Source organism: Pelobates fuscus, chromosome 5 (genome assembly GCF_036172605.1).
Source record: "Pelobates fuscus isolate aPelFus1 chromosome 5, aPelFus1.pri, whole genome shotgun sequence".
Lineage (NCBI taxonomy): Eukaryota > Metazoa > Chordata > Amphibia > Anura > Pelobatidae > Pelobates > Pelobates fuscus.
The window spans coordinates 128837722-128981900 of record NC_086321.1 but is presented as its reverse complement, the minus strand read 5'-3'; the positions used below and the strand labels follow the sequence as shown (position 1 = coordinate 128981900).

The 144179-nt window shown below is 41.7% G+C and overlaps 1 protein-coding gene across 1 annotated transcript; it reads right to left on the bottom strand.

Moving 5' to 3' along the window:
• Positions 1-47664: 47664 nt before the first annotated feature.
• Positions 47665-131121, bottom strand: MLXIP (MLX interacting protein). Its single transcript, XM_063454272.1, has 17 exons — positions 130736-131121; positions 96175-96281; positions 95070-95155; positions 93219-93308; positions 87907-87948; positions 82689-82848; positions 78099-78188; positions 74512-74624; positions 73131-73731; positions 64762-64883; positions 61738-61909; positions 60561-60673; positions 56975-57076; positions 55849-55976; positions 51690-51813; positions 51243-51372; positions 47665-50859 (listed from the first exon to the last, which is right to left on the bottom strand). Exons 1-17 carry the CDS (start codon positions 131059-131061, stop codon positions 50738-50740), a joined length of 2628 nt encoding a protein of 875 aa, XP_063310342.1. The 5' UTR covers positions 131062-131121; the 3' UTR covers positions 47665-50737.
• Between the last annotated feature and the right edge of the window lie 13058 nt (positions 131122-144179).

The window sequence follows — 144179 nt, the reverse complement described above, 5'->3', positions numbered from 1 at the left end:
ACACAGTTACAGACAGACAGTCACACACACATACAGTTACAGACAGTCACCCACAGTTACAGACAACAGTTACACACACACACACAGTTACAGGCAGACAGTTACACACACATACACTGACTTTGTTTCCCGATTACTCACCAAAGGACTTATGTATATTATTTAGTGTGTTCATAGATGATGTAACGGAATGCAGTATATTAGTCCACGATATCTGTTGGTATCCTCAGGAAATCCACAGTCAGAATAGAAAGCACGGCAATATTCTCCATCCTCCCAATAACCGGACGAAACACAGTTTGGGAGTCAACTAACTCAGTTTATTCGCAAGCTGGCATATTTAAGCAGTTCCCCATGCAAGGGGTTTCCTTACAGATAATCCAGGGGATTTCTCCCAACATGCATTGTTACTTTCCCAACAGGCATTGCTGCACGAGAAGGATACTCCCACTAAAATGGACGATTAAGTGGATTATCCCCTCGTGCAGCAAAACTGACAATTCACTTTAAAATACATATTTTACACAATATTCGGTACTTTGAGATGACTGAACGTTCGGTAGATAGCTGGGGTCGAAGCGCACACTTCGTGGGAATACCGCTCTGATCCCAGCTGAATTGACCGAACGCCGCACAGAATACATTCAAACATTGAGGTCGGTTTAAAAGTACCGAACAAGTATGGGGAACATAATGTACCGAACGCGGAACTCCCGAACGCTCTGGAAGTCCAGCGGTGTTCGGATCATTGAGTAGCCGTTTTCAGTTCCAGGCTCTCGACGACCGAACACCGCTGCAGAGACAAAGGATCCAAGATGGCCGACCGCCGCATGGTCGGTAGCCGAACGGCGGCCACCTAGGAGAGCCCTTAATTACCGATTGCAACATTGTTGCAATCGGTTAATTGGTGCCACACGACTTGTGAATGTGTGGTCTACCTGGGGAGCCCGCATTCGTATGGCGAACGGCCGGAATAGCCGTGTTTCGTCAAACGAATGCTTGGTATGCTGGCAGTGTACGGCTGCCAGCATGCGAACGGCCATAATACAGCACATATACAGTAAAAGACACACATTATGCGTTCAGCCTATGGACAACCTAAAATAACTATAGTCCAGAAGTGGCTAGGTTTGCCACAATGCTCCCCCAGAACCAAGCCGGCATACACAGTCTGATCCCAACGGATCGGCTTGGGGATGTCCGGGAGAGTACTCACAGATCACTTCTCGAGTTCAGTCTGTCTGGATAACCCGTCAGCGTTACCGTTTTGTTTTCCTGGCCGGTAATGGATGGTAAAATCAAAGGGCTGCAGCGCCAAACTCCAGCGCAGCAGCCTGGCATTGTCTCCAGACACACGGTTTAGCCACACCAACGGGTTGTGATCTGTGAGTAGTGAAAAAGGTTGTCCATACAAATACGGCTGTAACTTTTTAAGGGCCCACACCACGGCCAGGCATTCTTTCTCAATGGCGGCGTAGCTCACTTCACGGGGCAACAACTTGCGGCTTAAGTAGGCTACGGGATGTTCTCCGCCATCGGCTCCCACTTGACTCAGCACTGCCCCCAATCCAAACATTGAAGCGTCTGTGTGGACAAGAAATCTTTTAGTTGGATCAGGAGCAGTTAACACAGGAGCATTAGTTAGGGCTGTCTTGAGTTGTTGGAATGCCTGCTCACACTCTGGGGCCCAGACAACCAGTCGGGGAAGGTTCTTTTTGGTCAGGTCCGTCAGGGGTTTGGCCAGGGTACTGTAGTCGGGTACAAATTTCCTATAATACCCTGCAGTCCCTAGAAAAGCTAGCACCTGGGTTTTGGTCCTTGGGGTAGGCCACTTAGCTACGGCCTCAATCTTGGCTGGCTCGGGTCTCTGCTGCCCACACCCTACTCGGTGTCCCAGATACTGCACCTCGGCCATACCTACGTGGCACTTACTAGGTTTTAAAGTTAACCCGGCTTCCCCAATACGGTCTAAGATCGCTCCTATATGGTGTAGGTGATCTTCCCAGGTCTGGCTGAAGATGGCTATATCATCCAAATAGGCACAGGCATACTCCTGGAAGCCGTCCAGTAGCCGATCTACCATCCGCTGAAAAGTAGCCGGAGCGTTTTTCATTCCGAAGGGCATGACCTTAACCCCTTAAGGACCAAACTTCTGGAATAAAAGGGATTCATGACATGTCACACATGTCATGTGTCCTTAAGGGGTTAAACTGGTACAGGCCAAACGGAGTGACAAACGCCGACTTGGGGATGGCATCATCGGCTAGAGGAATTTGCCAGTATCCCTTACACAAGTCAATGGTAGTGAGATACTGACCCCGTGCCATCTTATCTAGCAGCTCGTCTATCCGAGGCATCGGGTAGGCATCAGACACTGTCTTGTCATTCAGCCTCCGGTAGTCAACGCAGAATCGGGTAGTGCCGTCCTTTTTAGGCACCAGGACTACCGGCGATGCCCAGGGGCTATCTGAGGGTTCGATAACCCCTAGCTGCAACATTTCATCCAACTCGGCCTTCATATGGGTCCGGACTGATTCCGGAACCCTATATGGAGCCTGTCGCATAGGTAGCTGTCCCGGGGTTTCGACTCGGTGGGTGGCTAGCGGAGTGTACCCAGGTAAATTGGAGAAGGTAGCCCCTTTAGCTACGATCAGCGCCTGTACCTGGGCACGCTCGAGAGGGCTTAGCTGCTCCCCCAGCTGAACTCCCCGGGAGGGCTCTATCGGTTCTTCCGGTTCTAGTAGATCAGGTAGGGGCAAGTTCTCCTGATCTTCTAAGGCAGAGGCACAGATTGCCGTCACATCCTCTATCCTCTCATGGTAGGGTTTGAGCATGTTTACATGGAGCATGCGTCTCTTCCCTACCCCTGAGCAGGGGCCGATCACATAGGTAGTGTCGCATCGCTGCTCTACTACCTGGTATGGGCCTTGCCAGATGGCCTGCAGCTTGTCCGTGCGGACAGGTTTTAAAATCAAAACCTTCTGTCCCACTTGAAAGCTGCGGTCCCTGGCTCCTCTATCGTACCAGCGTCGCTGACGTTGCTGCGCCGCCTGGTGGTTGGTGTGCACAGCCTGAGTTAGCGCCTCCAGACGGTCTCTGAACTCCAGTACATATGATACGATAGGGGTTTCGCTAGCCGTACTTTCCCCCTCCCAGTGTTCCCTAATCAAGTTTAAGGGTCCCCGTACCCTTCTCCCGAACAATAGTTCGAATGGGGAGAATCCGGTCGATTCTTGGGGAACCTCTCTATACGCAAAGAGCAGGTGAGGCAGGAACCTCTCCCAGTCTTTGTGGGTTTCCCCGAACGTCCGAAGCATCTGCTTCAGCGTCCCATTGAATCTCTCACATAGTCCATTGGACTGGGGGTGGTAGGCGGAATTGACTATTGGCTTAATGCCACATACCTTCCACATATGCTGGGTGACCTCGGCAGTAAATTGGGTGCCCCGGTCGGATATGATTTCTTGGGGGAACCCTACCCTGGAAAACACTTTCATTAATGCTTCAGCTACGGTTTCAGCATGAATGTTAGTGAGGGCCACGGCTTCGGGGTACCTGGTGGCGTAGTCCACCACAGTTAAAATATACTTTTTGCCAGAGGGACTGGGTTTTGGCAGGGGCCCTACTATGTCTACCGCTACCCTGCTGAAGGGTTCGGCAATAATGGGTAGGGGGCATAACTTGGCCTTGTGGCGATCCCCTCGTTTACCTACTCGCTGGCAAACGTCGCAGGAGGTGCAATACTGTCGCACATCCTGAGAGATTCCGGGCCAGAAAAACGCATGCGTCAGGCGGTATCGGGTGCGGGTCATCCCTAGGTGTCCTGACAAGGGGATATCATGAGCAATTCTAAGCAGCTCCTGCCTATACTTCTGCGGTACCACTAACTGTTTGTTAGTCAAGGTGACAGACCCCCCCACGTCCTTGGCCGTGACACGGTACAATAACCCTTTCTCCCACGTGTAATGCTCCCCCTCTAGCCCTGTCTGGTCAGCTTGTGCCCGGTCCCTATAGACTTGTAAAGTGGGATCGGTCTGCACTTCAGTGACAAAGGTAGTCGGGGTATCCCAGGACATGGGAGTCGGGTGGGGGTCATGGTCTCTTACCTGAGCCTCAGAGTGTATCGGTGTAGCCGTGGTGCGAGCCTGCTGCCGTGTGGTTACTGGATGGGCTTCCTGGTAGGGAGCCTGTGGAACAAAGGCAGAGGTCATCTGGCCCAAATCATTCCCTAGCACAACATCTGCGGGTAAGTTCTGCATTAGTCCCACTTCTACTGTCCCCTCTCCTGCACCCCAGTTCAAATGTACTTTCGCCGTGGGTAGTCGGTATACAGCTCCCCCGGCTACCCGGATGGCCACAGATCCGCCAGTATGCGTGCCCTCCGATACCAAATGGGGTGCTATCAGGGTTAAGGTAGCTCCCAAATCCCGCAGTCCCTGAACCTCGTTCCCCTCAAGCGTTACCAGCTGCCGGTGATGCTGCTGGTTATCGGTGGCTCGGACCGACATTACCTCGTGTAAGATACCCAGGGGTTCCTCTGCATGAACACTCCACAACTCCTGAGTGGCTGGTTCCCTCTGGTAATGGTGAGCAGCCGCCCTGGGTACGGGGCTTGGACGCCCCTGATTCCAGGTGGGCCTGCCACGATTCTGGGTGCATTCTCGGGCCATATGCCCCCATTGTTCACAGGAATGGCACTGGATGTTGGCCCGCCCGTTGTACCTGGAAGGTGGCAGCACATGTCCTTGCGAGGGACGGAACGGGGCGGCTGTGGGTGCTAGAGGTGGTGTAGCGCTAGGTAGTCCTGTGGGTCGGGAGTAGCTTTTGGCTACAGGTCCCTGGTGCCTCCGTGCATCAAAGTGTTGATCGGCCAATCTAGCTGCTTCAGTTAGGGTGAGGGGTTTCCTGTCCCGCACCCATTCTTGAGTCTCCGGGGATAATCCATTAAAAAATTGCTCCAGCAACATCATCTGACGCAATTCCTCCATGGTGTTGGCGTTGCTGGCCTGTATCCACCCTTGGGAGGCTTGATCCAGTTTATGTGCCCACTCTGCGTGCGAATCCCGCTCTGGTTTGCGTAAGTGTCTGAACTTGCGCTGGTATGCCTCTGGGGTAATGGCATACCTCTCCAAGATTGCGCGCTTTACTTTTTCGTAATCTTTGCTGTCCTCACTGGGCACAGCACGGTAAGCTTCGGCTGCCCGACCTGCTAGTTTGCTTGCTAGCAGTTGCACCCATACTGACCGTTCTAACTCATGTAGGTCACACAGTCTTTCAAAGTCCTGCAAGTACCCATCGATCTCGTCCTTTTCCTCGCAAAAGGCTCTGAAGGCCTGATACGGGATCTTGGGCTTTACCGGGTTGTAAAGAGACCCTGGGTTGGACTCGGTTCGAGTCAAGGTGTGCTGCGGGCTGTGTGCCATAACATATTCCTGCACATTTGCCATTACCATATTCAACATGGCCTCCGATATAGGCTGCGGCAAAAATGCTAGCCTGGTCCTCATCTCTCTTTCATAGAGCGTTTCTTCCATAACTACTGGGGGTGTAGCGCTGCGGGCTTGGTCTCCCTCCATCAGCTCGGCAATTAGTACCGCTTTGGTTTTGCTGCTGGCTACTTTCCCTCTGGCTTCCAGTAGTTCTTTTAAAGTCTGTCGTTTCAGTATGGTATAATCAATCTCCATACGAATTGCCCTTGCTTTCCTTGTTCGGTAGTTCCAGTTACACGAATTCTGCTTTCGGCTGTAAGGTTCGGATCCCGTCGCTTGCCACCAATTGTAACGGAATGCAGTATATTAGTCCACGATATCCGTTGGTATCCTCAGGAAATCCACAGTCAGAATAGAAAGCACGGCAATATTCTCCATCCTCCCAATAACCGGACGAAACACAGTTTGGGAGTCAACTAACTCAGTTTATTCGCAAGCTGGCATATTTAAGCAGTTCCCCATGCAAGGGGTTTCCTTACAGATAATCTAGGGGATTTCTCCCAACATGCATTGTTACTTTCCCAACAGGCATTGCTGCACGAGAAGGATACTCCCACTAAAATGGACGATTAAGTGGATTATCCCCTCGTGCAGCAAAACTGACAATTCACTTTAAAATACATATTTTACACAATATTCGGTACTTTGAGATGACTGAACGTTCGGTAGATAGCTGGGGTCGAAGCGCACACTTCGTGGGAATACCGCTCTGATCCCAGCTGAATTGACCGAACGCCACACAGAATACATTCAAACATTGAGGTCGGTTTAAAAGTACCGAACAAGTATGGGGAACATAATGTACCGAACGCGGAACTCCCGAACGCTCTGGAAGTCCAGCGGTGTTCGGATCATTGAGTAGCCGTTTTCAGTTCCAGGCTCTCGACGACCGAACACCGCTGCAGAGACAAAGGATCCAAGATGGCCGACCGCCGCATGGTCGGTAGCCGAACGGCGGCCACCTAGGAGAGCCCTTAATTACCGATTGCAACATTGTTGCAATCGGTTAATTGGTGCCACACGACTTGTGAATGTGTGGTCTACCTGGGGAGCCCGCATTCGTATGGCGAACGGCCGGAATAGCCGTGTTTCGTCAAACGAATGCTTGGTATGCTGGCAGCGTACGGCTGCCAGCATGCGAACGGCCATAATACAGCACATATACAGTAAAAGACACACATTATGCGTTCAGCCTATGGACAACCTAAAATAACTATAGTCCAGAAGTGGCTAGGTTTGCCACAGATGAGACTGTGTAAGTTAGTGTTAGCAGCACTTCATCAGTGTATGCTAAGACCTTAAATGTGTTTTCTGCTACTGTTACCCCTTGTATATAGAATGTAGGAAGTGTTCCAATCTAATCGCGAATAGAAATGGGGATAGTGGAAAGCCCAGTCTTGTCCCATTGTTCCGCTCAATTGGTGTTGCATGTGTTATAGGCATCTGCAATATTATATTCTAGAAAACTCTGGTGGCACAGCAGTTTGAATAAATAATACATTTGTGTCCTCCTGTCTTCAATACTATATTTGCAAGGGCTGGCTCCGTGCATGTATTCATTAAAAGTGTCTCCTCTGGGGGGGCGTGGCCTACGACGAACCTGAGCGGACGTCTTCTCACGGAGCTCCGTTCTGACCCAGAGAAAAACAACCGAAAATACCGCAAAATCGCAGAACTCCAACCCGAGAGGAAGACACCCCCCAAACAGAGAGAATGGGGAAGAAAAATAAGAGACACCAAGGTCCGACCAAGCCCCAGCAGCCAGACATCAGACTGGCCTTTGAGAGGCCCGCGACCTCACAGAGACCCAAAATGGCGCCGGAGGCCCGCGGCACACCCGAGGCATCTGAAACCTCTCAGGAGGAGGAAGACTCAATGCCCTCTCCTCGATCCTACACCACAGAGTCCGAGGAAGACGAAGCACCTGCCACAAAAGGAGACATTAAAAGGCTCCTGACAGAGATGAGACAGATCTGGAAGAGTGACCTGCAGACAGTGCAGACAGAGGTGGAGGAGGTACGACATAAAATCATTAATCTGGAAACAAGGGAAGCCTCCAGAGAGGAAACACTCCAGACCTACGGTTGAGACATTCAAGACCTTACCTTACAGGTAAAACAAATTAAATGCACAATTACCACGATGGAGGTCAGACACAGGTGACATAACTTACTCCTCAGAGGCATCCCAGAAGAGGTCGGTGACATACAGCTCCTACCCTATACTCACTCCCTCCTGACAGCCATGGGAATAACAGACGCACATAACCTACCTCTGATCACCTCGGCGTTTATGGTAAGGAGGTCTGCTACAGCGCCCACCGCAGCACCCAGAGATGTTATTGTGCTGGCCCGGGATATCTCCGTGAGATCCGCCGTAATGTCCAAGTCCAGAGAAATGGGAACAATATTACTCGAGGGCCACAGGGTAGCCATATACCCAGACACACCATTCTCCGTACTTGTGGTGAAAAGACAACTAGCACCTATAGCCAGGTCACTAAGAGACGCCAATATCAAGTATCGCTGGGGCATAGAGGGATCCCTCCTCACTGAAGTGGGGGGAGAGAGATCCGAGCTCACCTCAGAGGATGACCTGGAGACCTTCCTACAAAAGGCCGGCCTGAAGCGCATGCCGCAGCAAACGACACCACCTCCTACCAAGATTCAAAGACAACGGGAGAGGACCGTCGAAATCCACCGTAAAGAGGCTGACTCCACTTTCCAAGGTTGCTCACTCTAAACCCAACAAGTAGCGGAGACCACACAGAGTCTGAAGGAGCACGAAGAATCTCTTAAAGACGCAAAGACACAATGGTCCACGGGACTTAGCCACCTAGATTCACCATAAAGACAACTAAGAAAGACCAATACAAGGCCATAGATCCATATGGTTCTACCCGTTGCCAATACTATACCCATTATGACATCATTATGTACACAATGTATACTCAAACGAATATAATGGAACAGATGTATATGTTATTCTAAACCGAATAAAAAATACAAATTGAAAAAATTGTAATCAGTAAAAAATGTCTTACGGTGCAGGATGTAGGCATTAAAACGGGTCTCCGTGCATGTAATCATGAAAAAGGGTCTCTTGGTGCAGGATCAAATCCTCCTTAAAGGTCTTACTAACCGCCGTCAATTCAATCTGGTCCCGGTTCTGTGTTACTTTTGAGCTCTGAAATAGCGAGCTGTATCTCGTCATGGTTGTTTGGAGATAAAAGGCTATCTACTGCCTCTACTGGGAGCATGGGAAGACTCAGTCTGTCAAAGTAAGTATGTAGTGTAGTAGTGTATTATAGTTTGTTAAAATTGCATAGAGGTGTGCAATTATAAAGGGCAGAATAACATTTTGTAAAGTTCTTGTTATAATCTCGGGAGATGTAACCTTCTTTTCTGCAGGTACTTTGAGTGCTGTAATCAGTTTGGTTTCCCCCGTGAACATAAGGTTCTGGCTAACATGGTGTCCATTTTATTAGACTTTTCATAAAAATGCCGTCGTGCCCAAACCTCAATTTAGTCTCTGTTCCGTTCTTTTTACGTTTGTTGGTTTGTTTGTTTGTTTGTTTTTAAACTTTTTTCTGCGCTACAAACATTGTTGCTTATCACTATGTCACAGTAGCCCAATATGATGGTTCCTACTGTCACAGTAGCCCAATACGATGGGTCCTTCACTAATTTTAACATGGGAGATTAACGTGCTAAATAAAATACTTACTACAAACAGCTTCTAGAGACTTACCTCAAATTTATGCTTTCCTGTGGTCACCTCCAGATTTCAATCAATTTCAAGCATGTCCTTGGTGCACAAACATTGCATTGTTGCAATAGGGTACAATAACAATATCATAAAAAATAAAAAAATAAAACATGGTTTCGTATCGAGACATCTTCCTGAATACCACACACTACGCATACTTCAAGCCACATCGACTGCATCTCATGGCAAGGAAGGACTCCTCTACCTGCTTTAAATGCACCCACAACAAAGCAGATATGTATCACTGTTTGTGGGAGTGTCCCATGATCCAGACTTTCTGGAGAGAGGTTACACAATACTTAACGAACAACAACATGACGCCCATACTATTGAATCCCAGTTTCCTACTGTTGGGACCCGTACGCGATGACCCCGTAGAAACATAGAAACATAGAATGTGACGGCAGGTAAGAACCATTCGGCCCATCTAGTCTGCCCAGTTTTCTAAATACTTTCATTAGTCCCTGGCCTTATCTTATAGTTAGGATAGCCATATGCCTATCCCACGCATGCTTAAACTCCTTTACTGTGTTAACCTCTACCACTTCAGCTGGAAGGCTATTCCATGCATCCACTACCCTCTCAGTAAAGTAATACTTCCTGATATTATTTTTAAACCTTCTAATTTAAGACTATGTCCTCTTGTTGTGGTAGTTTTTCTTCTTTTAAATATAGTCTCCTCCTTTACTGTGTTGATTCCCTTTATGTATTTAAATGTTTCTATCATATCCCCCCTGTCTCGTCTTTCCTCCAAACTATACATGTTAAGATCCTTTAACCTTTCCTGGTAAGTTTTATCCTGCAATCCATGAACCAGTTTAGTAGCCCTTCTTTGAACTCTCTCTAAGGTATCAATATCCTTTTGAAGATAGGGTCTCCAAGTGAGGTCTCACCAGTGTTCTGTACAATGGCATGAGCACTTCCCTCTTTCTACTGCTAATACCTCTCCCTATACAACCAAGCATTCTGCTAGCATTTCCTGCTGCTCTATTACATTGTCTGCCTACCTTTAAGTTATCAGAAATAATCACCCCTAAATCCCTTTCCTCAGATGTTGAGGTTAGGACTCTATCAAATATTCTGTACTCTGCCCTTGGGTTTTTACGTCCAAGATGCATTATCTTGCACTTATCCACATTAAATGTCAGTTGCCACAACTCTGACCATTTTTCTAGTTTACCTAAATCATTTTCCATTTGGCTTATCCCTCCTGGAACATCAACCCTGTTACATATCTTAGTATCATCTGCAAAAAGACACACCTTACCATCAAGCCCCATACCTAATAGACGCTTCTCTATGATCATAGCAGCGGTGGACCGCAAAACCATTCTTCTGGTTTGGAACCAGCCGGGCAGTCCAACACTCACTTTATTCTTAACCCAACTTTAGTTCCTTTTTAAAATGGAATGGCTTCATACCCTAACCAACAAGGAACTTCTGGTGAAAAAACATTTTCTCACGTGGAAATGGTAAATTTCTACGCTTGACACCTCCTTCCAATCTAGAGTTAGAGCAACTTTGGAGTACACGGCATGGTTCTCGACCGAGGTGGTGGCGGGAAGGGATCCATTGGGCGTGCTGCCCAGTGCCACTTATCCATAAACATACACACGGCTCCTGTGGGGCGGGGATGTCCAATGAACCGGTAATTGTAAATAGTTTTTGACGTTGGAAAAATCTGAGGGGAGGGAGGGGTGAAAGGCAAACCTATATAGATTCAGGGGATGCAGAACAATCAAAGCAAGGTAGACATAAAGAGCACACGACGACTAGATAAACATACCTAAAGCAAATCTGTTAAATGTAGTAAAGCAGCTAAATTTGTATGACTTCCAATACAAAATGTCATTCTGACATGTGCCGCCGACTACATAACCACTCTCTCATCGTTCTACCAACTCAACACACTCAGATACTGATCACACCCCACGATAAAAACAGCTAACAAAGCCCTTGAATAACACTGCAACAAACACAACCCCACTCCAACACAACATGTTGAAAGCAACACTCCCCAAGGTTATTTGTTTGTTTGTTTTCTGTTATTGTCCTCCTTTGACTACAAAAAACTAAACTGGCAGAGAGCGACCATGTCAACCACAACAACAGGAAGAAAAACCTCAACAAAATAACTCTCTACTGTCTTTTCCTTTCTGTAATATATAATTGACATATTTAATATCATATGGCTTTTGCATAAGCCTAAAAATGTTACTTTACCATACGATCTGCCATTGCAAAAATAAAGATTTAAAAAAACAATAAAAAATAAAAAAACAATATTAATACACAACACATATAAAAATCTAACATACAACAGGTCAGAAATGTATAATCAACAGGGCAGACTCTACGAATAATATATAGGGGGGGGGGCCCATAAGATACAATACTACAGTCAAAACTGGGAGGGGGGGGGCACTAATTAGTTCCACCACTACATTATACAACTAAAAAAATTAAATGTGTGTGTAAACGGTAGCAATGTGTGTGTGTAGTGCGTGTGTGTGTGTGGAGGGGTGACATTGTATGTGGGGAGTGTAACAGTGTATTAATTACACTGTTATTAATTAAGAATGATTGATTGATCACTATTGAGCAAATTAAACTATTATAGACAGTTAATATGGCGCCACTACACAGTACTGAAAATGTTAATAACCACAAAACACAGCACCAGAATGACTCATGCATAGCTTCACAAGATAGTTATGAGAACGTAGCTAGCTTTTAGATAAGAGATATTAACCACACAGATCTGGCATGGCATTGTTGGTGGGACTGGAAAGCCTGGCCAGCTGCATCCAACGCTTTTGCAAGGTCTTTGCTGGGCTGCACTGATAAGAAGATTTGGTGGAAAAGTACAGACTATTCATCCCATTGATTATTACGTTTCTTATAAAAGACGAGACAACTTGGCACTCGTTTGGAGTACTACCCACCTGTAATACGGACGCGTATTGCTGGTTCTGCTGATTTCCCAGTAAGAGAGGGTCCCCTTCAAGCCTGACTGCCAGAAGTTCTCTCAGTCGAGTGCAGCAAGCTTCTCTTATGGTGATGTATACGTAAGCTGTTTTTTTTTTTATAACCTGAATATTAAACTGTTTATTTAAGCTGAATATTAAACTGTTTCTTTAAGCTGAATGATTACTTATTAATTAAGCCTTTGTTAGTCAATAAAGTTTGTATTATTATTTACAAGTACTTGATGTCAATGTCTTTCCCTCTCTCAAATACTCAATTCACTCATCCCGAATAGGGTTTTTGTGTCCACCAATATCTTTAAAAACCTTAGGGTAATTGATTATTGCTTTTTGATATTGGCGTGTGTGTGTAGGGGGTGATTCAGTCTCTCTCACACTGTGGCATGTTCCCTTTCTTCTACACTAGCTACATTTACTTTGTCTTGGTCCCAGACTGTAGAACAGGAGCTTCTGCCTGCTAGTAAAAGATTAGGAGAGGAGTTGACCAGAAAGTGCTAGGGGACAGTCCTTAGAAAGAGTAAAGCTAGCGCATCATTAGATGCATTTATGCCAAGCTCAAGGTGCTGTCTGCATGGTATGCTCTTTGTTGGCCAGCATGAATGATTGGCAAACAGCCTGTCATGCATTTACACCAAGCTGACCTAATTCTTCGGGCAGGCATGTTTACCTCTTTTGGCAGTTCTGGTTACGTAACTCACGTCAGTGGCCCACCCTTTTACTCTGCCCACCAACATTCTGCTTCACCGAACCTGCTATTAGGGGTTATGGATTTACTTGAAAGATGAAAGCGAGAGAATAGCATAGGGTATGGGTTTTGTTATACAGTTGTGCTCAAAAGTTTACATGGAGAATTAGTGATATATGTACCATTTTTCAAGAAAACACGAGTGAGCAGGCAAAACACATTTCTTTTATTTCTTACGGGATTCATATTCAACTGTAGGTTATAAGAGAATGGCACAATCATAATACAAAAATACAAAGAAAAAAATGAAATGATCCCTGTTCAAAAGTCTGCATACCCTTAGTTCTTAATACTGTGTATTGTGTATTGTCTCCTTTAGCATCAATGACAGCGTGCAGTCTTTTCTAATAGTTCTCTATGAGGCCCCTAATTCTTGCAGGTGGTATAGCTGCCAATTCTTCTTGGTAAAATGCCTCCAGGTCATGCAAAGTCTTCGGTCGTCTTGCATGAACTGCAAGTTTGAGATCTCACCAGAGTAGCTTGATGATATTAAGGTCAGGAGACTGTGATGGCCACTCCAGAACCTGCACATTTTATTGCTGTAACCACTGGATGGTCAACTTGGCCTTGTGCTTAGGGTCATTGTCATTCTGGAAAGTCCAAATTTAGTTGTGACCATAAATTTCTATTTTGGTCCTGTCACTCCAAATTACAGTGTGCCAGAAGCTGTGAGGAGTGTCAAGGTGTGGGGCATATTGTAACTGGGCTTTTAGTTGCATTGGTGCAGTAAAATCGTCTGTCTGCAACTAGACCATGCAGCTCATTTTTGTTCAAGTCCTGAGCAGCCTGTATTTCTCCTGAGGTTACCTGTGGGTTTTTCTTTTTATCCCGGACAATTCTTCTGGCAGTTGTGGCTGAAATCTTTCTTGGTCTACCTGACATTGGCTTGGTATCAAGGGATCCCCGAATTTCCCACTTATTGATAAGTGATTGAACAGTACTGACTGGCATTTTCTTTTCCTTCTTTTAAACTTTAGGTTCTAAATAAGTGACATACATGAAGGTTCGAAAAAGTTACATACATGCATTGTTTGAAGAAGTTACAGACATGCATTGTGCCCCCGATGAGCTTGTCATTATATTAGTAATGTCGTTTAACATTATAGACATCGGGGCTGCAAGGGTTTCACAGTGAGAAATTGCAGAATATGTTATATAGGCGACTGCCTGCCTAGGTCTTGATTCTTTGGGTTTGTTTGGGTAACCATGTCAGAGTAAGAGCTATCTCCTCGCATTGTCGACCCTTTGTCTGATATGACTAGCCCTTTTATCAGGTGGCGTCGGTGGATGTATATCAGGGTCTGACCTGGAACCATCAAAGTAGGGAGATGTCTCACCTGTTCATCCCCCGTAGGTGTGGGGCCCATCTGCAAGAGAAGGTGGAGGGGAAAACACCAGGGCAGTCTTGTGCATTGGGTCGCTGTGGTAGTGTCTAGCATTCAGAGCCCCACAGAACACCCTGAAGGGAGGCTACCAGTTACCCGGTGGAAGTTTTGGCCCTTGGAACCTGACCATTACAAAGGCTGTCCTAACACTGGTTATTGTTCTCATAGTAACGGGTCTATCTGTCTTTGGGCCCACTTCCGGTCGTATCCTGGCCTGTGTGTCATGGGTCGGTCCAAGCAACTATCAGGGCCTTGTGACCTTGTAGCATTCGAGCAGCCTCAACTCATAAGTCTTGGAGGTAGTGTTGTGTAACCAGTAACAAAACCATGAACACATAGGTATGCGTAAACAAAAACATTTATACAACTAAGTAGTGGAGATCATTCTCCTGTTGCCCAGAAGGTTTGAACTCGGAAGTAAGCCACACACTGGGAATTGTTTTTTTTATGATTGATGACTACAGATTGCCTTGTAATAAGAGGAAAAAGAGGGTTGCACTCAATCACAGATTGCCTTGTGTGTCTTTTATTTTTTAGATGGTGGTGTATTGGTCGTATTTATATGATAAGGAGTAGGTGAGTTCATCCATAATCCTGCCCGATTCCACCCTTTGGATCCATTCCCTGATGGTGAGGAATGTAGTGTGTTTCCAGTTAGTGGGTATCAGTAAGTTGGCAGCAGTTAGGACATTATTTTTTTAAGAGGCCTTTATGTTTGACAATTGGGGATAGGTATAGCAAGAATAGCGTACCTTCTGGCGTCTTAGGTATGTGGATTTCTGTAATCAGGTGTATCAAGGATTTTATATTTCCCCAGTAAGTTTGTATGGTGGGGCACAACCACCAGATGTGCCCCGGGGTGCCTTCAGTCTGTCTGCATCTCCAGCACATGTCTGGTGAGTTGGGGAAGAAACGGTTGATCCGTGTTGGTGTATAATGCCAGCGTGCAATACGTTTGTAATTACCCTCATGGGTGTTGTTGCTTATTGATGTTTTGAATATGTTAACAAAAATACGTATCTAGTCTTGTCGTGGTAGGGAAATGCGGGGTTCCTCATCCCAGTGCTTGACAAAGTCTGGCAGGGGGAAGGTTGGTTTTGTAAGAATTTATATAGATAGGATAGGTGTTTGGTCTTGATAGTGTGGTGTGAGCATGTTGATTCAAACCGAGTGAGTGTTCTGTTGCCCTGCATTAGATCAGGGGTGGAGGAGATGAAATTAGTTGGTTGAGTGTATTGAAACTGGTGCATAGTAGTTTGGTGGACTACTGGTGTGAGGTCCTGTAAGGGTTTTATGTTGTTTTCATTCAGTACAGCTTCCAACTGGAGTTGTTGGGCTGAGGCTGCAAATTTTTGAAAGGCTGTATAAGTGGGGCTCCTTGTGGGAAGGAAAAGGGGGCAGGTTAGGAGTTTGTCTGAGCTTGGTCCACTGTCGTAAAGTGGGAGTTATGGTCGGGTGAGGATTGTGGGTTGGTACTATGAATTTGTTATCCGATTCATGCCACGGTACCGTGTGAAGGGGAATCGTAAATGAGAGGGATTCTAGCTGCACCCATTGTTTGTGGTTTTGAAGTTTTGACCATTCATAAATTCTGGTAAATCTGGCTTAGGCCGCCTTGTGTCTTGTGGCGTGTTAGAGTCTTGTACTGGAGTCTGGAGTGTTTGTTCGCCAAGAGGAAGATAGTAAAGAAGCGTTTCACCGGCGTGAAGAAGGGGGTTGGAATGTTGATGGGGAGGGTTTGTAACAGATAGAGCAGTTTGGGGAGGACATTCATTTTCAGAATGTGTATTCTGCACAGCCAACCAAAGTGTGGTTTGGACACAAGGTCGTTAGATATGGCTGTTAATAGAGGGAGGAAGTTAATTCATAGATATTGGTGAGAGTTTTGGACAGGTGTAAATATAAATATATTCAATGTGGAGTTCCATTGGAAGGGGTAAGATTTTTGCAAGGTAGCCTGTGTGTTTTGATCCAAAGGTAAGGGGAGAATTTCACTTTAAGTGAAGTTCATTTGGAAGTTTGATATCCGGTTATAGGAGGAAAGGTTCCATAGTGAGGATGAAGAGGAGGAGGGACAGGGGGCACCCCTGTCTTGTGCCGTTTGTTATTTTGACTGTGTCGCAAAGGTGGCCATTGACCCTGATTTTAGCACTTGGTCTGGAATTTATGGTGGATATCTACTTTATCCAGTTCCGGCCAAGGCCTATTGCCTGTAGTGTCGCCATCAGCAGGAACCAGTCCACCCTGTCAAACGCCTTTTCAGCATCGATGGTGAGGATGAGGCTCTGCGAGGCCTCCAGTCCTGAAAGGTGGACTAGTCAGGGTGGACTAGCCCCTGCAGGAACGGCCTCAGGCGGTTTGCCAGAATTTTGGTAAATATCTTGAGATCGATATTAATTTGGGAGATTGGCCTGTAACTCCCTCATTTAGTGGTGTCTTTCCCGGGTTTGGGTATCAATGTGATGTGGGCTTCAAGAGCTGCGTATGGGAGGGTGGCGGAGTTTGTGATAGAGTTGAAAGCGATCGTGAACAGGCCTTTGAGAATATGTGAGAAAATTTTATAGTACTTACCCAAGAAGCCATCTGGTCCTGGGCTCTTTCCCACAGGTAGATCTTTGACTGCTGTGAGGAATTCCTCTGGTGAATAGAGGAATCAAGGATATGTCTGGCGTTTGGTTGGATCGTCTCAGTGAATCGTGTAGATAAGAATTGGTAAATTTCAGTTGTAGCGGGGGTGGGTTTCTCTAAGATTATAGAGGCCTAAGTAGTAGGAATGGAATGCCTGTAGTATGTCTGGAAGAAGGTGGGATTCCTCCCCAGAGGGTTTTTTAATCTTTGCAATGAATGTGTTTTGTCTGCTGTGTTGTAGAGCTTTACCACATTTCCCACCTTGTGTGAAGTAGGAGTGTTTGGATAGTAAAAGTTTGCGTTTAATGTGGGAATTAAGTAATTGTTGCAGTGTGGACCGTTTGTCCGTGAATAGTTTATATACGTCGAGAGAGCTGTGTTGTTTGTGCATCTGTTCTAGTTGTCTAATTTCTTGAGTAAAAGGGGTTATTTGAGCCTCCTTAAGTTTTTAAATTTTCAACGCAAAAGCTATGAGATGGCCACAGAGCACTGACTTGTGTGTCTCCCACATGGTCGTGGGGGAAACGGATGGGATTGAGTTTTCGTTAAAATAGTGGGTGAGGGGGGCGGGGCCGGACCGCCATGCTGACCGGTCGCATGGCGGGAGGGCTCCTGAGAAATCCGACCTCTAAGCCATAATAAGCAGCCATCCAAACTCGCAAACAGCAAGAAACTACTCACACAGCAGTGGGAAGGGTAGCGGACCCCGAGATCGGGAGTTTCGGATCCCCCCACGGGAAGCACGGGACTTCGGAGGCCGCGGCCTACTCTAGGGGGAGCGGGGTGGACGGCCGCTGCCCTGTCTCCCTACTATACTGCCCCACGCTGGAATGTTGAATGCCTGCCGGCTCCTGTCCCCCCCCCTCTGGGCCGGGGGGGTCATCCCGGTCCACACTGGGGCACACTCAAGCAGACCTACAAGCTGACTAAAGGGCGCTGCCAGCTGGACACGCAAGGCCCACAGCCCAAGATGGCGGCGGCTCAGAGCACCTACCTAACCGCTCCTGCGATATGGAGCCACAACAGCTGTCTGAACAAAGGTACAGCGACCGAAACGGACCCAGGACAAAGGGAAAGCTGCAGCCTCTCAGCATGGCACTTGGGTGGGAGCAACACACCTACCTGCAAACCACTCCGGTGGAGATCACACACATGGCAACGCAGACCCAGAGCACAGCGGAGGCCCAAGGGACAGTACCCGACAGACCCCTGATCTCAGGAGGTGACAGTCAGCCAACTATAGGCATTGGTTAAACTACCCCTCCTAAGTATGCTCCCTGACAGAAATGTCACCCCAGGGTAATGTTACTGGACTTGTTGGTCTCTTCCTTTAACCCTCAGCCCTTAGCAGCCACACAATTGATACAACCAGTCCGGGACTGCAACAACTCTCAATGGACATTGTGCTCCTAATTTTCATTCTGACTGCACTCTCATATTCACTACAATAGATGAATAAACCAGTCGCACTAATTTAGCATAAAACCCACTGCACACAACCGACTAAAACCATGCCTAGCAATTATTCCTGTATGAAAACAAACTGTATACACATAATCTGCAAACAAGTACCCAGTGGCTCCCACACTTAAGAGTTAATCGTTGTACAAACACACACACTAATCCTCTGCTAACACACATATATCTTATAAGCTAACTAAAAGCTGAAACACGTTGTTACTAGTTTTTGACTACCATAAATTAGCATGACCTTTCTTACTAAACACACTTGCTTATCACCTGGCATTAGTAGCACCAGCTGGTTAACGCATAGAACAGAGCAGCTCATGTAACAGTTTACGCAAAGCTTTAACTTGTATCTTGCATACTCCTGCTAAAAAGTCGCTGTAATGCCTATAAGCACACTAAATATACAAGCATGTTGTTACACCTACTTAAAAATTGTGCATGTCTTTCTCACTGCCCTATTACATGTAAACTATGTATTGCAAATCTACTGTCATTGGCTGTTGGGGCATGACAAAAATGTGTATATTTCTCTGCACTACAAAATAAAGAATTAAAAATAAAAAAAATAGTGGGTGAGGGTGTCACTTATTTGTTGGGTTACAGCAGGGTCATTAAGAAGTAGGTCATTCAATTTTCATAGAGAGCCTTTGCTTGGGAGGGTGGGTATTTGAATGGCAAGAGACAGGGGTGCATGATCTGACCAAGTTATGGGTCCATATTCACCAGATTGGATAAGGTGCAGGAATCTATGAGGGAGAAACTACAAGTCTAGTCGGGAATATGTATGCTTGACGGCAGAGTAGTAGGAGTAGTCTCGAGTGTGTGGGTGTGTAATCCGCCATCCGTCAGAGAGTTAAGATTTTTCCAGTAGCTGCGTCATTCTATATCTGGTTGATGATTGGTATGTGGTGGAGCAAAATGTTACTGACTGGCATTTTGAAGACTTTGGATATATTTTTATATTCTTTTCCATCTTTATAAAGTTCCATTACCTTGTTACGCAGGTCTTTTGAGAATTCTTTTTTTTTTTTGTAAATCTTTCTTTTATTATGGCATATGCGTTATTGGGTACAAAAGAGAAAGAGGAGGCATTGAGGGGTCACATGAGGTAATAACATCAAGATGGTGTGCAATGCACCTCAAAGAAAGATTGCCATGTTTTTTTTTTTTTTTTGTGAAACCGTCATGTAAACATAATGATACAAGCTTGGTTAATGAAATAACAGAATATGTAGCAGGTTATACGCAGAACAGGTACATGGTTGAGAAATACAAGTTATAATCAGCAGTGAAAAATTTGCTAGACCTTGGGTATATCATAGGTGCGGGCTATATTAGGTAAAACACTTAAACTGCCATTATATGAGAAGTGTCGACGTATAGCTTGGGCTGGCGATGGCATACCGGATACCTACTCTAAGCTACTTCCAATCCCATGTTTAAACGTGATTGTGTAGGCTTAATGAAAAGTAAACGTAGTAATGTTAGGACCGAGTATATCGGGACAGTACCAAGGCATGTGTCACGTTTAAAGGAAATCATATGAGTATGCCAAAGAACACAGTAAGGCATTGATAACAGCAACTGAGCTGGACTAAGTATAGATATGCTAGAGGACACAATATGCAGAACTAAAAGCGATAAGGCACCGATAAGATCGTTTATGTTAGGCTAGGCTGTCCACTTGAGAGTGTATCTGCTAGAGCGAGGGGGTACACTGGCCGAAAGATGACGGGCGTTAACCCAATGCCTTAAGGCAAGGGTGAGACAAGTTATATGCGCAGTCATAGTAAAATAATGCTACTTAACATACTTGTCACTGGTTGCTAGTAGAGGACATTTATAAGATATCTCTAGTTGACAGTATAATACATAAAAATGCCACTGGGTGCCATTGTATAACATATAAAGGAAATCATTATTTGCCGGTATTAGAAGTAAAAATAATGCAACATAACATGACTTATCACTGATTGCCAGTAGAAGACACATGTAAGATATCACTAGTTGTCAAAATAATACTTAAAAATGTTGCTGGTTGCCATTGTAAAACATATAAAGGAAAACATTGTTTGCCAGTATTAGACACATCAGAGATATCTCCTTGCCAGCATAGAGTATGGGAAAAGGTACCCCTATTTAATATGACCCTAGTCCCTGATGCCTGACAGAACTTCAGCTATAATTTGACAGTGTTGTCTGCTTGGGTTTCAATGGCTAGTAGATAGCGTTAAGTCCTGAGGGGGGGGCACGGGTACCTCGCTCGGGAGCATGTGGCACTGTCAACCGATGCCCCGGCTTGGTAGGTCCGTATCTTCCCTGGGGGTCATCTGTCGCTGTCCTCGCTGCCTCGCTGTGTTGAGTCCCGCATGTCTGCTGTGGAGGAGGACATCCAGGCCGTCACTGAAGACCGCAGTGGTAAGGAGGGGGATCTTCCCTTGAGCTTGTACCAGGATGAGAGTCTTGTCGCTGTAGGCCCGGCGGCCCCCTGTGATCGGCTGTTTTCCAGACTTGGGCCTCATGCCTGAGATCCATCCCAGCAGTGCTGCGCCGCGGTGTCTTGGCTGCGGGATTCCTCTCTTGCCCCGGAGCTGCGGGAGAGCTGGCGCTCGTATGCCACGAGCCTGGGAACCGTCTTGGTCCAGGGTCGGCCCTTTTGGGGTGGTGCGGGGAGTGAGATCGAGTCTTTTGGGTATTTGCCTTGCCTCTCTCCGCATGTGCGGCCCGCGCCTCTGGGGTATACCCCTTCTTGCTCTCAGCTCGGGAGGGCCTACGGTGTGGGGATTTAATGTAAGGGTCTTGATGTTGCCCTGAGGAGGACTCCCATGCTTCCGTCCGCCATTTGCTCTTACCCGCGTGGGTGGTGATTGGCAGGGTACTACAGGCTGTAAGCGTGCCTGTAATGTAGCCCAGAAGCGGTCAAAGATTATTGTGATGGGATCTCCTGCACGGTCCCCGGTGTCCTTTGCGCCTGGAGGTCGCTGTCGCTTGTCGGATACTGTCGCTTCTAAGTGATCCGCCATCTTGGGCCCTCCCGTCCCCTCGATCTTTATGGAGGTCTTAAGGTTTGTCTGTCGGCGCGGGGTTCGGGGCAGCCCGTCAGGCGGGGACCGGGATATCCCCCACCGGTCCATAGGGGGGGGTGCATGTTTTGGTCTTGTGCGCCGCAGTTGGAATCCGGCGGGAAGGCGGCCGTTCTTCCCCCCTACTTCCAGTAGGCCTCATTGTACCGCCGCAGTTCCTGGTCGAGTCAGGCTTCAAGTTAGGTACCGGCATGTTCATGGTTGCTTCCCCCAGCTCACAGGCAGGTTTGTGGGAAAATTGCGGCAGTTAAACTCTAGATTTCTGCAGAATTTGGGCCTACACTGCAGGAGCTCAAGCAATGTGCGTCTAGTTAGCTTGCCTGTTCGGCTCCGCCCCCCTTTGAGAATTCTTTTCTGCTCTCCATGGCTCAGTATCTAGACTGCGCAGTGCATCCATGTGAGAGCTAACAAACTCATTGACTATTTATTCACATACACTAATTGCAATTTAAAAAGCCACAGGCATGGAAAATGTACCCTTTGTTTTGCATGATCAAAATCTATGCCAAAATGTCACTATTTCTGCCAGGGTATGCAAACTTTTAAGTACAACTGTAGCTATATCCTATGAGTTTCTCTCCAGCACCATCTCCGCCAGATACATGACGCTACGAGGTATGAATTGTAGTGTTTTCCGTTGATAAGATTTTGTAATTAGGCCCATCATAATTGTCAGCACCAGGCCCAATGGGCTTTTAATCTGGTCCTGGGTAGACTAAATAAAGTGCTGGGATTGGATAGGAAGTATTTGAAAGAACGGACTGCGTTCAATTTAATTTTGTTCTGATGCATAGATGGGTATTTTGTAATTTGTGTGATTTTGCACTGGTACAAAGATCATTGTGACAGTTTTGTCCGTGTTTAGGAAGAGTTAGATTTTTCTGGTCTTGCAGCACAGCCTCAAAAAGCGGTAGATTTGGTTTGCTTGTGTAGATTACTGTGCCATCAGCGTACATTTGAGGCTTTGCATACGTTAGGCAGATCATTTATGAATAATGGGAATAGTATGGGGCATAGTATGGAGCCTTGGTGAACACCACACATGACTGGGAGAGGGAGTTGCTGTCAAAACCAGGTTAGCCGATGGTCACCAATACCAATAATTACCTCCAGAAGGGTGTCTATAGTGAAGGGATGGACCCAAAAGGAATGTGGTCTGGATTCCAAATATACAGAAAAGAGGTAGCTACAGTGCACAAAGAGGAGAGTCATTTGTCAGCACTGGTGCTGCTGTAAATACTAAAATATATCAAGAAAACAGTTGGTAAATGCATGTTCTGAATGTGCTTTACCACCCTTGTTCCTCTTTTTTGTGTATATATTATATATCATAATTATATATTCTTTTCTACAGCTGCTATTTAATATAGTGCTAACTCAATGTGCTAAAAATAAATAAAATGAGTCATGCAACTTTCTGCACCCTTAATCTTCCCCTTTAGCAACATAAAGTCTGCAACTCAGCCAAGAAGTGAGCTTAGGAGCTGACAAAACTCTTCTTGGCCAGTCACTGTCCTCTTATTATCTGCACCCTTTACCCTTAGCGCTGTAAAGTACTATACAAAAATGCTATACAGAGTGACCGGGTCCCCGGTTTTCTGTGGTTCTAGTCTACAGGCTGGTGTGAGCCCAAGGGATGTTTCCCCCAAGAGGTCCGACGTAAACTCCTCCGAGGAGTATGAGGAGAGGTCGTCGGCCAGCGCCATTTTGGATCACGCGGCCTGCTGTGAGTTCCTCAGCATGTATCCTATGTCTCTGCCATCTGAGCTTTTGTCCACCCGTGCTTTTTTCGTTTTGCGGCCCATAGTTCATGTGCCGGCCGTGGTGAGGTTTGTGGGGTCTTTAACCCCTTAAAGACCAGACTTCTGGAATAAAAGGGAATCATGACATGGCACACATGTCATGTGTCCTTAAGGGGTTAAGCCTCAGTTTCCACCATAAAGAGTCTCGTTAAAGCGAGTTAGTGTCGGGGAGAGAGAGAGAGAGAGAGAGAGAGAGAGAGACGTGTGTATTTGTGCTTTAGGGTGCACACCCTTATGCAATAGGCTGCGTACGTCTATGAGAATAGACTAGTGAAAATGTAACACTGGCAAGTAGAAATTCACCCCTGGTGAGTGCTCCATTTGTCCTCCATGCTTGCAGTGGCAAGTTCATTTTAAGGCATAGCTAGTTACATAGGACTTGATTATTTAAATCTATTATAGTACTAATATTATTAAATTCATAATATTTGAAGATTAATTTATTTGGCAAATTTGCCATCTGCTACTGTAACCAAATTTTGCTATTCAGAAAAGCATTTGTACTTTAGTGAATAACCCTGTTGGAAAAAATGTAGTCCCACAATCAGGACAAATACCCAAATCCATTTTAAAGTATTTTTATTTGCACTAACTGTGCATACGTTATTGTAAAGAAAATTGTGATTCCCCCCCAGTATTTTACATTGTATGAACGATAAAAATAATTTAATAAAATTGGATTCAACCTTATCCACATCTCTTACCTTGTTTGGTTCTAAACTCCAATACAATTTTAAGATGAATTGGCAGGAAACACACAACCATAAAGGCTGATTAAAAAAATATTTCATATGTGGCAACCATTTATTAATTCTTTAGACCACTCCATGAAACAGAAAATCTTAAAATACTTTTAAAAACACAAATTGGTACTTACATTAAACATGATTAATAAAACACCTATTGATTTATAATTGCTCCAAGACCAGGGTCCACCATCCAAATTCTCCTGTCTTCTCCTTAGGAGACCAACACTCTATTCTCTTGTATAACTCCTTATCCAGATATCATTGCATATGGCTACTACTAATAATGTGTCCCCTAGTGTTAGTGTTAGGGTCAGGTCTGGAAACCCTTACTCTGCCATGGACTTATGCACTAACACATTTCTGCTTCCCTTTGTCTCTGTAATCAGCTGCTGGGAATACTCAAGGAAGTCACACAATTTCAGATGCATTATCAATCAGCATTCAAAGGTTTAATGAGTAGTACATCGTATATATAAAACACAGTTTGTCTAGGGGTGTATACATCAACAGAAACATTAGCCAATCATGGAAGTCTCAGAAACGAAAGTATAATTTTTATATAACATTATGTTATGCTGTAAGTTAGTCTCCTGTTAACTGATGCATGTGACAGTCTTCGATGTAGGAACCCAATTAAGAATTGCAGGTGCTAGAAAGAATGCTATTTTTTCCCAAGTGCAGGATGTTTATAAAAGATAGTGAAAGCTGGTGTCAGGCGCAAGAACATAAGAACAGAAAAATAGTGTATGTTTAAAAAAAAAAAATGCCAGTTTAACCCTTTCAAAGCATGAGTATCTTGTATTATAATCAGGCATATTGTTCATTCGGTCTTTCAAGCTATGTATACAGTAATACTTTAACTACGTTATAAGAAATACAGATGTAGAAAGCAGGACATGAGACAGACACCCTGTAACATAAAATATATAGCTCTGTATGTCTAGGGGAATATTCTCTAAGCATTGCGTAGGTAAAACAATTTGTTTTCCAACTCCCAGGCTTAAGGCAAAGGCATTTAGGCAACTTAATGTTCTTTGTAGTTTTGTACAGGTTCTTTGATTGGATTCATGCATGTTCTTCTTCTCTACATGTATGGACTGATGCTCCGTTTGCTTTATTCATTTTGAATGTTGATACTTGCTATATTTTTTTTTTTTTTTATTGCCACATCCTTTATTGTCAAACATTTGGTCAATCCTGAAAACACAATAACATTGCTCGTTTGAAAAAAAAATAAAATATGTAAGCAAAGGTGGCGGCCTGTAGTTGTGGGAGGAGTTTATGTAGCTATTTAACAGACCCTCTCCTTTTTCCATCGCCCGTTTGGTGTGGACAAACATTGGCCCCACCCTCCTCTACCTTCTGTTCAATCACATCTTATAATTGTAATACTAGGTAAGCATTATTTTTGTTCATGCTTACTGGACTGTCACAACCAACTTTCACCACCTCCTGTGCATATAGTTCCATTGAATGCAGCAATAATCTCTTTTCATCTCTGTTAGAATGTAGACTGTCCTTGAGGAATACCATCAGTAAATATTTATTTGACTTTTTTTTTTTTTTGCATATGTGGAACCAAAAGTTTTGAAGTGAGCTTCTGTGCTTTGAAACGCTTGACCAATTTCTTTTTTTTTTTTTAATTCCACCCAGGTTCTCTCTTATAACTTGCTGTTGTCATTGAATTTTTTTCAATTAATTAATTGTTTTCAATTTTTCAATGAAGATTCTTTTATGTAAGGACTCCTTCACTGTATGAAGCTGTCCATGTTTAGCTAAGATGCATATTTGTTATCAATTCCTTGTAACTTAGCTATGTGGGGGTTAAGCATATTCATAGAATTGTTTTAACAAACATATCAGCACTGCCAAATTTGTTGGTGCTTCATAAATAATAATATGTTTTTATTATTATTATTATTATTTATAAAGCGCCAACAAATTCCGTAGCGTTGTATAACGGGTGGACTTACAGACACGTATTTGTAACCAGACAAGTTGGACGCACAGGAACAGAGCGGTTGAGGGCACTGCTCAATGAGCTTTCATGCTAGAGGGAGTGAGGTATAGTGATACAAAAGGTAAGGTTAGAAAAGTAGGTTGCTAGGATAGTATTCATTAAGAGCTTAGTGTTTTGTTTTGATGACAGTTGCAGGAGAAGAATCAGAGTGCGGGGAGAGAAAGCTGTTCACAGTTTAATTGATATGCTTTAATTGATATGTTCGGCCTCAGACAAATAGTACAGTGGTGACATCCACAGCTGAAAACTGGAACTGCATTCAGCCATGTACGATAGTAAAGTAATTTGTCATTTCATTTGACATGGATTGCAAAACACATGACAAAGCAAACATGGTACTAGGAATTCAGCATTCAGGGAATGGTAACTACTCTTTATCTTCAAGAGTTCCTGCCATGTACACCGACTTAAGCTGTATTGAAAGAGTATGAAAATAATGTATTATCTATAAATTTTGCCTGCAAAAATACAAGTAAGTAAGATTTTGAGAAACTTTCATTTAAAAATATGGTCTCTCGCACCTGTAATGCCAAGGACTGAAAAACAGAGGTGAGCAGGAGAATCATCCCACTGGTGGTTATCATGCTCTCCGTCACAAATATTTTTTTGTTGGGGTAATATTTACAGTGATTAGTGTCACTTTTTTCACATTGCATTGGGTTAGTTAGAAAGGTTTGCCCTGCTTAGGAAAGTTTCACCAAGCATGGTCAATAACTTTACACAGGTTTGAGAGTCAGGTGGGCCTGGAGGGCAGATGTTTAGTGAAACACCCACATACCTCTGATTATCTTTTTGATAAACATGTATTCCTTTAGGAGGAGTTATACTATAAAAGAAAACTCAAAGCACCTTAATTACAGCAAACTGTTCTGGTTATGGTGCCAGGAGTGCCCTAGCTCTCCTCCAGTGTACGTATTCAAGTAATTTAATTTTAGAACGGTAATGGTGGTTGGAGTAACCCATTGAGGCAGTTGGCACACACTTGGAGACCAGCTAGACAGTCATTTCCCCTGAATTGTTAGTATGGAGTTTAAACGACAGTTTGTCTTCACAGTAGTATTCATCTCCTCTATAACATATTTGCTTAGACCACTGGTCTTCTAACCAACTGGAAGCATGCATATTTCATATCATAGGAGACAGTTATAGACAGACATAGAGAAGCCAACTGAAACCAATAAGTGTGAAAAGGAGCTCCATTTTATTAAGAAAGCTACACCAACCCTAAATTTGTGTTCTTCAAAAACAACCACAAAAAAAACAAAACAAAAAAAATAATATAGATATTGAAATACCCATGTGTAAAAAGTCATATGCTTATCTAAACAATGTTATGAATTATAATAAAGTTAAAAAGAAAGAAACTCCCCCCCCCAAAAAAAACAACAAAAAATAGTAGGTATTGTATATGATAATTAAATTATGTAAGTGTAACAACATACAAAAAAAGGTCAGTGTTTTAAAACTAATGTTAATTACTTTAAAGCACCTATTTTTTTTCACTAGGTATAGAGGAGTAATTGCTGAGAAAACGCTTGCTTTATGCCATATAAGGAATGTGCTGTCCAATCCAGAGAATTATTTTTGCGAGACAATACAAGAACCATGGTCCACATTGTTTTAAGATTGTTTGGTGAAGGAGGATTAGGATTGAACATGACTGCTGACCCCGGACCAAAACCCACACCTTTTGTATGGGTAAGGGCAACGGCCACAGCTTTATTAATAGATTATCGCCAGCGTCCACAACCTGTCAGCTGTTGGGGGATTACCAACAGACAGCTCTATCAAATGACCCACGAGTCCGGAGCAGCCTGCCCCCGCCATCAGCTCTCAGCAGGCTGCGACTCCCCAAGCCGCTTGGGCACTTTCTTCCAAACCTCTTCGCTGGTTAGGACTACCACGAGCTGTGACAAAACGAAGAAAACAACAGCACACAACCAACAGCAACACCATCATAAACATGTTTTTGGGTGGGTGGGCGGGCAGGAAACTAGCAACACTACACCTCTGCCCGGGAACTGGTGAGTACCCTCCCCTTTCTCCCAATCTTAATGTCCCCCATGTGCCACAATGTATCCCCTTATGACCCAACCCCTTATCCCTGCCAGCAGTCATGTCCTCCCTTCCTTAAGATTTCCAGGGAGGTACTTGACTGCTGACCCCGGACCAAAACCCCCCACCACCCGTTGCCCAATAAATACACAACACCTTTTGTATGGGTAAGGGCAACGGCCACAGCTTTATTAATAGATTATCATAGATTATCGCCAGCGTCCACAACCTGTCAGCTGTTGGGGGATTACCAACAGACAGCTCTATCAAATGACCCACAAGTCCGGAGCAGCCTGCCCCCGCCATCAGCTCTCAGCAGGCTGCGACTCCCCAAGCCGCTTGGGCACTTTCTTCCAAACCTCTTCGCTGGCCAGGACTACCGCCACCGCGGTTCCTCCCTACCTACTCCCCTGGGAGGGACCGCGCCCCCCCCCCCGCAGCCAGCGCCTCCTCAATACCAGACTGTAGTCCCGCATTTAGGATATCCAACCCTATGAGGGAGAGGTGTACCCCATCCTTACGCATCAAGTTGGAATTGTCCCCTTCCAGTTCTTTGTGCCTAATGACAAAACCACCGATCCGGTGGACACATTTTCCAATGGCCACATTTAGCTTGCGCCTACTACGCTCCACGCCCTTTGCGTGAGGCAGCGAATGCCAACACGGCCTGGACACTATGTCCGACCAAATAAGGGTCAACTCGGGGAAAAGGGCCATACACCGAGCCAGATCATGCCTAATTGCATGCAGGAGGTCCACTGACCTGCTCTCGCCCTAGGTCATTTCCCCCTGCATGAATAACTAGATTAATTGGCCCCGACACGTACCTACGAAGGGATACGCACTCGGAATACAACTGCTGCCATAACATACCCCTAATACCCCTCCACCTTACCCTGGCTATCTCGTAAGGAAAACCCAAATTTCTCCCATAGGGACGCTCCTCCGCTCGCCGCGCTGCCCAATACATGTATGAATATCCCAGTATCCAAATGCAGCGGGGCCGAGGACCGACGGAGAAAATGCGTTATATTAAATGAGGTCTGACATAGGACCTGTAGCGGTGTGAACCCCATCTACCCAAGCGCTGAATCGCTGCGTCCGAGAAACCCCCCCAAACTAGCCTGGGTGGCTGCCCCTATCCGAAAAGAATGAGCCGAGTACTGGCGAGGATTTACCCCGCATTCAGCCAGAGCAGCACGGAACCTGGCTGAGAACTGGTAGCGTGTGTGTGGGGACCCATCCCTATGAACCAGAAAGGAGAGACACCACACTGGCCTAATCTGCCAAGAAAAGACGGACTGGACAAAACATGCCACCCGTGGCGCCGATACGTACCCATGAACCCCTACCTACCTGGTCCGTCTTGGAACGTCTGATGAAAACATCTACATAGTCCTCGGACCACCCGACCGCCCTACGGTTGCATGCAACCAATTCGCCCACCCTAAAAGCTCCGAAAAAACAGAATGCAAATGAAACCCGAAATAATGAGGCTTCGTAGTCTGAGAAACAAACCGCCCCCAGGGCCGACTGGATCCGTCCCAGCAAGTCGGCTGACACCGGGCGGCGGCGGTCTGGGGCCCTCATAAGTCTCCAACCCTGGATAACTCGCTGGATACCAAACCACCGCGAAACGTCTTGCCAACCCATAAACCGACACAGAAAAGATAGAGCGGTCAATGACTTTTCGGCCGCAGAACAGGACTTACCCTGCGCAAACATCGTCTCCAGCATTGTCAGTCACCTCCAATTGCCCGGACTCCGACCCCATCACCAGGCCCTGCGAGAACGAGGACAGCCATGTCCGCCAGATGGCTTGATATGCCTTCCACGAAGAGTCAGCTAAGGAGTCCGACACCAAGCTTCTCAATCCTCCAAATCGATCTCCCATAAGGAAACCGGAAATCTGATACCCACTGCCTCCGCAGCTGGCGCCGACTCCCGAAAACGGTCCCACTGAAACCGAGAAAGAGAGTCAGCTACCACGTTATGAACACCTGGGACATGACATGCTTTAATCCAAATATAAAATTTTAAGGAAAGAAGGACCAACTGGCGCAGCAGCGCAAGAACCGGAGGGGAACTGGAGGAGGAACGGTTTATCACATGGACGACACTCATGTTGTCCGTGTGAAAAACCACTGTCCTGTTGCCAAGAGCCTCCCCCCAGAGCTCCAAGGAGACCACGATGGGAAACAGCTCTAAAAACATCAGATTGCGCATAACATCCAAGCCCAGCCATTGTGCTGGCCATGCCTCCGCGCACCATTTGCCCTGAAAGTATGCCCCAAACCCCATGGAGCTGGATGCGTCTGTAAAGAGGCTCAACTCTGAGTTAGACGCAGCCTCCAGCAACCAGCAGGAGCGACCATTGTAGCGCTCCAAAAAGGAGCTCCACACCTGAAGGTCCGCGTGCATACGCCGTGTGACCCGGATAAAATGAAAGGGCTCCCGAACACCCACCGTGGACAGAGAAAGGCGCCTGCAGAACACCCGCCCCATGGGAAGAACTCAGCATGCGAAGGCCAAGTGCCCCAGAAGCACCTGCATTTGTCGCAGCTGTACCTTCCTCGCCCCACGAACCAGGTCAATCAGTCGCAAGAGGACCGACAATTTTTCTTCTGGCAGACGGAAAACCATACCGACAGAGTCGATCTCTATCCCTAAAAACGACAGAACCTGAACCGGGCCCACCGTCTTAGCCTCCGCGACGGGGACCCCGAAATATCCCATGACTGCCCTAAATGCTTGTAACAGACGTTCACACTCACCCGAACCCGGTGGGCCAACGAATAGAAAGTCGTCCAAGTAATGAGTAGCCGATGCCAAACCCGCCTCCTGTCTCGTAAACCCATTCCAGAAAACACGAAAACATTTCAAAATAAAACAAGAAATTGAACAGCCCATGGGTAAACACGTCGTAGTAAAAAAGCCCCCGGAAAGAACAGCCTAATAGGTGAAAACAGGAGGGGTGAACAGGCAAAAGACGGAAAGCTGATGCTATGTCGGATTTCGCCAACAAAGCACCTTGACCGGCCTGATGAACCAACTCCAAAGCCCTATCAAATGATGCATATCGCACGCGACAAATGTCCTTACCAATGGCATCATTTACCGACTCACCCGACGGATAGGACAGGTGCTGGATCAACCGAAAGGAACCTGGTTCCTTTTTGGGAACCAGGCCCAGAGGGGAGAAGCGTAAGTTAGAAAAAGGTGGCGCAGAAAATGGGCCAGCCATGCGTCCCGCCTTCACCTCAACATGCAACTTTTCTTGCAAAATCCCTTCCTTGCCCTTAACCGAACGGAGATTGTCCGCAAACTGCGGCAAGGAAGAAGGAACAAAGGGGATCCAAAAACCTACCTGAAAACCGTCGAACAATGTATGCGCATTGCGACCCATATGGTACCGGGCGAGCCAAGGGCGCATCCTTAGGGCGTCCACCGGCGTCCTCTCCCCTAGGTATGTCGTCTCGAGAGGGACCCTTCCCGGACACTGGCTTCCCCTTTCTGAAGCAGCACATAGCTGGGTGCGCTCCCCCGCAGTGTGCACATTCATGGCGAAACTTAAAGGAGCTGTACCAGCGACAGTGGCTCTCGTTAAAGAGCCAACACACACACCTTTCTTTTGCCCTGCCGAGGAGCCGGAGTTCCCTCCGGCAGGCCCGGGAAAGGGGGATGGTCTACTGGGAGTCATAATTAACAGCCAGAGACTGCCATCCTGAACGCCGAAATCCATACCTGGGCACACCGCCATTTTTTTGCCGACATTGCTGGTCATACCTATACCAGCATTGTCCCCCGTAGATTTTATATGCCCCCCATATCAGGTCGAGGTAGCCAAATAGTGAAGGGGCCTTGTCAGGAAAACGACGCACCAGAATGCTTGAAAAAACATTAATAAACCCTGCAACCAGTTGCCAAAGGTCCTGGGGATATGCTTACCCTTATCCGCCTCTGGGACTTCACCCCGGCGCGGTCTGTCCACGGAATCCTTGTCGGGAGAGACCAAGGACAGCAGATCCACATACTCACCTCTCCAAATTTTTTCTTGAATATCCTGTGGAACATGCAACCCTAAAGGAGCTAGGTCACATCCCACAGTACCCGCGCGAAATGCCCTTGCGGCCGGCTGACCCCTGGAAACCTGGACCCCTGGAACCTGAACCCCAGAATGTAAGGACCCTCTATGTAGCCCTGCGCTGTGAGCCTGCAATCTTGCCCTATGGAGTCCCTACTCCCAGTAATCTCCTGTGGAAACCTATCCACTAGGGCCCTAAGTAGGCGCAACCACTCCCCTGGGTGCTCTAGGGCACCAGCGCCGGTGCTACTAAACTCACCGAACCGCTAGGAAAACCACTGGAAGCTCCTCTTCCTCCGACACAGACTCTGACCTGGATCTTCTCTGCTCATCAATTGCAGGACCTGAGTTGCTCTCCAGGTGAATGCTTCCGAATCCGGCTGCCTGGGGGTGATGGGAGTGTCCTCTCCTTCCTGCCGACCGTCCTCCGCATCCGGCGCCCTGGGCGCCGATGTTGCACCTCACTTCCGGGTTCGACGACTGATGACGTCCGGCGCTCACTTCCGGGTTCGCCGACTGATGACATCCGGAGCCCTGACGTCCGCCATGTTCACGGGCGCCGACGCTTACCGTCACTTCTGGCGTCCTCTGTCTTCCCGCCATTTGGACCGGAAGAGACGGCGGGCTCCTGGATCTCACCGCCACGCCGCCATCTTGTCCTTCAACGATGGTGCCAGGATCCGACCTCCGGCTCACACGTCCATGAACTGGTGAAGTCCTGGCAGGGACGATCCGCTCCCCTCGCTGCCGACCACGCCGTCTGGACACTGTTCTCGGTGACAAGCGCGTAGGAGGCCTGGATCGCCGGCCCTCCTACCGCCCTCTGGCACATCCTCTACCGTCTCCGACCTTACAGCTGGCGCCAGTCGGGCCTCAAGACCGGCAATCACCTCCTCGAAAGAGCCGGCTCCATGGGACTCCAGGTACGCCTGTAACAAGGCTTCCACCGCATCTCTGGACACCGCTGCCATTCTCCCGATACCAGCTAAGTACTCAATGAAAATTTTAAAAGGAGTGAAATAGCTAATTAAACTATTTAATTACTATATGCTGAATATAATATTCTGTATTAATTTTATTACAGTCCCAGGGGAAGCTAGCAACACTACACCTCTGCCTGGGAACTGGTGAGTACCCTCCCCTTTCTCCCCATGCACTGTCTCTTGTCTTCAGCAGGCCGTTTAATATTTGTATAAATGCAGACTATATGCAGTCTCCTAAATCTTAATCTGAAAGTGTTACATATAAAAATTGCATATTCAGAAGAATTTTAATAATCCTCTCCCAAGGAAACATAACACAAAACAGGGAGTACTGGTTCATTTAGAGTTAGTAAAATTATTCTGTCTCTTAAATACATTGTATAAAAGCTGTGCCAGTTAAATAATTTCAGTCTAAAACAATGTGGGATGGATAACCATGGATGCCCAAATGAATTCAAAGTATTCGTCCACAAAGCTTAGTTATAGGGGCCCACTAGTGCAACCCAAATTTATTGAAAGTGTAGACGCTTCGGGACACCCGGCCCTCAATCAATGATAGGTGCCCTAATTGAGGGTATTTTTCATTGATAAAGGGACAGGGGTCCTGAAATTTCTGTACTTTAAATGCACTTTGAATAAATTTGGGCTTCACTTGAGGGCCCCTATAATTAAGCTTTGTGGATGAATACTTTGGATTGCTATAATTTGCTTGCTGTTGGGGCTACCGCAGCTTATACACATTAGCTGCTCTAGGTTAAACTATTTTGCCTTTTGGTATTGTGCTATACCACACTCCTAGATCATATGAATGCCTAAATCAGTTGTGAAGTACCAGTTTTTTTTTTTTTTTGAGCATCCTTTTCACTTTCTGTCATGCAGAGTATATAAAATGTGTAGTTTATCCCCCAGCTTGGTACATGCATTCGTTATGATCAGCCACATATAACGTTCAGAAAGGGACAGGGGGCCCAGAACAGACATGAAACTGTAGTAAATCAATATGAAAATATCTCAGTAAAAGTGCAAAGAAACCCCCCCCCCCCCCCAAAAAAAAAAAGTGCTCTCTGCGCACATTTGTCAGAGAAACATTGGGGAATGTGTGGCAATCACTGGACTAATACCATGCTTCTTTATGAGAATTCAGCATAATCATGTTGGACATGAGGACGCCAAATATGATTAGGTTTAGTTATTGAATGTCTAATGAGAAAGTGACTCTGTATTAGGACCTTGCTCCCACACTCACATACCACGAACTCCCACGCCACGTCTCCCTCTTATTCCACGAGGATGCCACGGAGCGCCATTCTCTATACAGCGCAGTCAGCTCAACCACTCACGCCGACCGCTCACATTCATATAAACGCCACCACTGGTCATGTGAATACCACTTACCGAACACAGCAAGAACTCCGTTCGTACGGACGTCAGTTACCAAAGACGGCAAGACCGACCTCTGTTCGTGAGAACGCCGCCGCTTCCACATGCAACAACACAGGAGGTAGAGCTTTGGGAGAATCAAAGGGCATGCACGCGCCGAAACAGAGCCTTTTAAAGGTACAGAAGGTGGAGACCAGGGAGGAACTACAATAGAGAAGACCACCCACTTTCCTTATTTAAACCTCACACACCATTGATTCCTTGCTCAATTGTACTGTGCTCCTGATCGTGTAAAGACCTTCAATGACAGTCCTGTTGTATCCTGATTTTGACCCTTGCCTGTACCATCACTTCTGAACCTGTGCCGCCTGTCCTGACCTTCGGCTTCCCCATCTACTCTCTTCGTCTGATCCCTTTGAACTACTTACTTGGTTCATTGCTTTCAGTGCTCCTCTGCATTTTGGGCTCCATCTACTAAACACAGAATTCGACACTCTGGTGTCTGGTCTACAATTGTAAATATTGCTGTTACTCAGAAATGACAGTGGTTACATTTGGGATACCACAGGGACTATGCATTAAACCCACTATTAATATATAGTGGGTTTTGTGTTTAAACTGTTCCTTTAATTTCTAAAGCTCTACAGAATATGGCTGAAATCCCTGTGGTATGTACTTCTTCTATCCAAAGGGAAAAAACAAATGCATTTTCAAATAATTTTATATTGTTTATTTAATCTACATAATAACAAATCTAGACTAGGATGTATACAACAAAAGAAAAAAACCAAAATACACCTTACCTTCAGTGGAACATGCACATAGAATTAAACATATTATTCAACCAGATTGTCTTGTAATGTTGCTACATCTGTGAATTTGTGAAACAGAGTTACATCACAAGGGAAGAGAGAATTTCTATGAAATGTTCATTTCCATTAGTGTCATCCACTTAAAAAGGAATTGTAACTTCCTAAATTGTAGCACAAAAATAGTTAAAGGAACACTATAGGGTCAGGAACACAAACATGTATTCCTGACTCTGTAGAGTTAAAACCACCATCTAGCCCTGGGCTAAATCTTACTTTTATTTAAGCCTGAAGCTCTAGCTCTGCATGCGGTTTGCCTCAGAAAAACAAGCTGTATGCTGACATCATCAGAAGTGGTAGCCTGATCCAATCACAATGCTTCCCCATAGGATTGGCTGAGACTGAAGAGGAGGCAGATCAGGGGCAGAGCCAGCACAATTCAAACACATCCCTGGCCAATCAGCATCTCCTCATAGAGATGAATTGAATCAATGAATCTCTATGAGGAAAGTTCAGTGTCTGCATGCAGAGGGAGGAGATACTGAATGTTTGGATGCATTTTAGGCAGCCATGACCCAGGAAGGATCTCTAACAGCTATCTGAGGAATGGCCAGTGAGGTTATCACTAGGCTGTAATGTAAACACTGCATTTTCTCTGAAAAGACCGTGTTTACAGCAAAAAGCCTGAAGGTAATGATTCTACTCACCAGAACAATTTCAATAAGCTGTAGTTGTACTGGTGACTATAGTGTCCCTTTATTGGTTGTGCTATTTTCTTAGTAATGTTTTTTTCTTTTCTTGTAACATACGTGCATTGCTTGGGAAAACCTGGCAAAGTCCGTTAATTAAAGAAACACTATAGGGCATTAAAATTATGTCATCTCAAGTAATTGGTTAGAATGCATTGAGTTCCCTGTCCCTCTATTAATTGTTAAACCATTTTCAAGGAATTTAACACTGAATGAGGGATTGTGCCTCACCTACCCCTACATTTTGTATCTATTTTTTTTTATAAAGGAGTGCTCATCAAATTGTCATTTGTGGGTGTATTATTACCTGGGCTAGTATTCCCTTATTTATATTGATAGATGTGTAGAAAGTATATATTGCCAATGGGTGCCTGTTGAATGCAAGATCAGTGATATAGAGTCTACTTTTTGTACTAAGATTGTGAAGCTGATAGATCAGGATCAATCTGCCGTTTGGACATTTTTGCAGTAGGTTACATTGGAGACTTCTTCCAGTTTTTACATTTCTAACAGGTGTATCACATATAGGACAGCAGTAGTATTGGAAGATTGTAATTAAATGACATTTCCCCTCGATATCCACCATTTTGAATACAAATGTACTGTATTCCTTCGCTCACATTGCCCTTTGACACCTTTAAAATGAACCAAATATACTTAAACTATTGTTTATACGTGTGTGTGTGTGTATTATATATATAGTCATGGGCATCCGTAGGAATTTTTCCAGGGTGGGGCATAATTGTAATGACATCTATGCTTGGCCTCTTTTTGACAGTGTCATGAAGGGGAGGAGCATAGTGATTATCACATAAAGCCAGTGTGAATAGCGTTTTCACAACTATGGTGTCAGGAATACATGTTTGTATTCCTGACACTATAGTGTTCCTTTAAGCAAACATTCTGGTCACCATAACAACTCCATCTAAATGAAAATGCTATGATGCCAGGAAGCCCCTGGGTGCTCTCTTTCCTTTAAGGGGTTAAACCGCTCTCAAATGGTTTAACCCCAAAGGCTTCCTCCAGCTCCAGGTCGCTCAGTGGTATTCGGCATCTGAAACGGAGTGTCAGGAAGTGCAGATTGACGTCAGGCATGGGTGCCGCTGATTGGCTAGAGTTGACAGTTGACGCTCTAAGCCAATCGCTAGTTCCCGGTTCAGAAAAGTTTTTTACTTCTTTATGAATGGGGAGCTACTGATTGGCTTAGAGTGCCAGCTGACCGCTCTAGCCAATCAGCAACACCCCGATCCAGCGTCACTCTGTGCTTCCTGACACTCAGGAAATAAAAGTGAACACATTAACACTTGAGATGAGAAGGTCCAGATACCAAAGCCTTATGATGTGGTGTCCAGAATAAAGTGGAGGGTTCACTTAATTTGTCCTTCCTGCTCCAATCTCCTTTTCTTCTCCTTCATTTGACAGTCTTCTTTTTCTTCTGACACTGTCTTCTATATTTGGCTCCTTCACCTTTCTGCTTATTTTGCGCCCTTCTGCTCCTTTCTCATTCTGATTCCTTTCTGCTCCTTGCTGTCCTTTTCTGCTCCTTCTACTTTACCTTTGTGCTCCTTCTGATTCTTTCTGTTCCTTTACCTTTGTGCTCCTTCTGTCCCTTTCTGCTCCTTGCAGACCCTTCCTGCCCCTTGCTGACTCTTCATTTAGGCTGCCCTCCCCCACCCCCCATGCCTCACTTGCCTAATCTAGAGATGTCCCGAATAGTTCGCTGGCGAATAGTTCCCGGCGAACATAGCTTGTTCGCGTTCGCTGCGGACGGCGAACATATGCGATGTTCGGTCCGCCCCCTATTCGTCATCATTGAGTAAACTTTGACCCTGTACCTCACAGTCAGCAGACACATTCCAGCCAATCAGCAGCAGACCCTCCCTCCCAGACCCTCCCACCTCCTGGACAGCATCCATTTTAGATTCATTCAGAAGCTGCATTCTTTTTTTTTTTGACAGAAGTGTGTTATATTATAATAGGCTGAAAGTGCGTATATCATGGCTAGTTGCACTGAGGGTATGAGTATATAGCAGTACATTGTTGTGAAAGATGGCTGTCATGTTTAGGGTGTAGCTTGCACGTTATCAACTGTGTATTTATATCAGCAGCTCCACCACTAGTTATAAATCAAGTGTAAGTCGCCCCAGAGACTAGTGAATAACATAATACATGAACGGTTAAGGTAAAGGCATGTAAGGAACTACGACAATAAACTCTTTAGGAGGAGAAATAATTACATGTTTAAACGCTTGCTACTTTACTATTAGTTAATGTGCAGAGAGCAGTTCATGTGATCAAATGCATGGTGTGGAGGATCGGCTATAGTGGGACATGCTTGGCAGGCTGCTGTTTACTGCTTGTGCTCATCCGATCCCTTCTGGGCGCCAGGTGCAGACCCTGGGAGTCCCTGATACCTGGAACAACAAAGGCAAGTCTCTGGCTGAGTGCTGGGTTCGCAGCTTGAGGTGGTGGAAGCTTGTTTTGTCGGTTGGTCGGATCTGTTCCGGTGGTGCTTCACGTCCGGTGCGGGATTGTGGTGGCTTAAGTTGGAGGCGTGCAGAAAAAAAGTGCGCTGTGCCTTTAAGTGCTAATTTAACAATTTTAAATCAGTCTGTACATAAATTTAATAAAAGGATAATGAATAAAGTGCAAATACAATAGGTTATATACTTAAAGTGCAAATATATTAATTCCAACGTTATATATTGAGTGAATTTGTGCTTTAGTGAAATATGACCAAAGGAACAACTTACTCCTCACAATATTGAAACAGCTGCAGATGAAGGAGTAATTTTTAAAACGCTCCACATATAAATAAAGGGAATAAAAAGACAATATAGTGTAAATCCATATGATGAATATAAATCAAAATAACAAATAGATTGGCTACTCACAATGGTAGAGCAGAAGAAAGTCTGCTCTAGCTTATGATGCTTTGAAATCCTTTCTGTAGGATTCTGTAGAAGTCGGATGGTGTGCTTTAAAACAAGCAGGACGGCACCAAATTCAAAAAAAGACCTTTATTGGTTCAAAACAATATAAAATTAATCACCCCTCTCCCTGGAAAGCTTCGATAGATCTCCACACACTTTCCTTTTTTTGAATTTGGTGCCGTCCTGCTTGTTTTAAAGCACACCATCCGACTTCTACAGAATCCTACAGAAAGGATTTCAAAGCATCATAAGCTAGAGCAGACTTTCTTCTGCTCTACCATTGTGAGTAGCCAATCTATTTGTTATTTTGATTTATATTCATCATATGGATTTACACTATATTGTCTTTTTATTCCCTTTATTTATATGTGGAGCGTTTTAAAAATTACTCCTTCATCTGCAGCTGTTTCAATATTGTGAGGAGTAAGTTGTTCCTTTGGTCATAGTTCACTAAAGCACAAATTCACTCAATATATAACGTTGGAATTAATATATTTGCACTTTAAGTATATAACCTATTGTATTTGCACTTTATTCATTATCCTTTTATTAAATTTATGTACAGACTGATTTAAAATTGTTAAATTAGCACTTAAAGGCACAGCGCACTTTTTTCTGCACATACTATTTGAGTGGTTTTAGAGTTATTTTCACTTCTATTAGTGCTTGCTAGCCTTTGTTGTGATATTTTAATTATTTTCATTAATTGTATAGCGCCATTTTTTTACTTGATTTTTTTGTTAAGTTGGAGGCGAGTGCTTGATGTGGGGCAGGCTCTGCATTTCTGTTTGTGCCTCCGGTCCCGTCTTCGACGCCTTTTGCGTTGGTGGATTTTAATGGGGACTGCTTCGCTTAGCTGTGGTGGAGCTTGTTGGGGTTGTGGTGGAGCTTGTTGGGGCTTCCTGCTTGTTATTTGCTTCCAAAATTGATTAAAGAGTCTGTCCAGCTTAGACTCAATATCCTGCCATGCTTTGCTGGTACCAGGAGGACACGCGGCTGCCGCCATATTGGGAGAGTCGCAGATGAGTATGTCAGCGTGGGCGGCAGTGTCCATTAGCTCCAGACAGCCTCTCAGGGGTGGACCGGGATAACCCCCACCGGTCCGAGGGGGGGGGGGGGGTAACGGAGCTCCTGCCGGGACGTAGCTGCTCCTGGGCATCCCAGGATCGGGAGATCTGCCGCCTCTCCCACCTGGTGAGCACCAGGCCACACTTGCCACGCGGAGGTAAGACTCTGTCGAGTTGCTGACCGCTATTAAGCATGTCGGGTCAGTCAGGTAGGAGCAACATTGCTGGGTCATACCCTTCTGGGGTGAAATTCGCTTGTTGATAGCTGCTTAAAGTGAGATATTGAGGGAGCTCACACGTGCGTCTTTCCTCCATGACAGCTAGGCCCCGCCCCCGGAAGCTGCATTCTTAGTGAGAGGAGGGACAGTGTAGCTGCTGCTGATTTAATAGGGAAATCGATAGCTAGGCTAGTGTATTCAGTGTCCACTACCGTCCTGAAGGACTCATCTGATCTCTGCTGTAAGGACAGCACCCCAAAAAGCCCTTTTTAGGGCTAGAATATCAGTCTGCTTTTTTTTTTTTCTGTGTAATCTAATTGCAGTTGCCTGCATGCCAGCGTGTGTGTCAGGCTCACAGCGTATACTGTGCCCACTTGCCCAGTGCCACCACTCATATCTGGTGTCACAATAGCTTGCATTTAAAAAAACAAAAACTTTTTTGACTGTAATATAATAGCAGTCAGTTTCCTTCACACGTGTGCGTTTCAGGGCCTGCCAGGGCACAGTGTCACACCAGTGCAACTCATATCTGGTGTAACAGTAGTGTACATTTAAAAAAAACTAGAAATTTGACTGTGAAATAATAGCAGTCAGTTTCCTACACATGTGTGCGTTTCAGGGCCTGCCAGGGCACAGTATCACACCAGTGCAACTCATATCTGGTGTAGCAGTAGTGTACATTTAAAAAAAAAAAAAAAAAAAAATACTATTTTGACTGTAATAGATTGAATAGCATCTAGTTGTCTGCAAGCGTGTGTGTCAGGCCTACAGCGTCTACTCTGCCAACTTCTACCAGTGCACAGTGCCACTCATATCTGTTGTCACAGTAGCTTGCACGCATAGTACCACTAATCAAAAAAAAAAAATGACAGGCAGAGGCAGGCCACCCCGCAGGGGCCGTCGTGGTCGTGGTGCTGTGATTCCCTTTGGCCCTAGAATAATGCCCAGTGTTCAGAGGCCACGTACCCTGAACTCGAAAAGTTCTGAGGACATAGATGACTGGCTAACACAGGACACCCAATCTTCTACAGCTTCTGCTCGGAACCTTGATGCACCATCCTCCTCCAGCTTAGCTTCGGGCACCTCTCAAGTTACCACTTGCCCGCCTGCCGCCACCACCAACACTAGCACCACAGCCGCTTCACTTGATCTGTCAGGAGTTATTTACACATCAGTTGGAAGAAATGAGTGATGCGCAACCATTATTGCCAGAGGATGTAGATAACAGGGATATGTCTCAGTCAACAGAAAAAAAGGAGGAAACCGCGCCCTAAATATGAAGAGCTATACAAATATACAAATAGTATACACACTGGTAGTAGTAGTGGTCTCTATACAATTTGACCTCAAAAGATAAAACATACAGAATAATAGTGCAGTAAATCAAATACAGTAGGTATGTGAATGAATACTTGAAATAATTTTCACTCACATTTCCCAGAGCTAACTAAGAGCTCAGCCGTTAGTACGCGTGGACGGAACAATCCCTGTCTAAGGATATATGTGAAGCAGTAGATATCTTGGCCGTCTCAGATGAATAATATGTAAAGAGACAGAGAAATCCAGATAGTGCAGTAAATACTGATAAAATGAGTAAATAAAATAATAAAATTCCGTACTCACATTTACTAGAGCAGAACTTGCTCTAGTTTCTATAGCATAGGTGGTATAGTCCCCACCAAGGAGCAAGATGGTAACCAGGAAGTAAAAAGTAAAATTCAAATATATATAAACAAGGATAATTTATTTAACAAAAATAAATAAAAAAAAGTTAAAAGTACTGTGTATAAAGTCTTTTAAAAATCCACTTAGCGCGTTTCACCTGTCAAAAGGCTTCTGCAGAAGTGTGGAAATAAAAAGATAAATGTACGGGGGGGGCAGGGCCTGACCGCCGCGCTGGATGGACGTGGGGCACCTCGGCTCCACTATGAAACTCTCATAATCAGCCCAAAATTTAATTTTCTCCCCCCAAAAAGAACAGGCAGCAGCCCAAGAAGGCAAAGGGGACTCGAGCAACCCCTCCAGAAGTCAATATCGGTCCCTGTCCTACTGGCAATGCTGACTGATGGGCAGCTGGGTTTGCGGCCTGTCGTGAGGCTCTGGCGGGAGAAACGTCCTATCTCCCGTGCTTAGTCCGGCGGGACTTCCCACACGCCTACTGAAGGCCCCGTTCACCCCCCCGTGGGCCGGGGGGGGGGGTTATCCCGGATCCCACTGGGGAAGCAGCGACCACTTACACCATCCGAGCGGCGAAATGATTAAACTGGGACCGCTTGGCAAAATCCAAGATGGTCGCCGCGCCCATTACAAGCCGGAGAACAAGCTCCCATCTGCATTATCAGAGGCAGCGACTCCAACTGTTACTGGCGGACCTAGGGGGACTTTATTTGGACTCTCACTCTGCCTACTCAAAGAGGAGCAACAGACACAACACGCAGGCTTCATTTTGTACCTAAGGCTGAGGCAGAACAAGCATAAGACCGAACACACTCCTGGCCAACAAGTTCCTAAGCAGTCAAGTAACCAGCAGGAAACACAAGGGACTTGATTACAACCTGGAAGCCAGCCGATCCAGCACAGCTGCAGGAGTAACCAAGCGGCTGCTAACCATTAAGAATTAAAGTTTTAGCAGCGCACTGTATATTGTTTAGTTAGCATCTCCCTTTTAATATTATTTTAGTTTTTAACACAGTGGTTTTATAACTGCAGATCTGCATAGAAACCATTTTAAAATGTCTAAGCCAACATATATGCTCTATCCGGCAAGCTCGTTGACTCGCTGCCCCCTGGTGGTAAATTTTAAGCAGTGTAGAGAAATCTATACGACGTTATTCTACATAGCCTGTAATTTAATAATCGCGTAATAACTACTCAACTAAGCATGAATAGCTCAGCTATCACAGTTTTATTCACTTTACCAAGCCTGTTATATCTTAAAAAACTTAAATGTGCTGTTTAAACTGCCAGAAACTCTATGTTTCTATGATTGTATGACACTAAAAAGCTTGTACATGCTGTTGTGGCGCTGCAAGCATGTTGTAATTACACGCACAAGAAAAATAAAGAATTAAAAAAAAAATACATACATTTTTTTTTTTTTATAACACCCTCCTTTCCAAAAATATTCTGCACTTGCACGAAAACTGGTGGGCGGTAAGGACATTTTTCCATCAAGAAAGATGCATTAGTGGGCGGTAGGTAGAAAAAGGTTGACTACCACTGATCTAGACCAATTTCTTTGAGTTTGAACACTAACCTATAGTGTGGGACCGTATAAAACACGTTGGCAAAATCCAAGTAGTTCACATCAACTGCAACGCCCTGATCTATACTTCTACTAACTTCGCAGAATGCAATTAAGTTAGTTTGACATGACCTAAGTTTCATAAAACCATGCAGATTTTTGCTGAAAGCCATGTTCTTCTCAATGAATTCCTGAATATTATTACTTTCCCAATAACCTTGCAAATACTTTCCCAGCTACAGAAGTTAAACTCACAGGTCTATAATTTTCAGGTAAGGATTTTGAACAATTCTTGAATATTGGATCCACATCTGCCTCCCTCCACTCCTACAGTACAATTCCTGAGAGAAAAGAATCTTGAAATATTAAAAACAGAGGTTCACTTATTTCCATGCTTAGTTCCTTAAGTACTCATAGGTGAATACTGTCAGGCCCTGGAGCTGTGTTTAAAATAACTTTCTTTAGTTGCTGTAGCACCTTACTTACTAGTCTTATTACACACATTTTCCTTTGATGAAAGGTGAAAGTTAATTTATTTCCACAATGTTTTATCCTATTATTTCAAAAGCCTATCTTCCTCTAGGCAGAAACAAATACTAAAAGTTATGATTGGATATTACAAAGAAGATCCCCCCCAAAAAACACAGCAAAGACATTTATTTCCAAATCACTCACCTAAGCAAATCAAAAAGTATAGCTGCACTCACGGTCTTGTCGTAATAGGTATTCCTTTATTCCAAGTACATAAGCTCGAGATAGATTGACATTTCAGTCCACACACACACGTGATACTCTATAATTTGAATATCGCGCAAAAGTTCATTTATTTCAGTAATGCAATGTAAAAGGGGAAAGTAATATATGAGATAGACGCATTACATGCAAAGCAAGATAGTTCAAGCCGTGATTTGTCATAAGTGCGATGATTATGGCTTACAGCTCATGAAAACCCCAAATCCACAATCTCAGTAAATTAGAATACTACATGCAATCGATAAAACAAGGAGTGTAAATAGAACAATATCGGACCTCTGAAAAGTATAAGCATGCATATGGACTAATTACTTGGTTTGGGCCCCTTTTGCAGCAATTACTGCCTCAATGCGGCGTGGCATGGAAGCTATCAGCCTGTGGCACTGCTGAAGTGTTATGGAAGTCCAGGATGCTTCAATAGCGGCCTTCAGCTCTTCTGCATTGTTTGGTCTCATGTCTCTCATCTTTCTCTTGGCAATGTCCCATAGATTCTCTATGGGGTTCAGGTCAGGCGAGTTTGCTGGCCAATCAAGCACAGTAATCCCATGGTCATTGAACCAGGCGTTGGTGCTTTTATCAGTACGGGCAGGTGCCAAGCCCTGCTGGAAAATGAAGTCCGCATCCCCATAAAGCTTGTCTGCAGAAGGAAGCATGAAGTAGACAGCTGCATTGACCCTGGACTTAATGAAGCACAGTGGACCAACACCAGCAGATGACATGGCTCCCCAAATCAACAGACTGTGGAAACTTCACACTGGACTTCAAGCATCTTGCAGTGTGTGCCTCTCCATTCTTTCTCCAGACTCTGGGTCCTTGGTTTCCAAATGAGATGCAAAAGTTGCTCTAATCAGAAAAGAGGACTTTGGACCACTGAGCAACAGACCAGGTCTGTTTTTCGTTAGCCCAGGTAAGACACTTCTGACGTTGTTTGTTGTTCAGGAGCGGCTTGACAATACGACATCTGAAGCCCATGTCCAGGATCCGTCTGTGTGTGGTGGCTCTTGATGCACTGACTCCAGCCTCAGTCCACTCCTTGTGAAAGTCCCCAACACTTTTGAATGGCCTTTTCCTGACAATCCTCTCCAGGCTGCGGTCATCCCTGCTTTTTCTTCCACACTCTTCCCTTCCACATAACTTTCTATTAATGTGCTTTGATACAGCACTTTGGGAACATCCAACTTGCTTCGCAATTACGTTTTGAGGCTTTTCCTCCTTATGAAGGGTGTCACTGATGGTTTTCTGCACAACTGTCAGGTCAGCAGTCTTCCCCATGATTGGGATTCCTACTGAACCAGACTGAGAAACCATTTAAAGGCTCAGAAACCCTTTGCAGGTGGTATGGCTTACTTAGCTGATTAGTGTGGGACACTGTGATCCTAGAATATTGCACCTTTTCACAATATTCTAATTTACGGAGATTGTGGATTTGGGGTTTTCATGAGCTGTAAGCCATAATCATCACACTTATGACAAATCACGGTTTGAATTATCTTGCTTTGCATGTAATGCGTCTATCTCATATATTAGTTTCCCCTTTTACGTTGCATTACTGAAATAAATGAACTTTTGCTCAATATTCAAATTTTTCAAGTAGCGCGCACGCGTGCGTGCATTTATATATATATTATATAAATTCTAATTAAATATTTATTTCTGAGGTGCAAAAATTATTAATACAATTATTAGTGCTGGGCAGTGGGCACCTTTATCTGAGCTCCTGGTCAATCATTTTTATAAGCACTCTTCTTTTCACCTGTGAGTCAATATATAGAAGGGCAATAGTCAAGAGAGATTAAACAATGTTTCTGTTTCTCATTTTCAATGTGTGCCCTGGCTGTGCCTGGACTAAACTGGATTAAATATAACTTGCCAAGTCTTTAAAGGAACACTATGTGGTCATGTGCACCTAATTTTAACCCAGCAGTTAAAAACATTAACGTGTATACAGAAAGCTACTAAAGGCGCATCCGTGAAATAAAGTAAAACTATTTCAAGCAGATGTTGTCAGTGAGAATTGTCCTTAACTGGTTTAGCAGATAAAAGATTACAGTGCTCCATGTAAAGTGTGCTATCTGGTGTGTTATTAGCCTTCTGACCACTTACCAGTTTTCCATACAAATTATAAAAACTTGCCACAGAGTGATCACACAACGCATTCTTTCAACAGTCTCATTCTTCTTCTTCTGATTGAACTTCAGTTCTTCAACCGCCTTCTCCTCTTTACAATCTTATAGGTTGTATCAGGTATTTTACATTTTATATATATATATGCTGTTCTTTAAAGGGATGCTGTCAGAACCAAAAATCACTATGTCTTACATGTAATGGTTTTGGTCCAAAAAAGCGGTCTCTTTTCTGAGTTATTGTAAAACACTGCATTGTGGTTTTAAAACTGCAACTGAATTAGCAGAAATTGGCAGTATGCCATGTGATTAGGCATATGTCTAGAATTGTGTAGAAAAGGGGTCTGGGTCTGTCCAGGTGCTAGAATAAAATACGTTTTATGGTGATTTTTTTATTTATTTATTTTTACCTAGTTAGAACAAATTGATAGAGCATTTACAGTATTGCTTTAGATTTTGTTCAAATACTTTTCATTTTAATATTTTATTTTCTCGGATTTTGATTTATCTTAAATATATGGAAAATGTCATACAATATGCCAACTAATAAGCATTTCGGAATCGCTTTCACAACTGTTGAATATGACAATCCGCTTATTACTCTTCATTGCATCAAGTTAAAAAAAAAAAAAAGGTTTAAGCCTAAAAAAATAAACTGAAAAACTGGCCAGCAAGATGTGGCCATAAGCATGGTGTTTACAATTTTGGACAAAATATATTCAAGTAATATTCATAAATAAATATCTATTTATCAGTATTTGTTTTAGCAATATACTTAAAAAGAAGCACGAATGTTATGTATGTGGATACAGTTCGTTAAGTTTAAAACCACATAGTATGCAAATTATCACTTTGGAGCTCTCTGTATGCTTCACTAACTGTTACAAAATAGTCTGAGTTCAGATAAGTCATATGGTAGGAGAGGCACAGGAATAAAACAGGGTAATTAATGAATCCCCTGTCAATGTAGCAATTTTATTGGGGGGGGGGGGGGGAACACACACATACTATTGTGGCATCGGAGGCTACTACCCAAAAACATTTTTATATATGTATACAGACAGATAGATGTATATACACAAAATACAGAAGTAAAATGAAATCCCATATGGTGAGATGAACGACATGCAGAACACAAGCTGATGTCAAATGCTTATTGCTTTATTTTTGTTGCTGGTAAACATTGAACCCATGCAATGAACAATAAAATGTTAACAGCAAATAGATTATTTATACATTTATATTTATGGATATATTTTGTATGTGGAAATGCATGTAGATAAAGAGGAGGTAACAGGTCATATGGAAATCCCATTTAAGCACAGCTTATTACATAGAAGGGAGCTCACTCTTTGAGTACCAAAGGAGAGAATAAAAATAAAATAAAAAAACAAACAAACAGAACCTATTTATAGTACCCCATCAACTTAATCGGAGATATTTCCACTATCATGGTTATTAACTAAAGTGAGAATTTAAAATGAGCTTCAAATGTAAGACCTAAACGGAACACAAAATAGACATGGAGATGTTTTCTAAATATGCTATTTTGGTCTAAATTGTGAAATTCACTTTGATTGAAGGAAATTCTCACTTCAGTGTGTGTCTGTGTGTAGAGTACTGACCAGTCAGTGATTAATAAACCTCAGTGCCTCAGATAGATCACTTTGCATTCTTGGTAGGAACATCTAATGCTTCAATCAAATGAAGATGTTCACAGAGCAGAAATACTGGCTTCCCCGGCCAAGCAGATAAATGAATGACTAATCTAATGAAAAACCAGACAGGCTGTGCTTAACCAAAGACCAGCTATACTTCAGAAGAACATTTCTGCCCTTAAAATGATGGTTTATAATTACAGGCAGACCATATCACAACTGTTCACTCATCACACACACACACACGGCAGACTTGCTCACACAAACACCACACATTATTTTCCACATCATACCCTCTTCTCCTTATATATTTACTTCCAGCTCTGCCAAGATGCAAAACCATGCGCACCACCAGCAGCTGCTGACCTCCTGTGAGTAGACTGTGACGCCAGCAAGGGATGTCTGTATTTGAGTATTTCTTTCTCCCAGGAATCAACTTTTTACATTTTTTTTAATTTATTAATCAATAGATTAGTATTTTGGATATTACAGCTGCGGAAAAAAAAATAGTTACTATAGTTACTAAACATTAAATTAGGTGTTGATAGGAGTTTTGTTAAAAAGAAAAATATATATCAAAGAAATATATTATGTGACAGGATTTCTTTATGCTGTTGAAAATACTGCATGTAACAAAAAAAATAAAAGCTTATCACCACTTCCAACATCTGTTCACATTTTAAGGACAGTCTCCTAACCTTGCCAAGATTAATTTCTGCCTCCCAAGATAAATCTTCTCCAACACAGATCATAATGTGATATTCTGAACCTTATTTCAGGGCTTTATCCAAAATATTCCCTCAAGCTAATTCAAATTCAAATAAATATTCTAGTGGAACATGGTGATTGAAAGGAAAAAAAAAATGGTGCAAATTCTCTAGGACAGGGAGATGCAACCGTTTGCATCCCAGATATTTTGGACTACATCACCCTTTATATTATGGTAGCATTAGGACTGTAAGAGCATTATGGGAGGTGTAGTCAACAACATGTAGAGTGACGGAGGTGGTCTACCCCTCCTCTAGGACAAAAGCATCCCTTAAAGCGGCACTGTCACCTCAAACTTCCCTTTCTCCTATTGTTTGCCCTTCTCTCCCTTTTCAGAATCTGTTCATTTTTCTAATCTAGATTTCTTTAAAACATAAAACAAAGTAGAGACTACTTTGTCTCATGTATTTTTCCTACACCTGACTTTCTTTGACCAAATAAGTAGCTTAAGTCTGCTTCATTTCCTGTGCCAAAGAGAAGGGTGAGTATTGTGGGAAAACCTTCTCTGGCACAGGAAATAGAGTAATTGCAAGCATTATGAAATACTATTTCATAAGACAAAGTAGTCCTTACTTTGACAGGGACAGCCCCGCTTTTATTTACACTTGTGAGATAAAAGACCAGCAACATCACTTCTGAACATATTTATATAACATTCTAGCTGAACCTTCTGCTTGGAGCAAGTTAGGCAACACATTCTTTATGTATGCCAAACACTATCTGAACAATCAGAGTAGTAAGTGTTTCATTAATCTCAGGGTTTGTAATTACATCCCAAAAATGGCACCAAACAGTTCACATTTTGATTAGCTTTACTTTTTAACAAGTAACACAATTATGAGCTTGTGAAAGTGGCACCTGAGAGAAAACCAGAAATAAAGGTCTAAAACCTGCTCGGATTCTGCCCTTTGGGACACCAGTCTGAGATCTATATTGTAACAAGTCCCATTGTATTTGTATACACTTCCATCAGACAATTGCTTGTTGGTTTAGTTAGTTATCTTATACAAATATGGTAATGCTTGAAATTTCTCACTGGGATTCTATAGCTTAAATAAACAAATATAAGAAAATTGACACTTAATTCCAGCTCCTCGATGCCACAAGATGTATTACTGCATCAGTGTCATCCCTGGCACCAAAATATAAAACCATAGTATTCGACCTAAAATGTTTCCTAAAATAAAACTGCATAGACCTGAGTCAAACAATATACTGGTATATGATTGATTGTTCAATGTATAAACCAAGAATGGATATTGGAAGGAGCAGTCTGTTTAAAAATGTAAAGAGCGCATTCTTATACTCTTGTTATTTAACTTTTCCAACTCCAGATGAGTCAACCACACAAGCAAATACAAATAGCCTATAAAAACCATCCGTTCAGTAACCAATTTGTAAAAGGTTCATTACGTGCAACAAAAAGGGGGGGGGGGGGGGGGGGGACCAAAAAACAAAACAATTTTTTTGTTTGTTTTAAGAAGTCGCAGAAATGCATTTCCCTTTAATGTCTTGTTTCTGTGATCTTGAAGTCAAATCTAGTTTTTTTTATTTGAGGTCATTAATGCAGAGGTCACTGGTCATGTCTGGGTTTCACAGAAGAAATCAACACGGTGCATAAACACAGAGTAGGAAATTCCCTGATGGCCATGAACAAATTTGAAGGTTGACCCCATTCCAATGATGCTCTGTGTGGAGTGTTATAGGTGGTTTGCAGAAACTCACGCAATGTAAGACTGTAAGATTGCCTTTTACCTCTGGGTATCCCAGAGGCACAGGTCCATCATTTAAGTCTCTCCTCCTCGTTTACTGTTTCTACTGACAGCTTGCTTGGCTTGCTCTGGTAGACTATGTGGGTCACAGAGGATGGACGTTGTTGTGCTCAGCTGTGTAAGTGTACTTAGCACCACTAGGAGAGAAAAAAAAATCAAAATACAGCATTACATATCTGCATGGTGAATAGAAAATAACTAGTTCTTGTTTTAAGGGAACTTTTTAAAAATAGACAAAAGTAGCCTAACTATTAAACTGCATGGTATAGCACATCCATATTGGTTTAATATTCATGAGTGCTGTACTTGAGTGAATAAACAGAGATGATATGGCCAGGCAATAAATAGATGTGTTGGTCCATATGATTGTGTAGGGCTTTAACCTTACCAAGATGCTTTTAACATTCTGTAACAGCCATTACAATATAACAATGCCAAAAAGGTTTCTGGGTAGGACTAACTGGAAAGAATGTATTTCCTATTGTTGATCTGCATTCTTATGCATTCTTAAGATACTTACTTGGCCTCAATGATGGAAGTGAACAGTGCAGATCAAGCCACTCTCGAGTGGTATTGTACATCTCCTCGATGCTGGCTGTAGACACCATGTCATTGAAAGACTCAAACAGCGGTTTTATGATGATACTAAACTGTTTTTACAAAATTATGTTAAGGAAAGGATTGCAGTTAATATGCATAATAAAAATTAATAAGCAATCAACATGATTTTAACATTCTAAAAGAGGTTTACCCAAAATATATAGCATATATAAAAGCATAACATTGAGGAACTGGCACTATGGAAGTAATGACACATTTGAAGTTAGCAATTTGTTGTGTCTATTAAAAAACCTCCCTTTTAAAGTTTTTTTTCAAATTTGAATCAAATACAAAGTGTTTGGCACATTACTAGCGTGCCACTACTGTCAACAGACGTGGCTTTAGACATTCAGATTAAAAAGGATACAATCCAGAACTTCCAATTCTGAAGAGTTCGTCTTTTCACATACTTCTCAAATAGATCCCTCATGTGGTCAAATCGTTGACGAGCTATAGGAACCCCAGTGGCTGGAAGCTGCTGCTGACAAGAACTGATGATAGTGGAAGACAAATTATGTTTATTTCACGTATTTGTCAATCCACTGCTAGAGGGAGGTAAGAAATTAATCTGCCATATTTTGTAGTTCAAACATGTTCTAACAGAGCAAGTTAACTATGGTCCTCTGACTATTTTACAACACCCATCATAATCAGACAGCTGCAGGTAGCAAAACATCTCAGTGGCTGCTAATGTTTAAAGGAGATCTAAATGAAACTTTAAAATTACATTTGTGTTTACTGATGAATTTATTTTTATCTGTGTTGTTGCAGTCCACAAGAATACATTCTAGTGGAATATTCTTTCCATAGGGATGCGGCAATAAATAAAGTTTAGATCCCCAGTGGTCCGAAACAAACCTTCGTGCAGAGAGAGAAGGCCAACCTCAGGAGTACTTGTCTTTCTTTGGGAGCACAAAAAGGTTTGAGGAGAAGACTTGGTTTCTGAATGAGAACTGGGGCAACTATTGCACTGTGTTTTCTCTGTCACCACTTAAAACAGAATGGCCTGATTTAAACCAGAGTCTCTGGAACTTCAGACACTTGAAAACAATGCCGAGGAGGATGGTATTAAAACTTATGCTGGTAGTTAAAGGTTACCATATTCAAGTCCAGAGGGTCTATTGTTGATCCAGCCTTTGAATAGACCCTTTCAATAGACTCCATAGACCCTCATGTACTTGAAAGAGGTAGCAGGTCCTTCATACTAAGAATTTGGACAAGGAAGCAGAGCTAGACTTACATCTTTAAGATGGCTGGGTGGCCAACACAATGAAGGTCATAACGCAATGAATGTCATACACACCACTGTGTGTAACTTGCAGTAGAGATGAAGACATTAAACTGAAGTCCATGAGTAGACAGGTTTAAACCTGAGGCATTCTTGCTACCAGACACTTTAAAGATAAACATAGCGGTACAGGGATCATTAAAAGTCTGGTCTTGGAACCTTGGTTAGCTGACCTGTTCTTAAATTGAACCAGTAATTCCAGGTTAAACTCTACTGCTATTAGGAGCTGTTCTAGTTAAATACACAATTATAAAGACAAATAATATACTTATTTATGATTATAGTTGCACTTGCATTATATACCTTGATTCAGTGCTGCCCTTTTTAGAGTTCAGTGATTATTACACTACTGTAACAGCCACCCTCTGGTCATGCATTGCTTCAAACAGTTCTCTGATTATTTCTCGGAGACATTACCCCAAGCACAGCAATCTTCCCTAATGATTCCTTTTGCTTTCTTCACAGCCAGCATATTGAGGACATATCCTATACTTATCCAGTTGTGCCCTTCTGAACACTTATCTAGAGGATCCCTTCATGCAGATATTTCAAATTAGGGGGTCTTTGTATATTTCGCAAAGATCCCAAAAAAGAACAGCTTTGGTGGGGGTCTGGTGACCGTGGGGTGCTGTGCAGGAGAGATATCTTACCCTTGCGGTCACAACTATTTTCTTGATACAGGTCCTCTTAGGCTCCTGGCGCTTCCGTTGTCTATGAAGGATACCTCAAGACAATCCTTAGACAAAGCCTGAATTCCACTGCCGTCATTTGTGACGGCTGCTAGGATTGATCAAAGGTTGACAGAGGAGTTGCTCCATTTGTAAACATCAGGGTTTACCATAAGATAAAGTAGCTTCCAACGCAGTCTTAATCAGTATTCCATAAAGATTATATCTTTATGAAATACTGAAAGTGACAGATCAGCTTTAAAGGGAAAACAAAGAAAGGTAGTCTCCATGTAAGAGGTGTCTAGGTGCACGTGTTCAAACAACAAGGAAAAGGAGGTGAATGCCTCTTCAGAAAAAAGGCAGTGTTTGCATTACGGCTTAGGGACACTGAAACAGCCACTAGAGGGGATTCCTGGGTCAGTGCTACAAAACGTTCTCATGAGGAGGGTAATTGTAATGAGAGAAGAGTCAGCCAGGAAGATAAGCTTTCTTAAAAAAAAAAAAAAAAAGTTTTCAGTGACTTCTTAAAGGACTGGAGACTAGGAGACTGTTTAATGGCATGGGATAGGGAATTCCAAACTAACGGGGTAGCCCTTGAACAATTCTGCAGATGAGAGTTGGCAGTGTGGGAACTTGAAGATATCAGGAGAAGGTATTTATTAAGTAAAGAGGAAATGTAATGAGGAGTGGAGTGTAGAGATTTGTAGCTTAGTGTTAGCAGTATGAATTGGATATTGGATCCTGGAAGCCAATGTAATGATTGGCAAAGGGGTGAGGCAGCCAGTCAGGAATATGTGCCTGGTGACAGCATTAATTGTAAACTGAAGAGGGGCAAATGCGAGTATTTGGAAGGTTGATGAGTAATGAGTGGCAATAATCAAGTAGGGAAATGTTGAGTATATAATCAAGTGCCTTAGTTGTACCTTGAGTTAGAAAAGGGCAAAAAGAGAAAGTATTTTTTTAGGGGGAAGTTACAGGATTTGGAGACATACTGGATGTAAAGAGAAAGAGTAAAACCTCAGTCGAAAGTGACTCCAAAGCAGTTAACTTGTGGAGCTGGGGTAATCTGTGTTTCAGTGATGTGCAGGGAGATAGATGGAAGAGGACTATTGGAGTGGGGGGAAAGATGAGGAGTTCAGCTTTATATTGTGTTTTATAATCTGTGAAGAGATCCAATTAGAGATGGGAGAGGCAGCGTGTCATGTTCTAGGAGGGCAGGTGGGAGTTCAGGGAAGGAGAGGTAAATCAGAGTATCGGCAGCACTATGATAGTAACTCATTTTGATTTCAATACTAAGTTAATAAGGTTACCAGGAGAGGCATTGTAAATGGAGAATAAAAGAGAACCAAGAATTGGGGAACACCAACAGAAACAGGCAGTGCAGCAGAGAAGGAAACACTAAATGAGTGTTTAGAAGTATAGGATGGAAAAACAATTAAGTACTGTGTCATGGAGTCCAAGGTTGTGGAGGATTTGAAGAACAAGAGTGGTCAACGGTATCAACATATATTTGATAGAGTCCTAACTTCAACATCTGAGGAAAGAGATTTAGGGGTGATTATTTCTGATGACTTAAAGGTAGGCAGACAATGTAACAGAGCAGCAGGAAATGCTAGCAGAATGCTTGGTTGTATAGGGAGAGGCATTAGAAGTAGAAAGAGGGAAGTGCTCATGCCATTGTACAGAACACGGGTGATACATCACTTGGAGTATTGTACACAGTACTGGAGACCATATCTTCAGAAGGATATTGATACCTTAGAGAGAGTTCAGAGAAAGGCTACTAAACTGGTTCATGGATTGCAGGATAAAAAAAAAAACTTACCAGGAAAGGTTAAAGGATCTTAACATGTATAACTTGGAGGAAAGACGAGTAAAGGAGGAGACTATATTTAAAAGAAGAAAAACTACCACAACAAGAGGACATAGTCTTAAATTAGAGGGACAAAGGTTTAAAAATAATACCAGGAAGTATTACTTTACTGAGAGGGTAGTGGATGGATGGAATAGCCTTCTAGCTGAAGTGGTAGAGGTTAACACAGTAAAGGAGTTTAAGCATGCATGGGATAGGCATAAGGCTATCCTAACTATAAAATAATGCCAGGGACTAATGAAAGTATTTAGAAAACTGGGCAGACTAGATGGGCCGAATGGTTCTTATCTGACGTCACATTCTATGTTTCTATGTAACATGAGAGAAGAGTCAAAATGTAGGCAAAAATAGTTTATATGAAAAATGTATTTCAACTGGACAGAGAAAATCACTTTTTGCTTACATTTTGTAGATTTTAAATTGCTGCATTTTGTAGTTTAAAAATTCCAAACTCAGTGTTAAATAACCCATAACTCTGCAATCAACGGATATTATAATGGATTGATATTAACAAAACACTGTGCATAATATTATATATTATATATATATACACACACACACTAAAGCTCAAACCTTTGAGAAGGCAAATCATCGGACTAGGAGAACCAACAACACTAGATTTCAAGGGGCCACCTAGCTAAATCGGCAAATGCAGGCATCGATCAAAGTAGATTTATAATGACATGCAAAAACCCACCTTATGGCAACATTTAGCTCTTCCACTTCTTCCCTGAGTCGTCTGGTCTCCTCCAGCACATGGGTCCTTTCCTGCTGCAATTTGGCAATATGCTCCACTGTCTTTTGTAGTGTGATTGCATGACTTATCTAAGAACGACACACGAATACCAGTGGGGTTCAAATATTTGAAATAAACTCGTTCTGTCAAACAACATGCTAGACTAGGTCGGACCACAAACTGCTTTGGAGTCACTTTCGACAAGGTAGATTGGCGCTGCTTTAGAACTACAACACCCATGATGCTTTTTCAGTTTTATTAGTAGTCATGAGTTGTAGATCTTATGGGAGTTCTAGCTCTACAAAAACAGAGGATGAACATTTTGGCCATTCCTGGTATAGACTAAATAGCACAAACTTACATTTTTTTTTATTATTTTTGTATGTGCTGGTACATTCTCCTTGAAGACCCTACTATATGAATTCAACATGGAATTTGCTTTTAAGTTCACACTAGGAGTCCACAAACTAAAAACAGGTCAGATGCTGAGGAGAAAATATTTGTTTATAAGGCTGTTTGGAACTATAATACAAGTATGCAGATCACATTTTGTTTGGATTGAGGTGTAAAAAAAAAAAAGTTGTTATTCATAGTGGCTTATTACTGAACAGAGAGGCAGAGGGTGTTGTATATTATTCTATAATTCAGAGCTGAAGGTTACAAATCATGTGACAGAAGCTACTGTCCACGTACAGTTGTTAAACCTCTTGCGATGGAGGCTGCTGTATTCAACTGCTGTTTGCAGGCCCAGGACTCTTAACCTGATGTGGTTGAGGCCAATTAGCAATATCTACCTGCTTTTCAATGTGTATGCTCACTAAACATGCAAATCTAATACTGTATGAAAAATTTCATTTTGAAAGTAATTAATTATAAATATGAATTCTTCTAGAAAAAAAAGAAAAGAAAAAAAAAAAAACACACCACACACACTACAATGAAATATTAAAGGTCTTTCCACCTCTCCCTACTCACATCTCTGGACAATCATAAAAATAAATGGATTACGGTTGCTGTATTTTTTTTACTGGAACCACTAAAGAAATTTGATATTGAGTTTATATATTGAATCACAGAAATTAATTACCGGTTTTGTGCTGGGCGATACATAGCTATTTAGTGTGCTGAAAGCTATTTTTATATTGAACCTTCTTTTCTGTTCAGCAGAAATATGCTTCAATCTTTGAGTCTGTAAGAAAAACGGAAATGGACAAATGGTTACTGAAAGAATATACACAAAAATGATACACACAGATACAAAGATTTACTGCACGCAGATAGCCACTGCTTACATATTCCGCGCATTCCTTTAGTAGCATATATGAAATAAAGCCAGGTGTTTATCAGTTCTGTGGTTTTATTCCATAGAAATCATACAGAGACCAATGTGTCATCCCCCATGCAGTAATTTTGTCAAGAAGATCGTAAAGTGGCACTGTCATGGCTGCAGTCTTTTTTTTTTTTTTTTAAAACCCCCCTCCCGACTCGAATACATCTGATTTCCTCCCTAGTCAACCCCATATGTCCCTTTATTTTGTGCCTGGACCTAGGTTCTGGGTGCCGCCATCTTTGTGTGGGTAGATGAAGGCCCTGTGGGACACATTATTTGCCCACACTAGATAGCTCTGTAAAATGCCCATGCATGCCCAGTTAAACTGGGGCTATTGTCCGAAATTCAGACGGGAATTTCATCTATTTATTCATTCATCATAAAGACGATGAATGAATGGAAATGTCAGACGAACAAACACACACCGAATATTCGTTTAGTTTATTACAAGGAGGGAGCTACCGGCGCGCAGCTCCCTCCTCGTAATTTGTAAAAATAGAAGCAGCAGGCTCCGCGCCACTTACTAAGCCCCCGATGCCCTCCCTTATTCAATGGGGGTCAATATAACCCACATATTAGCATAAGGGAGATTGAAATCTCCCAAATGCCCCTACTCGCTATGCCGTGAGTAGGGGTATGTCTACTAACAGTGCCCCCCCTGGGCCCCACCCATGAGCGGAAGGCGGGGGCCCTAAATTACAATAAAGGAGGGAGGGTGGGGGGGGGGAGATCTATTGTTCTCCCTCCTGGCCCCCCATCCATGAGCGGCAGGTGGAGGCCCTAAAAGAAAATGGGGAGGGAACCTATTTTCCTCCAACCCATGAGCGGCGGGTGGGGGCCCCTCAATAAAAATGGGGGGAGGAGGGGTAGGTAGGGCTTTATTTAATTTTATTTTGGTGCTGCTCATGGGTGGGGGCCGGGAGAATAAGGGCAATAGGTCCCCTCGCCCCTCATTTTCATTTAGGGCCCCCACCCGCTGCTCATGGGTGGGGGCAGTGGATAGGAAAATAGGCACCCCCCATTGTCCTTTAGAGCCCCCACCTGCCGCTCGTGGGGGCCAAGGGGACCCTATGTCCCCAGTTTAGTTGAATAGCCCTCATGGGGCATGGGTGGAGGGGGGGGAACACATAGTGCATAGGACATGGAGGCGGGGTGATTTAAAAAAAAAAAAAAAAAAGCCTGAAGCTGCTCACTGTTTATTAGATATGCCCATACTTGGGATATAGCGAGTAAGGGCAGATTAATTACGAATACTAAGTAATCTTTACTTAGTATTAGTAAAGGTGGCTAAAAGACCAATCTAGGTCTTTTAGCCTTTTGGTAGATAGCTCCCTAATACCATGGGAATTAGGGAGCTATCTACTTAGCGCAGCACGGATCGGATCGGAATTTCATTCATGTGAATGAAATTTCGAACCGACCTAAAAGTAACAATTATAGTCTCATTCTGTTAGAGCAAAATTCGATAGTTTCGCCAGCGTTTTGTCTAAATTACAGGACTTTCGGGAATAGTGAAAGGAGGCATCGCAAGATCATGGAGGAAAGGTGAGAATTGTAGGAAATTGCTCTGACCACAGTATATGGAACACACTTTGCTCCTCTGCTGGTCAGGCATTGGAAATATACATAAGACAAAGTAGTCCCTACTTTTAAAGAAAACTAGAGCAGACAGGAAGAAATGAAGAACAGACCCTGAGAGAGAAAGCGAAGAGGAAGCGAATAGGGAGAGGTAAGTACGGCATGAAAGTGACGCTTTAATCCTATTCTTGTTGGAGGGACAATGTAATCAAGTCCAGTCACATCCCCTCAAGTATTTGTTATTTGTCTTACAATTAGAGAAATACACTATATGGGCATGCGTGAGATTGTGGCAGAATAAAATATTAATGCAAAAACAATAATAGGAACTCAAAAGCAGATACTTGATTGCTCTGATTTGTTTTGTGTACTTTCTGTTGTTATCAGGTAATAACCATTGTACAGTGCTACGGAATCTGGTGGCGCTATATAAATAATAAAATAATAACCTATATGTTTTATGTGTAAGTAGAGCCTGTCTTACTTAGCAGAGATCGAAAAGATGACAAAATAGCACTGTACAGAGAGAACACATTTTGAAAGCATGTTTAAAAAAAACGAAATAGTTTTCGTGTTCTCTGTCATCATAAGAAATTATAAAGAATTACTGTAAATTGGAAAAAACATTTGACAGAAAAGAAGGAAAATTATGTACCATTTACAGTTGTAATCAAGACTATTCAACCCCCATTAACATCAGGTTTATTGTAAACATTTACACACTTCCAGCTGTTTGCAATGAACAAATCAAACAAAAGCAATTGAAATAGCTCAACACATGGAATGTTTCAGGTGGTTTCCCCAAATCCAACTGAAAATGCAACTTATAATGAGTTCTCCAGTTTTAAAATTGTTAAACCTCCTGAATAGAATCCCTCACAACAGCACAAAACAGATGTTTCCTCAAGCAAACCTGATGCAACTAATCAAGGGCTTCATTACTTGCACCCAGAGTGTTTGAGCTGGAACACTTGAAATACCTGGCTATGGGTTTGTTGTGTCACGTTTGACTGCATGTTAGAAATATGGCTAAGACAAAAGAAAGATCCACAAAGTGTGGTATTGAGCTAGTTCAGTAGCATTTGTTTGATTTATTCATTGCAAACACCAGGAAGCCTGTACATTTTGACAATAAACATGATTTTCAATGGAGGTTGAATAATTTTGATTACAACTGTATTTACAAGACACCAAATTTTGTGATCATATTATAAATAAAAAATACTTCTGTTCATTTAATTTTCAGTCAAGGTGTACAAGTCTAAGGACTTTGTCACTGATAGTGATTCAGTCTTCATTCACACATTCATTAAGGCCCAATCAGCCTACTCAGTGAGGTTTAATGTATAATGGCTGGTATTTGGGACTTCTTAGAGGCTGAAGCACTACATAATACAGAGGAAAATGAAAATGCGTTTCTGAACTCTGTTACTTTACAATACTTTCCACTAGGAAATTATGTATTGAGAAATTGTAATATTCTAAGCAAGTGCAGAAGCCAGCAAGCTTTTTGTTTCACTAATCCTCATGACTTATGCTAAATCCCTGTGCGTTGTTAGATAGGTTTAATTGCACAGATAGAACATTTATATACACAGCCAAAATGATGTTTCAAGCAATAATGAGCCATCTCATTGATCAGTATGTTTATATGAAAATGTATTACTTATTTATTTATTTTTTTAAAACACAAAATGCCAAATAACCAGAATAAAGCGAGTGCCAAAGGCTGCCAATAAGCAACATTTGGAGGCTGATATTGTACCTTGAATGGGAAGTTGTGGGAGTCGGCTGTGGATTTTCCTGAGCTGTGTGGGGGGCTGAGGCTGTGTTCAGAAGCACACGGGGACCCCTGCCTCGAACTCTGACAATCTCGGCCTTAAACAAACAATGCAATGGTAAACCAAGCTGGAAAGAATAATGGAAAGCTACAGAAAGTGACTGGGATTGAAGACCACTCACATTCAATTCAATGCAATTTTAGTACTACAGTCTGTGGAATAATACAGAGGGTCTGCTGAATAAGCCTACATAACTTTATATAGCATACAAATTAGAATGTGGGAATTGTGGAATTAAGAACACAAACTTTAGTTAAGATCATGAACCCCTTGAACACAGATGTTGACTATAGTTTGGGGTAGCTGAACTAGTTCAGTGGCAGATGCAAGATTATGAATTATTGCATTATTTAAAAAGGAGGAATTCCTGAAAGCCCTTTCTTCAAAAATAAACTATAATTATATAAATATCAATCAAAGTTTGTCCAAATTGGTTCCATGCACTTGTATAGAAATTCTACTCAAGAGTTCGATGAGGAAAATGAACAGAGCCCAACCCCAAGAAAGTAAAAAATAAATAAAAATCTAACAAGTTTTAAATCCTTAGTCCTAACCTGCAATGGACCCAGAAAGCTTTAGTCCAAAGACTAGATGAACAGGCTCTGTTCTCATTTTAGAAAATAATTAAACATGGAAAGTATACCCTTTAATTTCTGTTTGCGTTTGTTTAGGCTTGTTCCTTTTTACAGGTAATGTACTTTTATTTGCAAACAAAACCTCAGCAATAATTAAATATAACTATTCATTGACAGTCCACAACTTGGAAACAGAACATTACGTTGCAGCTATTAGGATAAAGCTATGTTTTTTCTTGGTTTTTTTTTGGGTGGATGATTACTGAATCATATTTTATAGGTGGCCCAATGCTATGTTATAGTATTCAAAAAAGTTTATTGGCAAGATTTCAAATAATTGCTGGACACTCTTTGACAACTTATGTTTTTGAGGTTGAACAGTTTTTCAGATTGCACAAAGAATCGGTTATGACAAGTGTATATATGTAAGACTAAAAAGATAATTAAATCTGTAAAAAAAAAAATTGTAATATAAATACAACACAATCGTGTAACACATTGCAAGATCTTTGCAGCATAAGCTCACAGGATGAAGGAGAAGGTCCACTACTGGATGTCTTTTTGGGGGTTTTCTCTCTTTTTACAAAAGGCTCTGGAGAAAGGCTTGGGAAGATCCTGGGTTGGGACTTTTGACTGCCCTGAGATTGCTGAGCTGGCCCAAGAAGAATACCGCTACGGAACTCTGCTACTGCAGATGTCTGTAGAGAGAAGAGAATGTAACACAATCATCCCTAAAACTGGAAGGGTTAAAACAACACTATTAGCAATAGATGCTTGTACAACATGATCATGTATCCTTCCAGTTGCATTAGACCAATCTAGCTCAATTAATTTGTACATGCATTATCTTTAAACAGTTTGCAAGCGGAATGTTTAATATTTGAGGCAATGGAAGAGTCTTTGGCCTTGGATGCTGGATTGCTTAACCAATAGAAGTTGGATCCAAAGATTAATTTTCCCAATTGGCAAACCGCAGTAGGCACCGAACGCTGCAAATAAATTTTGGTTAAAGATCAAACCAAAATTGGTTAACCGGACGCTCGATGAACCAGGCGCTCTGGCTAAGGGATTCCTTCTTAGGTGTTCCTTGGTTAAAGACCTAGGGTCTTACATACATACCTTCACGGCTTTGGACAACGCACAGGCCTATACCATAAGGGTGTTCCACCCTAAGATTCTTGCTGGGCCTGTAGAGTCAGGAGCTGCCTGTCCAGCCGATGTAATAGAGGTTCTCAATGATAGAACAGAGGTTCCCATTCTTGAAGACCCTCCTTCACTGAGAGCAGAGTTTCTCACCGACCTTCCACAGCGTGGCAGACCTTGGGTGTCAAGAAGTACACGAGACACTCCTTCACGACAAAGTCAATATGGTAAATCACTGCCATCACATTAATTCCCTACTAACAGTGGGGGGCAGACTCCTTTTTCCCCCATGTTTGGTCCATTATTACCTCAGATGTTCGGGTACTTCATGCTGTCAACAGTTATCTGACATATGACCCAATATTGTCCCACCAGGGAGATTGTCCAGAATCTAAGGAGGTACCAGAGTTGGCACACAAAGGAGCCATCATCGAAATTCCAATGCAGACGCCGGGTTTCGTGAGCACAGTTTTTAGTCTTCAAGAAAGGGGAGTCAGTCTTGTGAACAATTTAAAGCAGCTCAACACTTATGTGATCTACCATAACTTCAAGATGGAAGGCTTTCACTGCCTGAGAGATTTGCTCCAGTCGTCAGATTGGATTGCCAAGGTAAACCTGTGAGACACCTATTTCACGTTGCCTAACGCAGACGTTCTTCAGAATTTCCTGCAGTTTACGTGGCAAGGCCAGAAATGGTAGTTCGGGTGCCTCCTGTTCGGCTGTTTGGTGCTTCACCATGCTCATAAAACCAGTAGTCACCCTCCTGCGAAGTTGGGGTTATATCTCATCATTTATCTAGATGGTAACCTGATTCTCTCTCAAGCTGGATCCTTTGCAATCCGAAGCTCGTCTTCTACACATACCCAGTGCAATACTCTACTGAAAACTGACAATATATAGTCTGTCCGTTATATGAATCAACTGAGTGGCATGAAGTTGAAGGTTCTAGCAAATATGGCCAGAGTATTGACAGCATTTCAGTCAGATGTCACCCAATCATGTGTCGACTTTTTTGTGGCATTTGTCTTGTATGACTGCCACTTCCATGGTACTCCACCATGTGGGAGGTCTCTCTCGTTCTGAGATTTCTCAATGATTGGCTGCATAAGGCTTCTTTATCCCTAAAACAACTTTCTGCCAAACTTGTTATGCTGTTTTGCTTTATTTCTTACAAGAGAGTTTCCAATGTTCGAGCTGATGCTCGTTCTTTTTCCCCAGATGGGTTTATCTTTGATATTTCTTGTAGAACTAAGACTTCTTCCCGGTCGGTCTTGTACCTGGCTTTCCCTGCGAGACCAATATTTTGGTCTAGCAAAGTCATATCATCTCAACTGGCATGGTCTGTCTTTATATTGATTGTGGATTCATAGAGAGGTTCAGGGAGGCAATGGCATTTTATAATATCTAGAACCTCTTTCATTACCATAATGGCAATGCAAGGGTTGTGAGGGTTTCATATGCCACCTGTGTTGAGTACTGCCAGCCAGTGCCACCTGGTTGATTTGTCTAAAATCTGTCTGGAGCACATGAGTTTCTTAATGTGAAACTTGAGAGGAATTAATGACAATCTTGATGGGGATAAGGTGAGGGAGATAGTGATTCCAAAAAAAAAATCATTTAGAATTATGCCAACTTGCTACACAGACTCCTGTGCAGTTACATACAGGTGCAACACAAAAATACACATGTCAATCCATATTTTAGACAAACCACAATCACAAACATTGTTTCTTTACACAAATACCCACATAGTGAGAAAACACAAAGATGCACAGTTGTATTCCACAGGAAAGCATAACTGCATTCACAAAATTGTGTGCATAATCTCATTGAACCAAGGGCAAATTATGAAATGTGTTGACGTATTTGTGCGTGGAGTTACTCCTTGTGTGACAATGCACAAATGTTTCAGCACATAAATATATACCTCAATTAACACAGTAACACCACTCACACTTACACCCATGTATTCACACACAGTCACTAAGTACATACATATATATACGGTTTCATCCACAGAAACATATGCTAAACACAAATATACTCTTGCAATTATTCACATACCGTCACTGCACTATTACACCCCTATTAGACATACGGGAACTACACACAAATGTGCACATGCCTTTACCTTATATACAAAATATTTAAATCTAGGAACATACATTTCTAAATCTAGCAACTGGAATACTGGAGTTTCTGTACCTCCTTAAACTTATCCCAGTAATCCTAATAAATAAGAAGTAAGTTGAGAGAATGGAATGGTGCAGTTAGTGTGGTCTACCATGACTTGCTAATGGGAATTTGGAAAAGTATATTACTCTAATTAGTGCCAAAACAAGTATTTTAGTGACAGTATCACTTTACGTTTATTTAGAAAATTACAGTGACATAATGAGTCTCTTACTCCTGCAATTCCAGCTGGTGCAATAACAACATTGGGTTGCGTAATTCTTGGAGCCAGTAGGCTGTCTGTCTTAAGAGATGCAGGAGACACAATCACAGCTTGAGTTTGACCTGGAAAAGAAGCTGGAAAAGATATTCATGTACACTGGATGCAGAGAAAGTTCAAATAAAATGCTGTAACCTACCAATTAATTCTTAGTGATTTCAAGGGGTCCATGATTTTTTCCCTAACTACCCAAGTGTATACATTAAGTAATCATTTTAATAACTGCTTATATGAAGAACTAGAAGATACAATCACCCTTACATAATATCAAAAACCATAAGATTACACAATGTGAAAAGATTTTTTTATTTATTTTATTTTTAACACTGCATTCTCTGGAAAATGGATATAGATTTAAGGATTGTCATGCACATATTATTATTATAATAAAAATACAAATCTGTGATGATTTTATTCCAAGTTTGGAACTTGAGAAATCACCTTTGCCTTTGATGGAGACCCACATCCAAATACACTGTAAATTACATTAAATAAAAAAACAAAAACACATAAATGAAGGCGTTGTCAATATCTACACATACAAATCTATATCTGCACATACACAGTTATATTAAGATTTGAAGAGATTATACAGCATAACATTTCTTCTCTTCTTCATTAGATGTGCTTGAAAAAAAACAAAACAATATAATGTTGTCTGCTTGCCATAGGGACCAGTAAATAAGGTGGAGAGTTAAAATATTACTGTACCTCATGCTAGAAACCATTTTGATATATTTAATATCAGACTGTAAAAATACAACAACCAGACACATTCCAAGGCGGAACATTTCCTCTGTTTTGCGTATCCAGGCCTCTGTTACTGCTCACAGATGCTTCACACAGGGTTTAAAATTTCAAGTCTTCAAGTCCTATACTACTAGCCATGACCTTAAAACATACTCGTCACTGCAAGACAGAAGAGTCCATGGCACATTCACCAGGGGTAAATGTCTACTCTCCAAGGCAGAGTTTTCTCTCGCCAATCACTAGCGTTAAGTGGAAACATTGAGCTCTGCTCTACATAATAAATGCAAACACTGCTTCCTGTAATGTTAGGAACTATTTTTGCAGTGCTAAATAGGTTAGCTGCTGCCATGACGTCACGACTGAAAACCAGACTGTTGGTAATACAAAACAGTCTCCCACCCTAGATATATAGTTTATACCTCCTTTTTAATTACATAGTTAAGAGAATAAACACAGGCAGTACATTTGCAGTAACATGCATTTAAGGCAGTAAATCATGTCGAAGATTATGGCTTGATGAAAGGGCACAATAAAATTGCCATTTGATTAACTTTTTTGGTCACATTATCAGCACTCTCATATATCAAAACAACATTCTTTTGGGATTGTTGTGAAATATAAGTCAAGAGAAACTATATTCCTCAGGAGAATGATTTCTCACAGCTTGTTTAGTGGGGGCTTTCATATGAAGACACATCAAATGGTGTTTTCAAGGTCACAGTGAGGCTTAAGATTTGCAGTTCTTTACCGGGGAAACAAGTGTTTGTGAGATGCAGAAATCTCAAATCTATATCCATAGCAATATTCCAAATTTAGCAGTGTAAACTCTTAATGACTGACTCCTGAAATTCAATGTCTGTGACACAGGTATTTTTTGCAGTTTTGCTGTGAGTTTGTCCCAGTTTAACTTAATAATTATATGTATATATATGAGGAAGAGAGGAAAACTCTTGAAATGCTGCATGCTGCAATGGTATGTTGGCAATATATATTAATAGATTAAAGGACATATAGAGTTTCCCTCTGATACCCTATATGTATGCAAAATAAAAAAACATTACACACAAATATTAAACCAAAACAAAAAACATTTTTTTTTTTATGAGGGGGATGGAGTTTTCTGTAGGTATGTAAAAATGATATCAAACACTCAAATTGAAAATAGACTCACTTTAAAAAAAAAAATTAAAAAATTAAAATACAGAGTGAAATATTGCAAGTAGCGAAATATGGATTTTATAAACATATTAATCTGCTAAATTTGGAGTGCTGAAACTATAACCTGAATAGAAGTTGCAATATTCAAAATTGTCACACAAAAGCATATATTTGTAAGTAAATCCTCTATGTTTTTTAAAGGAACATTGCACGCATCATAACCACTACAGCAGGGCTCGACAAATCCCAGATGCCAAGTTGCCATGGCAACTAGGGATTTTGTCCTGGCACCTAGGTGTTTGTCAGCCTTTATGCTGAGGCGACTGCTTGAGGGAGCAAGGAGGCAGCTGACTGAGGAAGCAGTATCTTTCTGTAGTTCTTGCTTTGCTTCCTCACGAGCTGTTTAGTGATGCTGGGAGTTGGAATATGACGTCACTCTGGCCCTGGCATTACTAAACAACGCAAGAGGAAGTAGAGCAAAAGCTGCAGGAGAATTAGAGAGCAACCACACTGGACCACAGATTAAAGATCCACGTCAGCTCTACCAAAGGTAAAAATTTGTGAGTGTATGAAAAAGTGTGTGTTTAAGTAATCGGCCCCCCTCTGATTGTACGGAAAGGTGTTTTTACTAACCTTTTTTCCCCAAGCTTTACTGATGTCGCCGAGGCTGGTCCCACCTCCATGGCTGAGATAATCAATCTTGATGATCTCAGCCAACCCAATGCTTTTCAATTGAAAAGCATTAGAAAGCTATTGTGCATGCACGACTAAACGTGCAGAGCCAATCAGCATCTTCTCATAGAGATACATTGAGTCAATGCATCTCTATATGAAATATTTAGTGTCTCCATGCAGAGCTTGGCGATGCTGAACGTAGGTGCTGCATACTGTGCAGAACTGGAATAGGAATCACCTGTAGTGGTGGTCCGAGTAACGGTCACTAGAGGTGTTACTAGGCAGTAATGTAAATCGTGCCTTTTTTCTGAAAAGGCAATGTTTACTTTGAAAAGTCTACAGGGACAGGATATAGACACCAGAGCCACTACATTAACCCCTTAAGGACCAAACTTCTGGAATAAAAGGGAGTCGTGACATGTCACACACGTCATGTGTCCTTAAGGGGTTAAGCTGATCTTCATGGAGCTCCTGCAGTAAACCTCATTAGCGGTATAAAAAAGGGGTCTCCCTCTAGCTTATCCAAGTTAATAGATGGCTTGGGTACTTGCTTTTTTTGGGCATTCTTTCACCTCAGAACTATGTAAGGATACACTTTTCTCAGTTTTTTGGTCCTGGTGTCATTCTGTAATATTTTTTTTTTTTTGTTTGTTTCAGCATATTGGCAACACTGTTGGCAAACACAATAAATGTAGATTGTGGGAGTTACATGGAGTTAACTCCATCAGGTAAACCTCCAGGCTCAGATGGCTTTACTATGACTTATTACAAAACCCTTTCCAACATTTTAATACCACAGATGATCAAACTGTTCAATTAATATTTTGGAATACTGGGAAGATGCCAGAGGAGGTCTTGTATGGTCAAATACTTGCTCTTCCTAAACCAGGTAAAGATCTCAAGTAGTGCCCAAAATTCCACCCCATTTCACTTCCTCAGATCCTGTACTTTGCAAGAGCGATTCCTTTGGCTATACCCTTTTCCTTTTTTTTTTTTTTTTTTTAAAGAAGATGCATTCTGCAATGACCAGTTTTAATTGGGAGGAAAAAGTCTAGTAGGTTTAAACTATTGTTACAACAACATAGGACTAGTGGATGATTGGATATCCCGTGCTTTAAAAACAATACTATTTTGCCACAAATGCAACAGAAGCTTTAAAATTTAATTTGGATGTAAATCAGCCTAAATAGCTACAAATGGAAATTGATCAAATTGCCCCACGTTCAAGTAAAAAATTCTGTGGTTACCCGACTGTAAATGCCCAAGAATCAGAAACATGTTCCAATCCTATGAAAATCACAAAAAAGGCTAGGGACATTGTGTTTGGAAAAATAAGAGAATTTCACGACTGCTCTCATGCCATGCCACTGTCTGTTTTGAAAGAAGATATTCCACAAATTGATTTAACATTATGGAAATCCCATTCCTTATATAACTTAGACAAAGTTTTGGAATGAAATAGTTTACTTTCTATTGATAAATTAAAAGATAAATATAATTTAGAAGGGGGCAGAGCCGGACATCCAAGCAGACTAGACGTGCATGTCAAAAGCTCCTGAGTCTGGAGCCAAGATTCTGGGTTTATTGCCCGACTACCCGATCGTACAGACTGCTAAAAGCAATTTTCGTGACTAGGAGACTGCACTGCACCCTGGGATACCCAATTTACGGTTCGAAACTGCTGCAGCCTGACTCAGCAGGCCCTAGTAACAAAGTGACGGATACTCTGGAAGCCATATTTGACAGATTCTGGGCCATGCTGGGCAACCGTGCAAGGCAAGCAAAGGCAACACGGGAGAAGGGAAAGCAACAAGAAGTGACCTGGGAAGCACCTAAGGGACGAAAGTTACCCCACACTCACTCGACTAGATTAAAGCGACGAAAGCTGCAGTAACAACACTACCAGCTGAGGAAGCGAGTTAAGGACCAATGTCCTGCACACTGCTGCTGTGGAGTGCCGTGTCCCAACATACAAGCACCTGTCCTAAGTTACACAAAGACACCACCGCAGTCACCTCTGAGGCTGCCCCCCCATACCGTCTGAGGCTGGACATCTCCTCACTAAGCGAGAGTGTCGCTTCCTGGCAAATCACCCCCATGCTGGACAGTTCTGTATACCCTGTGGGTATAGGCTAAAAGGGGTTAACTCGAGTGGCATGTGGAGCTGGGGTCCTGCCTCTACAATCTACACCCTACGGGTCATTGTAATCTTTGGCAGACACCTATGGCTCTGATACCCACATTCAGCATGTGTCCAGTTATATTTTGGTTTTATTTTACATGTATAAGCTTATCCATGCTATATGATTTCTTCTGAACCGATTTCTAAGTAACTCACCTCTACTTGCATCACTTAAACCTGCTTAAGTTTTCTCCAAGTGGTGGACTCCTGTATGTAATATAACTTTGTTTACAAGTACTCAAGCCAGTTCCTCTTATTTATTTATTTTTCTTTCACCTAGTGTAGCTCGTTTAAAGCCAACAGCTTGAACTAGACCTACTATATTATATGCATAACCATGTGTAGTCAGATACTAGGATAGGAGTGTATAGCTCATTTCCATAATGCAATGTCCTAGCCTGACGATACTCTCGCTGTGACTACTGGGTGAAATGTATATGTGAGCCGAGCTACTGTTTGCCTTTGGTTTTATGAAGCTACAGACATAAGCCTGTTTACTTATCTACTTTAAAAAAAAAAAAAAAAGTGCAATGTTTCTCTTTAAGGCCATATGTTTAAATGTGAATACAAACCTGGTTGCGCCAGTTGTTGTGGCAGTGCAGCTCCACATGTTCAACCTCTGCACGAACAAAATAAAGAATTAAAAAATATATATAATTTTTAAAATTCTTCTGTTGAGGAATATGACATTATCTCTCTTACACTTCAGGAGTGCTTTAGGGGTTCCGAACTGGATCACAATTATAACAAATTGGAGATAACAAATTTAGTAAAGAATCATTTCTATTTGTTACCTATTTGTGTCACCAAGGTCTACAACTAAAATGGACTTTATGATGGCTCATTGTCTCATTAACTGTGGCCATGCCCTAAAATACAGGCCTTTTGGAAAGACATACACAATATTATAAAGAAAACAGATCAAACTATAGTAGAGTAAAAAATTGTCAAGATTATGGTAGGCCATATACTCATTGCTGCGGCCTCTTTTATTCCTAGATATTTGAGATCTGAAACCGTTCCATCAAAGAGGTGTTATAGTTATTATTCGAAAATAAACACTTTCAATTAACACTCAGATGTGACTAACCATAAACGAAAAGCTCTAAATCTTTTGGAACACCTGGGATGATAAATTATGTAAGACATGTCCACTTTAGTTTAGGTTATTCTCTCATCTGTGGATTATTACATTTTTCTTTTTTTATCTGTTTTAAATTGTAGACCTGTATAGCGGTTTAATAACTGCTTGATATACTCATATGATATTACTTGACGATTGGATGTATTACCCCCTTTTTATTTTTATAAATATATTTTTATGTTGTACTTTATATATATTTTTTTGGGGGGGGGATACCAACATTTTATTAATCCAGCACTGCCTAGTCCTTACGTATATACCGGTATTTCTTTTTATATTATAAATTCTAATAAAAACCATTTGACCAAAATGAAACTTTAAAAAAAAACAACTAAAAAAACCACAAACAACCAACTGGTTCTAATTTTTTTTTAGCTGGCTCCTAGATTCCAAGCATTTGTCCAGCCCTGCACTACAGCATGCTGCAGTGATCATGGTGTCCACAAAAGATTAATCACCCCAAGCCCCCATACATACGCCTTTTTTGTTTCTCTTGCCTATTACAAATCCTGTTGTGTTTCTGTTCAAACGCTCTGAGCTCCAGTGACAGATTAGGAAGAGGAACATACAATGGATGCATGGAATAGCCCTCCAGGTGAATTGGTAGAGGTTAACACAGTAAAGGAGCTTAAGCATGCGTGGGTTAGGCATAAGGCTATCCTAGCTATAAGATAAGTCCAGGGACTAATGAAAGTATTTAGAAAATTGGGCAGACTAGATGCACCGAATGGTTCTTATCTGCCGTCCCATTCTATGTTTGTATACAGAGGTTCAGCTATGGTCCTGATTGGCTAGAATAAGTGACATTGCAGAGAGGCAAGTTCTTGACACTGTCTTCCTGCCTGTCAGCCGGGCTGCACAACTATGTCTAAAAGTTGTTGCCAAAAATAAAATATATCCAATTGTAGGGCATTCTGTGGGTAAAAATGCCTTGCTATAGAGAGAGTATTGGCAGACTGGTTCAAGCTGAAAGTAAGGTTAACTGTAATTAAAATAATTACAACAGTACTATCCAGAAAAACACCCCTCTGAGCACACATCATGACAAACCTTGAAGTGTATTGGCACAGGAGCAGTCACATTAAACTTTTGTGAGCTGAGAACAGGATATTGATTTTTAAGGTGACATAGGAACACTGGACAGGGACAGACACTTTTGTCAAAATTTGCAGTAAAATCAGCAAACCCATCCTGCCTTTGCCAACAGTTCATGGTTATGGTGGTATAATTGTGTGGGGGAATATTTTCTTGAAACATATTGGGCCCCTTTAATAACAGTTAGCATTGTTTAACCCCTTAAGGACACATGACGTGTGTGACACGTCATGATTCCATTTTATTCCAGAAGTTTGGTCCTTAAGGGGTTAAAGGAACACTCCAGGCCCCATAACAATGTCATTGAAATGAAGAGTTTTTGGTTTGAGGAGGCCCTGGATACAAAACTTCATTAACAGTTTAACTCCTTGAAGTAAGCAGGCGCCTGGGGACCTCCATTAAGTGATTGTGTTGCCTGGAGTTAAATGTCACAACTTACCAGATTATTGTTGCTGATCATGTGCATCCCTTCATGGCCACAGTCAACCTATCTTCCAGTGGCCATTTCTACCAGGGATTATGAACCATGTAACAAAGTTTATGTCATCTCAACCTAGTTCCATAAATATTATAAATCCAGTGAATGTCATTGAGGTTTACAGTTACCCGATATCACTTCAATAAACCACCAATGGGATGTCATGGAGAGGGATATTTAAAGCATAAACACGCAGCTGCATGATGCGAACAAATCAAGAGTCTCTAAGGAATACTTCCAGAATCTTGTTAAATACAAGCTATGTTAAACAAACAAACAAACCAAAAAAAATACAAGTGTTATGTATGCCTAGGAGGTGCCGATTTCAATTAAAGTCAATATACAGTTATATAGCTATGGTAGTGTGCATGTCAAGCATCTCCCATTTCATTCCCGACTAAAATATTGTAAATTATTGTATAGATTGGATAGGATGGATATCTTCCTAGCCAAATTTCCTGGTGGAAGAGAAGATCACTGGAAGAGGATCAAAGCCCAGTGTCACACATCAGGTAATATACCAACAAGCCATTGTGCTTTTTTGTAACAACATTTCTAATGAATTATGACAAATCCACTCTCAAGCACCCTTTGTTTAGGCAAACTACCATAAACCAGGTCAGTGGTGAGTAGGGATAACAAACTTACATGAACAAACTAATAAATTGCTTTGGTAAAAAAGTAAATATGTTGCGCAATAGTAATAAAATACATTTTAAAAATAAAGATCAGAGAGTAAATGATGAGAAACCTTACCTTAATTGTTGTTGCAAGAGACATTTGCATTTAGAGAGATATATATAAAAATAAAATAAAAAAACTACATAAAATATCACACTTACCAGGTGCAAAAAGTAAAGATACAGTTTCTGGATGAGGGGGAGCAGGAACAATTTTTTGGGGCTGCTTTTTCTGCTTCACTCCAGAATTGGAGAGGGCAAAGTATGTATGAGTCTGATGTGCATTTTGTTGAGTTAATCCTGCAGGCTGCAGTGAAATGTTACAAGGCACTTGTTGTTGAGTTGTAAGAATTAGGTTCTGGTTCTGACTAAACGTCGTTGAAGCAGGATTATGGGTCTGTGTTGCCGAGGCAGTGTGCGTGATAACAGAGTTGCCGCAGAGTTTGAATTTATCAGTGTCCTGGTGAACAATAGATGCCTGAGGTGCTAGGCATGTATTCGGAGGCACGGTTGGTGAAGCAGATTGGTTTTGGAAGAGCGTCACAGAAGGAGGGAAAACTGGAACTAAACCGTGCTGGCTGCTTACAGATGTTTCTGAATTAAACTTAACTGGTCTATGAGTTCTAGGGATGCTGCCCAAACTAGCTGCTCGTTCCCGCTTCACTTCTGGGACGTGTGATGCAATGGAGGGAGCGCCTGGGGACGGTATTAGCTCCTCATCAAGGTTCACGGGAGTGAGGGTATTACTCGATACGACAGAAGGCTGGAAATACAGTTTAGAAAAACATGGTAGCTGTAGGAAAATGATCTATAGTGTTTGGTACAAACATGCAATAGTAAATGGTTTATTTACCGAGTAAGGGTTTTAAATTTATGGTGGAAATTCACAGTTTTAACAAGCAGCTTTGTTGCAGAGTGAGATGAAGAGACCAATAAGACTGCCAGACACGATAGCACCCTTAATATCAAGCCAATATTCTATGCATTGAATTTAAACAAACTACTGTAAAATGGGTAGATTTTAAGCACATTTATGACATACATGGAACAGCAATTACCACTGTTAGACATGCACAATAGTAGTTGCGGCCAAATATAACCCCCCCACTAATTAATGAGTCAAACAGTAAAAAAACAAAAAGAAAAAAAAAAAAAAAAGTTTCATTAAGAACAATGGAAGGGGGCTAAAGGCGCCATAACCACTAAAGGGAGGCTATACTGTTCCTGCACCACAACCACTACAGGGAGGCTATCATTTTCCTGGAACCATAACCACTACAGTGAGGTTATAGCATTCCTTTAAGATGGATAAAAGACACAGAATGTAAATGTCGTTAGGCCATACATGGTCTGTCGGCATTTGCGGAAAGCAAAAGGGACATGCTCAAAATGTAAGACTTTATCTTTGGAAATTATAGATTCTCAAACACCAGTTCAAATTATCCTTTACATAAACATTTCAAAAACTTGTATTGCAATTTTTTCCTCCACTTTAACTTTGGTAAATGTCCAAATGATTGCTTTGAAAAAAAATCCATCTTACCTGCAATGCCTGACTACAAGAACGCAAACCAGTGTCAGACATGGGGACGGTAGGCGCAGCAGAAGCAGAAGGATAAAAGGTTGATGATGATAGACGATTGGAAGAAAAAATATCTGGAACACAAATTTCCAAGATCTTAGAAAGCAGAATACAACAGGATTGGGCATGAGCTAACCACATTTACTAAAGTAACAGTTCTGGAGAAGGCAAACTATGGCATTAAACTGAACCTCTGCACTGCAGAGATATGTGTAGGAAGGATCGTTCGTGTTCCTGTGAACTTAAAGCGGCTCAGTCACTTTACAGATCTGGCTTTTAAAGGAAAACTAAAGTGTGTAGAATACAAACCTGTGTCCCCGTCCTTATAGTGGTCCTCCCCACCCCCCAACCCCTCCCCCACCCCCCCATGTGTGTCACAAAAATAATAAAATAAAGAGGATTTTACTCAACTTACTCCAGCAGAAAGGCTTCCTGGGCGCTGCTTATCTCTCTCCTCCAACAATGGGCAGCTGCGCATGCCCAGCGAGTGCCACCCACACATCCAAGCTTCCCCATAAAAAAAGCATTGGGTCACGTGACATCATGTGACATTTTAATTGATCGTGCAGTGGAAGCTCCTCCAGTGGCCATCAGTACGACAGCCACTGGAGGTGTGCTTAACTCCTCAAGATAGACATTAACGTTTCTGCAAAATGGCAATATTTTATCTTGAATTTTTAAATGACAACACCACTGCACCCAGGCCATTTCATAGGTCCTTTAAATGACTCTATTTTTTTAAATTTACCAGAATGTTTAGTTATACATAAGAAGTATGTTTATTCTTCTGTTCAAAGTTTCATTTCAGTAGCCAAGCTAGTTTACCCATAATCCATCAGTCAAAAGAATCTCACACAAGGCAAAACCGCACTCATCATGGACAGAGGGGAACAAAATGGAGGCACCCAGGTACACAGATCCAGCGCAAAAAATGTAATAAAAAAAAAAAAAAAAATATATATATATATATATATATATAAATAAAGGTAAGTGGTAAAGGAGCAGAGTATAACCACTAAGGTCCCAATCTACATGTGTTTTACACAAGGTATAATAAAAATGAAAATCCAGCGCACTCCCATATCCACTAAACAGCAACTTTGGTGCTGACAGATTTTATTTATTTATTTATTTTTTTAAACACCTCATCGAGGCAAAAAATGCCTTTGCCTGTTAGAGTAGGACCTGCCAAAGATGGGGTACATTGACGTTGTGGCAGGCTTATGCAATGTATGATCATATAATGTAACTAAACCCCCATTATTTTTTTTCCTAGATTAGGTGTATTTAAAAAATGAATAAACTCTGTCAGCACCAAAGTAGCTGTTTAGTGGATAAGGGAGTGCGTTGGAGTTTCATTTTTATTGTACTTATAGGCTCCCAGCAGCACCCTTTTTATGCATGTTTAGGTGAGTGCAGCCAGCCCCTTGTTTACTCAAGGTATAATGAAACGAGAGAACTAAATTGAACTGCATTGAAAGACGACACTGCATTAAGCAAGTTTAATTTTAACTAAAGTGCTGATTTGGGACAAATAGAATATATGTTTTTATTACATTTTACATGTTGTACTAAGCAAAAGCCAACATTTCTCGCACAGAAAGATGCAGACTGCTAAGGTCAACAGACATTATCTGCTTACAGCAGTGAAAAAATGAAGCCAACTACTACTGTCTGAGAGCCCCTAGCTGACTGCATCTGCTGATTGCATGCCAATACTGTTATTAGCCCCCAGCCCTATAAGTCTCGTTTTACACAACAGCAGTCTTAAAACGTGCTGCATACATTTTTTTAGCATTGTGCAGTTTGTGATCAAGAAAGTTCATACTAAAGAACATTCCAAGCACCATAACCACAACAGCCAACAGGTAAGTTGTGAAACCTTTGTTAAACAGCTGAGGAATAGGGGAACTGTCACTTCTCAACTTTTCTAATACAAAGCTTACCTGTGCCCTATATATATATAGCAAATAGGTTTTTGAGAGGTCTAAAAAAAAAAAAAAAAAAAGGTAGGACTTCACACATATCTATCCATGAATTTGGCATCTTAATTATGGCTCCCTGTCAATCATCATTCTAAATGTTGCCCTCATGTGCCAACAAACACAGTTAAACAGGAGAACACTACGTTTCTCTTCTTCTCATTTGCATTGTGTGCCTTGGCTACGTTTATACTATATTGGTTTATGATGTCATTTGTCATAATTTTTTAAAAGAAAATGGAGAATCACAAAAAACATTATATGTGATTTACAAAGTTTTATTCAATGGTGTAATTTCTAGAGAAGTAACATTTCAACTTTAAAGGGGCACTATAGTCACCCAGACCACTTCATCTCGAAGAAGCGGTCTGGGTGGAGTGTCCCTGTCCTTTTAACCCTACAATATAAAACATTTAACATTTTTTTCACTACTTTTTTTGTTTGGGAATTAAAGGGACACTGTAGGCACCCAGACCACTTCAGCTCATTGAAATGGTCTGGGTGCTGTGACCCTTTTGCACTTAGTGCTGCAAGGTAAAACATTACAATTCCAGAGGACTGCAGTGTTGACATTGCAGCTCTAAGTCTGCCCTCAGTGGCTGTCTACCAGACAGCCACTAGAGGGTTCCGGAATCCAAATGGACTTTTTGTGTGTAAGCTGACGCTGGACGTCCTCAGGCTCTGCATGAGGACCTCCAGCGTCAGATTTTCTCCATAGGAAAGTATCGAATAATGCTTTTCTATGGGGAAGTCTAATGCACATGTGGTCATTGCCGCGCATGCGCTTTAGATCTCCCCTGACGGCTGATGTCGGCAGGGGAGGAGCGTGGGTGGAGCCTGACCCAGCGCCGAGGGACATCGGCGCTGGATTCAGGTAAGTGGCTGAAGGGGTTTTAACCCCATCAGCACCACAGGAGGGGGGGAGTGGGGTGATCTATTAACACCATAGTGCCAGGAAAACCGCTTTGTTTTCCTAGCACTATAGGATCCCTTTAAGGAAGAGAAAAACCTAAAGGGTCACTATAGTCACCAGAACAAGGTTCAACCTACGTTCAACATCTCCACTCCATGCATGGAGGTGCTGAACATTCCTCATATAGATGCATTGAGTCAATGCATCTCATGAGAAGAAGCAGATTGTTGCAGTGCTTTGCCGCGCATGTGAATTAGCCTCCCCCCTTTTCCTATGGAAAAGCATTGTATTGGCTGAGATAGTATTAGGTCTGTAATGTCATTATGAGATATGGTCCACAACATCTGGATGTCAAATGCTGCTGACGTAGATACTACCTATACAGAATTTTAGGATGGTCTTTGAGATGGTTAGTAAAAGCAGTTTAGCCTCCTTTATTCTACTGCTTTATATCGGCCTTCTACCAAAATAAAGATTTCCCAAGCATTCTACGGGGAGCACATGAGGATTGAGAGATCCTGCTTACACACATCCTAGAATACTTTTTTCTAGTCACATTTAAATATATATTTAGTTTGTATACATGGACTGACAAATCAAAACAAACAAAACTGCAATTGTGAAATCAGAGCAAATGATGCTCACCCACTCACCCTGAAATGATTCAAAAGTGTCCATCAGATCCAAGTTTGGATGCAATGGAAAAAGGTCTGGTTGGATCATGTCTGCATTTCCAGCATATTCTGCAAAAAAACAGAGGGCAGCCATTAATACAAGGGTGTAGGAGCATCATCTCATAGGATGGATTTATATTCTATACCAGCTAAATATAAATATGTCATGGACCCATGTACCATCTGTGATATTAAAATTGTGGATAGGTCAAAAATAGCAGTAGGCAGATGTGTAGGATAGTGGAGCTGAGCATGGAAAGGGGTAACTTACTCCCATCATGAAACAGAATCGAAGAGTGATGGGAGCAAAAAAAATGAAAATAAATAAATAACGGAGACTGTTGCCAAGAAGTATGAACAAAAATCTTGAAATAATCAACAATTGTTGGTTGGTAGAAAAATGGATGGATAGATAGATAGAGAGCGATGTACATATGTTGGGTCTCTTTCATGTTCACATGATATGGCCTATAGTACAAAAAACAAAACAAAAAATAAACTAAACAAGGGTCAGTACAGTAATAGATAACAGAGTTTTGAAGAAAATAAGCCACAAAAAAAGGACAGCAAGATGAGTGCAAACTCTGCATATTTGGAAATACCTTTTTTTTTGTAAATTAATTTTTTAGTGCTAATGTAAGACTGGTAATTATTTTGAAATATATTTACTTGTTTGTAACAACACTTTCTAAGACCAACAACACACCTTTGGACATACACTATTCTCTACACTGCACTATATGAAAACACCAAATTCTGCTCATACCCCTGATTTCTGATGTAAAACAAGTGAATTTTGAGGAGGATGGAACAGTCGTTTGTTCTGCATAATATTAATGCACCATCAAGAGAAAAAGAAAACTGAACAGACTGTCCAACAATTTATGACTGAAATTTTTTTTTAAAGAAATCTAGTTTGAGGATTAGGGACCATTAGTAATAGTCCTATGATTATATTACCATATTGTCCGTCATGAAACAATACATTTAACAAGTTCTAGGAGTATGGTATGGTTATTGACAATCTGATTAAATCGTATATCTGTGGAAAACTAAAAGCACAGTATTCTGTATTTCAACATTTATTTATTTTTTATTTTGAAAGAAGTACACATTGAGATTTTTTTTGTTTGAACCATGTCCTGGATCATACGCATCATTATACTCAACAGTAAATCATTTTAATGTCAAAGAAGGGCAAAAGGCTGCATTGGCCTTTCTGGAGAGAGACCCTGAAGATTGAATAGGTTCTACAGTTGGTGAATAAACTAATTGGGCCATTTCATGAGTTATGGTTTAATATAACCATAAGAAGAGCAATCAAAAGGGTACAGGATTCACACACGTAAGGTTTACAAACACATATACAGATAGACTAGATAAACACACTTCTCTCTCGTGCTCTATCTATGAGGGTTTTAGGGAAATTTGGCTTGAATGTTACAGCATTTGCACCCCACATAATGCCAGCAGATGGCTATCCTTATAAGAGGTGCTTCTTGGTTCCTGGATTTAAAGAACTAAAGTACCGGGTTGTGAATGTTGACACAGAGCTGTGCCTCTGTTAGATCAGCCAACTGCCTCAACGTGTGTCCTGCTCTGGTGCTGCATACACTGATATCGTACAACATCCTGAAGGTTTGTAAGATTACAATGCAAGCTGCAAACCTTGCTGGTCTGGCAATGGTAGGAATAAATAGGAAGAGGGAAGGTAATTGAAATGACAGAGAGGATAGAGCTTGGGAAACTATGGGAAGTCGTAAATGGAGATTGGAGGAAAATGTGACATTGAAAGAGCTAGAAACATTGGGAGTGTAAGCAACACAGAGGTAGTGAAAGGTGGGGATAGGAGATATGGTGTAGGTGGAAAAATAGGACACCTATTCAAGCATACCTACATTAACAATAATGTATTAATGGTGGAGTTGAATTATCATTTCTAATAAATTACAAGACATTTAAAAAAAAACACTAAATAAGCAAACAAACAAAAAAAAAAAAACACACTATAAGAAAAGTTCTGCCCCCTCCTGTCAATTCTTCAGTATAGAGTCAGCACAGACCTCTATGCCAAAGAATTTAATGACAAGATGAGCAGAAGAACTTGAGTTTTCCTGCACAGAGCATGTGCTAAATATGCGGGCAATGTAGCCACTGTGTGTTTCCAAGGTGGGCAAATCAAAATCAGACTGGAGTTGGGTGTTACAGTAGTGTAGCACTTATTGAGCTGCAGACTGGCAATTTATGATCTACCACTATTCAGATCTTTACACTGCTAAAAGGGCTAAATAGATACCTCCCTCTTAAGGGATGAATAGATACCTCCCTATTAAGCCGTGGCAGTCCTAGTGTCCCTCTTTTGTAGGAGCTCCATATTGTTGGTGTGTCTGAATGTATAACAGAGGTTGATAGTAATAACACTCACAGTAATGTGCCTATAAAATACAATACATTTGTTCAGAATCTAAAACTATAGATATTGGTCTTTGTAAGAAACATTGTTCTAAGTTACATTTTAGTTGCAAATTGCCATTAGTAAGTGACAAGAAATCTCACAACAGCCTTAGCCCTGGCTACACCCCGGCACACACCCCTAAAATACAGGGTCCTTCTTTTGTCTATCTGAAACGTTGGTAGGTATGTAATGGAATGTGGCTGTCAGCCTATGTCTGAATCTCCCCCATCTGTCAGAAACCACATAAAATATCCGTTTGGATCACCAGAAATGAAAATGCATTCAAGATTCTTTCTTGATGGCACTTAAAGGCACATTTATCCAGACTTTATTCGACTGGTATATATTCTCATATGTGGTGGTTAAAGCCCTTTTGGACAGGACCATCTTCACCTACTGTTCCCTTATGTTATATGTGTTTTGTTAGAATTAAAGGTTTGTCTTGTTTACCTATTGTACAGCGCTGCAAAATACGTTGGGGCCATATGACTAATCGTAATAAGTGATCCAGACGTTAGATTGTAGAGATCTTATTTCCATGAGATGCTTTCCCATTAAAAGAATACTAAACAAGTTGATAGTGCATGTCAGGAACACTTTACCCACATTTCATAAGATTTGGGATCAATGGGAGCAGAATAATAGTCAGTAAAGCAAACGGGACTTGGTCTTCCAAACCTCGCCATTATTGATAATTTCATTTTTAGGGTTCACCTGTTTTGAGGGGGGATTCTTGAATTTCTTTAATTTATATTGTATATAAACGTATAATGTTAAGTTCAGTTAATTTGTCAACTGCAAGAATATCAACTGCACACATGGCAAAATGCACAAATCTACTGAAAATGCAGCAATGAAACGATTCTCTTATTATTAGATAAAATGTGCAGTCCTTGACATTGTATCATTTGACTGCCTGTACCTAAACAAAGATTTAACTAAATACTAAAGATTTAGTAAATTACATAATAAGGAGTTCAGACAAGACAAAGCCAGGACAAAAAAAAAATGCAGATTAGGAGCAGAAGTAGAAAATAATACCTCTTCTTCTCTTTAAGCTTTCCCTATGCTGACTGCCAAGTGAGAAGGATAGACCTACCAATTACAGACAGGGAGCCAAGATAGAGGTTACCAGTTGTGGGATAAAGATGTGTTTCTACATAATATTTTATTTTCACATCTTGTCAGGTATAGGAAAAAGTAAACATAAAACTCCTGGGTAGCGACATTGCTCCTTCAAAAGAAATATATTAGCTTTTATATATGAATACCAACAAGCCACTTGGTAAAAACCAACTGTAACCTAACCTACACATTACTGGGAGTGCCCCTTTAACAGCAGTGAAACTCCATATTGCACACATACTATAAATAAAAACACACTAAATGACATACATGCACTTCTGAGGAGGCGAGAAATGATGTTTGACAAGGAGTTGAAATAAGAGGTAAACACACAGATACAAACACGATCAATGCTCAGTTTACTCTTTAATTTCACAGGAGATTAATAGGTGCACATTTAGGCTTCTCTGTAATTATTTTGCTTTCAATGGAGATTAAGCTATATAGCAGCCCTGTCCAGTAATAGAATATACTGTTTGAGCATTCAGCAGTATTCTTGTTTACATTAGAAGATTGGGAGCTGGGTTTTCTCATATTCTGTATTAGTAGGTCTCTGACAATCTGTGTTTATAAAAACCTTCAGGTATCAAGACCAGGTGTGCACGCCACTAGGAGCATGATAACTCAAAAGACACTCGTACTATGATAGATTTGGCAGCAGTTTGGTGTATGAGTTACAATCTGGATTCAACAACACAATACTGCAAGTAAGGCCCCAAAGGGAAAAGCTCTCACCAAAACAAAGTTAAAAAAAAAAACAAAAGTGGAACACCTGTTATTTTACCAATAACGGATTAAAGGGACTATCACTCTTATAAAGAGTTTGGAATCGACAATAAGCTATTGCTATGTATTTGGGTCATATGGCACAGCTGGGGTACACAACATACATTTAAGTAACCCCAAGGTACTGTGGGCAGCATTTCCTGGAGCGAGAGACTGAGGAATTGTCCTTTTAGAGAATGGAGTATACCTTTAGAGATACATACCTATCTCTTTTGGGTTATGCTGATGAGAAGAAATAGTAGAAAATAATGTGTCGCTGATCTCAGCCATAAGCATTTCCATGTCCAGAAGAGTCTCTTCCTCCATTGGGACTGGGGTGTCTCTCCCATCCACACTGTTATACCAAGGGACAACATCATCATCCTGCAAGACAATTATTCATCTTTATTACTTTGATCTTCAATATTTTCAATAAAAAAATAAAAATATAAGACAGGATTACTTATCTGTCCCTGAATACAATCCTCTCTAAATGCAAATTATGCTTTCAATTCAATCACAGAAACACCCAATTCAATGAATGGCACACTATAGTGTGAGAAAGAATTGTTTGAAGCCTATGCCATTATCCAAACTTCGAGTAATGTGTAGTGTGTATTGTATAAGCAGAACCCCCAGCAATGTGTGTATAGTAGTATCAGAACCTATAGCAATGTGTAGTGTGTATGGTATTAACACAGCCCCCAGTAACATACAGTGTTAATACCATTATCAGAACCCCCAGAAACACAGTGTGTATAGTAACATACAGTATGTATAGTATCAGAACCCCCAGAAACACAGTGTGTATAGTAACATACAGTATGTATAGTATCAGAACCCCCAGAAACACAGTGTGTATAGTAACATACAGTATGTATAGTATCAGAATCCCCAGAAACACAGTGTGTATAGTAACATACAGTATGTATAGTATCAGAACCCCCAGAAACACAGTGTGTATAGTAACATACAGTATGTATAGTATCAGAATCCCCAGAAACACAGTGTGTATAGTAACATACAGTATGTATAGTATCAGAACCCCCAGAAACACAGTGTGTATAGTAACATACAGTATGTATAGTATCAGAATCCCCAGAAACACAGTGTGTATAGTAACATACAGTATGTATAGTATCAGAACCCCCAGAAACACAGTGTGTATAGTAACATACAGTATGTATAGTATCAGAACCCCCAGAAACACAGTGTGTATAGTAACATACAGTATGTATAGTATCAGAACCCCCAGAAACACAGTGTGTATAGTAACATACAGTATGTATAGTATCAGAATCCCCAGAAACACAGTGTGTATAGTAACATACAGTATGTATAGTATCAGAACCCCCAGAAACACAGTGTGTATAGTAACATACAGTATGTATAGTATCAGAACCCCCAGAAACACAGTGTGTATAGTAACATACAGTATGTATAGTATCAGAACCCCCAGAAACACAGTGTGTATAGTAACATACAGTATGTATAGTATCAGAACCCCCAGAAACACAGTGTGTATAGTAACATACAGTATGTATAGTATCAGAACCCCCAGAAACACAGTGTGTATAGTAACATACAGTATGTATAGTATCAGAATCCCCAGAAACACAGTGTGTATAGTAACATACAGTATGTATAGTATCAGAACCCCCAGAAACACAGTGTGTATAGTAACATACAGTATGTATAGTATCAGAACCCCCAGAAACACAGTGTGTATAGTAACATACAGTATGTATAGTATCAGAATCCCCAGAAACACAGTGTGTATAGTAACATACAGTATGTATAGTATCAGAATCCCCAGAAACACAGTGTGTATAGTAACATACAGTATGTATAGTATCAGAACCCCCAGAAACACAGTGTGTATAGTAACATACAGTATGTATAGTATCAGAATCCCCAGAAACACAGTGTGTATAGTAACATACAGTATGTATAGTATCAGAATCCCCAGAAACACAGTGTGTATAGTAACATACAGTATGTATAGTATCAGAACCCCCAGAAACACAGTGTGTATAGTAACATACAGTATGTATAGTATCAGAATCCCCAGTAACATATAATGTTTATAGTATTATCATAACCCACGGTAACATACAATGTGCATAGTATTATCAGAGCCCCCAGGAACATACAATGTGTATAGTTTCATAGAACTTGGGCTGTGTTACATTATTGTATGCTCCAGTTAGTTCTTTTATTTGGAGTCTGTGTGCATTAAGAGGCTACAGATTATAGAACTCCAGAGAGTGTAGTGTGCCTGAGTTTATAAGAATTTCACAACACATTACGTTTTTACATGCAGTGTGCAGAGACTCCAGTAACTAATTTTGTGTATGGTTGTATTACAGAATTCTGATTGACATGCAGTGTGTATGGTTGTATTACAGAATTCTGATTGACATGCAGTGTGTATGGCTGTATTACAGAGTTCTGATTGACATGCAGTGTGTAAGGCTGTATTACAGAGTTCTGATTGACATGCAGTGTGTATGGTTGTATTACAGAGTTCTGATTGACATGCAGTGTGTAAGGCTGTATTACAGAGTTCTGATTGACATGCAGTGTGTATGGCTGTATTACGGAGTTCCATCTAAAAACCTCTCTGGGTTGTTTTATAATAAACAAGTGGCAAACAATTACTGGCTTCTATGCATCATCACACATCAGTGGGTACGTGTGATATTCTGGTCCAACCAGTTTTTTCAGATATATGTTAAAGTGGGAACATCAACAGGAAACTAAATGTTGATATTTTATATGATCATATTACAGTGCAGTACTTTAGCCATGCCAGGCATATTTTCATTAGGTTGTGTTCGCAAAATCTGGCATTTTTCCCGAGTATTAGCTGAACTTATGCAAAAAGGGGAACAGAGACAAGTCTTTGGCAGACAGTCTAATTTTCTGGCAAGTCAGATTATGCTTCTACACCCTGATGGAAGCTACAGATTGCAAACAGCAATAAAGCACGACAAGCTCTTTTTATGTTATAAATAAATGTTCAAGACATTTTATATTCTACAAAATTTCAGCACGTACAACGATCATCCACAACATTAAAACCACCTGCCTAATCACATGCTGACAAAAAAGCTATGATGCATTGAGGCTTATATTCCACAAGACCTCTGAATATGTTATGTGGTATCTGGCCCCAAGATATTAGCAGCAGATCCTTTAAGTCTTGCAAGTTGCAAGAATTTGTTGTTCCAGGACATCCTACAGATGATCAATCCAATTGAGAGCTACAGAAATTTGAGGACAAGGCAACACCTTGATCTCTTTGTCATGTTCCTCAAACCATTCCTGAACTATTTATGCAGTGTATGGGTGTGTTATCCTGTGGTCTGCAACAATATCTAGGTAGGTGGTACGTTTCAAAGTAACATCCACATGAATGCCAGGACCCAAGGATTCCCAGCAGAATATTGCACAGAGCATAAGATTGTTTCCGCTGACCTGCCTTCTTCCTATAGTGCATTCTGCTGCCATCTCTTTCTCAGGTAAATAATGCAAATACACCTGGCTATCCACCTAGTCTAAAAGAAAAAGTGATTCATCAGATAAGGCAGCCTTCTCCAATTGCTCCATAGCCCAGTTCTGATGCTCAAGTCCCCATTGAAGGCATGTTCAGCAGTGGACAGTGGTCATCAAGGGCACTCTGACAGGCACAATCTGTCTGTGATGCACTTTGTATTCTGACACCTTTCAATCATGGCCAGCATTAAGTTTTTCAGCAATCTGAACTACAGTAGCTCCTCTGTGTGACTAGACCGAACAGGATAACCTTCACTCCCCAAGTGCATCACTTTTGGTAGGTACTTACTGCTGCATAACAGCAACACCCCACAAGTCTTGCCATTTTAGAGATGCTATGACCCAGCAGTCTAGCCATCATTATTTGTCTTGTCAAAGTCACTCAGATTTTTTCACTTGCCCATTTTTCCTGCATACCACACATGAATTTCAAGAACTGACTGTTCACTTGCTGCCCAATATATCCTACCCCTTGATAGGTTCTATTACAATGGTATAAATCTGTGTTATTCACTTCACTGTCAATGGTTTTAATGTTGTGGCTGATCAGTGTATATGCAGGTATTCTGGTATGTAGCCTTCTCTAAACCTATAGACTCAATAACACATAGTTAATGTGTCCAACAGAGGGCACCATTTAGGAGACCTTTTGTTTCTGACTAGGTATAATTTCTTTAATCACAATAAAGTGAATCACTTCAGAAGCATTATCATTGGTACATCAGAAATAAATGACTGCAACTGACTGAAGACTGATAATTTTAAAACTGCGTGGATCTACTCAGAGCATTGGGTGGAGGCATATGATGGCAGCATTAACAAACACTCCAGCCAATCCGTAAAAGTGATCGACATAAGGTCAGTGGGTGAGATGTTGAATTGCAGATGACAGAAGGGACCAATTTGGGAATCCCACTGTTAGGCATGAAATCCAGAGCCTAAGAATCAATGAATGATAAAACTGATCAGCAGGCCTGCATCAAAATGAGCTATGCATCTTCCAAGCAGGTTTCTGTGTTTTGTTTTGTTTTCCCATTTTGAGAACAACTATTTTTTTGGATTGTAAAAGCTAAATTAAATACAGAACATCCTTGTGTGATGTCCAGGATGACATCACACAAGAAAAGGTGGGCAGAGACTCTGGAAAAATACAAGTGAAATAATTTTATTTTTTACAACTTACATGAGTGGGAAAAGCAATAAACTAACTATGGACAGGGAAACTTTAACAATAGGATTACAGATTTGCTTTCCTAAAGCTACAGTATCACTTTAAGATATATATATATATATATATCTCACCCCTCCCCCCCACCCCAAAAAAAAAGCCCAAACAGATTGTGCCACTTTTTCCACAAATATTCAGGTAGCTTGCTTACATTTCACATAAGCAGTAAAGTCAGACTATGCATCTATTTTACATTTTATTAGAATACAAAAGTCCAAGTAATCTGTAACATGTGAATAAAATATTCAGCCCTGCAATGTTTTGTTTGTTTTGTTAAATGAGCACTATAAGGTCAGGAACACAAACATATATTTCTGACCCTACAGTGTAAAAATCACCATCAATCTCTATGAGGAAAGTTCAGTGTCTGCATGCAGAGGGAGGAGACACTGAATGTTTGGATGCATTTTAGGCAGCCATGACCCAGGAAGGATCTCTAACAGCCATCTGAGGAGTGGCCAGTGAAGTTATAACTATGCTGTAATGTAAACACTGCATTTTCTCTGAAAAGACAGCGTTTACAGCAAAAAGCCTGAAGGTAATGATTCTACTCACCAGAACAAATTCAATAAGCTGTAGTTCTGGTGACTATAGTGTCCGTTTAATAAAAATAACTTTCTATCAAGGCAGAACTGTCAATTAAAATGGTTACTTACTTTAACCAAGATGGAGAGATCCTCATCTTTGTGCTTCTGTAACTGTTGAAAGAAATGAACAGGTTAGAAATGTATCAGGATTCCACCAGCAATGATAACTAACCTCGACACTGCAAATATTAAAGTTACGGTATCTACAGCAGTATGTGAATTAGGTCTCCTATGACGATTTTAAAATCTACTCTGTCAGATCCACTAGGCCATAAGGTAAAAGGAAATGTGGAGAAGTGCATGTACAAGACTAAAACAAGTCTATGTCTTTTATACTGCATGTGAACATCTTAGATCACATATATTTAAAGGAACACTATAGTCACCTAAATTACTTTAGCTAAATAAAGCAGTTTTAGTGTATAGATCATTCCCCTGCATTTTCACTGCTCAATTCACTGTCATTTAGGAGTTAAATCACTTTGTTTCTGTTTATGCAGCCCTAGCCACACCTCCCCTGGCTATGATTGACAGAGCCTGCATGAAAAAAACAACTGGTTTCACTTTCAAACAGATGTAATTTACCTTAAATAATTGTATCTCAATCTCTAAATTGAACTTTAATCACATACAGGGGGCTCTTGCAGGGTCTAGCAAGCTATTAACATAGCAGGGGATAAGAAAATCTTATTTAAACAGAACTTGAAATAAAGAAAGCCTAAATAGGGCTCTCTTTACAGGAAGTGTTTATGGAAGGCTGTGCAAGTCACATGCAGGGAGGTGTGACTAGGGTTCATAAACAAATGGATTTAACTCCTAAATGGCAGAGGATTGAGCAGTGAGGCTGCAGGGGCATGTTCTATACACCAAAACTGCTTCATTAAGCTAAAGTTGTTCAGGTGACTATAGTGTCCCTTTAACCCCTTAAGGACACATGACGTGTGTGACACGTCATGATTCCCTTTTATTCCAGAAGTTTGGTCCTTAAGGGGTTAAGTCCATGTATAATAATATTGTAAAAAATACTATTCTATACATTATATGACCGATAACAGCCTTTCAGGCTCTCTCTCATCAGCACTCTTCAAGCCACCTGAAATTGATTACCTTCAGGCCTTTTCTGTGAAGACCAGAAGGGTCTAGCTTAACTTTAGTAGACCCTTATTTAACCCCTTAAGACCGCAGGGCGTACTATTACGTCCTTTTTAAAGCGGCTCTAAACGCCGCAGGACGTAATAGTACGCCCTCCGTTTTTTGTTTTTTTTTACTTACCCGGTCGCCGGCGATCCCACGCCGGCGATCGCAGTTGGGGGGACTCCCAGGGAGCCCCCCGCGGCACCTCCGTCCTCTTCAGCCCCCCCGGGCCATGTGAGAGTGAGGTCCTTGCGAGGACCTCACAATCACATGGCCGGGATAGCTGCCTGGTGCATTGCCAGCAGGGGGACTAACTGTAATGACAGTTAGTCCCCCTGCTGGCTGAAAATCAAATAAAAATAACTTAAAATAAGTGTAAAAAAAAATTATATATACTTAGATCACATATATATGATCTAAGTATATATATATACACATATACACACATACACATACACTGTCTAGGTGTATTTTAATATTAATATATATAATTATATATTAATATCAAATTACACGTAGACTGATACTGATTAAATATATATATATAATTATTGTGGTATCAACCATTTTGATCGCATGCAATTTGGTCGCATGCATTTTGGTCGTGACAAATTGGTCGAATTACACTGTTTGTGCATTTTGATCGCATGCAATTTGGTCGCCATTCATTTTGCCGCATTTTGATATAAGGTGTCATTTGGGTAATATAAGGTGTCACTATCTTAGGGTAAGGGTTAGGGTTAGCTTTTTCCCATGAGTGGGGATCGTCCCTGTTCACTACCTAAGATGGCTACAGAGTCCCAAAGTCCCACTGCTGGATGCAGCAATTGAGGTCCGCTCCCATAATTTCTCCTGTTTGTTGGGTGAGTATGGGTACGGTACCTGTTGTGCTTCCGTATCAGGGTGCGATCTGTCGCGTTGTGGAGTTGGGGCATGGGGGTGGGGTCACTGGGTGTCCTCCAGGTACAGGTCCTTGGTGCAGGCTTCAAGGTAGTTGGTGGGTCATACTCGACCGGAGTGCGTCTTGCGCCTGTTTCCTGGGAGTGCCACAGCTGTGCGGGTATGCGTGAATATGCAGGCTTCTGTGGTGCTTGTGTGTCTTGCGGTCAAAAATCCATGCAATCACAATGCCATGCGACCAAAATGCATGGCGACCAGATTGCCTCGACCAAAATGCATGCGACCAAAATGCCCTAAACCAATTATTGTTATATATATTTATATATAATATAAAAAAATAGGGGCGGGGCCTGACCGCTGAGCAGACCGGTCGCACTAGACTGGAGCTCCGGGTAAAAACCCGTCGAAAAAGCGACTTATAACCTTTATCTCACATTGAGCCCTTTAATCGGACACAGCAGAGCAGCGGTGGTTCCCGGGGACTTACCGGGCCGAATCACCGGACTCAGAGAGGCACTCTGTAGCTGACACTGAACTGCGGCCTACACGTGCGTCTTGGCGCGGGAGAGGCGGCCGACCTCCCTGCCGACAGACCAGCGGCACTGACTAAGACCCCGATCACCCCCCCTGCCGGTGAGGGATATCCCGGCACAAGTGACAGACCAAGCGACTGGCAAGTTGGCAGACCCCACAAGGGGATAAAAAAAATGTCGACCAAACGGGATCTACTGGGCCCAGCCAAAATGCCGGCAGGGATGCAGCCCAGGCCCAAGCACACACTAATAACACCGCCTGAGCACGCAATGGAATATATACATAATTTAAGCACCTACCTGTGGGCAAGACTCAAGACCCAGAGACAGCGGTACAGGATGGCTATGAGAGAGGTGACAGCATGGCTCCGACCGGCCACTCGGCGCAGCCTGCAAGGAAACCCACTTCGTGACTCCAGAGCGGCCTTCAAGACGCAGCGGGGCAGACATCTGAAGCAACCCCGTACTCGACCAAGGGTGAGTCGCCTAAATCCCTCACAGGGACTCATCCCGGGGTTACCACCACACCAACCATCCCGCCTGCATACAGCCCTTTCTGTGAGACAACACGCCGGAGGGCTCGATCGGAGCTGCTCCCCTCCAACCCCACGGGTTCGGGATAGACACACAAGGCCCAACATGGCGGAAACCAGGAGACGGCAGAGGGTAAAGCACTCACCCTTTCCAAGCAAGTCCACACTGTGGAAGGGCCCATCGAAGCCAAGTTCCAGACCGCCCCAGATACCCAGAGCAGCAGGAGTGACCCTATCCAGGCGGCATGGCCTGAACGACCGACTCCACACAGACCCGCACGATAGCTATGCTGTTAAGCACCATCGCGGCCGGGCAACAGCAGCACCAACGAGGCATCGGGTGAACCGGGACGTTAACTCTCCTGACCGTGAGACCTCACACCATGCCCAAAGATACTGCAGGAACTCACGACCTCGAGGACAATCTTTATTATTATTAGTTTTATTATTAGTTCTGTCTAATAAGTACCGTTCCTATGCCCATTATTACCTCAGCCTGCTAATGTAGAATGCACTACTTATACCGTTCTACTTTGTTTTTGCTCGTTAGTCAAGCTCCTTACCTATGTTCTGCGTAGCACTTCTCACGATACAAGCCCAAATGCCTGGTATTAGACACATGTACCTCACCTGACACAGGCACAAACCACACAGGCACACGTTCTACCTAATCGATAGCTGAAGTATATTTTGCATCTAACACACACAACATCTCCACATGCCTCCTCGCATTTATGAATCATCTGACAAAACTTTCATGTGTTTTAATGTAAGGGGTAGCTTCAAGCTAATAATTGGGTGGACAAGGCTTGTGTGTCAATGCATGCATATTCTCCATGTTAACATCTTTAGCGCAATAATCAGCATGCCTAACACAGTTCATTTTTTATCAATACTATTAGCATATTGTTAGTATGTTTAGCCAGAAGCATGTTTGCCTTTCCAATCGACTGACATGTTATTTCTCTTACTTTTAAAAAATGTGCAAATGTTGATTCTGTCATGCCAATGTCACATTTTATCATATTCTGCCTTGCATGCAGCTACTAAACCTGATTATGGCGTAAATTTACACTTAAAATCAAAACGAAAAAAAAAAATATGTAAATATGTAAAAAAATAAAATAAAAAAATAAAAAATTAAAAAATATATAGATGTGTTTTATTTCGTTCTAACTGTATTGTGATATTAATATATATATTTATATCAAAATACACGTAGAACGAAATAATATATATCTATATACATAAATATATACGTATATATCACTATATATATATACCTATATATAAATAAAAAAAATTATAGATATATATATATATATATATACACATATTTATATATATACACATATATTTGTGTAATAATTTTACATAATTAGGTATCCTAATTAATTACAATTAGCGGGACCTGCCTGACAACCCATGCCGAAAGTATAGGGAATTTAATTTGCTAGCACTATATTTAACCCTATAACTTTCCAAGACACCATAAAACCTGTACATGGTGGGTACTGTTTTACTCGGGAGACTTCGCTGAACACAAATATTAGTGTTTCAAAACAGTAAAATGTATTACAACGATGATATCGCCAGTAAAAGTGAAGTTTTTTGCATTTTTCACGCACAAACAGCACTTACACGGACGATATTATTGCTGCAATACTTTTTACTGTTTTGAAAACACAAATATTTGTGTTCAGCGAAGTCTCCCGAGTACAACAGTACCCCTCATGTACAGGTTTTATGGTGTTTTCAAAAGTTACAGCGTCAAATATAAGGCTTGTGTTTCATTTTTTTCACATTAAAATTCGCCAGATTGCTTACGTTGCCTTTATGACCCAAAGGTAGCCCAAGAATGAAAATCACCCCTATAATGGCATACTATTTGCAATAGTAGACAACCCAAGGTATTGCAAATGGGGTATGTCCAGTCTTTTTTAGTAGCCACTTAGTCAAACACACTGGCCAAAATTGGCGTTTTTTTGCATTTTTCACACACAAACAAATACTAACGCTAACTTTGGCCAGTGTTTGTGACTAAGTGGCTACTAAAAAAGACTGGACATACCCCATTTGCAATACCTTGGGTTGTCTACTATTGCAAATAGTATGCCATTATAGGGGTGATTTTCATTCTTGACATTAAGTTAAAGTTGTTTTAGCCATATCCCTTTAACTATTTTGGCCTAAAATGTGAAATTCAATTTAAATTTACAACAATTCTCATTTTAGGAAGAAACTCTGCAAGAGCTAGAAAAACAACTAAGCAGAAGCATACCCTTTTCTTGAAATAAGTTCTCCACTTGTGATATTCTCGGACTACTATTTCAATTCGCCTTTTCCAATATTTTCCTTCTGTAGCTATGGCCTGGAAAGCAAACATTTTGTGACAAAAAGTATTAAAATGACAATCTAACTACTGGATGAGCAAAAAAAACAAACAAACAAACACAACCAAAAAAACATAAATTTTCAATACACTACATCAGGCATAGGCAACCTTCGGCACCGCAGATGTTTTGGACTACACTTCCCATGATGCTTTGCCAGCATTATGGGTGCAAGGATTTTGTGTACACAGGCGAAGATGATTTTGGCTCCTCCCCCCCCCCCAAAAAAAGCATATTCTTCAGTGTGCCTCTTAACCCGCCTTTTGTTTCTTATCCCCTTTTTAAAATGTCTTACCCCCTTTAGTGTAGCTAATCCCCTATTCTTCCCCATTGTGTGTCTTACACCTCCCTTTGTGTGTCTCCTTCTCTTCCAGCCCCTTTGTATATTTTACTCTTTCCAGCTCCTTTGTGTGCTTCTCTTTAACCTTCAACCCTTCTATCTCTCCCAGCCTCTCTGTGTCTGTTTCACCCTTAGCCTCTTTGAATTTTCACCCCTAGGCCCTTCTATGTGTCGCTTTCATCCCCAGCCCCTCTGTGCATCTTTCTCACCCCCAGGCCCATCTGTGTTTTGCTTTCATCCCCGCGCCATATGTCCTACATGCTATCCCCCTGCTTGCCCAAACTCTCTAATTGCTGCTCCCTATATTTAATGTTCTATATTTTCCAACTACTCTAAGCGCTTTTGTTCCATGGTCTCCTGTTGTCATTGACCTCCTACCCTCTTCCCTGTTGTCTTTCATCTCTTCTTCCACCTTCCCATGCTCTCTCAAAATTCAAGAACTTGTGACGGTCTTTATAAACTCTTTCCCCGCTTTGAAATTGCAGTTTGTGACATCATGCATATTATAAATTGATATTTAAAGGAAAGGAAGGGCTTTCTTTTAATATTCTACATGTATATTCAACACATTATAGGAGAATAAAATGCATTTATGTTCACATTTGTGCTTGTAATAATTTTTACACATCCAATCCAAAGAAAAAGAACTAAAAAAAATATTAACGCATCAGATAGGGATGGGTACATTCAGTGTGGGGCTTTTTTTGGTGTTAAACCCCCCCCCCCCAAAAAAAAAAAAAGCGATAATTTTTTTTTTATTATTTTACATTTAGTCCAGATTTCAAAAAGTAAGTACATTACCTAAATGGTGGGTTTTCACTACAGGGTCAGGAATACATGTTTGTGTTCCTGACCCTATAGTGACCCTTTAATATATTTTACATAGGATTAACATGCAAAAAATCCTGATTATTATTTTTTTTTAAAGACACCAAATGGATATGGGAAAATGGGGCTTATTCAGTCAGAATGACCAAGTTTAACTATACTTGATGTCAGTAAATATGAATTGCAGAATCCAGTTATTTTCATAGAATGTTGTAAACTAGGAGCCCTTCAACCCCCTCTTGTTACCTGGTGGTCTTATGCAAAGACCATTCTAATTTTTTTCTTATCTTGTGCATGGCATTTTATCCCCACACCTGCTCTTAGTAATACAGTATGTGTCAGATAAAAAGCAATGCAGAAAACACTGGCCACTGAGCAAACATACTTATCCAGTCTCCTAACACAGAAGTAAACAAAATTAGGAAGGGATGATTAAGCACCACACACAAAGGGGTAAGTGGCTCGCCAAAATTATTAATGTATTGGGCTCCTCACCACAATTACAACAATGTTTAAATAGAAGTTTACAGAAGATCATGAGTCGTTATAGCAAACAAATTAAATTCCGTACTTCTGGCCGCCGATGCTCATCAAAATCTATTGATGCATCTAGAGGGGTCACAAAATGGCACACTGGGTTTTGCCGCTTCTCTATATCTGGAAGGAAGAGTAGAATCGATTAGATGACTGTGGCAAAGGTCATTACTATAAGCTTGCTCAGTCACTTTATACATTATTCAGGAGAAAGCACAAAAAAACAAAACAAAAAACAAACAAACAAACCTGTAGATGAAACATAACAGACTAGATTAAACAACTGGACTTATATACAAACACAAGGATAAAGCACCGCGCTTACAGCAGCAGTAGCTTAGTATCCAACAGCTTAAAATACATAGTAAAACCAAGAAAACGTTACCTGCGCTCTGGCCTAAATCCCCATGTGCATTTAAACAAAATGGAGGCTCTTTAGTTTTATTCCAATGGCCATTTGAATATATAAGCTCACCAGCCACGTCAAGGCAAGCCTCAATAGGTGAGTTCCTACACTAGCCATTTGATATGCTGATATCAGCCAAGAATCTCCAGTGAGATAGGAAGGGGGATTTGATAAACCCTTTAACATTTAACCCTTTATAGGGTTTCTACACATACAATAAACTTTACTGATATCAGACAAAGTGAGACAGAAAGGGGTGTTTTATAAACCCTTTAACTGGACTTATATGACTGCAGTCTTTATATATAGTTCAAAGAAACATACTCTGTTTTATGATGAGTGACGCATGTAATCCAATCACAACTTGCCTGCTATGCATTACTTTATTTACAAGCCATACACTGCCATTATTATATACCTGACTGAAGTAAAATTGTCTAACCTCGGCTCTAGTTAAATTATATGAAGTATCGTGTACTTTGGAACCATCTCTTGCCTGCCAGTTTAGAGTGGCCTTGGGAACATTTAGACCTACAAAAATTGTAGAGGCAAACGTACAAAAATACTGACCAAAACCAGTCCTACTGCTGTTCTCTGCAACTGCTATAATTCTTTTCCAGCTAGAGTATCACTGCTGTATACCCAAGGTCTAACATGTGACAGCTGGCAGAGATTTATGAGCGTTGAATTCCAACAGTCGGGCCTCAATGCCATAATAAAGTTCGCATATACTTACATTGCATATACCACGCACGCCAAATAGCATTATTCAGACGGATCTTATCTCGCCATTGGAGCTTTAAGCCCTTGAAATTCTTCCACTTGGGAGATACCAGCTTGCCACTAGAAAGAAGAAGAAGAAAAAAAAAAAAAAAAAGATAAAATATTAAAAATATTAATGGTTTTCTGAAGGTCATGGGAAAAAAAAATAAGTTAACTTCACAACAAGTATCCTTCATATCTGCCTGAAGGTTGTTCTAGCACAAATAAGGCAAGAAGAACTAAACAAAAAGAACTGGGAGTTCCCTTTGAAATTTTCATATAACTTAACCCTTTGAATGTTTAATGGGATTTTTTTTTTGCTTCCAACAACCAACAAAAAGAGATCAAGCAGGTGTTTTACTTTGATTTTAAGACATTTACAAAGCCATGAGAGGGTTAAATATGCAGTTGATGCAGAAACGTGACAGCGATTATTAAGGACAGAATTCCTCTCTAAACAATGAATTACTTAACTACAGTTAAAAAGTAATTTAATGCAAAATATCAATTTGTTCTCTGTGGTGTTTGTATATGTATAGATGGAGATGACACTGAACAATAAGGTTTAACTTGTCTAGATTTACCATGATGCACTAAATTAAGCAAGTTATTGCTGATTTACGCAGTAAAAACAGACAACCAAACTCTTGCTGTGCTTTTAATGCACTGCTTATGAGAAAGTTCTGCAGTGCTATATAGAAAGTTAAAGCGGCACGGTCACTACGCTTTCTTTTAAACCCAGAAAAGCTGGAATGAGACAGATGTACAAAAAGTCTGATCAAAACCAGTCATACAGTTGTCCATTGACTACAACTGCCACAATTCTTATTCCAGCCAAAGGCTACAGTCCCAGAAACCATCTGGAGGATAATTGCTGTATACCCACGGTCTACAAAGCGGCAGCTGGCAGAGAATTGGGAGCATTACATTCAGCTAGGGACAATATATATTTTATTTATTGCTTTGACAATTATCTGGAGGGGTGATACCCTAAGTGCCTCCACTGCTCATAACATCTCTGGGATTTTCTCAGAAATGATCGGACACATTTGAGCACCCATGAAACCATTATTTCTGTTATTGTCATGGTGTGTGCTACATACACACTTCCACAATTGCTGTAGCTGAACCCCAACTAATTCTTGGAAAGTCTGTGGTACCAAGGTAAGCGATCACTTAACTATATTATCTCTTCAACTGACTCATATGTATTGTCAATACAGAACTGAAGACTGTCCTGCTTGCTTGTAAAATGAAAACTATATAAAAAAAATAATATATATATATACATACACACACACACACACACACCATGTTAATCAAACATTATTAAAGAGCTTTTTTTTTTTTTTAGTTCATGACTCAGGCCTACAGTGAAGGTATTGTTTCTTAGAACTGCATGCACAGACGGCGAAGGCTGTGCCAGATAACAGCCAGTCATAATAGGTGTTGCACAACAGAAACCTCAGTAAAAACAAAGACCTGTGAATAAATATAGAGTGTGGTAATGAAGAGCAATTGTGTCACAATTCTATGAAATCATGTAAAAATATGCTACACTTAAAGGGACACTATAGGCCCCCAGACCACTTCATTTAATTGAAGATGTCTGGGTGCAGTGTCCTAGTTCCTAGCTCAACCCAACAATGTAAAACAATGCAGTTTTAAGGAAACTGCAATGCTGACATGTTGCAGGGTTAAGACTGCCTCTAGTGGTAGTTTAATGGACTTCAACTCTTTAAAACAACGCTAAACGTCCTCACGCTAATTCAATCAATGCTTTCCAAAAGAGAAGGCCTGCTGTGCACCTTAAGTTACAGGATAGCTATGAAGTCAGCGGAGTCCCTCAGTGCTGGAATAAGGTTAAGTGATAAAAGTTTTTAACCCTTAATTTTACCCTACTTCATTACATGTGTAGAAATTATGGATTTAGTTTCAGATATTCCTCTAAGAATCACCAACTAAGAGCTCATTTAGAACCTCTAACTTTTACCGGCCGGCCACTACGTGCTAAATGTCGTTACCATTATTGGCCAATAACAATTGGTCTCCGATTGAAATTTTTTAACACTGCCAACAGGTAGTTACTGGCTGCAGCTACTAGTTGTTAAATGGTTGCTAGCGGCTCCTATTTTCTATGGGAGACTGTCACTTTCTGACTGGTTTCCAACTGTGCCGATAAAAAATAAATACAAATAATGTTGGTAATAATATGTTGGCAAGCTAGTTCTTGTTGTTAATATTGTGAGCTAAATACCAACAAAGTTGTACACAATGCCTAAGATGCTGAAGTTTTATCATGCTGTAGTGTATGAGAGACTCCACTACCATTTTACACACAGTAAATAACCTGGTCAGAGTTTTCAGGGGTGACAAGAAGCATCATGTAAACGACTGACTCCCTTTCTTGTGTACTTACATGGAGACTAAATACCTCGGGACAGAATCAAACTAAAAATGTATTTGATCTGCCACAAAAGCACCATTTTTGAGACTCAGTTATTGAGCTAGTAGTGGGTTTATGAACCAGTACAGGACGCTATGGACCATTTGTGTGGTGTATAGCTTTTACCATTTGCTTTCTTGGCCCATCCCCATATTGTCTGATAGTGACTTGTATTAGGCCCAGCAATTTTTAAAACAGAAAAAATTTACAATAAGGGCAGTGTGGTATGGACTATTTAGAAGACTGTGCTGGCAAATTAACATTCGAATTGACTCAGTGGACCAAATTAGGTTCTCGTTAATTTTGTACATATATGGCTGTAGTAATTAGGCAACTGCATCAGAGCTGGAGAGACAAATTAATCACCAGGTTTAATACAAGTATAGCTTTGTGACTATCTTTAAAACGTGGATGTTTGTCGTTGTTTAAAACACATAATAAAGCATGTGACGGCAAGTGAGTGTTGGGCTACGTTTCTTATGTGTTCGGTTACTGTGAGTATTTCTTTGGCACTGAAACTGCATCTGTAGTGGTTCAGTGTTCCATTGGAATAAATGAACAAATTCAGGCTATGTGCTAGATATTTGTACAGAAAGATCATACTATTAACCAGATCAACCACCATTAAAAAAAAAAAAATCCCCCCCCAAAAAAACAAGAATAAAAAACTGCGATAAGTATGAAAGAATATATTTGAGCAGTGTGAACATTCCTTAGATTCCTTTAAGCAGATGGTATACTTAAATGACTAACTTATTGTTTAATATAATGATCCTTTTATCAAGTTTTGAAGGAAAACAGATTCTTTGTTATATTATAAGTATATGTGTAAAGAAAAGCCCCCCAAAAGAAACACATCCCTACCTTTAGTATATGATAGGATCTTCCAGCCATAAACATACACCTTGGGTCAAAGAGTTTGAAGCATCCCTGCTTCACTCCCAGCAGCGACACCATCAGACCAACATGGTCTGACCCCAAGGTGCAAGTTGTTACCAAATGCAAGGAATTGTGCTGCATTGACTCTACATATCTCTCCAAAGGTTGCTACTTGGTGTAATGCAAAAAAAATTAGCCCCAGGGAAATGTGTATTTTTTTTAAATTCTTCATTTTTGTGTCGACATGGAGTGCGGCATAGCGATATACATTGGCTCACGCAGGTGCCGATTACCAATAATTTTTACATTGTATTTAACAATAGATAATTGTTTTTCAGATTATATGACATTTGTGGTTTGCCTCTCAGTGTCGCTTTTTTAAACTTTGGAGGGCATGTCTTGCCCACTCATAAAATAAAAAGAACACAACAATACAATAAAATACATTAAACTATAAGACTACAAAATGCAAATCAAGTCACTATCCAACAGATTCACATTTGTCACATCGGTCAGTGTTCCTGCGTGAAGCAGTTCGAAATTTTTTGCTGTTGGCTGCCTTCTATGTCCGATGCTGTGTGTGAGTTGGAGTCATGCCATAGTGGTTTTTAAAGTCGTGTAGATTTGTTCCTGGCATTTGCGTCTAGTGTCTACCCGTCCTATGTGCCACCCTGTTCAGGAAGTCGTTTTGGTCGCGGGTTGTGGTGCCCTGTCAGGTTCTGTCTTTTGGCCGTGGGGATTATCATTAATAGACTAAATAGACACTAGTGCCGGGTCGTGGTCTTGGGGTGGTCGTAGTGCCCCTCTTATAATTCTCGATGCCAGCTTTTTGGTGTGGTGCTACCTTTTCGTCTGCCGTCTATGTGGGTCTTTCATATTGGCGTGCTTGTGGCTCTAAGGATTTTTATAAGAAGATTTTGCTGTCATTATCCACTCTCCCTTTGTTTGGAGGGAGGGAGGGGACGGAGCCAGGTGGCGGGGTGGGGTGCGCTGTTCGTTGGGGCGACCATGGGTCTAAATCAGTACGTCTGTGAGTAGTGTCTGTATGCGCTTCCAATATTTGTTTATTTCTGGGCATTCCCACCACATGTGCACGAAGGTGCCTTTACCGCCGCAACCCTTCCAACACGTGTCCGTCGTGGTTTTTCCCATTCTGTGTAATTGCACCGGTGTGGTGTACAATCTCATAAGCATTTTATAGGATTGTTCCTGGTGCAACACACAGATCGATGTCTTAGCTGTCGCTTCCCATATGTCCACCCAGTCCTCTCCTTACAGTTCCCCTCCCAGGTCAGTCTCCCACTGGCCAATGTATCGTGGGTCTTTAGCGTCTTTGTCAGGGGCGCTGAGTTGTGCGTATATGACTGTTATTAAGCCCTTTTTGAACGGTTTCGGCATTACATAGCTGTTTGTAGAACATCATTGGGGTATGAGCTGCTTTTCTAACCTCTGGGTTTTTGGCGAAGTCTCGCAGTTGTATAGATCGAAATACGTCTTTCGTAGTTAGGGGTGCTAAGGTTTTTAGATTATCAAACGTTCTGAAGGATTCCCCATCATACATATGGCCATATCTCTGTATCCCCGTACTTTCTATGCCCCGAAAGTCTTGTGCGCTCAGGAAATGTGTAATTTTATAAGCAATATTGAACTTTATATAAGTGTATGTTAGATATTTCTGTTGGGAAATAGACAAGCTACCCAACCCGGTCAGTTTACAATACTGTTAAAGGATCACTACAGGGTCAGGAACACAAACATGTATGTTAAAACCACCATCTAGCTCCCTGGGCCCCTCATGCCTCCATAAATATAGCAACATCTTACTGTATTCAAGCCAGAAGCTGTAGATCTGCATGCTGCTTGCCTCAAAAAACAAAAACAAAAAAACAAGCAGTCTGCTGACATCATCAGAAGTGATAGCCTGATCCAATCACAGTGCTTCCCCATAGGATTGGCTGAGACTGACAGAGGCAGATCAGTGGCAGAGCCAGCATGATTCAAACACAGCCCTGGCCAATCAGCATCTCCTCATAGAGATGAATTGAATCAGTGAATCTCTATGAGGAAAGTTCAGTGTCTGCATGCAGAGGGAGGAGATACCGAATGTTTGGATGCAGTTTAGGCAGCCATGACCCAGGAAGGATCTCTAACAGCTATCTGAAGAGTGGCCAGGGAAGTTATCACTAAGCTGTAATGTAAACACTGCATTTTCTCTGAAAAGACAGTGTTTACAGCAAAAAGCCTAAAGGTAATGATTCTACTCACCAGAACAAATTCAATAAGCTGTAGTTGTTCTGGTGACTATAGTGTCCCTTTAAGTTAGTGCTCAGAAGAGCAAGCATTTTGTTTTGCAATATTTTATTATATTTTGCTGTACCCTGTTGAATTATGGAGCCACAATAAAAAGATCAAGTCATTTTACCTAATTCAGCATGTGAAGTGTCTCTGAAGCTTTAAAAAGAAGACTGTAAAACCCTGATTATATTTATATATATGATCCTGTCATATACTAAAAGATAGAGGTGAGGTTTTTATTTTAGTATGTTTTTTTGTTGTTGTCATACCTATACTTTTGACAAATTTGAAGATTTTACAGACATGGGAGTCCTTTCCCAGGCAGTACAGTGAGTTTAGTTCCATCCACTCTTCTCACTCATTTTCCCTAAAGAATTGTGGGAGGGAGGTGAAGATGGTTTAAAAAAATGAAAATAAATAAAAAAATAAAAGCACTCCTGACCTAAAGAATTTCAGTTTGTGTAAAGGGAATGTCTGGGCACTATAACAACTTAATTGGAATGAAGTGGTTATGAAGCCAAGAGATGCCTGGCACCAACTTTAGGAGTTAAAACAAAAACGAATGGTTTAACCCTGAAGTCTTCTTTAGTGCTGTTTAGCTCTGCCCGATCATTCTGCTTCTTTCAGATTGTTTTGTTCAAATAGGAAGCCTTGAACAAAGGTACCACTGATTGGTTTAGATAGTTAGCTGAAGATCTCAGCAAATCAGTAATACTCCATTCATGAAAACAGATTGAGAAATACACTACACATTATTAGAGCACTGTGATCAATTAATATGCACGGTTTTGAAGAATTAGTAAGCTAGTTTGAGAGCCTTATTTTAAGATTCTAGCATGTCCCCCTATTCTTTCTATGCTCCATGACCAATGGGTTTTCATTCTCCCTTGATAACATGCATTCTAGCAGCCCATATTTCAAGTCTTTAGTATTTTCTGAAGTAGAAGTCTCAAGAACTGAAGATATTATTTTAGAGGCAATCTCACAAGCACAAACAACTCCTTTTCACTTATTCTACTACTTCTTCTTGGGGATTTGTCATTGTGTACTCTAAAACAGTGGCTCCTAATCTGTCTTGGACCGGAACACACTTTGATAAGAGTCACATCTCAAAAGCACACCAGTTTCAGCAGCTAAAAAGGTCACAAATATTTGAATCCTTCTAAGAGCGATACCCATTGTTCTAGTCAAACTGACTTGTTCATTTTAATTAACTGTCAGATAGGAATCCAAATTTTAATTAGAATACTTATTAAAAATGACATTTTAAGAATTGCATTCAACCTATTATAGCCCCGGACATGCCAAGTCAAACAGTGGTGTCATGTTTCACACAATATGTCCTCAGTTCTCCTGCTCAACCAAGAGCCCAGGGCTGTTGCACATCCAATACATCACTTAAACATATGTATTTATATTTTTAACGGAGCTCCTTGTACCCAGGTTGGGTACCTACACCAAGGACAGCTTCCTAGCACTTCTGCCCTCAGTCACCATGGCTTGACTGGGGCCCTGGAACTGCTACTTCCTGGAGCCGAATAGGGAATTAGCTTTAGTCCTGACAAGGTCTTTCCCCGTTGAATCCCCTGCAAGCTGGAACAGCATACACAGGAGTAAACCTTCTTTCCCTCCAATAACAGGACGACACACAGTTTTGGAGTGTAAGATGGAATAGGATTTTAACCCCTTAAGGACACATGACATGTTAGACATGTCATGATTCCCTTTTATTCCAGAAGTTTGGTCCTTAAGGGGTTAAAGGAGGCACACTGGCCTTTTATGCAAGTATCCCAACAAGGGTGACACCCAGGTGGACCTTGTTGGGCACAAGGACACAAAGTGAATAAACCAATACAGACAGAGTCATACAGTGAGACACTCCCATACACAAACAATAGAATCCCTCCTCTGTGCTTGGGAGATAATTGAATCAGTAACTGTACTAATCTAACCCAATTATCTCCAAGCACAGAAAAACATAAAATTTTATGAAACCCCAAAAAGTACCTTAAAACCACATAAAAGTTACATCCCCTGATAGCCCCGATCTGGGTCATTTTTGGATATGTTCAGGGGTTCAGGAATTTCCTGGAAGTCATAGTTTTGACCAAGCGTGCACATGGTCCTATGCCCAAAACAGTTCCAGGGAAATCAGTGCTAACAGTCGGTCAAGTTTGGTAGTCTTTTATAGGTTTCCCCGCAGGGCCCACAGTCTGTGGGCAGGAGGCTGGCAAGCAGGCTTCTCCAGGAGCTCGTGGCAAACTCGGGTAAAAAGATGAGTTTGCCACAATATTCATAATAAAAAAGGGCATTGGCAAAACAATTACAGATGTTTAGCGGGGGGCAAGCGACTATAGCAGGGATGCCCAAAAGTTAGATATCAAGAGGTTTTAAAACTACAACTTCCATGATGCTTTGTCATTCTAAAAGCAGGCAAAGCATCATAGGAGTTGTAGTTCTACAACATCTGGGGATCTACCTGTTGGGCACCCTGGTGTACAGGATCTCAAGTAACAGATGTGAAATTAGTAAGATCCCCAATTTCATCATTTTACTTCCCTTATCCTAGTTTATAGCATACAAACCCCTTCAGTTCCTGTCTGTTACCATAATTAAAGTTACATTCCCCATACCTTCCAAATAAACTCCTTTTACAAATTACAGAAAACTCTTGAATAGTTCTCATTCTATATTTGAGAATCTACTTCCTATTCCATCGCAACATTGCTGCCTCCCCACCCTCTCGTTCTATCTCAACATTCCTTCTCTACCCAATCCATACAAATTTGCTCCTTGCACACTACAGTTGCAGAAACACATTTTGATGAGAGAATCAAGACGTGTGTACGCTTTTTACATAGAGTTTCTCTAATGACAGCTTGCGTCATCAGCGGTGTATAGCATAGGGTTTGGAATGTATTTAAAAATTAAGTCATTGGTATGAGTAACTTACTGTAAAATAACTGCATATTAACCCCTTAAGGACCAAACTTCTGGAATAAAAGGGAATCATGACATGTCACACATGTCATGTGTCCTTAAAGGACCACTCTAGGCACCCAGACCACTTCAGCTTAATGAGGTGGTCTGGGTGCCAGGTCCTTCTAGGGTTAACCCATTTTTTCATAAACATAGCAGTTTCAGAGAAACTGCTATGTTTATGAATGGGTTAAGCCTTCCCCCTATGTCCTCTAGTGGCTGTCTCATTGACAGCCGCTAGAGGCGCGTGCGTGCTTCTCACTGTGATTTTCACAGTGAGAGCACGCCAGCGTCCATAGGAAAGCATTATGAATGCTTTCCTATGTGACCGGCTGAATGCGCGCGCAGCTCTTGCCGCGCGTGCGCATTCAGCCGACGGGGAGGAGAAGAGGAGGATCGGAGGAGGAGAGCAGGAGGAGATCTCTCCGCCCAGCGCTGGAAAAAGGTAAGATTTAACCCCTTTCCAGAGCCGGGCGGGAGGGGGTCCCTGAGGGTGGGGGCACCCTCAGGGCACTCTAGTGCCAGGAAAACGAGTATGCTTTCCTGGCACTAGAGTGGTCCTTTAAGGGGTTAAATAAGACAGAAGATATATTCCATTTAACAAGACAGCGTACATTAAACATTTAATTAGCAATTAACATTTTTAGAGATTAAAGAGAACAAGGTACAATGCAGCTATGTGACCATTCCGAGCCCATATGGAACTGTAACCACTCCACACATTCAGCACGTGTTAACTTTAACCTTTACCCAAGTTAGATGGGAAACTAAGCATGTTCCAGGCTCCTCCTTCCTTAACCAATGCACTCTGATATTTGGAAATATATGCACTGGACTTGCATCACTTTGAAAGTAGGAAAACACTGTCAATAATCAAATATCGTTAAGGAAACAACTGGCTTGAATAATAACTCCTAGCAGCAAAATCAATTTGCGCATATAATAGGTTATAGCAGGGGTGCCCAAAAAGTAGATCCCCATATGTTGTAGAACTCTAATTCCCATGATACTTTGCATGCCTTTATAATGACAAAGTATCATGGAAGCAGTAGTTTTACAACATCCGGGGTATAAGAACATCTCTATTCCAGGCTTGCTTCATTCTATTTAGCTACAAATGGCTGCACATTTCGCACATTATCACCTCCACTAGCACCTATTTATGTTTTAAGAACCTCATACATTTGTATTCTCCTACATATGGTATAAGAACACAATACAGCTGTGCACACTCCTAATCCCACAGCTGACAGCTAGGGGAAGGTTGAAAAAAGCAGCACACATTTTGCATGCTATACACGTAAGTACGGTTATCGAACAGAAGTCATTCTACTCTAACATACGCCATCTGGCAACGGAGTTTAGCTTGCTTCATAGTTCCAATTAAGATAGATAGAGAGAGTATATATATATATATATATATATTTTAATAATGTAAAAAGTAGAAAGTAGAAAAAAGTAAAGTAGAACTCGTCTGCAATAGAAAATGTCAACTTGTTTTCCAAGTGTTAAGGATTTTCTGGGACACTACCAATCTGAGCATAAAATCCTCTCTCTCTGACAAACATTTCCAGCCCATTTTAGCTGATGCATGCATTAACTGGGAAGGGGGGGGGACGGACGACGACAAAGAAAACAAAACCGACACTTGTCGAAAATAGTAGTCTACTGGGGTATATACAGCACACAAAAACAATTGGATAACTATTATTGGTTGAGAAACTTAACACCTTCCATGTCTCTGTCCCAGCTGTCCATACTAAAACAGTAAAATTCCTCCTCCACACACTTCTATAGTTAGAAGCAAGTGTTTTCAATTTGACTGATGCTGTATTTTCAATACTAACTTTTTAATCACTGCTCTTTATCAACTGGGGGAAGTAAGCTTTACCCCAATTCCCAAATAATATAGGATGGAGAGACTGTAACTAGATTGGACGGGAAAGCTACCACAAAGCCGCCCCCCTCCCCCAAATACAACACTACCACCTGCAATGCACATCTGTAAGAGACAGGAGTTGTTTCATGCAGAAGTGTAGATCTGAATAAATCCTGGTTCCTGAAGTATTTTTAGACGTAAAGCAACGATTAGGATATCCATAGAATTAAACGTTTGCACACTATATGGCAAAATGACAGTGTTACATCAGAATAGGCTCAGACATCATTGCTATCTCACCTCAACACAGAGTAAAGATGTTGCAAACTATAATTGCATACTATTGCAACACAAGCATATACAGTGTTCCAGCAGGCTGCACTAGAATGGGAGGGGACGGCTATAAGTAGAACTATACATTCTTAGAGTATGAGAGTATGAAACGATTAAAAGGAATTTAGTTTTTCTCTTTTCAAACATAGGACACATTTTTCTAGTATGCTTTATACGGTAACTAAAATTAGAGGCAGTTCCATTACAAATATGTCTGTTTAGTCCAGACTTTCCAAGTGTCCCTCTTAATTTTAAAAGGATATAATAGAAGAAATATAAAAGGTACTGGATATTTGTTTAGCCTGCTGCAGTAGTGGCAGAGGACAGCAGAATATATCCGAGGCAGCCCTAGATCAGCTCTTTTTCTCTGAGACATATTGATTATGCATATTGTGAACGTGCATTAAAAAGTGATGCCTTGTAAAATGCATATACAACTAGAAACACAGCTCACCACCATGTAAGGAACACTTCTCAATACTCTTTGCCACTACAGACATCCCATTAAACAACATTAAAGAATCACTAAAGGCACTCTCAATCACATCTCAATGAAAAGGGTCTGGGTGCAGTAGTCCTGTCCTTGTGACCCAACAAAAACCTGCAGTTTTTAAGAAACTCCCAGGTTGACAATGCAGGGTTAAATCCATCTCTAGTGGCTGCCAAACAGCTCTCAACACTCCTGGCAAATCATGTATCTTCAGCAGGTTGAAGCACTGAAACATGCACGACGAACTGAAACCACATTTAATTCCAGTGAAATCATTGTGCAAGAACAATCAATATGTTTGCGACTATACATTTTGATCTTCTAGTGCAGGGGTTCTCAACCCACAGTACAAATATCACGCGTACCCAGGGGCAAAATCCAGCAATGGCAGTTCTGCCGCAGGTGCAACCAGACCGCACAGTTAACAACAGGCGTAAGGGCCTGGATCACTTGATGGATGAAAGTCTTCAGAACCCAGTCTTGCGCTGTGGCGCTTTAACAGGGCGACCAAGCCCCTTCTAATCTGAAAGGAGTGCTGGGATGAAGTGAGAGCTGGTCACTCCCCCCCAGCTCACTCAGACACAGCAGAGTGGGAAGGGAGGGAGCGGATGGCGAGAGGAGCAAACCCCCAACAGCCACAGCCAGCAGAAGCCACGCTCCTGCACACAAAATGTAGGAAACTGGAGCATAGCTAAAATGTACCTGTATGTGTCAGTATTTGTATCTGTGTGTCAGTGTGTGTGTGCATGCCATTGTTTGTATCTGTGTGTGTGTGTCTCTATCAGTGTGCCGGTGCATCCGCATGTGTCAGACATACTGTCTATCTGTATGTGTAAAGTCTAGTTTCCATGTAAGTGTTAAATAATTTAAGAGTTACTTAAATAGTCTCTCTGCGGGCAGGCTATATATACACACACATGATTCAGCATGTCATATCAGGAGAAGGAATTTAAATTTAGCATTAGGCATTGCCTTCCAAACCCATAGTAATGCATCCAACAGCACCCATGGATCATATTCTACTAATCCTGTTCCTAAAATAAAGAGCATGTCCATAAAAAAACCCCAACAAAACACCTCTCTCAGAGGTCTATATTCGTAGGTGAATTGAATATAAACACGACATGTAAACAAACATACACACTAAACAAATTGACACTTTGTTAAGGCTTGGTATGATGTAATAAACTGTATAGAAGAATTGTTCTCAAACAGAGAAAGAGAATATATAAAAGAAAAAAAAGCCCATTTGTTCTAGTAAAAGTATGAGAAGAATGAAATCAATTATAATGTTAGCTATCTTTCTTTGCATTTTCTAAATGGCACTTTCAGATACAAAAAGGTATTTAAAACAAAAACAAAAAACAAAAACTGATGCAGAACTTTATATTTGCTGTTGAAAACTAAAATCACGAAAAAAGGTAAACACAGAACTAAAATCCACCCCACTTTCTGTGACATCATACGACTCTCTCGCAGATTGTCCAATCCACAGAGGAGCATTGGGGACTTATGAGCCTGCACAGCTGCTCGTGCATCCAAAGCTGCAATATAAAGGATTTTACTCGGTTGTAGCATAGGAAGCGGCTCTACTGGTGGTCAGGAACAAAGCCACTAGAGGTGGTAACCGTGCAATTATAACATTACCATGTTTAATCTCTTAAGGACTGAGCAAAATGTACACGTGATTGACCGCTTTCATATTAAAGGTGAACTATAGTGCCAGGAAAACAAACTTGTTTTCCTGGCAATATAGGGTCATTAGGTCCCCCCCCCCCCCCTCAGGGCTCTCCCCCTGCTGGGCTGAAGGGGTTAAAAACCCCTTCAGCCACTTCCCTTTCTCCAGCAACAGGCTCCCTCGGCACTGGTTAGCTCTAAAGGTGTATTTACATCTGATTTTCACAGTGAGAATCGTGGAAGTGCCTCTAGCGGCTGTTAGTGAGACAGCCACTAGAGGCTGGATTAACCCTCAGTCAGTGGTGTATCTTGGTTTTGTGCTGCCCTAGGCATTTAAAGGGATTATTGCTGGGATATCCCTGGAGGAAGCCGTCATCACTATCCATTGAGATAAGTGGTCTTTTTCACTTTCCTATTACATTTAGGTGTTACGTGATTGTTTTCTCTTGTACATATACTATTAGGTCCCGCAAATTGTAATTAATACAATTACTTACTTATGTAAAAATATTACATAAATATATAAATAAATCAAATTTTATTTTAACGTATATAGATATTATTTCTAAGTGTATTTTGATATCAATATATTAATATCAAAATACAGTTAGAACGAAATTACATGTTTGTTTATTATTTTGGATTTTTCATTTTTAACGTGTATATATATATATATATATATATATATATATATATATATACTCATAAATGAAAAAAATCAAAATGCACTCACAGGTCTTCAAATTAGTGGACAAATTGGTGCTTTATTTGGTCATCAAAAAAGTGTACAAAAATCAATCGACGTTTCGACCCTGCCGGGTCTTTTTCAAGATATATATATCATTCTGTCTTTGTTATCATTGTGTAACAAAGACACAATTCACAAAATGAGTGAACTAGGTTAAACTTTGAGCACTTCTTACTAGAAGAGTCCAGAGGAACATTAATCTAATTATTGTTAATTATTTAACGTACTGTGTTTTAACTGGAATCCTAATTATGAAGGCAGTCATTGAAAGTCAAAGGCAGATAATAGGGGATATGTAGCAGATTAGAGACAAAATCAACATGTTAGTTAAAAAAACACACAGTGATGTCCAATTATAGCCAGTTTACTTCCCCCCTCCCCACTTAGAGAGACTCTGCTCATAAAGGAACACTCCAAGCACCATAACCACTACAGCCTGCAGTACTGATATTCCTTAAATATGCTTCTCTCATTTTAGAACACAACTGATAAATTGTCACAGAGCTTCTGGTGGAAAAATGTCACCGATTAATTTGCATAGGCTGTAAATGTAGAATTCAATTATGTACATGGACATAGATTTAATTTTCACCACTAGTCATTTGTTTTTGACAACCCATCAATGCTGAAAAACTCCAACATCCACAGTCCTGCTGTCAGTTTAAATTGGGATTCTAATTTGCCAAAGGGAAATTTACGAAGGAACTGAAATCAGCACACTGTAAAATATAGGTCTCAATCCTGCGCTCTATTTCCTAAAGCAGCTTCACAGCAAAACACTGATAAGTACTCAAGAGGCCTTTCAGAGATCACAGTGAATGCTCTTTGTAAAATCGTCACATTTACAGTTATCAAGCACCACTTCAAGCGAACGGCAAATCAGGCTCTGCCTACCCCCAGAATCTGCCAGGAATTTCCATTTAGAAGGGAAACAGAAATCATTGCATGAAATACCTGAGCAGGGATGGCCCACAATTGCGAAGTTCTCCAAGCACCAATTTTTTATACTTATAATAAATCTGCTAAAACCAAGATTACTTAAGGGAACACTCAAGCACTGGGAACCTTTTAGCACCATAACAACTGAATTTCAATAAAGTTGTTATGGTTCTAAAGGTTCCCGGTACTTCCTTACAGTTCATGAACAGCTAAACCCAAATATTGGCTTTCCAGAGCAGTTATTTACTGTCCCCATTGACACCTGATTTCTGTAATTCAGCTAGAATAAGCATTGAACTGGTGCCGGGAAGGGATACTGTAGGTCGTTTTTTGGCTTAGAGCATCAGCAGACCACTCTAAGCCAATCAGCAGCACTCTTCTGGTGGCAATCCAGGCTTCCTTTTGCTGAAATCGCATGTCTATGGGGACAGCAAGGAATGCCACTGGACAGCAATCTTTGGGGTTAAACCATTTGTGAACTTCCAAGCACCATAACAACTTAATTTCAATGTAATTGTTATGGTGCCCTATCAATCCCTTTAATTCATATGACATATGTGACTATGTTCTGTGTTTGGCAGCCACTTAGACTGGCTCTGTGACATATCTCCCTATTTAGGAGTGACAGTCCCTATTTTGAGCCTAAATCCCTCTCTGTCCCTCCTTTCTAGGAGCTCCTCATTGTGTCTAAGTATATAACAGAGCAGCACAGCAAGAATACCCACATTAACATGTCTTCAAACTACAATAAAATCGGTCTGTGTAAATAAGATACATTGTTCTTGTTCTGTTACACTTGAGCTACATAAATTGTTATTAAGAAGTCATCTAATAATGCTCAGAATACCCCTGATCCTGGCTACACCCCAACTCTCATTAAAATTAAATGTTGTCCACTCTGCCCAACTGAGGTGTTGGTAAGTATGCTGAGGCAGGTTTCTAACTGAAAAATAAGCAAGGGAATGAAATGCAATGCAAATACTAAACAACATGATTACTTAACCCCTTAAGGACCAAACTTCTGGAATAAAATGGAGTCATGACATGTCACACGTCATGTGTCCTTAAGGGGTTAAAGGAGCACTATAGGGTCAGGAACACAAACATGTATTCCTGACCCTATAGTGTTAAAACCACTATCTAACCCCCTTGGCCTCCCTAAAGATAGTACAATCTAACTTGTATTCAAGTCTGAAGCTGCTGCCTCTGCCTGTGAACGTCCTCTGACCTCTGACATCATCAGAAATGGTGGCCTGATCCAATAACAATGCTTCCCCATAGGATTTGCTGAGACTGACAAGGACGCAGATCAGGGGCAGAGCCAGCACAATTCAAACAAAACAAATTCAAAAACAGCCCTAGCCAATCAGCATCTCCTCATAAAGATGAATTGAATCAATGAATCTCTATGGGGAAAGTTCAGAGTCTGCATGCAGAGGGAGGAGACACTGAATGTTTGGATGCATTTTAGACAGCCATGACCCAGGAAGGATCTCTAACAGCTATATGAGGAGTGGCCAGTGAAGTGATCACTAGGCTGTAATGTAAACGCTGCATTTTCTCTGAAAAGACAGTGTTTACAGCAAAAAGCCTGAAGGTAATGATTCTACTCACCAGAACAAATTCAATAAGCTGTAGTTTTTCTGGTGTTTATAGTGTCCCTTTAAAGTAGCACTGTCATCTAAAATATTTCAAACAATGATGCATATATATAAAGGTTATTGTCATGTAACAAAGCTATAGCAAGTTTAGCTGAAATTACCACTTGAATACCTGTCGGTTTCCTAGTATGGAGGTGGCTATCTTTAATTTCAAACTTCAAAATGTTAGTAATAGTTAAAGACCAGGTTGAAGAGAACATGTGATTTCAGTAGCCAGTCAGAATCTGATATGCAGAGTAGCTTCCACTATTCCACTGGCACTTGAAAAGACTATTTAAACTCTCAGACAATGTTCAAATGGTCGGAAATATTTTGAGATTTATATAAGCCTGCTGAAAATTGTTTAGACGGTTAAATAAAGATGCGCATATAATCTCTGATGACATGCCATGGGTATATATTATTTCTGATGAGAATGTCGAATGTATTTTCCAAATCCTTGCATGACGACAAAAAAAAAAAAAAAAAAAAAAAAAAAAAAAAAGGTGGCAGACAGCAAAAACGAGAATAGAAAGAATGTATGGTGGAATTCATGCACTGTAAAGCATTACAGCAACTGAACTGCCAAGATGAATTACAAACCAATTGTTATAAAAGAAAAGGACACCCTTATTTAAGGTTTGCTGCAAAAAGAGGTATGCCACTAGTAGGAAAATAAAGAGCAAACTGGTGCGCCAGGGTCACCGAAGTCCAGGTTAAATTTTAATGGCCTATGTGGGTGTGGACAGATAACACCTCCTATTTTCATGTCCCGCCCTTCCCAGTCAGTGGCTGGGTGAGTGCCATTGTACACACAGTACACCAAGTCTATACTGCATACTTCATAAAATGAGCAGGAATTTAAAGCAAACACTGTCACTTTGCAGGCTCATTTTTGACTACCCACTCCTCCTATAACATTACCTGTGTTAATTCTTTTGAGATTCACCTTCGTTTTTTTAGTACTTTATTTGGCGAAACCAACCTCGCCACTGGGCATTGGAGAAGCCTGTTTGCACGCCTCCTGCCTGCTGACTATGGCCCCAGGGAGATTTGGCTCTTTAAATACAGTATTTGGGCATATTGTATTTTATTATGCTGCTGTTGGCCCTTTAAGAGCCATCTGGGGACATACTGTGGAGTTACTGGGTGGCCACCATTTCATGTATCAGAGGCACATGGTGAGAACAATGGATGAAGCACGTGGTGAGAACAATGGATGGCTGCCATTTTAACTCACAGACACCGTTTTGACTTTTCTACACTGTGCCATCTCGCCGGTATTTGGTGTACAAAGACATCGTTCAGTAATTTTAAACTACAGAACAGGGAACACCTTTAACAGTAATTATTTTTCATATAGCCTGTATATGTTCTGCAGAATCTGCATTAAACCATATCTGCCAAACTACTGAACGGATCTGGGTTTTGGATATGTGGTTCACCCAGATCCCCTGGTTCCGAGGATATATTTTTATGGAGTTATTGCATGTTTTGGGGTCCCTGTGATATGTTTTATAAAACTGTATTTCTCTGCCTGTGATAATTATATTACCCATTGTGTTCAGTAATCATATCACAGGCAGAGGGGAGGATTTTGTGTGGGAGTGTCTGTGTGTATTGTATGGATTGATTGGTTGTATTTCAAAACCCTGTGGGCAGTACTATGTTTGTGGATTGTGAATAAAAGAGGCTGCATGTGCCAGTACAGTCAGTTCTGCTTGACCCTCAAAACGAAGTGTCGTCTCGTCATTGGGGGAATTGGATTGTACGTTGATTGCCAGGAGTGTAAGCTGATTGTATGCTTTTCCTGTTCAGCGGTTTACAGCATTCATATGTTTGAGAGCATTCGTATGCTTCTCCAGTTCGGTGGTTGTGGTGTCTGCTAGAGTGCTTGGAGCCCTCAGGAAGCGCTAGGAGCATCCTTCAACGGAGGTACCCAGTTGGGGTGCCCGTCAATCCGTTACACTTTACACTTTAAATAAAACATAGGATGATCTTTGGCAATATGTGGAGTTTTACAAGGTTCAATTTCGGTTGCTAAGCTAATATACCACATTTGTTCAATCGAGTAGAAACCCACAGAAGGGAACAATGCACACACAATGGACAGAGAAAAAAAATATAGAGAAAGCAACAGCAAGGGTGATGAAGAGAATCATAAAGAAAAATGAAAGAAAGAAAAATAAATAAAAACATGGCAGTGCCATGACTTGTATCTAGAGATCAACAATATACCAACAAACCACCCCTGGGATCACTGGGACATAGAATACATAACTGCCTTAATTTCAAAGTTACACTCACATGTAATCGGAGCAATCATGTGACGTGCAAAACACATTATTGCTTGTTACGGAGATGTTCACTATACCATCTGAAAAAAAAAAAAGCTAAAATGAGATGGGCCACCATTCCAGAATAGAGCTTCAGTTTATACCGTGATACCTTTATTCCTATCCTTTCATGGGACAGCTATTTTTTTTTTCCTGCATAAAACTTTATCTAGGCAACACAAGTACAACAAAGATCAGTCGCAAAGTAAAAAGCAAAGAAGTACAAGATCCATTTTAGAAATTGATAACAGAACAAAAATCGTCATAAAATGAGATGCAAAGCACATGAGTGAAAATATAATTAAAGTTGAATACGTGTCTTTTTTCATAGTTTTCGTAAATACAAAGGCACTTAACAGTAGGGGCTAACAGGACCCTTATCAAGTATACCAAGCATTTGATTCAACGCAGGTCTCAATGCACATTAAAGTAATACAACATATTCTAGTCAGATACAGTGACCTATTAAAAAACCCAAAGCCCCCCTAAAATGAATAAACAGGAGCCAAAAAAAAAAAAAAAAAGGCAGGGAGGGACAATAATAACCAGGGAAAGGAGGAAAAGAGAAAGGAAATACAGGAAATATCGTCCAAATACGACCTCATGTGCACCAGCCAAGAAGAGCCAAAAACAAAAAACCTTCAATCGGGCCATAACCCTCATCCTATGAGAGTAAAATTAAAACAGTACAAGCTGACATCTGTCAGTGGAAGTAGTTACAAGCGAGCGAACCCCGATTGCCATATATAATCAGTTCCTGAATTGAGTGGAGCTCCTCCATATTAGTAAACCACAAGCTCAATGAGGGCTGATTTGGCGTTTCCAGAAAAGGAGAGTCATTTGTTTAGCAACATTTAAAATATGAATTTGCATACCAGGTTAGAGTAGTAGTGTGATGAAGAAGCATAGATGCTGGTACAAGGGGATATCATGGAAGTTATACAACCAAAAAATTAAATGGTATTGCTAACATAAAAAATAAAAAAAAGTCTGGAGGGGGCTGGGAAAGGAGCTAGAGATGGGGGGAAAGGGGCAGGGACTATAGGTGTGCTGTTAAGAGGGAGGCACAAGGGCTGAGAGGGGACAGGAACTCTAGAGGGGTGATAGAATATGTGCCAAGGAGAGGTTAGACAGGAGCTGGAGTCTGCATCCAGCAACCATTGAAGTCGGCCGGCCTTTCCTGATGAGGTCAGGAGGAGGGGGCGTGACTTACAACCCCAGCGGTCCTGGGAGAAGAGTGGTGTAAGTCACGCCCTCTCCTCCTGACATCACCAGGAGATGACGGCCGACTTCACTGACTGCTCTGTGCTGGCTGCAGGATGCAGGGAGAGACAGGTAATTAGAAAAATCTGAGTCCCCAGCCAGAGGCAGGGGATTCAGATTTTTGCGCCCCCCTGCTCTGGCGCCCTAAGGCGGACGCTTGTGCCGCCTTATGAACATGGCTGCCCTGCATGTACACAAACCTGAAGTCTCAAGATGAACTATAATGTATCAATGTATCTCTTTAGCATGGAGAGAGCACATATGGTGGAGTTGCCGATTACTATGCTTATGATCCAGAGCTTAGAGGAGATCTATATTTGTCCCTCAATACTATCTGTTCACATGCCCCAGATAGGTAGAAGGTAGGCTAGTAAAACATGGCCATGTAGTTGTTAAAAGAAGTGCCAAAAGCACCTTCACCACTGCAGCCCAATATAGATATGCTGCCAGCAGTGACCTGGGCCATCTAAAAAGTTTGAAATAAAACCGTTTTAGTATGCTCTGACAAATTACCTGGGTCTTGCCAAGCACCACAACAACTGCATTTGGTCTTCAGCAGAAAAAGGCAGGTGAATGTATAGAGCAAAACATCACCACACTTATTGACGCAGAGTTCTCAAGCAAAGTTTGCAGTCAATGATTGCGTTCCTGTTTTGCTCCAAGTGTGACAACCGACTTCTCCTGCTGCAGAAGAACAGATGCAGTGGATGTGGCACAGGTGCTCAGTGGGACCCAGGTAAGTTGTAAAACCGTATTAAAAATTTGTTTCACATTTTACTAACGTACAGTACCAGGGCATTGGCAGGCTGTTATGGCTATAGTGCTTTGAGTGCCTTCAATTTTCCACCAGATCACCAGACTCTGCATTTTCTGCAGTGATGTCCGCAGGGACAGCAAGTGCCTGAAACCCAGCAGTCGATCTTGCTTCTAGCAATTCTTTTCTGACAAAAATTATGTACATTGCAGCAGACATAATTTTATACTGGAATACAGCTGTACAGCACATGACAGCCTTAAAGGACCACTATAGTGCCAGGAAAACACACTCTTTTTCCTGGCACTATAGGGTCTCTAGGTCCCCCCCACCCTTAGGGTCCCCCTCCCGCCAGGCTCTAGGGGTAGGAAGGGGTTAAACACATACCTTTTCTCTACCGCCGGGCTCCCTCGGCGGTGGGGACTCTCTGCCTCCTTTCCCCATCATCGGCTGAATGCGCATGCGCGGCTTTAGCCGCGCGCGCATTCAGCCGGTTCATGGGAAAGCATTCTCAATGCTTTCCTATGGACGCTGGCGTCTTCTCACTGTGAAAATTGCAGTGAGAAGCGCGGAAGCGCCTCTAGCGACTGTCAATGAGACAGCCACTAGAGGCTGGATTAACCCATATGTAAACATAGCAGTTTCTCTGAAACTGCTATGTTTACAGCAGAAAGGGTTAATCCTAGATGGACCTGGCACCCAGACCACTTCATTGAGCTGAAGTGGTCTGGGTGCCTACAGTGGTCCTTTAACCAATAAGAGCATAATTCACATAAAAAAGGCTATTTGTGCATCTTAAAAGGACACTATAAATGTCAAATTAGCCGATATTTTGTTTTTAATGCATTATAATAGGAGTTAAAAAATATAATACAATAAAATGGTAAAAAAAACAACAACAAATTCCAAGTCATGTCTATCTTAAATTCCAGTTCCTAACTGCGGAGGAGTAGAACTGCTCTGTAAACTGATAGCAGCTGTAATATGGCTGTAATCAGTTTATACAGTCTCACGGTTTAGTGAAACATGCTGTGCACAGAGATTGCCAGACCCACAGTCCATACAGTATTGGATTAATTCATATCTGGAGAGTTTTGGGTACCTGATTAAGTTTTGAAAGACTGGCTGAGAGCTGCTGCCATTTTGACAAAGTGCTGCAGTTTTACACCACGCTGAAATTTGGTGCTCTGTGCTCTCTACACCATCAGCTTTGTAATGGTTCAAAGTCGTGATGGTGCTTATAGGATAACACTATAGTCATCAAAACAACTTTAGCTTAATTAAGCAGTTTTGTTGTATAGATCTTGCCCCTAAAGTTTCACTGCTCAATTCTATGCCATTTACACTTCCTGTAAAGAGAGATCTAATGCGTACATCTTTATTACCCAATAGCTTGCAAAACCTTGCAGAAGCCTCCTGTGTGTAAAGGAACATTACAGAGTCAGGAATACAAACATGTATTGTATTCATTGTACTACCGTGTTTCTCCGAAAATAAGACCGGGTCTTATATTAATTTTAGTCACACAAAACACACTAGGGCTTATTTTCAGGGTAGGGCTTATTTATTTATGGTACCGGTATGTACATTGAACCCCCCCTTTAATTAATCCACCCCCCCTTTAATTAATCCACCCCCTCTTTAATAAATCCACCCCCTCTTTAATAAATCCACCCCCTCTTTAATAAATCCACCCCCTTTAATTAATCCACACCCCCCTCTAATTAATCCACCACCCCTTTAATTAATCCACCACCCCTTTAATTAATCCACCACCCCTTTAATTAATCCACCCCCCCTTTAATTAATCCACCCCCCCTTTAATTAATTCACCACCCCTTTAATTAATCCACCCTCCCTTTAATTAATTCACCCCCCCTTTAATTAATCCACCCCCCCTTTAATTAATCCACCCCCCTCTTTAATAAATCCACCCCCCTCTTATTAATCCACCCCCTTTAATTAATCCACACACACCCTCTAATTAATCCACACACACCCTCTAATTAATCCACACCCCCCTCTAATTAATCCACACCCCCCTCTAATTAATCCACACCCCCCTCTAATTAATCCACACCCCCCTCTAATTAATCCACACCCCCCTCTAATTAATCCACACCCCCCTCTAATTAATCCACACCCCCCCCCTCTAGTTAATCCACACCGCCCCCTCTAGTTAATCCACACCGCCCCCTCTAGTTAATCCACACCGCCCCCTCTAGTTAATCCACACCGCCCCCTCTAGTTAATCCACACCGCCCCCTCTAGTTAATCCACACCGCCCCCTCTAGTTAATCCACACCGCCCCCTCTAGTTAATCCACACCGCCCCCTCTAGTTAATCCACACCGCCCCCTCTAGTTAATCCACACCGCCCCCTCTAGTTAATCCACACCGCCCCCTCTAGTTAATCCACACCGCCCCCTCTAGTTAATCCACCCCCCTTTAATTAATCCACCACCCCTTTAATTAATCCACCACCCCTTTAATTAATTCACCCCCCCTTTAATTAATTCACCCCCCCTTTAATTAATTCACCCCCCCTTTAATTAATTCACCCCCCCCTTTCATTAATTCACCCCCCCTTTAATTAATTCACCCCCCCCTTTCATTAATTCACCCCCCCCCTTTCATTAATTCACCCCCCCCCTTTCATTAATTCACCCCCCCCCTTTCATTAATTCACCCCCCCCCTTTCATTAATTAAGTCCCAGACATAAAATATCGGTATCTACTCACAGTTCAAAGAGTCCGACCACTGGGTGCCTCACCGCCCGGAATTGATCCTTCCGCTGAAGATCCGTGAAGGCAGACTGACGGCGCTGCGCACGTCGTCATCACGCTGCGCGATGCCGCGGGCCGCAACGCTCCTCCCCCTCCTCCTCATAGAAGAAGGAAGTCCCGCCGGGCCGCAAAGGTAAAATGCCTAGGTCTTATTTTCGGGGTAGGGCTTATATTGCAGCCCACCCCGAAAATTCGGCTAGGGCTTATTTTCGGGGTAGGTCTTATTTTCGGGGAAACACGGTATGTGTTTTTTTTTTTTTTAAAGCTCCCTGGCCACTCTTAGATCTCCCTGAAAAGCTGTTTTTACTCACCCTTTCTCCCATGCCAATTTTGTTTTCCTGTGATTGGTTCTGCCAGGCTCAACCTCCATGGCTCAGATCATCAATTTAGATTTGGGAAGGCTATAGCACATCTGCAGCATGCAGAGCGTGAAAACGCTGAACAGAACTGACACAAGAAGCACCTCAAGTGGTGTCTGAAAAGGCAGCTTTTACATTGAAACGTCTGCAGGGATAAGCTTTAGACACCAGAACCATTACATTAAGCTGTAGCTGTTCTGGTGACTATAGTGTCCCCTAAAGATCAATTTACAGAGTAGGATATATAAACTTCTAAAGTTAGTTAACATCTGATTGAAAATGAAACCATTTTTTTAATGCAGAATGTGAGAGTCGCAGGCAGAGGAAGTGTGGCTAGAGCTGCATGGACAGAAACAAAAGTCATTTAACTTATAAATGACAGAATTGCGTAGTCATAGGCTTGACCTATACACAAAAACTGCTTCATTAAACTAAAGTTATTTTAGTGATACTTTAAACTGATCCTTTAACAAAACACCAGTTGAATGTTTCCATGATTGCATGCAAGTATCTCTCATAGAAATAACAGATATACATATACCACACATTCATGCATAGTGCAGCTACATAGGAAATTTAGAGCTATTTATGTTTAACTATCAACATTTTCATTTGAAATGAGGAATTAAGAGTGGTTAGCTATAAAGTGTGGGATTTTTTTCCCAGCAAAGAAATGCTTCGAACATCAGAAAAAAAAAAAATCAGAATGCATTCTTGCAAATTATTTATCAAGAGTAACTCGTTAAGGAACTACAATTCTTATTATATCCAATCTGGCAGAACAGTTTCTGCTCCAAGAACAGAGTGCCACAGTCTGTCTGACCCTGGTTGAAGGACACACACAGGTCAGGGCTCTCTTTGACTTACTCCTCTGACTTTCCCAGGACTGATATCTAAACAAAACATTAAGTGAATTTTATCAGACAACCTTACACCATATCTAAAACAAATGAAACCAACCTTAAAAACTAGCATAGGGTGTCTCATGATACAATTACAAATGTTACATAGAAAAACCTTTGATGACTTAGAGGGCAAATGATCAGTGTTGTTATTGTGAAAGTGAACATGAAACTTGACAGATGTGGCTGTAAAGAAAAAACTAAACAAAAAGGAAAAAAAAATTAAGTGTCTTAATATAGTAGTCATAAAATCGTTACATGCACAGCAACTATCATTTTTTTTAAAATTAGATTCATCATATATTTCTGACCCTTAGTGTAAAAAAACCACAATCTAGCCCATGGGTTGACAGCCTGGACCCTACCGCCCACTAGTGGGCGTTTCAGAATTCCAGGTAGGCGGTAGGGATTTCAGCGGCTAAATCCTCTTTTAAGAGGATTTCTCCTTTTGGGCGGCGGGAGCAATGGCTATGCGGACGCAAGAGTTCAGTGACCGGCAGGAGGGAAGCACTCCCTCCTGCCAGGCCACCTTCTGGACCCCCCAACATGGCGTGCGGCAGTGGTAAGCAGTGGTAAGCTCTAACCTCTCTGCTTCCTCGTTTTCTGATGCCGCGGGAGCCGGAATATGACGTCATATTCCGGCTCCCGACATCAGTAGACAGCCCGCGAGGGAGCAGAGCAGAGAGGTTAGAGCTCCCTCGCCCCCTCAGATTTGAACTCTGCCGCCCGCTGAAGTGAAGCCCCACTGGACCCCAGGGACAGATCCACACCAGCTCTCCAGGTAGGGAGGCTGGGTGGACATTTAATATTAATAATTTGTATGTGTGTAAGTGTGTGTGTGTGTCTGTAAGTATATATATGTGTGTGTGTGTGTGTCTGTAAGTGTATGTGTGAGTGTCTGTAAGTGTATGTGTGAGTGTCTGTAAGTGTGTGTGTCTGTATGTTTGTCTGTGTGTATGTGTGTGTCTGTAAGTGTATGTGTGTGTCTGTAAGTGTATGTGTGTGTCTGTAAGTGTATGTGTATTTTTGTGTGTATGTGTTAGTGTGTGTGTTTGTCTGTGAGCAGAGTACTTGTAGAATAGAAGAAAGAAGGAGCAGAGTATTTGTAAAAAGGAGAAAGAAGGCGCAGAGTACTTGTAGAATAGGAGAAAGAAGGAGTAGAGTACTTGTAAAAAAGGAGAAAGAACGAAAATAAAACGGAAAAGGAGAGAATTGTTGTTGGCTAATAATAGTAAGTGGGCTGCCTTGCTCAGCTTTCCTACTGGGCATTGCTATAAGGAAGGTTAAAAAATAGAAAAAAGGAAGAAAAAAAAGGTGGGGAGGGAAATTGAGGAGGGAGAGGAGGGGAGCTGATGCACAGATGAGAAATCATATTATGCGCAAACAGAGAAATCGTCTGAATATCACCGAAAGAGGAGACCTTAGTTTGTTCCTTATGAAAATCGAACCAGATATCAAATATTTAGTCTCGCAGCATCAACCTCAAGGATCTCATTAATCACTAGTAAAGGTAATTTCAATTTACTTTGTTTTCTCATTAAACTTTATAAAGTTAAAAACATTATAAACATGCATAAAGTAGAAATAAAAAGATAAATGTACGTACATTTATTTTTTTTTAAAAACACACTCCTTTCTAAAAAAATATTCTGCACTTGCGCGAAAACTGCTGGGCGGTAAGGAAATGTTTCCATCAAGAAAGATGCATAAGTGGGCGGTAGGTAGAAAAAGGTTAACTACCACTGCTCTAGCCATATGGTCTTTAAAAATTTAGAACATCCATCTCTTACTTTCAAAATAAATTTATATATAAAATTGCAGCATGCTTCAAATGTCAATACTACAGAGATAACTACACAAACATGTTGGGTAAAACACACAGGATCTCACTTGTTCTCGGTTTATATTAACCAACTTATGTAATGGAGAAACAAAAATGGCAAACAATGCTAAAATAATGGGAATTCTGCAACAGTAGTATACAATCTCAAAAACATACGATCAATTGCCTGATATAAACCAAGCGATCAGAGTTTTATCCAAGAGGTCAACAGTCACAAACCATTTTTTGCCTGACTTAGCAAACCTGAATGTGCCCTACATTAAATCCTAAAACTGCTGACTGTCATGTGACACCTGTTTAATGGTGCATAAATGGTTTATTCATCTTAACACTAGTAATGGAACAGGTAGCACAAAGACATTTAGACTGTTAACAATCATTTAAGTTGCATAGCCTGCACATTAACAACTCCCTAAGGTTACTTAAAAATAGAAATTTAATTCAGTGCCTACCAGTTTAATAATAAAATAAGTCAGGGCTTGACGAATTTGCTTTAAATATAGGTGCCAGCTAAAAAAGTTAGGAGCCAGTTCCCCCCCCTGCCCCCCACCCAACGACAAAAATAAAATTCTCAAGGAACACTATAGGCACCAGAACCACTGTAGGTTTCAGCACCTGAGCTGCACGAACAGAGACGAGTCGGTACCTCAGTAGGGATTTCTGAGGTTGGCGGGGACATTTCTGGGGGCACTGGCTGGTTTAGCTGGCTTTTCTGTGCCTGGGAGACAAAGGGGCAACCTCTTTTCCCGCGCTTTGGCTCCCAGGTACAAAGACTCCTGGGATGAAGAAGCCCCCTGTTTTGTGTGGGTGATCCCTTACCTGGGGGGGGGGGGGAGGGCTTCCCCTACCTGGGAGACAAAGGGACAGCAACTTTTTTTCCCCGCCTTGGGCTCCCAGGTAGGGAGGATCCTCGGATATGACCCCTGTTGGTTTTGGGACGAAGACCCCTTGCATGGGGCTATGGGTAAAAGCTGTGTACACCAGTAAAGATTATCACAGTTGTACTCTTCATCTAGTCTCGACTGATGTTTGGGGAAGGGATTGCTGAACCGCTGAATTCACTTGTATGCTGTACTTTGGTTTCTGGGAACGTAGGAATCAGCGCACTTTTAAAAGTGCAGATTTCAAAAGAAATTTGTCACTTATATATAATAACTAAATTACCCCCCCCCCCCCTTTGCTGTCAGACAACCAGTCTTGTTACTTCCTATTTGTTTAACTCTGTGGAGCTTAACTCAAGAGGTAATTAATTGCCCAGAGCATCTGACTTAGAAAGACATCTCATTAAGCATTGGGAAGTCTGATAAGTCAGCACACAGAAAGTCTGCAACTTTTGCAATATGTTTTTAGATATACCACCATGAAAAAACTTGCATAATGAAATGCTTGCAATGCATTTCAATTGAGGTATATCTCCTAAACAGTATATATTATTTGGGCAATGGAGTGTCTCTTAATTTCCTGGTGAGCGTGCCATGGATCCACCAGGCTTGCAGTGGTGAGTACTTCTTAAGGCTTGGCTAGTACCATAGCCCTGAAAAATGCATACTTGAAAATGAGAGGGAAAACAGGGAGTAGAGAAGCACTTTATACAAAAATAAAGAAATTGAGAGGAATACTGCTAGAGATTTTACAATATTGAATCCAGAAGAATTGTCTCATCTTCTTATGGTACATGGTCTATAACGTGAAACCTATGTTGGGATATTTCGTGATTAACTTCATAAAAATTATAATAAATCTGTAATAATTGTCTTGCCAACATAAACTTAGCATTTTAGAATGTACATGGTGAAACATCATCTCTATGGGATTTGCGAGGTTAAACAGTTTTCAAACTATTTAATTGTTGTGCCCCTGGATATGCATGTTACGGTTACTCACAATGGGTGACATGAGAAAGGCTGAGGACATCATCTGACGCTCTCTGCCTATCACGAGTGTCCAAGTCAAGCAGTGAGGAGAATAGTAAAGCAGTACAGATGTGAGCACTGGGGATACAACTTTGTGGTTAGACCTTTCAAAAACATTTTAACTCTGCAAAATAAGAGGGCACCAGGCACCAGTCCCTATAGCTTCATTGAGATGAAGTTACTTTGGGGATGTAGGGTCCCTTTAACCACTTGACAGCATTTTGCACAGCGCTACTTTTGATGAACTCGTAATATGCCAACTGGGGACATTTCCTGGGATGGTCGAATGGGAGCATGAATATGATGGTATATCAGAGACAGTGGGGAGGCATGCAGAACTTATCTATACATTATGCTAGCTAGACTGTGTATTACAGAAAATAAAATCAACCCCGCACATTCTTCTCAAGAGAACTCAAAACACTTTAGCACACAATCTTATATCCAAACTGAAGAAGCAGGGGTTTAATAGATATCACTATTACAAAACTCAAGGGTGCTTATTTTATTTACGTCAAAATTATGAAAAAAAAAAACCTGGATATAGAATGACTGCAGTAATCAGTGGAGCGCTATTGCTGGCTAACATTTTGTATTATATCTTTAACGGCCTTACAGTTTGGAAATACGCAAACAAGATTTAGAAGAAAGGGCATGCATGCTTGGTACAGACACTATAATGCGATCTCCAAGGTGGTACATGCTGGATTCTATATGTTTTCAGAAAATTTCTCACTATAAGGATTTGATGTTATAAAACACCTGACATGTTCCTTGTTGTACACATCCATGGGTTAGCACAGGGGAGTGAGCAGGAAAGATTACCACACTTTATACAGAGGAACCCATTTAATTCCATCACTACACCCATGGATGGCTGGGAAAGCGAAATTTGCACAATATATGCAGAGGAAGAGATACAATAACAGCTAAAACAAGGAACGAAAAGTGAATGATTATAAGTAGAAAGGAGAAATAATTTACTAGGTCAAACCTAGGATAGCAACAATCTGAAACCAGCGATCAAAACAGCAATGGAACTCGTCACTAAATTATATGATCCTAGTTGTGTAGTACTAAATACTACGGATAATGGTGGGCTCACGGTGAAAGCAAAACAAGACACTGTATTCATTTAACCGTTGTATAGTATTAATTTTAAACTACATTTGCACCCAGAAAGAACTTACTGGAAAGGATTAACAGTCAACACAGAGCCTGCAACAATAAAAAAATTAATTTGAAAAAAAAAAAAAAACTGCAAAAAGTGGTCCAACCATTTGTTTTTTATCAAATACAGTTTTCCATAGGAATTTTTAGAGCTTGTGAAAATTTTCAAGCAGGTCATGACCCCAGCAGACACAGAGCTCTGGTGTGCAAACCACAGGAGGGCAGCAACACCCGCCACGTCTACCCTGGGGGGAGGATTTAGAGAGAAACAGATACAGGGAAACCTATTTTATATGAGAGACATAATAACAGAGTACTAATCCCTATAGATATGCTTGGCACACTCTGCTTGTTTGTGCTAAACCCAGAGAAAGCATCACACAGGAAAGGGGGTGCTGGGCAGCCATAGCTTTTGATTGGATACTGAAGACTAAACCGTATTTTGCTGATAACACTTGTGTAGACAATGTTAAATGGGTCATTTCAAAATTAAATGACATGCTTTGCCCATAAATGTGTAATGTGAATATGAATCCAACAAAACAAAAATAACTGTAAAAGCAAATTGTTGGTCTTCAAATCATTTAACTATAAAAAAAATAAATGTATCCATCACCATGAAAAATTTAAAAACAATATATACGTACATACACAAACCTAGAAGGGTGTGAAAATAAAAACAAAAAGGCTTTCCACACATTTTAACTCTGCAAAATAAGAGGGCATCATTCCCTATAGCTTCATTGATATGAAGTTATTTTGGGGATGTAGGGTCCCTTTAACGACTTGACAGCATTTTGCCAAAATAGCTGATCTGGAAGAACTTTAACTCAGCATTAGTCATAACAGGATATTTTTTTAAATTTGGATTTAGTTTTCAAAGATTTGGAGTTTAGGGTCAGTGACATTTTGCAGGAACCACAATGTTGCAGGAAAAGGCTACTAGATTCACGTCCACAGCTGTAACAGAGTTAAACTCATTTACAGCTCAAATGACTCTTACTGAGAGCATTTGATTGTTGCAGTGCTGTGTTTTGCTGTGCATGCACACTGGCAGAGATCATTAACATTAATGATCTCAGCCAAACTAAACGACAGCGAGAAGAGCAGAGCAGTTACCCGACACCCTTAGCAAATCAGGGGCTCCCCAATCACAAAAAAAAAAAAAAAAAAACAGTGTACTAGCTGACTTCTCTAAACCAATCAGCTGTGTTCATTCCACAAAAGGTTTAAACTCTAATGGTAAGCCAGCGCCAGGGACCTCCTGGAACTATAACTTCATTTTGATTAAATTGTAATCAAATTGATTAAATTGATGGTTAAAACTAACCAGCATATTTATAGTTTTAGTCCAAAACAAAAAAAGCTTCTGGGACCGCCAATGATGGCATCACCCCTTGATGTTCAGTGTCCTACTGGTGCAATGGAAGGTAGGTTTTACTTACCTGAACATGTCCCTCGTGGCGGCCGCCATGTCCTTCCAGGAAACCCTCTTCAACTCCTGTGGCTTCATCTGTCACAAAAACACAGACCACGGTGTTGCAGTTCTGTCACAGACTGAACTGCACTAAATGATGGTCACCGAGAACCTCTAGCTCTGCCTGTCCACTGATGTTTATGGCTAACATGTACTGTTACTCCTCTACAGTTATACCAATTCTTACCAGCAACGGGCTGAGAGTGATCTGCTCATGAACAACTGTACATTAAGTATATGGGCAGCAGGGAACCCTTAATCAGTGTCAAAATGATCAAAAACAGTTTAACATCGAACAGTAGGACAGTGCCAACAGCTTCCATGTTCCAATAATAACTTTAATACAAAGTTGTTATGATTCCTAGTGTCCCTTTAAGATGTGAAGAAAAGGACTACGTCCCTGTAGCATTGAACAGATTACTTCTCCAAAACAGACCGTTATTATAAATATACACGCAGTGGAGGTGGGGAAAGAAGACAGTTGCAGCCAGTTGTCTGGTACTGTTGCCAAAATGTGATTAAAGACACAAACTATATTTTGGACTTAAAGGGGCATTCCCTACAGTATGAACTGTTGGAAAGACAAAAATGATTTTTAATTTTAAACCACAAACAAACAAACTGGAAAAAATATTTGTAAACTGTGTTCTAAAAAAAAATTACAAAAAATGAAATTCACTTTTAATTCCAGAAACTTTAATGGCTAACCTTATGAACCCCTTCAATGTAGTTGCTGGGTCTGTGAAATCATCCACAGTTGTTGTGAAAGGCTAAAGATGAGACAGTGTCATCCCCTGCATATCTGTATTTATGAGTATAGTGAGGAGGGCTTACACGATTTCTTCTCTTTATATAAATTAAGACACCCCTCTGATGCAGTGTGTGGTCACTTCACACGCAAAAAAGAATGGTCTGCACTTCGGCATTGCATTAGCATGGGAGCCCCTCATCGTCAATATCTCTGCACTTCCTAGAGAGACAAGACAGACCCATTTTTTAAGCATAAAATCAAAAGCAATAATCTGCAATAACGGCAAAATAAGATTTTTTTGCTTAGAAAGAAGGGGCTCTAATGATGCCACTATAAACTCCTCTTTTTAACCCAAGAGGGCAAGATAACCCTCATGTGAAAAAGAAGACCACTTTATAAGAAAGAATCTCTTTGACTGTATTTTATGGAGCGAGGTAGGGTATTTAAGGGCCCCAGAATTCACCTTCTGTTTAGCTCTGAGGGACATGGCAACCACTTATACGAAAGAGGGAATATTTACCTCTTTTCTAAGAGGGGTCACATATCCCTTTAATATATGGGTAGAGACGCACTGGATACCGCACTTACCAAGTAAGCCGGTGCTCTATAGCCATAACTGGCCAGGCCTCCCTCTTCCAAGATATGCAAAATAAATAAAAGTTCAGGCACTCCGGGATAACAAAAAAATAGCAGCTTTATTGGGGCAAAGACAGACACGTTTCAACCCTACCGGATCTTTAAGCTAAATAAAGAGCCAGTAGGGTCAAAATTTTGCCATTTTTGCCCCAAAAGAGATGCTATTTTTTGTTATCCTGGAGTGCTTTAACCGTTATTTATTTTGCATATCTAATATAGGGGTGACCACAATGGTTTTATAGGAGGGTGAGGGCTCACTTAAAGCCTTTATCGCCCCCTATAATCCATAGAAGGGCTCTTTCCAGAATGAGGTCCCGTTCATGAATAGATGAGTACCAGGAGGATAGCATATTTACATAGATTACATACCTGCAATTATGGTATGGTGGGGCAAGCGCTCCAAACACAACCTACTGCACAAACACATGCCAGGTATAATGTGAAAATGGGTATTCTTTTTCAGATTTAATATTTCTATAGTTAGGTAGTTTATTGTTTTCTATATAAATCACAAGATAGGATAAAGTAACAAAAATACATTTTAACTTTTAATTGTTATATTTTTATTTACAAATGACAGTAATATTTACTAAAGTGAGAATTGTGAGGAATCCAAAGTTAATTTCAAATCTAAGGACAACAAAGCGCATTTGAACAAATTCTTTAAGTCAACTTTGCTTCCAGTTCGGCTATTATAGATTCAAATTTACTTTGAATTATGAATACTTCTCACTTTAATAAATAACCATTTAGAATGTTGCTTTAAAAAAAAAAAAAAAAGGTAGAATAGCTTCCACACCGTTTACCATGTACACTATAGAAAACTAATGTTATTCACCAAAATTGCCTTATCAGGCAGAAAACAAAAAATGATAATTTGTGAGAGAAACGTAAAAGTCCAAACAAACAGAAAAAGTGATGTTTACACATAATGAACACAAAGGCCTAAAAATTATTCTAGCACATTGATGTGAAATGATATAACAACTAAGGGGCTAAATATCAATTTGCATATATCCTCTTTGTGTTTAGTAAGAGAGATTTTTCTTCTCTTGGGTTATCTCTGCATTCTAAATATATTATTGTATGAATAACATGAATGTGTCAGTATCTGTTTACCTACTGTAAATAAGACAGTAACACAACCCATAATAAATATGTAGTAGGTATGTTCTACATTATAGAACACTGGGCAGACAATGTCTTAACATGCTTTGTGGTTATATTGCATATTCAGGACCAATTTTTTGGGGGCAGCTAATGAAATATAATAAAACCCAAAACAAAACCGATATTGACAGTAAAGTGTGTGTATACACACACACACACACAAACACACAACAATGGTGTGTTATGTATCAAACATTTTTTTTATTTGAATTAAGCCTTAAAAACGATTAGTTCCCTTTATTATTGTCCTTCATTACTTTTTGCTGCTTATATTGTATGTAAATTGTGTTTAGTGTAATGGAATCCCTATATGCTCATTGTATGTGATTGTAATATTATGCACCGCTCTATGTGGCACTGACTGGATATAGTTTTAATTATGAGTATATTGAACAAAGATTACCACTACTTTATTGGAGTGCACTTGTAATTAATATATATATATATATATATATATATATATATATATATATATTATAGCTCTTAAACATGAGTCTGCATCTGTCACACTGATGTGTTTACTCTTGTACCAAGAGCAACTGCTGTCATGTATATACATATATATTTTGCTGTCTTATATTACTGACAGATGACTGTAAATGTGGAAAGAAATATAAACTAGGCACAGTGTGCATCCTCTAATATGTTTACATGTACATACAGTGCACAGCCTTTGGCATGTGGTAAGGGAGACAGGCAGGCATGTATCTGTGAGAGGGGGCATTGTCTCCCCACAAGCAGTTAGTTACATGACATGTATGTACAGAGCAGCATAGCTGTGCATACATAGATCAGAGCCCTCCAGCTGCTGTGGACTACATTTCCCGTGATGCTCAGCCAGCAGGCTGGGTTATATATATAGCTGTGTACCTGTAAGCCAGGGTCATGCACTCCAGCAGCTTGGTGAGGGACGCGTCTATGGACAGGTGGCATGTGCTGGTCTTGCCGAAGCTGTAGGTCTGGCAGGCCTGCTCGTTGACAGTGTCGAAGTCGTATCCTTTCTTGGGCGGGTGCTCGCTGTGCGGGGAGGACACCATGAAGTGGCCGCTGTGGATGATCTGCGCCTCGGCGCTGTCCGACTTCTTCAGCAGCAGGTTGGGCTCGTCCGTGTCCGAGTCATCGTCCGGCTCCTGTTTGACCATGGCGCGGTGGTGCAGAGTCCGCACCGCGGGCAGGGCTTTGGTTGCCATCATCATCGTTTCGGCTCGCGGGACATCCCCGGCCGCCGCTCAGCAGGCAGCTCTCTGCGTTATTGTGACTAGAGGGGGGCGGGGCGAGCCGGAGGGCGGGACCCGGCGATGCTGGGCGGACAGTGAGCCTATCAGGAGCGTGCATGTTCCAAGGAGAGGCGGGGGAGAGCCGTGATTGGCCGACTTGCAGACCGGCCCTCGACAACGCCCACCTGGTGACGTTACCACGAAGGGTTTCCGGCCGTGAGCTCGGTCAGAGAGCGTCGAGACACTTCCACTTTCTATTGTCCCGCAGTCGGTGTGTTTACACCGTGTTAACGGCGTGTCGGTCCGTGTGTGCCGCCTCATAGCGCTCAGTATACACAGAGAGAGCATTGCTATAGGGGGGAGGGGGGCAGGAAATAGGGAGAGGTTTCCGTTTTTTTCCTGTAGTTATAACCGACTTCCTTCAGGGGGTACGTCATGGCTTGCTTGTATTGTGGGTTATCTGGAGCTTTACCCCCCCCCCCTCTTAGAACTCGAGTTTGGGGTGATTCTCGCTTATTTTCATGCATGGCTAGGATTTATATTAATTTTCCACAGACAAAGTGCTGTACTCTCTAAAACAAGGCACAGCTACACTATACTGTGTCATTATTATTATTAGCATTTATATAACGCAGCTCTTTAATATAAAAGGGCGAAATTTAACAATAAATGAGACAATTACACAATTTTACAGGAAGATAGGTTGAGGATCCTGCTCAAACGAGCTCACTGTCTAGAGGAGGTTGGGTATAGAAATACAATAGGAAGGGCATCAAGAGGGAGAGCAGCCAAACAACCATGTGGGAAAGAAGCAGAACTGGAGGTGGTTTGTGAAATAGAAATCACTCTGGGAGGGCATAAGCATTTCTGAAACGATAGGGTTTTGAGGGAGTTTTTAAATGATTGTAGGCTAGGGGAGCGTTTAATGGGGGAAGGCGTTTGTGAGAAGTTCTGAATGTGCGAGTTAGCAGTAGGGGTATGAGCAGCAGACAGGTGAAGGTCACCAGCAGAGCGGAGAGACCATGAACTGGTTTACCTCTGAGTAAGGGAAGAAATATAACTTCTAGAGTGTTGTAGAGCTTTATAGAAAAGTTTTAGTATTTTTAATTGACTCCTATAAGATATAGGAAGCGAATGTAAGGATGGACAGAGGGGCGAAGTATGACTAGAGAGAAAAATCAGCTGGCAGCATAGTTCATTACAAACTGTAGCGAGGCAGTAGGGTTTGTGGGGAGACCAATTATGAGAATTACAGTAAGCAATGCAATTTAATTACTAGAGCATGGAACAAGCTCCTTAGCAACATCTTGTGTAAGAAAAGGGGCAACATATTTAAGGTGGAATCGTCAGGTTTTACCAACAGACTGGATGTGAGGCCCAAAGGTTTTAGCAACAGACTGGATCAAAGATAACCCAAAGACAGCAAGCTTGCAAGGATTGGATGATGTGGGTACCATCTACTTGCAGAGAGAGTGAAAGAGGAGGGATCAGTATTATGAAAGGGAAAATAAGAAGCTTAGTTTTAGAGAGATTGAGTTTCAGAAAGTGGGAGGAGATCTAATTGGAGATGGTAGAAAGGCAAGCCATGACATGTTCTAGGACAGTAGGGGAGCTGATGTTATACATTTTTTTTGCTTGTGTTCATAACACATCTGTGCAAAATCGATCTATTTCATTTAATATAAAAGTGTAAAGTGCTATGGAATTTGACACTAAATATAATAATTGCAATTGGTAAACTATCAACATGTTTCTTTTACTTTAAAGCAGAGTTGTCATTTGACAACCTTTTTTTACAGAGGCCAACACAGATAACATATAATGCTGAATGGTGTTACCTACTAGAACAGGGTTGGCGCTATACTCTTCTTAAGCATCGCCATCCTGTTTCACCCACCTGCCGAGCTAGGAACCGTGTCATCTTTGTACTCTTGCATTTTGCACACGTGTAAGTTGATGGCATGAGCATGTACAGTGCTTAAGAAGATGTCTTTTCCTGTCCACCGTTGCTCATGATGTAGACACGACAAAATATCAAGAGAGGAATTTGGTAATATTAGGAATTCTCAAATTGGTTTAATAGACTGCGTAAATAGCTGTACCCCAGCTGAATTCAGTTAGGCTAAAAACTAATTTTAAATATCTGATATTTTGCTGTCACGACTCACAGGCTGACTTCTGTGTGTGAGTGCAGCCAGCATTACTATTCCTATACTATTGATGTTATGAAAATAGCAGGAATGAGCTGGTCAATTACAGTTGCAAAACGTAAATACAAAAAGAAAAGTCCTGCGCTCACTCCTGGGAGGCAGCAACGACTACAGTACACATCAGCTAATACATATAGTTAAAACCAAAGAAAAAGTTACCTGCACTCTCCTTGATCCCTATGTATATTTAAACAAATGGAGGTCATTTAGTTACTCCAATGGGCCACTGGAGGGAATGCCTGCCAACATCAAGGCAGATCCCCCCCCCCCCCTTAGACTGGTCCTACTCTGACCCTTTACCTTGCTTCCTTGAGCTTCTGGCAAAAATATCTGAGACAGAAAGGGGTATTTTTTATATATATATATATATATATATATATATATATATATATAGGTAGTCGCTGTTTGCAGCCATAAATAGATATAACCGTAAAACAATAAGGCCTGTGATGACTCACCATGTTGTAAGACAAATCTAATCAGCTGTCTTGCACTGAGAGAGCCAATCAAGTCTCTCTATAAGAATAAATACATTTTAAAAAAGGCTGAGCCTTGCGGAACAGTAGATGCCTGGGAAAATGTAAAAATAGATGCCCAGTCTTATGGGCTTTATAGGGGTTAAAGGTGTTATGGACTAACCCTTTTTAAAATAAATGGAACCATTAAAGGACCTAGAAGATGGGCCCATAAAATTACAGCACCCATGGGTAGGGTGTATACAAGCTTCTAGTCAGCCCCCTTAACCCTTTACACAAATAGTGTGAAGTATTGAAAAAGGATTTTTGGGAGGGAGCCAAAAAGCACAAAAAAATATTGTATTCCAATGATTAAAACCACACAACGTATAAAAAATGCATTTGAGCCCATTCGTGACTATGTACGGAACAAACATTATGTAGATTGTGGATAAAAATACTTATATTTTATTTAACCATTAAAATCACCTAGTGTTTACAATGGAAACAATTGGAGACTTAAGTATTTAAACATCCAAGGTTTTAACTTTTTTCATCAAGTCTCTCAAAATATATCTCAATAATTGTATTCACAGCATAGAATCATAAAACCGTATAATAAAAACTTAATTAATAAGTGCAGGTAGAATGAAAGCCTCTCACCCAATGCATATCATTTACAGGAAACTTCTTCAGGGATATAAGGTTTAAAAACAATGTGGCTCCAATTTATATGGTATCCATTGGTTATTCCCAACTTCATTTTTTTTTTGTCAATTAGGCCTGTCTAATGACTCCTATTCAAGCTGTAGCGGAGTAGAGGTACGATCCAAGGTAGCTCCGCTGGTAGACAGGAACAGAAATCCAATACAGGTATCAAACGGGTAGCGTGGTTACAATCCCTTCCCTCCAAGAACTAGACGACACATAGCTTGGAGGTCAACTGTCAGCTTTATTCACACAATTTCTTTTATGGCTTTTGCCCATGCAAGGGCGGTAACGCAAAACAACCAATCACCTCACAATCCCCTCCCCTCCCTCTCCTCCCCTTAGATTAGCAGGTAACTTAATTAGAGGGAACAGAGTTTTCCCCAGTTTCTGAATGTCCCCTAAATACGGGGGGTACGAGGGTAAATGAGGGGTCCCCTGGTAGGTCTGCTCTGGGTGAGAAACATACTCAAATTTCACCCAGATCAGACCAGGGGTTCGGGAGTTACAGAGATTTTAAGATTTGACCGACTGCAGGGACACAGTAGCCGAAAACAGCTCCATAGATCCTGGCCCTGTAGTCGGTCTACTTCACTGAATAAAAAGTGCCGAACGGCTCAGCCATCCGACCCCAATCTTTGGTTCGGATGGATCCCCTAGACTGGGGAATGCAAACTACCGAACGGCGGGCCGTTCGGTAGTTTGGATCATACGGTTTGGGGATCCTGGAGGTCTGAGCGGTGTCTGGGTAGTCGAGCGTCCGATTTTAGTTCCAGACGCTCGACGACCAAACACCGCTGTTCGGCAGTTAAGATGGCCGCCGCCACGTGGAGATTAGGCGAACGGCGGCCACCCACGGACCCAGTTAACAATACGCGCAGCATTGTGTCTCTCTGAACAGGAGACACACGACCACAGCAGGGTGGTCTGGCATTTCGGTACTTTTAATCGGTTCCCGAACCGGGTAAGTATATCTGGCTCGGGGACCGATTACATTAACCTGCTGGACAACATACATTATATACATAGACATATATGGCTAAGTACAACGGCATTATAACTAAGAGTCTCTGGTGGCTGCTTCTGCCACAATGCTCCCCCAGAACCAAGCCAGCATACACAGTCTGATCCCAACGGATCGGCTTGGGGATGTCTGGAGGAGTACCCACAGATCACTTGTCCAGTTCTGTTTGTCGAGATAACCCGTCAGCATTTCCATTGAGCTTCCCCGGGCGATATTGGATATTGAAATCAAATGGCTGAAGCGCTAAGCTCCAGCGCAGCAGTCTGGCATTGTCTCCTGACACCCGGTTCAGCCAGACCAACGGGTTGTGATCTGTGAGCAGGGAAAATGTTTGTCCATACAAATAGGGCTGTAGTTTCTTGAGGGCCCACACCACGGCAAGGCATTCCTTTTCGATGGCGGCGTAGCTTACTTCTCTGGGTAAAAGTTTTCGGCTGAGGTAAGCTACGGGGTGTTCACCGCCATCGGCTCCGATCTGGCTCAGTACTGCTCCCAATCCGAACATTGAAGCGTCTGTATGGACGAGAAAGCGTTTAGTCGGATCGGGAGCAGCCAACACAGGGGCATTAACAAGGGCATTTTTTAAGAGTTGGAAGGCCTGTTCACACTCTGGGGCCCATACTACTAATTTGGGAAGGTTTTTGCGGGTTAAGTCGGTAAGGGGCTTGGCTAGGGCGCTGTAGTTAGGTACAAACTTTCGGTAATATCCTGCCGTCCCCAAAAAGGCTAGTACCTGGGTTTTAGTGCGGGGAGTTGGCCATTTAGCTACGGCCTCTATTTTGGCTGGTTCGGGTTTTTGGTGGCCGCTGCCTACTCGGTGTCCGAGGTATTGGACCTCGGCCATCCCTATGTGACATTTACTGGGCTTGAGGGTCAGTCCGGCTTCCCGGATGCGGTCTAGTACTGCTCCGATATGGTCTAGATGATCGGCCCAGGAGTAGCTAAAGATGGCTATGTCGTCTAGATAGGCGCAAGCGTATTCCTGAAACCCGTCCAATAGTCGGTCCACCATCCTCTGGAAGGTGGCCGGGGCGTTCTTCATCCCAAATGGCATGACCCGGAATTGGTACAGGCCAAATGGGGTGACGAAGGCCGACTTGGGAATGGCGTCCTCGGCTAGAGGAATTTGCCAATATCCTTTACAAAGGTCAATGGTGGTTAAGTATTTCCCCCTAGCCATTTTGTCTAATAGCTCGTCTATCCGGGGCATGGGATAGGCATCGGATATGGTTTTATCATTGAGCCTCCGGTAATCTACACAGAAGCGGGTAGTTCCATCCCGCTTTGGCACGAGTACTACGGGGGATGCCCAGGGGCTATCTGAATGTTCAATTACCCCTAACTGCAACATTTCCTTCAGTTCCTTGTACATGTTCCCCCTCACTGCTTCGGGAATGCGGTAGGGCGGTTGACGGAGTGGGACCGGATCTAGGGTTTCTACCCGATGGGTAGCTAACGGGGTATATCCCGGGAGGTTGGAAAAAGTGGCTCCTTTTTCCCTAATTAAACTTTGGGCCTGAGCTTTTTCCTGGGGATTCAAGCGGTCTCCTAGCTGTACGGCTGCGAGATCCTCTTGTAGCGTTTCTCGGGCCAGCATGTCAGGGAGGGGTAGGTTATCTGTGTCCTCTGCAGCCGAGGCGCAGATGGCGGATACTTCCTCTGTGCGCTCGTGGTAGGGCTTCAGCATGTTCACATGGAACATGCGTCTGTCCCCGGTCCCGGCGCAGGGGCCGATTATATAGGTGGTATCGCAGACCTGCTCTACCACCTTGAATGGGCCCCGCCAGGAAGCCTGCAGCTTGTCAGTAGGGACGGGGCGTAAGACTAGTACTTTCTGGCCGACCTGAAAGCTGCGGTCCCTAGCTCCCTTATCATACCAGTGGCGCTGGCGTGTCTGGGCCGCCTGGAGGTTGTTGCGCACAGCTCGGGTCAATTCCTCCAGGCGGTTCCGAAACTCCAACACATAGGGTACGATAGGGGTGCCGTCAATGGTCGTCCCCCCCTCCCAGTGTTCCCTTATTAGGTCTAGGGGTCCCCTTACCCTCCTTCCGAACAACAGTTCGAAGGGAGAGAACCCAGTGGACTCTTGGGGCACCTCTCGGTAGGCGAACAGGAGATGGGGTAAGAACCTCTCCCAGTTCTTCTGAGTGGCTACGAACGTGCGGATCATTTGTTTTAAGGTCCCATTAAACCGTTCGCAGAGGCCATTGGACTGGGGGTGGTATGGGGAATTAAGGATAGGTCGGACCCCGCATACTTTCCAAAGCTGTTGCGTGACCTCGGCCGTGAATTGGGTACCCTGATCTGAAATGATCTCCCGGGGGATCCCCATACGGGTAAAGATACGCATGAGGGCGTCTACTATGGTCTCTGCGTGTACATTCGTTAGGGCTACTGCTTCGGGGTATCTAGTGGCATAATCTACCACGGTCAATATGTATTTCTTACCAGACGGGCTTTTTTGTTTCAGTGGTCCGATAATGTCTACCGCTACTCGGCTAAAGGGTTCTTCAATAATGGGCAGGGTGTGTAGTTTGGCCTTGTATCGGTCCCCCCGCTTTCCCACTCTCTGACAGGTATCGCAAGTATTACAGTATTGCTTAATATCCTGTGATATCCCTGGCCAGAAGAAGTTCTGTAGCAGCCGATGTTTGGTTCGGCTGATCCCTAGGTGTCCAGACAGGGGAATGTCGTGGGCGATTCGCATTAACTCTTGTCGATACTTTCGAGGCACAATTAACTGTTTAATGGGTACAGGAATCGACCCGGCTACTACCTTTTCTGCATACCGGTATAATAACCCCTTATCCCAAGCATATCTCTCCCCCTCTCTGCCAGTCTGGTCTTTATCTATTCTGTCCTTGTAAACCTGTAGGGACGGGTCCAGGGCGACCTCGCTACCAAATTCTAATGGGGCAGCCCAGGGTAATACAGTGTGATCAGGGGGGTTTGTGCTTACCTGAGCCTCAGAGTCAAGGTGGGGTGCCGTGGTGCGAGCCTGTTGGTGGGTGACGACCGGGTAAGCTTCCTGTGGAGGAGGCCGGGTAACAAACGCGGAAGTTAGCTCCCCCAAATCGTTCCCCAAAATCACATCGGCAGGTAGGTCCTGCATCATCCCCACTTCAATTTGTCCTGCCCCCGCTCCCCAGTCCAAATGTAGTTTAGCAGTGGGTACCTTGTATATAGCTCCCCCTGCCACTCGAACTGCAATGCACTCCCCAGTGAGATGGTTCGGGGCCACTAAATGGTTCCGTACCAGAGTGATGGTGGCCCCAGAATCTCTTAACCCCTCCAGCCGCTTGCCCTCCACATGGACCACTTGTCGGTGGCCCTGGCGGTTGTCTGAGGCCGCCTGGACCGGGTTTACCTCATGGAGGGTGCCCAAGGGTTCTGCTATTTGGGTAGGGGTGAAAGGTTGAGCCCAGGGCCTGCCCTGATAGCAGTGTACCGCAGCTCGGGGGGTGGTTGGTGGTCGTTGAGGGGTCCAGGCTGGTCTGGCCCGGTTTTGGGGACAGTCTCGTTGCATGTGACCCAGCTGGTTACATGCATGGCACCGGACAGATGCCCGGTTGTTGTACCGGGGGGTTTGAGACTGGTAGGTCCCCCCTGGTCGGGGCGGATTTACTGGGGTAAGCTGGGGAACAGCTGGCGTAGATTGCACTCTACTGGATACATGCTGTTCCCGTCGGGAGTCCTGATGCTCATCTGCTAGTTGAGCGGCCTCATGCAGAGTATGGGGCTTACGTTCTCTCACCCAGATCTGTAACTGTGGAGACAAACGTCGGTAGAACTGCTCCAGCATCATCAATTGCTTGATCTCTTGGGCCGTGACGGCTTTGGCTGCCTCAAGCCACCCGTCAGCTGCCCGTTGTAGGCGGTGTGCAAATTCTGCATGTGAGTCTTTTTCTGATTTGGGTAATTCCCGGAACTGTGTTCGGTATGCTTCAGGTGTAAGGGCATACCGTGCGAGCAAGGTTTGTTTTACCTTTTGATAGTCCCTGATATCCTCTGCCGGCATAGCTCGGTAGGCATCTGCTGCGCGGCCGGATAGGTTACCCGCTAGCACTCGTACTTGTTCTTCAGTGCTAATGGCATGTAGCTGGCACAAAAGTTCAAAGTTCTGTAAATAGCCATCAATGTCCCCCTCGGTATCATTAAATGCTTTGAATACCTGGTACGGTATTTTAGCTTTCGCTGGCGGGGTGGGGGCCGCTGTTGCGCTTCCCTGCGCTGATCGCTGCATAAAGAGAGCCTGTACATCATTGTACACCTGGTCTGCTTTCTGTGCTGCCATGGCTGGTGAGAATAGAGCCATCCTGGCCCTATATTCTCTGGTAAACTCAGTTTCTTCCCCCTCCCTTGGAGGTGCTGCAGCAGCTGCGGCTCTGTCTCCTTCCATGAGTTCTGCGATTAGGATAGCCTTTGTTTTGTTGCTTGCTATCCTCCCTCTCGCTTCCAGTAACTCTTTTAGCGTGTCCCGTTTCAAGAGGGTATAATCTGTTTCCATTCAGTCCTTTTTAATTCCTGCTGAATGCCTCTTGCTGTGTAGTACGATCCCGTCGCTTGCCACCAATTGTAGCGGAGTAGAGGTACGATCCAAGGTAGCTCCGCTGGTAGACAGGAACAGAAATCCAATACAGGTATCAAACGGGTAGCGTGGTTACAATCCCTTCCCTCCAAGAACTAGACGACACATAGCTTGGAGGTCAACTGTCAGCTTTATTCACACAATTTCTTTTATGGCTTTTGCCCATGCAAGGGCGGTAACGCAAAACAACCAATCACCTCACAATCCCCTCCCCTCCCTCTCCTCCCCTTAGATTAGCAGGTAACTTAATTAGAGGGAACCGAGTTTTCCCCAGTTTCTGAATGTCCCCTAAATACGGGGGGTACGAGGGTAAATGAGGGGTCCCCTGGTAGGTCTGCTCTGGGTGAGAAACATACTCAAATTTCACCCAGATCAGACCAGGGGTTCGGGAGTTACAGAGATTTTAAGATTTGACCGACTGCAGGGACACAGTAGCCGAAAACAGCTCCATAGATCCTGGCCCTGTAGTCGGTCTACTTCACTGAATAAAAAGTGCCGAACGGCTCAGCCATCCGACCCCAATCTTTGGTTCGGATGGATCCCCTAGACTGGGGAATGCAAACTACCGAACGGCGGGCCGTTCGGTAGTTTGGATCATACGGTTTGGGGATCCTGGAGGTCTGAGCGGTGTCTGGGTAGTCGAGCGTCCGATTTTAGTTCCAGACGCTCGACGACCAAACACCGCTGTTCGGCAGTTAAGATGGCCGCCGCCACGTGGAGATTAGGCGAACGGCGGCCACCCACGGACCCAGTTAACAATACGCGCAGCATTGTGTCTCTCTGAACAGGAGACACACGACCACAGCAGGGTGGTCTGGCATTTCGGTACTTTTAATCGGTTCCCGAACCGGGTAAGTATATCTGGCTCGGGGACCGATTACATTAACCTGCTGGACAACATACATTATATACATAGACATATATGGCTAAGTACAACGGCATTATAACTAAGAGTCTCTGGTGGCTGCTTCTGCCACACAAGCATCTCAATATGCATTCTATCTTGGAACACGAACCTCTGGGTTGCAGTCTGATTAGAATTGCATCCTATCCCATAACATAATCTGACTTACTACAGATATTCATCCAGACAAATAAAGGATCTTAAATGACTTGGACACATATATAATATCTCCCACTTTTACATCACTGTTTACAAGTCAAAGGTTCCCTGAGAAACCAAATAAAATGGTTTAATACTACATGAGGGATAAATTACAATCCTGCATTTCACAGTGGAACACGCAAATCCTTTTTAATGTAATTTCTCATTACACTTACACTTGTGAAAATATTTTAACGTATTAACAAAGAACATAAAACAACCAACTTTTTTTCTTTTTTAACGGAACAAACTTAGTAAGATCCTTGTCCTTGTATTTTCTTATTTAGAAAAGTAGTATTTTCCTCTGTCAGGAACAGTGTGAAACTTTAAGTTTTACACAAGCTTCTAAATGAGCAGTTTGAGACAGTTTCGATGCAGATTCAAAAATGAACTTCCGGTGAAAATATTTGCTCACAGATATGTTGATCCAAAGGCTGAAAGGAACGCAAATGCAATTTTCTTCAAGCAGATACATTTTTCAGGTAGACTGGTCTAACACTGCAGGATGGCAGCTGATCTATCTGTGCAATTTCCCTCCAGAGTTTTCTGCAGTTCTTCAACTTTTGTTCTCCTTAACTCTGATGCCTTAAACTCAAAAAGCTGAATTTCGAAATAATCAACATTCATCCATTCAAAAATAGATCAAATGGGGTGGATTCAGTTAAGTCAGGTTTGATAAGGAAATATGGATCTGAAAATCTTGACATCGTTCTGTGAACTCCTTTTCTGAACGCCTCAATGTACTTCTGCAATTCTTCTGTGTTAACTGGAAAATTAGCTGAATGTGCTTTTAAACTGGGAAAATACTAGTATGTTTCAATGGTGATATCATGACAATATACATTCAGTTTTTCCACGTATCCTTTCCAGATGAAATGTTTTTCCTCCCTGTAACTGTAAATTCAGGTTGTTCCGGTGTGTGGTTATATCAGCCAGGAACATAAGCTTGCACAGCGAGTTCATCTCACTTAGGTCTGGAAAATGATTACCTTTTCACTGGTGAAACTCTTGATCTTGTCCAAGCATGCTATGAATCTGTTCAATACCTTGCCCCAACTGAGCCAAAGAATATTTATTATACAGAGGGAGATCAGACTATGAACTCTCCAGTAAGGACCTGAACTGTCTGTGGGTTAATGCAGAACGGCTAACACTAAAATCCACAATTTTCACAACTAATTCCATCACATAGTTAAAGGATGAAGATGAGAATTTTGCGCACAATTTTTCTTGATGAATTACGCAGTGGAAGTTCAGTACAGGACGACTAATGCATTCTTGGAGCAGTTTTACAAATACTTAGTTTTTTCCAACCATTTCAGGGGCACGGTCTGCAGTAATACAGAATGTTTTTTTGTTTTTTTTAATTTGTATCTATGCTCTGTTTTTTTTTTTTTTAAATAATCTGCAGACATAAGATCCTCTCCTTTTGTTCATTGGAGTGATTTGAGGCAACACAATTATTCATAAATGCAATAATTTTCATAGTGGTGAGCTATGTCATTTACATCTAGACTTTTATCCACAGCGGCACTAAAGACAAGAGCATCTTTTATCCTCATTAAATGACGAAATATGTTTGATTTGAAAATTCCAAACACTATCACAGCATAATGTACACACTGCATAAGTATTTTGCTTCATATCCCTCAGTCCATGAAGGTTGAGTAGTACGGATGTCAAGCTTTTGCTTTTTGGTGGTAGACATTTTAGCACATATTTAGAAGTAGGATCTGCTATCTAAAGCTGAGAAGGTGGACTGTTCTTGCAAACAATGTGATTGCTCTCTGTTGATCCTGAAATAAGCAAAAAAAAACACCTATTTTCTGTAATGTGCCACAATAATGCATATTTCTGCCACTTTTTTGTTCCTTTGTTTTTATTCTTTTCTTCTATTTTAACATTGGTTACATTCACAAACCAAGACAAGTGATATTATGAAGGGAAAAAAATATACATTTGCTATTTGAACAAAAAGGTACATTCTTCCCTAGAATAGCAATAACCGCACAGGCAGCTTTTCTTCATGACAAATACATGTCACTACATCTCCTCCTGGTAACCAGCTTAACCCCGTTTCAGATCCAGATGCCGGTTTTCTGATAGTCCGATCCTTGTGTGCCACTGATAACTCTTCCGGGAGGCAGTCTTGATTCCACTCATGTGATGACGTATTTAGGTGTTATGACATGTTGCGACTGCTTCATCAGATATCAGTTCTCTGCTGCCTTTAGCTGAAAAGTCTACCTACATGGGCATGCTTAAGTGATCCTCATAGAGCTGTATACTTGATTGGTTCCTTACCAACACCATTTATGCAAATGGTCTCTCCACTCACTTTCACCAGCTCATTATACTATCACCCAGAATGTTATGTTTCCCACAGTTATGTTATATATAAAAATATACATTTATTTATTTTTTCATACTAAAAACCACACAAGCACACATACAATTGCATGTGCATACATATCACTTAATAAAGCAAGATAAAATTTTGTAATATTATATCCAGAAAAAAATAACATTTAATTGAAAGGAAAAAAAATACAATACAAAAGTATGCAAAAAGACTATCTGTGCTTATGAGGAAAGACAAAATATCTATACACATATTTATAGAAATTCACAACCAAGAGGGAAATCTTCAATAAAAACAAGGATCATTTCCAGAAAAAAAACTGTTAAAATAGAAAATGCAGATAATGTTAAACATGCAATAATTTTTTTTTTATAAAAAATATATACAATTATATACAAATCAAATTCTATATTTAAAGCCTTGGATTCCAGAGTCTTAAGTCTATGAAGCAGCTTCATCTCTTCTCTACCAATGTTTAAAACATGATTACCTATATAGTTTTCTAACCACCCGAATCCCTAAAAAATGAAGACCGGTTACAGTGCCTTGCAAAAATATTCTCCCCCCTTGGCATTTTTCGTGTTTTGTTGCTTCACAACCTGGAATTAAAATGGATTGTTTTAGGATTTCCATCATTTAGTTTAC

What these genes read in the sequence shown, in the direction of transcription:
- MLXIP (XM_063454272.1), bottom strand. Translation starts at nt 131,061, where the DNA reads ATGATGATGGCAACCAAAGCCCTGCCCGCGGTGCGGACTCTGCACCAC. An exon ending in ATCTCTCCATCTTGGTTAAA is followed by an intron (nt 82,849 to 87,906) that starts GTAAGTAACCAT and finishes ATTGTCTTGCAG; the next exon opens with GATGATGATGTTGTCCCTTG. An exon ending in GCATAACCCAAAAGAGATAG is followed by an intron (nt 78,189 to 82,688) that starts GTATGTATCTCT and finishes GTTTTTTTGCAG; the next exon opens with AATATGCTGGAAATGCAGAC.